The 113,849-nt window shown below is 38.7% G+C and overlaps 1 protein-coding gene and 1 non-coding gene across 2 annotated transcripts; both read right to left on the reverse strand.

Annotated features, from left to right (window-relative positions):
• Positions 1-6,841: 6,841 nt before the first annotated feature.
• TRNAE-UUC (transfer RNA glutamic acid (anticodon UUC)) lies at positions 6,842-6,913 on the reverse strand. Its single transcript has one exon. It is a non-coding gene; the product is annotated as a tRNA-Glu (tRNA).
• A 785-nt stretch (positions 6,914-7,698) lies between these two features.
• Positions 7,699-101,136, reverse strand: BTBD8 (BTB domain containing 8). The gene is made up of 18 exons (XM_052637958.1): positions 100,988-101,136; positions 93,319-93,513; positions 76,841-77,076; positions 70,420-70,537; positions 58,217-58,306; positions 45,878-45,958; positions 44,443-44,539; positions 37,494-37,582; positions 36,955-37,057; positions 24,914-25,096; positions 24,103-24,240; positions 23,072-23,201; positions 20,633-20,694; positions 16,702-17,407; positions 16,415-16,502; positions 15,852-15,991; positions 9,462-11,789; positions 7,699-8,189 (listed from the first exon to the last, which is right to left on the reverse strand). Exons 1-18 carry the CDS (start codon positions 101,134-101,136, stop codon positions 7,720-7,722), a joined length of 5,403 nt encoding a protein of 1,800 aa, XP_052493918.1. The 3' UTR covers positions 7,699-7,719.
• Between the last annotated feature and the right edge of the window lie 12,713 nt (positions 101,137-113,849).

A 113,849-nucleotide genomic window follows, 5' to 3' on the forward strand; every position in this document is an offset into this window, starting at 1 on the left:
TGTTTTTCTGGGTTTCATGTGCTTTTTTATCACAAGATTATATTAAAGTATCATATGTTGTATGTTTTATTTTTCTTCTTTTTATTGAAGTATAGTTGATGTATGGGCTTCCCTTGTGCCTCAGCTGGTAAAGAATCCACCTGCAATGCGGGAGACCTGAGTTTGATCCCTGGGTTGGGAAGATCCTCTGGAGAAGGGAAAGGCTACCCACTCCAGTATTCTGGCCTAGAGAATCCCATGGACTGTATAGGCCATGGGGTTGCAAAGAATCAGACACGACTGAATAACTTTCGCTTTCACTTTTCATAGTTGATGTACAATATTATATAAGTTACAGGTGTACAAAATAGTGATTAACAATTTTTAAAGATTATACTCCATTTATAGTCATTATAGAATATTGGCTATATTCCCATGCTGTATAGTGTATCCTTGTAGCTTATTATGGATAACAACTGATTACTCATTTATTAAAAATGTTGATTTAAGCATTTGCAGTGGTGACTTCAGTCTCATTTCTGATCCAATACTGATGGAAGTCATCTGTTTGACAACCTTTGAAGGACTGTGCAGGTCAATGAATCACTTGTGGATCCTCATCTGGAAATGATCCCGAGGTCTTAGAACCTTCACCACAAGGAATTTTCCTTGTAGTAGCTATTCTCAGGGTCTTGGCAGGCAACTGAACACATCCCTTCACTTTTGAGATTCTTTTCTTCAGGCCTCTGATCAGGTCAGGACATACCTTCTCCAGAGGCTTCACAGTTGCCGCTGGTGAGGCAGATCCTAATCTGGTGAACGGCCACCTCTGGGTCCACAGGAGTCTTGCAAGTATCTGTAACAGCCATGGCTGCCCAAACAGCGGTGAGTCAGGAGCAGGAGCCGGTGGCCTTGGGACGCTGTGGCAGCAGTGACCGTGTTTTCCTCCAAGAGCCTGTGTGGCTTATTTTATACATAATAGCTTGTACTTCTTAATGCTCTACTCCTATCTTGCCCCTGCCCACTCTCCTCTCCCTCCCTGGTAACCACTAGTTTGTTAGGTTTCTGAATTTTGAAAGACATATTGCATACCTTGGTTATCTCAATTGCACCTCAAATAAGACATATTCAAGTTGAAGATTATCTTTTTTCCAACTACAAACCATCAGCCTTCCGTTTTTTACCTATTCGAAATCTGGGATATGAAAAGGGGTCCCCTTCATCCCTTCTTGCAGGTCTTCACACTCAATTTGTAACCACTTCTTGTTCATTCTATGCACATGAGTTTGTAAATTCCGGGAGTTGATAATGGACAGGGAGGCCTGCTGTGCTGCGGTCCATGGGCTCACAAAGAGTTGGACACGACCGAGTGACCGAACCAAACTGAACTCAACTGAACTTGTTCATTCTATCAAAATTCCTCCTGATTATCTCTTAAAGCCATCCTCTTATTTCCAACTTGGCCATTTTTTCCTTAGTTTGGGCCTCTTTTTCTCCTTAATTATTCCAATGGGCTTCCCTAGTAGCTCATCTGGTAACGAATCCACCTGCACTGCAGGAAACCCCAGTTCAATTCCTGGGTTGAGAGGTTCCCCTGGAGGAGGGCATGGTAACCCACTCCAGTATTCTTGCCTGGAGAATCCTCATAGACAGAGGAGCCAGGTGGGCTACAGTTCACTGGGTTGCAGAGTCAGACACAACTGAGTGACTCAGCACAGCAGAGCATGACTCTTCCTTCCTGCAGTCTCCTCTCTATTTTTCCAAAGCAGGTGGCACTAGTGGTAAAAAACCTGTACTCCAGAACAGGAGAATCTGGAGAAAACGGTTCATTCCCTGGGTGGGGAAGTTGCCCTGAAGGAAGGCATGGAAACCTACTCCAGTATTCTTGCCTGGAAAATCCCCTGGACAGACCCGACAGGGTCGCAAAGAGTCAGAAACGACTGAAGCAATTTAGCGCACACACACGCAGCTAGAGTAATCTTTAGAAAATAGTTCTATGTCGGCCTTTGACAATATTTAAATATTTAATGTCTTTGCCTAAATGGCTTTCCCACAGACCTTGCCATGGCTTTCAGGTGCTTCATGTCTTGGCCTGCCTGTACTTTCCCAGCTTCGTCTTCCACTGCTGTCCCACATGCATCCAGTGCTTTATTTATTTAAATACCTCAAGTTCCTTGAAATGCCCTGTATCAGTTAGCATTCTTTGTGTTTGATCCCACCTCCTCCTGCCTCTTCCTTGATTGCCCCCGATTCACTGATTATTCTCAACCTCTTATTTTCAAAGTGCTAAAATTACTTTTAAAAACAACAGTAACTTCAAGCTACCACTGTCTCTTTTTCAGTTAGGCTCCTTGAAGATAAGTTCTACTTTACTTCCTATTCACCCTTCAACCCACTGTAGTCTAGTTTCTGTACTTGCTACTACTCTAAAGAAGATTGACAAAAACTATCAATAAAGTCCTCATGTCCAAATCCAATGGACAATGGCACCCCACTCCAGTACTCTTGCCTGGAAAATCCCATGGATAGAGGAGCCTAGTAGGCTGCAGTCCATGGGGTTGCTAAGTCTGACATGACTGAGCAACTTCACTTTCACTTTTCACTTTCATGCATTGGAGAAGGAAATGGCAACCCACTCGTGTTCTTGCCTGGAGAATCCCAGGGACGGGGGAGCCTGGTGGGCTGCTGTCTATGGGTTCGCACAGAGTCGGACACGACTGAAGCGACTTAGCAGCAGCAGCAGCAGTCTCAGTGTGCACCTTGATATTTCAAACAGCATTTGGCACTATTAGCCACTACAACTTACCTAAACACAAACAAAAACCCTACCTATTCCTCTGTGCCTTGTAGAAAACATGGAAAATATGAGTTAAAAGATAAAAATAGTAATCACCACTTAATCACAATCAGTTAACACTTAGTCCCTTCTATGTACTTGTTAGTATACAAAATTGGATATTTTATTTATAAATAAATACTTTGGGTTTTTTCTTGTATTTTTCTCTTGACATTAAACAGAATTTTTTGAAAGCAATTGTAATCATTGCATAATGTGTTATATAGTTGTATCATAATTTAGCCTTTCTCCTACTGTTGGCGTTTAGCTGGTTTTCAGTTTTCACTTATGGATCTCTATGATAAACATTTTGTAGACAAATTTTGTCTCAAATTCTTATTTCTTAATGGTAGATCTCATGAGGGGAAAGGACTAGGTTAAGGATATGAAGTTATGAACATTCTTAACATAGATTGCCTAATTACTTCCTGGAAAGGTAATTTATACTCCCATTGTAACATTCAGAGGACCCCAAACTTACTAATTCTCTTGCTAACATTGAATTTGTTTTCACAAATTACTTTTAAAATCTTTGCCACTTTGATAGGTTAGAGTAGAATCTCAGCCTTGATTTGCCCATCTCCGATGAGTGGTGACTATATGTTCACCACTTGTCTCCTCTTATCCTTGGCTCCCAAGTTCTCTTACTTCTGAATACTCCTTTTTGGTCTTCATGTTTTTCTGACACTTCCACAGTATATTGTCAAGCCTCTTGAATGTCTCACAGGCATCTCAGACTCAGTATGTCCTAGATTAAACTCATCCTCACTCCTGAGCTTGCTTCTTTTTTTTTTTTTTTTTTTGGCTAATGACATCATCCACTACCCAGGCACTTGAGTCAGAAACCTGAGTCTTCTAAGATGATTCCCTCCTCTTGTCCCCAAATCAGTAAGTTTTTCCAACTCACCTCTTAAATTTCTTAGGTATGTCCACTCCTTTCTCTCTCCACAGCTACTGCCCTAGTTGAAGCCTTGGTTATTTTAACACTCATCACTAGTCTCCTTGCCTTGAATCCTGCTCCACTCAGTCCTACTTTTACTGCTTCCAGAGTGATCATTCTAAAATGCAAACCCGATCCTCCTGCTACTCTACTCTCTGGACACTTCCTCCCTTGTATATTAGCCTATTTTTAGTTTTTAAAGGACACACCATACTGTTTCCCATAGTCTATTTTTAGTTTTTTAAGAAAGCACCATACTATTTCCTATAGTGGCTGCACCAATTTACATTCCCACCAACAGTGTATGAGGGTTCCCTTTTCTCCACACCCTCTTTAGTATTTATTATTTGTACACTTTTTGATAATAGCTGTTCTGACTGGTGTGAGGCAATACCTCATTACTGCTGCGAACCATTTAGTACAGGTACTTTTTATTTAGAGCATATGCACTAGTTTTTCTTGAATATGTTTAGTTATATCTATCAGTTTTTGAATGAAAATGTACCAGTTTGCATTCCCACAGCCAGTATATGAGTTTGGGTTGCTTCTCTCTTGGTAATCTTTATCAGTCCTGCACCAAGAACTCAAATTTTTTAAAAGTTAGACTTTTTTTTTGGTATGAGTTTTTGAGTCTTAGGTAAACTATGCATAAAAGCATCTTTTAAAAACATTTCTATTCAATATTTTTATTGACTGTAACACACAATCTAAGAAATAGCAAAGTACTTTCTATAAAAGTGCGTCTTCAAGTCAAGTTGTCTGACCTACATTTCCAACAAGATTGCAGCCATCAAGCCCTTTCTTTAAATAAATTCTATAAAGTCATTCACTGAATATTACTTGCCCTAAGAAGCTTTCTCTAATCTTTTCTTCCTGACAATCTGTTTATAGCTTTTCTCTCTGAGCTCTTACAACTCTGACCATATACAATTGTTATCCACCAAACAACAGTATAACGTGTTAATTCTCTTTTAGTTCCTTACACTGGCATAGCTGATCTCAGGTAAGGATGCTACATCAGTTTCCTCAGGTGTAATAAAGATAAGAGGAGAAGAGCTCTCCTGGGTTCCTTTACCCTGCTGCTCTCTGGCCAGGTGCCCCTTCCCAAGGTGTCTCTTGTTTTGGAAAAAAAAAAAGGTAAGAACACATATCTCATAGAACTGTTGTGAGAATTAAATGTTAATGGGTATTTAAAGCATTTAGTACAGTGTCAGGCTGGTTGAAGCTCAAGTTGGAATCAAAATTGCTGGGAGAAATATCAATAACCTCAGATATGCAGATGACACCACCTTAATGGCAGAAAGTGAAGAGGAACTAAAGAGCCTCTTGATGAAGGTGAAAGACGAGAGTGAAAAAGCTGGTTTAAAGGTCAACATTCAAAAAACTAAGATAACGGCATCTGGTCCCATCACTTCATGGCAAACAGATGGAAAAAAATGGAAACAGTGACAGACTTTATTTTCCTGGGCTCCAAAATCACTGCAGACAGTGATTGCAGCAATGGAATTAAAAGATGCTTCTTGGAAGAAAAGCTATGACAAACCTAGACAGTGTATTAAAAAGCAGAGACATCACTTTGCTGACAAAGGTCTGTATAGTCAAAGCTATGGTTTTTCCAGTAGTCATGTATGGATGTGAGAGTTGGACTATAAAGGCTGAGTGCTGAAGAACTGATGCTTTTGAACTGTGGCACTAGAGAAGACTCTTGAAGAGTCCCTTGGACAGCAAGGAGATCAAACCAGTCAATCCTAAAGGAAAACAGTCCTGAATATTCACTGGAAGGACTGATGCTGAAGCTGAAACTCCAATACTTTGGCCATCTAATACGAACAGCTGACTCACTGGAAAAAGACCCTGATGCTGGGAAAGATTGAAGGCAGGAGTAGAAGGGGACAACAGAGAATAAGATGGTTGGATGCCATCACCAATTCAATGGGCATGAGTCTGAGCAAACTCTGGGAGCCAGTGAAGGACAGGGAAACCTGGCATGCTGCAGTCCATGGGATCACAAAGAGTTGGACAGGACTGAGTGACTGAACAACAACAAGCACAGTGTCTAACATCTAACAAGTGCTAAATAAATTTCAGCAATTATTTTTCAATATGTTTGCTGAATGATAAAGAACTGGTCCACAGTTCCACAAGAAACAGACTGGTAGATATGTTGTTGTTCATAAAAGCACATGATAAGAAAGCATACTCCTGAAATTACCTAAGGTGTCATACTTAAGCAAATTTCGTTCCCTACTATCTATTTGCACGTATGACATGAAAGAAATGAAGTTTCAGTAATAAATTTGTAAACTTCTGAGGTAGTTTATTAAAATAACAATTTCACATTTGGAGAAAAAGAAAATAACACACTGTCTTGAGAATCTGTGCTGTTTCTGACTCTGTCATATACCAAATGAAGTATGTCGTGGAGTAGAAATAACATCAAACTGAAATTAAGGAATATTGGATTCTGGCTCACAAATCAGTGTGGGACCTTGGGCACTTTAAAAATTCCTCTGGGCTTCAGAATCTTCCTTGGGAATTTGAAGGGATTAAACTAACCTCTAAATTCCCATCCAGCTTTTAAGATATAAAGTTCTTATAATACTGTTTTTGACCTTATATGGTTTCCTCTCTTCATTAGAAACTGAACTCAGTTTTGAGGAGCAGGAATCAAACTTTATCTTCACACTTCAGAGCCTAGAACAAATGTGTGTCTTGACTGAATGAATGAGTGCTCCTTGTAGAGCTTCTAGTTAAAAAAAAGCATCATGAATTTATGGTATAACAGGTTAGTAGCATTGGAGAAGGAAATGGCAACCCACTCGTGTTCTTGCCTGGAGAATCCCAGGGATGGGGAAGCCTGGTGGGTTGCCGTCTATGGGGTCGCGCAGAGTCAGATACGACTGAAGCGACTTAGCAGCAGCAGCTAATATTAACTAATGTGTAAGAATACCAAATGATTGTATATTTATACAGTTGTTGATATTCAAAATAGTTATAGATTATCTCTATAGTTGTCATTTGTTGAAAACTCTGTGAATTAATTTCTTTTCATTTTTGGCTGCACTGCTTGGCTTATGGGATCTTAGTTCCCTGACCAGGGATTGAATCTGGGTCACAGCAGTGAAAGCACTGAGTCCTAACCACTGGACCACCAGGGAATTCCCCCAAAACTTTGTTAAATTACAAAAGGAATTCTAAACCAAAAGATTTTTTTTACTTCTGATATTTTTTAGAGAAATTATGAGTCAGTTACAAAGCTTTGAGAGATGCCAATTCTATTATATCCCACCATCCAAAGGAATTACTGTACAGATAAAACCGATGGACAGTTTTCCTACTTCTTTTGGATAACAGCAGATGCCTTTCTCTGGATATATCCCCCAAAAGAGGTACAGGAAATTCTGCTTCTCTTGTTTTAGTAAAAATGTCAATGAAATTTGAGATGCATTTCCTAATAATTTCCTGGATCTAAATGGCTGGAAAAGTGAAGTTTCTTCCTAATACTAGCTATCAGTCTAACCATACCAACCTGAGTTTGAATGTCACAGATTAACTCTACATAAATAGACACAAGCATGATAAGTTTTTTTTTATTGTTAAATTCCTGTTACCATATGCAGAGAAAAAGGGACTGTTCTACTTGTGCATTCACAGTTTAAATTATTGAATGATAAACAAGTAACTGACCAGTTAGGAAAGGAAAACTAAAGCAAGGGTTTCCTTACAGGTCTTCTAAATTCTCCAATAATTATAGAAAACATGCTCAAGATTTTTAGAAAAAAAAAAAACAAAACACTTTTTTCTACATATGATCTCATATTAATAAACAAACTAAATTGGAAAGACTTCCTCAGTAGTAAGGATAGACTAAATCTGGCTAATGCAGTTATCATTTGGATATAATATAAACATCAAAAAAATAAAGAGGTGGCATATTTTAACATTTTCTGAAGTGTTAACACTCTTAATGCTGAGTTTCCAGTTCCAGAATTGTCCATTCCCCTTGGGGTGAACATTCTTCAGAGGAAAAACTAGCCATGGTAATGCTTGCTGAGGAATCATCAAATGGAGATGTTAGTTCACTCCATCTGTTCAAAGTGTCTACGTGTGCTTTACCCTGAGGTTTTGAGCTGTCTCGTGCTAAAAGTAGTGTCTGATTAATTAGATACTGTGCTAAATTTAAGTCCTCAGGAACAGAATTTGTGATGTTTAAGTTAGAGTCCTGTTCAGAGAGCAGTTGCTTTAATAGTGTCCAGTCTTGTTTTGCAAAGTGTTGCTCATCTTCAAAATCCATGTCTGTAACTTGTGTTTCTGATTCCATTTTCTGCTCAAATGCTTCTGTTACATCCATCTCATATATTGGAGACAGGGTTTTTGAAGGCCGATGGTCATACATGTAGATTTGTGCCACTGTGTCACAACCATCTATGTCTCCTGAAATAATTCATAATACTACACAATGTAAAAATTGCACATGTTGGTACCCCCTCAGAGTTCTGTAGAACTATTAACACAATATAACAGTTATAGTCCAAAAAAACCCCCACAAAATGGGAAAAATAACATTTATACAAAATGGAGAAGATTTTTGAGGCATTTCTTTTTCTCTGTTTAAAAAAAAAACTTGAAGGTAATGTTTAACAGGAAAATCAACATAGGAAACTAACAATAATTCTCCATAATTTAATGTAAAAGCTTGTGATACAGAAAACAAAAATTATTTAAACATAAACAGAATGCACACATATATCTAATTCACTACAGTAGAAACTTAAAGAGAAAAAAGGACATGGTTGTTTGATGGTGATGTTTAAGGTAAGTCAGTTTCAAAGGGAGAATCAATACATTTTATCTAAAGACTTACTAGTATATTGCACATGCAAAGAGGATGCAAGCAAGGACAAACAAAAAAGTACAACTTCATGAGCTCCCTACTCTTGTGATTTTGCTCTACAGGGACTATTGGTAAGTATTTTTCTTCATTCTGGTATACAATAGCTACTTAATCAGCCACTATTGCATATTTTAAATGTGGGTCATAGTTCAAATTACAATAATAAGGAAGACAAACAACACAAAACAATTAGACAGGAAACCATCTATACATATGAAATAAGCCTGGGCTTTTTTTCATATGTTATCATTTCTCTAAATAAAATCTCTTTAAGGAAATTTATCTTTTTACTTGAAAATTTTAGAACAGAATTATAGTGATCTTGAAAGTCTTAATCTCTGTAAAATGTATATAAATTTTAATAATTAATCTAGTTAAAATAGTTGTGTTTTTAGTTACATATTTTACTTATTGCACAGCCCTCATATATTAGCATAGTTCATAAATCATATCCAATGTATAATAAAATTTCTAATAGTCAAGAATTCCTATGTTAAATTAGACATAAATAAATAATAGCAAACTATGTTTTTCTCTTTATTGTTTCATGTAAAATCTCTTAGTAGATTAGCTCTAATAAACAACCAAAATTTTTATTACATGTTAATTTTTCACTAAGATTTTAAGCGAACAATTAAGAGCAACTAGCTAATTTTCATTCTATTAAGAAATTCCAGTTTTCATTTAAAATTTGAATCTGTTGCTTAAGCAGTTATTCTAACTAAAATATAACATTCAGGGGCTACCGACAAGTTTAAGATTCTATAAACTCATTTTCTTATGAATTTAGCATGTCTATTTCTGTACATTACCTGCAGATAAAGCAATATTAGCTTTTTCGGTAGCTGTAGAATGGCTTTCTTTCACTTGACCTTCCTGAGGCAGAACTTGACTCCAACAGGAGTCCAGAGACTTTGTGAAGCTGTTCTTTGGTATGTCAGAATTGGATTCTCTTTGATGAAGTTCCAAATGACATGGTCTTTCTTGAGATTTTATATCACTATCTGAAAATTTGCTGTGTGTCTCAAAGTCATTATCCACATTGCTTCCACTATATACTTTTTTATCTCCTGGAGGAAGCTGTCTGCCTCCTTTGGACAAGACATCTGTTGTGCCCTTTTTTGCTGTGGCTGAAGCACTCTGTTTATCTTTTCTTGACGAGTCAATGCTACTAAGACCCAAGGGAGAGCTTTTGTTTTTATATATACTATTGCTTTTCTTTTGTCTGCATTCTAAAACACTACCTTCACTTCCTTGTGAATATCTGGAGTAGCAGGTCCTTCCATGATGTTCATGAGAAATACCATCAAAAACATCAGAAGGTGAAAGAGAATCTACAGAAGGTTGAAAGAAAGCATGGACCTCCCCTTCATCAGATCCTATCTCTTCACATTCATCTACAGAAAGTAAAACAGACCTTTTAAAACTTTTAGTTACACGAAACTCATGACTTTCATTTTCAGTTGCATCTTCAAAAGCTAGATTAATTATCCCCTGAAACTGCTGAAGAGCTGGGTTAGATGTAGAGAAATTTTCTGCAACATTTTCAGCCTCAGACCTTTCATCTTCTGTTTCATCTGCTGAGGAAGAAACTTGATCTCCCTCCTGTACAAACTGGACACTGCCTCGTGGAATATTTTCTTTTTCTCTAGGATGAACTATTGTAGATCGAGACCAAATTTCTGGCCTTTTCCTAGGAATGTCATCATCACTTGTTGAATTAACTTGGAAAAGGTCACTACTACTTTGCTTTTTCATTTTCACTTCAATTCTTAAGTTGCTATCATATATTTTTAATTCTTCAGGAGTACTGGTATCACTGCTACTTCTTCCAAGAAAATCATGGCACAGCATAGTGCCACATTTAGAAACACCTCTGTCATTTGACCCATCATCATCCTGAGACCCTCCAGCATCATAGTCTTCAGATCTGGGCTTTATGTCATCAGAGGATGTTGTGGCACTGCCACTGTCTGATTCAGGACTCTCTCTCTGATGCAGAACATTGGTACTCAAATTCCAGTGACTCATGAATGGCGCTTCTGGAGTTTCATGGCTCTCTGAAGTTTCTGTTGTTTCCGTATCTTTAGGAGAATTTTTCCCTGATGTTTGTTCCAAAAAACACTTGGAGGAAATATGTGAACCTACTGTAGCATGACTGTCTTCATTCATCGCAGAGTCATTAGACAACTGACGAGGAATTGTCTCTTCTTCTACATGAATTTTAGATTTTCTGTCATCTTGACCAGAATTTAAGGTACCATTTGTCTTTTCAGGAACCCAAGGTAAAACATCTTTCATACATTTAATGCTTAATTTTTGGTTTGTATCTGTTCTCCCGACTTGCTTCTCCCTATCTGATTCTGAATGGAGTTGTTCTACATGTGCTGAGTCTAAGTCACAAACTGGATTCGAGTTCAAAGAGTTTTCTTTTGGACTTGAAATCATGGATTTTAGAACAGTGGTACTGTAAAATTTTGGATCGACATTATCACTCTCATCAGAATGACAAGGTATTTTAGCTATGGTGCAGTGATCTATTTTTTTGTGACCAGAAACATTTGTTTCACTTTTAACTGAACATATCTGTTTTGATTCCAGTTCATGTTTTATTAATTTATCCAGATTTGAAGTATTTTGGCATTCTAACACCAACTTCTCTTTTTCTTGATTGTTCAGTGTCTTCTGTGAGTCGAGTATGCATGGTGACTGAAATGCTTCTCCATCACTGGTTTTGGCTGTGAGATTAGTTAGAGGTTCATGAGGCTTCTGTTCAGAAACACTTTCTTTGTTATTATTATCACATACGTCAAGAAACACACTTTTCAGGACAACAGATGGTTCACTTTTTAAAGGTCTCTGAGAAGAAGGCAGAGTCTTCAGTATAACCTGTTCAGGAAGTGTTTTCGGTTTTGAGTCTTTATTATTCAAATTTTCACCTTTTTTAGGTTGATTTGGGTTTTTAGGCATTGTGACCTTTTTTGCACTAATCTTAGGCAAAGTTGTTTGTCCTTGCTTGACAATTTTTCTCTTAGGTGTTTGTTTATCTGTAGTTGCACTGTGGTCCAATTTTGTCACATTTTCATCAGATTGCCTTGAAGACACTGAAGATTTTACTGAATTTGGTGATCCTTGGGATCCTAAGAAAAGAAAATTAAAAAATATATCTTCCAGTTTGTGAGTGAAATTCAATATGGTTTTTAAAATCCTTTAAAAGAAACAAAAAGATAACATGATGAAATGGTAACATAAGATCAAATGGACAATTACAAATTAGGAGTTAGTGACTTGATAAAATAAAAAATATTTTTTACTACAAATATAGAGAACCTATTGCAGCATCTTAAGTAAAATTATTAAAACAGGCTCTCTCTTCTTCAAGCAAAGAGCATTGAGCCTTATGCCAGAATTGGATTTGCATAAATAGACACAGGTAGAAAAATCTGGTTTTCTTATGCCAAGAGAGTAGTAAGGGTCTTCCCTTTGAAGTTCTAGGGGCGGAAAATAGACTGTTCCACACAGTTGAAAAAGAGAATCAAACTAAATACAAAATAGAAATGTTGAAATTGTTGCAATTTTTTCTTCCAACAGTAACAAAACTAATTTATTTCTCATAACCAGATCATTATTATTATAGCTCATTAGGGTTAACAACTCAGATCTGCAGTTGAAACTAAAGCTGGTTACTGGAAGGAAAGAGGACTGATTTTGAGAATTCACTGGTTTATAATGGCTGAAGTTCTAGAGATGATATTTGAGCATTTAAAACTGTCAAACAGAATTACCAAATCTTTTTAAATGTTTATTTTTTATCTACTAGAACATGAACAATTTTTCTCTGGCTTATTTTAAAATTTACTTTCAGTATTAATTCATTACCTACCTCAGAACTGTTTAGCATTTTACAAACTGCTCTTACATATGTGAATGCTTAATGCATGAAGCAAATTAATTTTTAAAATCTGTTATTATATTAGCAAATATGCAATCTGATCAGTATTCTTCTCTTTCTTACAACATGGAAAACAACAGGCACAGCACAGGGTCTAGAGAGAAAATTCTTCCTTCCTACCTATTACAGCTCTCTAGACAGTACCATTAGTTTAGTTTTTTTTTTTTTGGTATCATTAGTTTTTAAAGAGCTCTTTAGTGTTGGCTTTGCAGATGGAATTCTTAGAGTTATCAATGAAGCTTTGAAGAAACACAGGCATAATATATAGAAGGACCAGAAATGCAGATAACCTGGTGACTCCCTTAATATGATTTTCACAAAAGAAAATAAAGAGTAAACTTATACCCCAAAATACCAAAATACTTGTCTGAAAAGTGGAAGGATAAAATCTTGTCTCTGAAGTATGAAATGAATGTAAAATGAGTGAAGTCAGGTTATATTTTGCTTATCTGTTGCTGAAGTTCCAGAATCAGAGTTCTGCTTGTTCCATTTAAACAAAGCAGTAGAGGAGCAAGCCAGGCCCCTGCCCGGTCTGGGACTTCCCTTCCCTCGGTCCCTCCCTGCTAGAGGACCACGCCCTAAAGGCCAAGGTGCCTCAGTAACCAGCGGGCGGCTTTGCGGCTGCGCATCGAGCCCTACCGCGCGAGTCTGGCGGCGGACCGGGGCTAGCGCAGCTCCGGTCCCGGCCCTTCTACCCCTCCGCACCCTGCCGCCTCCTGACGCCGGGCGTGACGTCACCACGCCGGCGGCCGCCATTACAGAGAGCAGAGCTTCGGGGCTAGAGCGAGTGGAAGAGGGCAGGGGCCGGTGGCCGAGCACAGAGGGGCGAGCCAGAGGGCCAGCGCTAGCGTCGAGCAACTGCCGGTACCCTCACAAATACCCTGGGAACCGGCGGCGGCGTGTGCGTGTGGCCCGTGTGCGGGCGGCGGCGCGGGAGGAGCGCGGAGTGGCAGCCGGTTCGGGCGGGTGGCATCATGGACGAGAAGGTGTTCACCAAGGAGCTGGACCAGTGGATCGAGCAGCTGAACGAGTGCAAGCAGCTGTCCGAGTCCCAGGTTAAGAGCCTCTGCGAGAAGGCTAAAGAAATCCTGACAAAAGAACCCAATGTGCAAGAAGTTCGATGTCCAGTCACTGTCTGTGGAGATGTGCATGGGCAATTATCCTCTACATAGAAAACCCTGAAGACTCCACCAGAAAATTACTAGAGCTAATCAATGAATATAGTAAAGTTGCAGGATATAAAATCAACACACAGAAATCCCTTGCATTCCTATACACTAATAATGAGAAAGTAGAAAAAGAAATTAAGGAAACAATTCCATTCACCATTGCAACGAAAAGAATAAAATACTTAGGAATATATCTACCTAAAGAAACTAAAGACCTATATATAGAAAACTATAAAACACTGATGAAAGAAATCAAAGAGGACACTAATAGATGGAGAAATATACCATGTTCATGGATTGGAAGAATCAATATAGTGAAAATGAGTATACTACCCAAAGCAATTTACAAATTCAATGCAATCCCTATCAAGCTACCAGCGATATTTTTCACAGAACTAGAACAAATCATTTCAAGATTTGTATGGAAATACAAAAAACCTCGAATAGCCAAAGCAATCTTGAGAAAGAAGAATGGAACTGGAGGAATCAACTTGCCTGACTTCAGGCTCTACTACAAAGCCACAGTCATCAAGACAGTATGGTACTGGCACAAAGACAGAAATATAGATCAATGGAACAAACTAGAAAGCCCAGAGATAAATCCACACACATATGGACACCTTATCTTTGACAAAGGAGGCAAGAATATACAATGGAGTAAAGACAATCTCTTTAACAAGTGGTGCTGGGAAAACTGGTCAACCACTTGTAAAAGAATGAAACTAGATCACTTTCTAACACTGCACACGAAAATAAACTCAAAATGGATTAAAGATCTAAATGTAAGACCAGAAACTATAAAACTCCTAGAGGAGAACATAGGCAAAACACTCTCCGACATAAATCACAGCAGGATCCTCTATGATCCACCTCCCAGAATTCTGGAAATAAAAGCAAAAATAAACAAATGGGATCTAATTAAAATTAAAAGCTTCTGCACAACAAAGGAAAATATAAGCAAGGTGAAAAGACAGCCTTCTGAATGGGAGAAAATAACAGCAAATGAAACAACGGACAAACAACTAATCTCAAATATATACAAGCAACTTATGCAACTCAATTCCAGAAAAATAAATGACCCAATCAAAAAATGGGCCAAAGAACTAAATAGACATTTCTCCAAAGAAGACATACAGATGGCTAACAAACACATGAAAAGATGCTCAACATCACTCATTATTAGAGAAATACAAATCAAAACCACAATGAGGTACCACTTCACACCAGTCAGAATGTCTGCGATCCAAAAATCTGCAAGCAATAAATGCTGGAGAGGGTGTGGAGAAAAGGGAATCCTCCTACACTCTTGGTGGGAATGCAAACTAGTACGACCACTATGGAAAACAGTGTGGAGATTCCTTAAAAAATTGCAAATAGAACTGCCATATGACCCAGCAATCCCACTGCTGGGCATACACACTGAGGAAACCAGAACTGAAAGAGATACATGTACCCCAATGTTCATCGCAGCACTGTTTATAATAGCCAGGACATGGAAACAACCTAGAGGTCCATCAGCAGATGAATGGATAAGAAAGCTGTGGTACATATACACAATGGAGTATTACTCAGCCGTTAAAAAGAATACATTTGAATCAGTTCTGTTGAGATGGATGAAACGAGCCAATTATACAGAGTGAAGTAAGCCAGAAAGAGAAACACCAATACAGTATACTAACACATATATATGGAATTTAGAAAGATGGCAATGATGACCCTGTATGCAAGACAGCAAAAAAGACACAGATGTGTATAGTGGACTTTTGGACTCAGAGGGAGAGGGAGAGGGTGGGATGATTTGGGAGAATGGCACTGAAACATGTATACTATCATGTAAGAATCGAATCACCAGTCTATGTCCGATGCAGGATATAGCATGCTTGGGGCTGGTGCACGGGGATGACCCAGAGAGATGTTGTGGGGAGGGAGGTGGGGGGGGGGGGTTCATGTTTGGGATCGCATGTACACCCGTGGTGGATTCATGTCAATATATGACAAAACCAATACAGTATTGTAAAGTAAAATGAAGTAAACATAAAAATTTAAAAAAAAAACAAAACCTAGGAGTATTTCAACTTTACCTTGAGTTTTAGCAAGATTAGCTGTGGCATTCTTTGTCCTCTGTGGAGCTGTAGCACATCCATTTCCATTTGCTCTTTTTTTTAAAATTGCCTGTGGTACTGGATCACTGTAGCCTTTGCTGGTGATCTTCTTTAGCACACTAAGAAAAATTATTTGTGTTCAGTATTACACTGAGACTGAAACATAATTTTTTAAAAGACCCATGCATGAAATATAGTTTTTCACAACACTGTAAATCAATTAAATGTCAATTAAAGCAAAAAGAAAAACACTTTTTCTCAAAGAAGTAAAAAATATCTCTTTTCTGAAAATAGAAAAAGTCATATGTTTGTAAGTGTTTAAGTTTATAAAACTGTAGCTCTACTATGGGAAAGCAATGCATACTTAGGTGCCACAAGGATACATTATTCTTCTATCATTTTGTATAATAAGTTTTAAAGTATCATTATATAAATATATTAAATTTTCTAAGGAAAAATATTTTAAAAATATTTAGCTAGAAGTTAGTACATGACTGACTTCCAGAGAAAGCTAATGTCTAGGTAAGATAATGAAGACTTACCTGTTATGTGTATTAGATTCCTGTTCATGAGTGCTTTTTTTATTGGAAATTCCATTGGTATCTTTTGAAACAGGTCGAGATTTCACTGCTGTAAATGGAGATGAGTGGGTCATGAGACTGAACAATAAATACGTAATAATTATGTATAAATTCACTGGTCATACAATATATATGCAAAATTAAATGTTAGAATGAGAAAAACTTTTCCTCAGTTTGCATAAATATATGTAACTAAATTCTTTTTGGCATTTGAAACTAAATAGAATTATCAGAGTGCTAAAACTCACCTACAGTGGAAGTTTTGATACCTTCTACACTGTTTTTCACAGTCTGTCCCCGAGAGTCACAAGAGGAAGGTTTATGACCAGAAAGCTTCTCTTTCACTGACCCATTTTCTTTTGGTTCATCCAGAGAGTCAGTGGAAGTCAGTAATTCCATACTTGAATTCGTAGATCTGCTGGAGGGCCCTGCAATTTGGAGGTGTGGAGAATCTTTGCCTGTCACTTTCTTCAAAGGCTTTGCTTTGGCTTGCACATTTAAATTTCCAGTGAGTACCTTGGGTCTGGCACCTGTAATTTGCTCTTCCTGATTTCTCACTCCTTTCCCATTTCCTGAATTTTTCTGTTCATCTGCTGCTGCTGTTGCTGATCTTTCCACAGCTTGTCTAGGTGACAGGTTTGTTGACTTTGCATTATCACTGTTTTCCGTTTTGGGCTTTATGATAGCTTTGGGCTTTCCAGAAACATTTTTTCCCACAGTCTTTAATTCTTTTGTACTCTTGGATGCTGCTTTTGGATCCTTTTCCTTTAAAGGATCATGCTTCAAAGTTTTATTTATAGAATTTCTATTAGTACTTGATGAATGTCCAGAGGCTCCTAATCCATCAGATTTCATCTTCTGATGAGCAGAGAGATAACTCAGACACTCTTTCTTGTTACTTCCTCCAGCGGATTTGTTTTTTATAGCACCACAGTCAGTAACCTGTTTTCTTTGCTACAAAAAAGAAAAAAAAAAACTTTGTATTTTGAAAAGTCTTTGACACGTAATGCTTTATGTTTCAATAGCCAGTTTTTCAAAGAGGAAAAAGCAGCAAAATTCACATTATGATTTAGGGCCACTTAAAACTTGAATTATCTTGGATCACTTAAATGTGTCTTTGATCACCTTTCCTTAATCAAATCTGAAATACAACAAACAACAATTAATAGGAAATTCTACTTTTAAAAAGGCATACTATTTAACTTTGTGAAATTATGGTAGAGATTAACATTTAATGATATTAGGATACCTTGGATAAATGATAGAATCCCACATTTTTTGAGGGCCCACTTCCAGGTTTTGTGCTAAAATGCTTTTCATATATCATCTCACTTATTCCTCACAACAATTCTGTAAGATATCTCCTGCTGCTATCTCCATTTCTTAGACAAGAAACTGGGGCTTAAAGCAGGTATGTAATTTACCCAAGGCCACGGGCTTCCCAGGTGACGCTAGTGGTAAAGAACCCACCTGCCAGTGCAGGAGATGTAAGAGACAAGGGTTCAGTATCTGGGTCAGGAAGATCTCCTGGAGGAGGAGACGGCAGCCCACTCCAGTATTCTTGCCTGGAAAATCCCATGGACAGAGAAGCCTGGCAGGCTATAATCCATAGGGTCGCAAATAATCAGACATGACTGAAGCGACTTAGCACTCACATGCATGCACATGATGAAAAGGGATTGAACTAGGACTTGAGCTCAAGATTTACTGCTTTAAAGCAGGTAGTCATTATATGGTAAATTCTGAGGGACATTATAATGATTTTTCACCAAAAATTCTCTCTTCAATCCTATATACCAAATGCCAGAAACTTTATCACTAAATATTTAGTCCTCTGGAGGCAAGGGCCAGAGGGAAGCTCCTGGGAAATAACACATTGACATTTGAAAAATTTGGTTTTTGGGGCAGGGGAAAAGCAAAAAAAAAAACCCAAACCCATAAACATCGCCCACAGCCTCTTAATACAGTATTGGTTGTCTGGAGAAAAGGGGTCCTAAAAACAAATGAAATAGGTAAAAAGAGGAAAACAGAAGGGCACTAAAGACAATTCACCTTCTTTATCATTTTGGTTAGAACCAACTTTGTACGGAAGCGAATAACTGGTATGAATTATAGAATAAAATTTTAAGAATATATTGCCATTTTTTATGTAAATACTGCCCCCCACCTCCTTTGGAAGGCTGTTATGAGATTGTAGAGGTATGGGGCAGAACCTGTGTTGTCTTCTTTGATCCCTTAGCACCATGCCCATCACACGCTGGGTACTCAAAGAACATGTGATGATGGTTATCAACCTTGAGCAGATATTGGGATACAGTTCAAGGTCTAGTTATTTCTAATAGAGAAAGCTTCTATTTACAATGAAAATTTGTTTAAGATAAAAATAATGTATTGGTAAGTGTGTATTTATATTCACACATACATACATATATACATAAATAATAAATAAGCTAGTTAAGCAAATAATAAATAAGCTAGTTAGCAAAAAGCAAGGTATGAAGAATAATTAGATTCCTATTCTAACTTGACTACTAACTGAAGAAAAAACCTCAGATGTTTAAAAACTCATTATTAATGTCTCTGGGCCTCAGATTATGCATATTTAGGGGTAGAGACTGGTCCCATTCAGTGGAGTGTACTAGGATTCTGTAATACTTGTAAACTACAAATAGGCTTGGTCCTTGATTTTGTTTTCTTGATCAAATCTTAGCTCAAAAAATAAATTTCTCTATTTTTAATACTTAAGACCAGGAAGACTCTGATGTTAGATCTCTTCCCACCTTTAAAGCTAATCTTACTTAATTTACTCTATCCTGGAGTCTATCTATTTTAAAGTGTTTATATAGTATATGGAGTGACTGTACTCCTTTAGAAATTTCAGCATTACCATTACATGGTGAGAATTCAATGTATATGCATTTTTAGACAATCTGTGATTTATATCTACAAAGTTTACACATGTTTCTTATATACAATGTTTCTTATACCAATTAGGGATGTTTACCACATGATAAAGAAAAAGAGTAGCCCTCTAAAGCCTTCCTCTTAGACACTTTCAGGTCTAGTACTATTCCTTTACATTGTTTTTATTATATTTCAACTTTTTAAATGATGGAGCTAGTATGTTATGAAATAGACTTAGGGAAATAGTCCTAGGAGGTGTACTAGCAAAAAGTTCCAGTGTCCCACAGTTTTTCACCCAAGACATTTAGAGCTTGACCTCTGCCACGGTCATGAGAGCTACCGGTTGTGGCTTGGAGTTGTATGAGTTCCCAGCTACTAGCTGATAAGGAAGAAAAGATTCCCTATTCCATTCTTGCAAGGGCAATATATTCTTTGCATTTCAAACTGGAACTCTCAGTGTATGTCTCCATATCATTGGAATACATGTCTAGGTCAGTATAATTTTGTACTTCACATATATTAAGTTAGCTAGACTGAAACTCTAACCATCATTAATAATGTGTGTATGTGTAAATGTGCTAAAAAACAAATAACATAAAAGTTACCATCTTAATTATTTTTAAGTGGGCAGTACAGTCAGGTTGACTATATATGCCTTGCTGTGCAACAAACCTCTAGAACTTTTTCACCCTGCAAAACTGAGACTTTATCTTCATTGAACAATTATTCCCCTTTGCCTTCTCTCCCCAGACCCTGGCAGCCACCATTCTACTTTGTTTTTAAGAGTTTGACTATTTTGGTTACCTCATGTAAGTACACCAAGTAATTTTAAAGTGAAAACAACTGTACTCTTGATGTTAATTGCCTTTTTCACACCAAAAATACCTTATATGGATTAAAATCTTAGTTTAGAGAAAACTGGGACAACTGAAATCTTCTTTTTAAGAAGTAGGTTAATTAGAAAAATAGACATGGAAATGAATTTAGAATTCTGGAAAATTTCTGATCTGGAATAGTTCCAATATGCTAGTTGCCAAAAAGGTTTTCAAGGAAATAGAAAAGGTAGACAATATTTCACTTCCCATGTCAACTGGATATAAAAAATGCATATCACTTAAAAATTTAAAATGGTTTACTTGATTTAAAAGAGTCAAAATTATTTCCATCCAGGAACAGCTTTAGTTAATGAATAAATTTCTTAAAATTATTCTGAAATATAACACAATAAAATTTAAATTATTTTTCATCTGGGCTTATAAAACTGTAAAAGTTTACCTGAGAGCTACTGAAAATAGGCTTTTTGCCAAGTCTTCGGTCATCACCTTTGTCAAATGCAGCTGTAGGGGAAAAAAGCAATTTATTTTTATAGGAAGCACTCATACCACAGAAGTAAAGGGATAATACTATATCAGCAGAAAATAGTTACATCTTGATGGAAATAACTTTTAAAAAGCTGAAACCCATCTAATACACTAAATAACTATCTGCTTTAGAAGTTATCTTAAAGAAATTTACTTTGAATCTTATTTTCTTGTTCCTATGGATTTTATGTTATTAAAATTAATACATGAGAAACATATAGCCTTGTGGAAAAGATTTGTACATTTACAAAAACCTAGAATTTTCTCAAGTTGTGAAATTTTAGAGATAACTTCCTTTTAGCTGGTTTTCCAAATTTTAAAAAATTACAGATTGTGGCAAATGTAATACTTTATAAACTATTAAACATGAGAAAATTTCTATCTTAAAAAATATAAAAACACTTAAAATTTTCTAATTTTGCAGGTGTGTCAGGAGGAAAGAGTAAAGAGAAAAAAATATGGTTTTGTTGAAAATAAAACATAAGACAATCCTTAAACTTTATATCATTCTTTTTAGAATTACATAGAAATTCACTTTATAGACTTAGGTTTATATGGAAATTATTGGAGAACTCAGTTGATATTCTTCAAATAAGAATTTAAATGACGTCAGGGAAAAATATAGGAATAATGATACAAGAGCTATAAATATAGTTTAGCTAATGGATTTCTGCCTTTTGAAGGTTATGTAGTTTTAAAATATATTTTGAAGAGATATATATAATTTCCAAATTTATTTTTATTAAAACAGCTGATGAAAAATACATTAAATTATCTGTAATTCTACCATACACCTTCTACTATCTCTGTTCTATAGGAATTATGTTATAAGACAAAGCAGGTTCCTAAAAATAGCATTACAAGGACTGGTTTGTGGTCAGCAAATGACTGCACAAAAATATACAGGTAGAAATTAATACAAGATTTCTCCCAAAGACCAGTAACTCAAACTAGAACATAAGAAATGTTATTAAAAAAAGAACCCAGAATTACTCTTTTATCTGGGATTTCCCAATGCAGTAATTACGCATAGGTTAGGACTCATTATAATTCAACATATTTAAGATTTTAAAAATTATTTTTACACTGATGTAGTAGATTGAAAAGTTCTTTTTGACAATTAGTTGGAATGCCAATAACATTTTGTTGTGGATATGTGTATATAAGTGTTTGTATTTACATGTATTTTATATTAGCACTCTGCAGAACTAAGATAAAGAAGCTTGTTCGGGACCTAACTTAACTATGAAATCCTTTAAAAAATGGAGAAAAACAAAGTTTACTCTCAAACAGAAGAGAGTTGACTGACACCTACGCATGGAATGCTGATCTTATTTTTTCACACTGAATCATACAGATGAACTGTCATCTAAAAATCAGAACAGAAATAGTCACAGGAAAAAAATTTCAATTTCTAAAGACCTTCTCAGGACTTTTGTTGTTTCATAGATTTTGTTGGATTTCTTTGCAAAGTATTCCTGAGATCACCTCTATCTAGACTAGCATGTTATACTCCTAACACAAGACAGAGCAAATCATATTCTGACTAAGCCATTAAAGAATGTAATATATCCACATATTATCAAGAATATATTATATCATGTATGTCTTCCATGTTTTATAGTACAGAAATGTTTGCTTCATAAAATACAGTCTCTTAAAATGTTTTAAAAAATAAACTTACTGAATCTGTCAATATTTTTCCTAAGGTACCTGCTTTAATCCAAGAATAGTCATGAAGCCATTTTTAGTTCCACACCCTCAATTTTCTATTGTAACATTTTGAACACATTCTGAGCAGTATACCTCCTTTGTTTAATGCTAATATTTCAAATGGTACCTATTAAATGTCAAAGACCACTGTGCAGCTCCTGAGGGACACTCCGCAATAGCACACATCATATCACTGAACCAATCGATCGTGAAATAAAGCCATCTAATCTAAGCAAAACCACAAGAAAGGGTATCTTATGCAAAAGAAGATGGAAAAGCTTTATGGAAAAATAATATTGAAAGGGAGAGAAAGTATGTTTGGTAATCTGTTCTGTAAGGGTTACATTTTCTATACTTCTAATCTCTCTACAAGAATGCTTTTAAGCAAATTTGCTAGGACACTTGCTAATACAAAGTAGAATTATATATGTATGTATAAAGGAAATGAATTTCATTTTCAAAGAACAACAACAAAAAAAGCATGATTTATTAAAACTGCCTAAACATACTATCACTAGTTTCAATTAGCAGGCTATTATCGAACAGAAGCAAATAAACGTTAACCCTACCACTTACTGGAATTCCTTTAAAATATCCCTTGTCACAATTACAGGAATAAAAAATCTCAAGGCTAACATACCTGCTTGGATTTTCTGTTGATCATCTGTGCTCATCAGCTTCCAGCTTTCTGTGTGACGAACAGCATAGAAAGACTGAACCAGGAAGATCCACAGCTTATCACGCAGAGCCTGGATCTTGCACGTAAAACCCTGTGTTCAGGCAACAAATCAGCAGCTGGTGAGAGCCACATTGTCATAGCAACCAGTCATTATTCCTTTCCGAATCTACTTACTCCTAAGCTAGATCAATGATGTCATCACTTAGATTTTTAAGATCGTAGGGTACAAGTTATTTATGAAGGCTTACTCTTCAACAACAGAATTTTATAGTGAACACAAACCTTATTCTTTCACTCTTGTCTTTTTAACCAAACACTGTTTTAAACTACCAATAACCTTTATATAAATACCTTCTACATCCTTTTCAAATCAACTATGACATTACAAGGTCAAATGCCCTATGCAGTAATAATAAATATGATGACAATTTTTTGTCATTCTTGTTGAACAAATTGTCAATATTTGCAATTAGCTTATTTATTACCATTCATGAATTGTTTAAAAATAAAATATATTTTCATTTTGTTTTTTCCCAGTCAATCCAACTTTAAATGATTTTTTTAAGACAAAAAGGAATTAAAAAATATATTATAAAATTAAAAGATACTGATGATTAAAACTCTAAAACATCCTTTAAAATTCTTTAAGTTTTATATTTAGGAAATTTAATGGAGTGACGGGGGGGAAATACTAAAGTTATGCTGTACCAATTAATACTGCTACCAAACTATGCTTAGAATTAGCCAGCCAAACTTCTAAATTTCTAAACTTCTGTAATTATAGTAAGTCCATTTAGAGGCAAATGAAATTTTTAAAATTATGCATTACAAGAAATCCCAAATATACATAAAACTACAGACCATAGCCAACCCCCAGGTATCAAACACTTAGTTTTAATGACTCATGCAACATTTAAAATATGTATATATTTAAAAATCTTATAATACTTTAAATATTCCATCATTTATTTAATTTTTATGATATTTAATACCATTTCTTTTGTACTCTCAGAGTTCAGTAATGTGTCCAGAGCCATAAGGAGCGAGCAACTATTCTCAGTGGTAACGTTTTCTTCAACAGCTTTAAAAATTTTGTCCAACAGATCAGATGTGCTACTCATTGCTTGTGACTATAAAACACAGAAATTGACATATAATAGGAATATGTGTAAGAAATGTGGAAGTCTGGCATACATCTAGCCATTCATTATAACTGGCTGCATGAATTCAATCAGAAAACTTATTTCTTCTGTTAATAATAATATAGTAACTATTATCATTATAATAAATATTATACTAACCCCATTCCTCTGTTAAAATATCTGCGTGTGCAGACACACACACACACACACACACACACACACACACACACTTCTTAAGAACCAAAACAGTGCTAAGACAGAGCCTAGAAGTAAGTAATAAAAGTTCTTTAGTAACTAAATTTAGAGAATGTGGGTCCCAGTAAGACAGAGAATTTTTCATGGACCATAATTGTATTACCGTTCAAAACATCTTTATGACTTCAGTACGGCTTAGCTGATTGAGGACTGGAGTTGGCTATAGTTGCATTGGTCCTTGCCAGGGCACTCCAGCCTGTCCCCTCCTCCCTTCATCATCTTATGTATGAGCCAAAAATCCTGTCCATCACTGCCCTAAATCCTAGGCAAACATGCCATCTGGTATGGAATTTACTTAAGTCATACTAATTTAATCAAAGGGAACCTGCATTTGAAAACTCTTACATAATTATAATCAAAACACAAAGATGGGACTAAATATAGGATATAATTTTAGACATAGTACCTGTAAGAGAAGAGCAAAATTTTCACTTTGAATGATCTTGGAGAAATTTTCTATAATAAATGCAATACATTCTTCTTGGAGCTGAGATGCCATGATCAATGCTGACTCTGTCCACTTCACTCTGGGTAAACTGACGATTAGCCTGTCACTTTCCATCAGAAGAAAAGCAGCATTCTTATCATTCTTATAATTTTGAAAATATTGGGGGAAAAAGTTAGATTACTGCTCATAAAAAAAACTTTTCAAGCAAATTAAACACTTTCATTTTCTTGTGATGCTTCTTTCAAAAAACCCAAATTCCAGATAGCTAATATCTTTGTCATTAGCTTTACATATTTATTTATTCACTCAAAATTATCCTAAAAGGGCAAACTTTGAGCTGGAAACAAATCACCTTTAAAGCATAGTTAAAAGAAACATGAGAGCAAAGTTACAAAATAACTACAAAGAAAAGCCTGACTTCCCTGAGATTTTTCACTACTGAATTAACTTCTGTGCTTACAGATATTCATAGCTGCATGGAGATACACTGACACAGTATTATTTCTTTTCTGACTATAAAATACATGTTCTTTATTACAAATTTAGAAAGGGTAAAAATTACTTCTAAACCCGTGACTTGCTTCTTCCTCTCTAATTAGGGAAGACTCTTCTTCTTATATTTTATTTATTTAATAATGATTCATTTTTACACCATAGGGAAGAATATTATGAATATTTGTCTCTAAGAAAAAAATGGAATGACAATTCAAAAATACCATGTGCTCCAAGGAAAAGGAAAAATGGCAACTTATAAATTTTTGTATTTTATTCATGTTTCATTTTTAATTCTTAAACAATCCTTAGGACATACCTATTTACTGAATAAATAGTTATCTGATCAATTGTAGTAGAGTGAAAAACATAGCCACAAATTCTTTGTAGCTCAGTTCTTCAAGAGATGGACTTGACTCTTCATCCCTTGATTCTAAACTAGCTAGTTCACTTGCTGGCACAAACAAAGATATTGTGCAAGTTTCAGAGCCTAGGCCTCAAATACCCTTGTAGCCTGTATCTTTACCCTCTTGGTTCTGGGACCACAAAGCCAAAAAGAAGCCTGGTAAGAAAGACCAAGGGTGCAGGAGGCCCAGCCTCCAACTTGACCATCAGCTGAAAGCAGCCTCAGGACTGAGCTCAGGCAAGATACACAAAACAATCATCTAGTCGACTCACAGAGAATTCAGTTTAGTTCAGTTCAGTCGCTCAGTCGTGTCCAACTCTTTGTGACCCCATGAACCACAGCACGCCAGGCCTCCCTGTCCATCACCAATCCCCGGAGTTCACCCAAACTCATGTCCATTGAGTCGGTGATGCCATCCAACCATCTCATCCTCTGTCGTCCCCTTCTCCTCCTTGCCCTCAATCTTTCCCAGCATCAGGGTCTTTTCAAATGAGTCAGCTCTTCGCATCAGGTGGCCAAAGTATTGGAGTCTCAGCTTCAACATCAGTCCTTCCAATGAACACCCAGGACTGATCTCCTTTAGGATGGACCGGTTGGATCTCCTTGCAGTCCAAGGGACACTCAAGAGTCTTCCCCAATACCACAGTTCAAAAGCATCAATTCTTTGGTGTTCAGCTTTCTTTATAGTCCAACTCTCACATCCATACATGACCACTGGAAAAACGATACCCTTGACTAGATGGACCTTTGTTGACAAAGTAATGTCTCTGGTTTTAATATGTTGTCTAGGTTGGTCATAACTTTCCTTCCAAGGAGTAAGCGTCTTTTAATTTCATGGCTGCAATCACCACGTGCAGAGATTCTGGAGCCCTAAACAATAAAGTCAGACACTGTTTCCACTGTTTCCCCATCTATTTGCCATGAAGTAATGGGACCAGATGCCATGATCTTAATTTTCTGAATGTTGAGCTTTAAGCCAACTTTTTTACTCTCCTCTTTCACTTTCACCAAGAGGTTTTTAAATTCCTCTTCACTTTCTGTCATAAGGGTGATGTCTTCTTTGTATCTGAGGTTATTGATATTTCCCCTGGCAATCTTGATTCCAGCTTGTGCTTCCTCCAGCCCAGCATTTCTCATGATGTACTCTGCATATAATTTAAATAAGCAGGGTGACAATACTCAGCCTTGACGTACTCCTTTTCCTATTTGGAACTGGTCTGTTGTTCCATGTCCAGTTCTAACTGTTGCTTCCTGACCTGAATAAAAGGTTTCTCAAGAGGAGAATAAATTTTATCAATAGTTTAAAGCCACTTAGTTTTGGGGTGATTTGCTACACAGCAATAAATAACTAGAAAACCTGGAAATTTTCCCTGATCTCTACACCTACACCAGATTCCTTTTACACATGTCATCAGAGAATCTGTCCCTTCTCTTTAAAGCATTTACGTTATTTGTCATTTTTCAATGATGAAATACCTATTTGATTAATACTCATCTCTCTCACCAGACTGTATGTCTATCGAATGTGAAATCATGTTTGTTCGGGCTCATCATTATATCCACAGGGCCTAGTATAGAACAGGGTCATAGCAGACACTCAAATGTTTATTGATTTCTAAGCACATCAGAGACTTAGAGTCTGTAAGTGAATTCTTAAGCGAAATTAAGTTTAAGCTTTGAACATCAAAACTTTAAAAATTTCACCCATTTACTAAGAATTGTTTCAAAACATATACTTCCCCTGCTTTATTTATCTGAGTATAAAAAAATTATAATATGCTATAATTCAAGCCTTTAAAAAATTTACATATTTATTATAATTTACTGTTATCCTTTCCTCCTCTGATGACTTCCTGAGTAATTGTGCAGTTACTAAGAGTTTTACGCAATAAACCAAATTTGTTCTACTATAGGGACTGTTCTAGTATTAGAGACAAGTATAGCTAATCAAATAAACTTGGCAGGTATCTATGAAGTGCTTACTATATTCATAACATTATGTGCTCTGACAGTAATCTTTTTAAAAAATATAGATGTATAGTTGTCATAATTTAGCTTGAAATTTATTGGAAAACTAAAATATGGGCATAAATGATAACAGATGGTATGTCATCTTATTCCATACTGATCTGAATATATAATAACATCAAATGTTAAGAGTAGCTTGAGGTTCAAAGAAGGAAGGAAATGTAATATACTTCTAGACCAAACATAAAATTTTAAATTCAATAGTTACCACATGGTTCAAATTTCAACAGTATATAAAAGGCATCAGTAAGAAGTCTCCCACTCCTTCCTGTCCTGAGCCACATATTTTCCCTTGTCCCAATCAATATTATTTATTTTCTGTATTTTTCAGAGTTACCTTACGTATAACAAATAAAAAAGGTAATTTCCCCCTCATTTTGCTCAAATGGAGGTATTAATATGCACAGTACTCTGTACTTTTATACTGAGCGCACACCTTGAATGTTTTTGTTATCATATAACAAAATATAAAGAGCCTGATTATTATTTCAACATCTACAGAACAGTCCCTAATATGGATATAAGATACAACCAGTCCTCTACCTGTAGATATTTATGTTGTTTCCAGTTTTTGCTATTGCAATGCTGTAATGAAGAACCATGTAGATAACATCATTTCACATGAATGTGAGTATATCTATGGGATAAAATTAATATGCTGGGTCAATATTGCTGGATCAATACAAGTCTTATCTAGGAACTGCCTAATAACTGAGCCTAAGGAATAGGCTTGGATGCCAGTGATTCCAAGAGAGTGAAATAGGGAAGGAGAGAAAGTCAATGGAAGGATATGCTTCCTAGCTCGTTGCTAACAAAAGTGTGATCCACAATACCCATCACCTGAAGTTTTTTAGAAATGTAGAATCTCAGGCTCCACCCCTGACTTACTGATTAAGAATCTACATTTGACCAAGACTCTGAAGTGGGGTTTTTTTTGGCCGTGCCATGCTGCATGCAGGATCTCAGCTCCCCAACCAGAGATTGAACCCCGTGCCCCTTGCAATGGAAGCATGGAGTCCTAACCACTGGACCGTCAAGGAATTCCTGATCCTGAAGTGTCTGTATATAAAGTTTGAGAAGCAATGATATATAGCAATTGTTGCAGGCACCAGGGGATCAGTCTTGCTGGGTATCCCCTGAAGAGTTACAGAGCATACAATTTGAATTATTCACCTAAAGGGCTAGATCAGGGATATACTTAATTACTGGTTCCCATCTCCTGTTGGTCAAGGTTTGTGCCCTGGGATACTCCCTTTCACTTCCAGGTTTGCATAACTGTGGGTACCCGGGGTGGAGCAGCAGTGAAGCCTCAGAACAGAAAGTGAGAAGTATGTGTGATGTGGCTGCGGAAAGTGTTGTCAGGTTACACCCGCGTGCAGCTGCATGCTGCAGCGATGGCTGAAGTACACACATGGGTCAAGAGGACGTGAGGTGGGGCACCAGAAGGATATAAAACATTGCTAGCACATATTCAATGGAGTGCTGTTTTCCAAACTGTAGTTTTCTCCCCTAGCAACCTAGAGAAATATATTTAGTGGCTTACAATCATCATTAGAAAACAAGAAAGAAAGGAGAAAAATATAAAATATCAGAACATATTTAATATGGTATGTATTCATTTTTGAAACTTGTTTCAGTTCTACATGTGTGAGTGTACTGGGTTATAATATAAAAAGAACTTGCTCTGGGTCTGTCAAAAAAGTTTGAAAAACACAGAGAAAAGTTGTGCCAATATATTCCCTTTCCAGGAGTGGAGTACTTCTTTCCTACATCCTTGTTAAAATAGTACAAACTTCCTCTTTTTTGCTCCCTACTAAAATGTACTGACACTGTAGTTTTTTTTAAAAAAATGTATTTATTTGGTTGCACTGGGTCTTAGTTGCAGCATGTGGGATCTAGTTCCCTGACCAGCGATTGAACCTGGGTCCCCTGCATTGGGAGCATGGAGTCACAGCCATTGGACTACCAGGGCAGTTGAGACACTGTAATTTTAATGTCCATTTCTCTTAAATGAAGTTGAGGACTGTTCATCAAATAAGAGGCATTTGTGTTTGCTTTGTGAACTACCTAATCTTATCCTGTATTTAGCTATTTTTAAAAAACCAACTAGTAGGAACTCTCTGTAAAAGAAAAATTAGAGTAAGAGTATGATATAAACTGTCTTTTGCCCTTTGATTTTGTAGAGGATGAGACGGTTGGATGGCATCACTGACTCAATGGACATGAGTTTGGGTAAACTCAGGGAGTTGGTGATGGATAGGGAGGCCTGGCGAGCTGCAGTCCATGGGGTCACAAAGAGTCAGACACGACTGAGCGACTGAACTGATGATAATTTTTAATATATAGAAATTTTGTATTTTTATGGAACTAAATTATTTTATGACTTCTAAATTTTGTATCCTCACTGCCCTGATGAGGTTATAAACTAATTCTTCCAGGGCTTACTGTAGTATTTTAATGGCCTCATTTTCTTTACTTTCAAATCTTTGATCCATTTGGAATGTATACCAGCATACCAGGATGTGATATATAGATCCAGCTTTTTTGCAGCAAACTTCCTGGTTGTTATCCTAACATCATATACTGAATAAACACTATGACTCATACTATTTAATTCTTTTGATACTGTGTCAATTAAATAGCCTTCAGTTATCTTTTGGTCTTAGGACTAACAGCATTTTATATATAAATATATATTTACACACACACATACACACACCTTCAGTTTTACCCCAGTAACTATTTTTATTTCAATTTTTCTATATTTAAGAATGATTCATGATTTGCTTTTTTTTAAAAAAGGCTTAAATAAAACATTTGAAACAGAAAATTTAATCATGCTTTGAAATAGCTTAAGTAGTCAGAAGCCCTAACTAACACCTTTCTCCTTCTACTCACTTCTCTACCCTGCTGTCTCTTCCTCCCCAAAGCAATAGTTTGTACTTGGTAGGAGGGAGCAGGCATTTCTTACTGAACTGCAACATGGTGACCAAGAAGTCCCTCATATTAAAATTAAAAAAAATTTCTCCATAAATAGTCCAATGCAGCACTTTCTTACTTCCATTGGTATAGGACAGTGTTTGGCGTATTACTGATAGAGTAATGTCCCTGCCATTGAACTGCATTAGAGCCAAAGAAAAGAAAACCGCTCAGTCAACCTTTCATTTTTTTGGATAACATATTATAAATTTTAATTTGAAAAATTAAAAATATTCTATTTTATTAAAACAAGAAAATATATTTTATCTATATAATAACATGAAGATTATGTTAAGGTTTGAATATCCACAAAGAAAGACAAAAGTTTACATTTTCATTGTAATCACCGTGATGTCAAAAGGCTTTTAATCATATGGAATGTCTGGTTGTTCTGATGCTCATTTTTATATGTCTTAAAAGGAAAAATCAAGGATTTACAAAGCTTACAAGAAACTGATTAGAGCTATAAAACCAAAATAAAATATTGTAGGAGAGGGAGAAACATAGTATGAAGAGCTTATTCTTCAAATATACTTACCACTTAAAAAAAAAAGACTTCTTGAGACAGTCAGTTAAGATCCCTCCCAATCTGGCCTTAGCCTCTCCCCAGACTCATCTCTCATTATTTCAGTTACAACAGAATATTGGCACTGCTTGGTCTCCAGGGCCCTGGTCACATTTTAAAATTCTGTCAGGAATGCCCTAACATACTTTTTAATTTTGAAATTGTCCTCTATCTTCAGGTTCATCTCATGTTACTTCTATCCTTCTAATCAGAATCAATTGTTTTTTACTTCTGTGATTCCATGTATATACCTGAATTATAAATTATACTTATTCATTTATTTACCTATCAATATATACCAAGTATATATTGGTATATATACCATGAGGGCTTCCCTCGTGGCTCAGACGGTAAAGCGTCTGCCTGCAATGCGGGAGATCTTGGTTCAATTCCTGGGTTGGGAAGGTCCTCTGGAGAAGGAAATGGCAATCCACTCCAGCACTCTTGCCTGGAAAATCCCATGGACAGAGAAGCCTGACAGGCTACACCCCATGGGGTCACAAAGAGTCGGACACGACTGAGTGACTTCACTTCACTTCCTATACCAAGTACCTACAGTGTGCTAGGCATTGCCCTAAGGCTGGAGCTACAAAGGTAAATAAGGCTCACATGGAACTTAATGTTCATATTCATCATAGTCTAACGTGTACTTTGCATTGTTATTTAAGTGCCTATTCTTCCAGAGATTTGTGAGTTCCTTGAAGTCAGGGCCCACACTTTCAAAAAAAGCTTCTTTGCCCATGTTGAACATCTATTATATTACCTTTAGCATGGCAGCAATTGGTTTTAATACCTGGCTTTGTTATTTACTGACACTGTGAATGTGAATAAAGCACTAACCTTTCTGATTCGTTTTTTCATATATAAAATGGAGATAATAGTACCTATGTTATACATGATTTCAAAAAATAAAAAGTATACTTTGAACCATAGAGGTCCTTTAAAAATCCAATAATAATAATAGTTGCAATAGTAATAAATGACATTTTCACTTCTATTGAACTGAATTACAACTGGGCCATTTATTTGCCTTCACGAATAGAGATTAACTATTCAATGACTAAAGAAATTAATGCAAAATCAGTCAGTTCAATTCAGTCGCTCAGCTGTGTCACACTCTGCAGCCCCATGGACTGCAGCTTGACAGGCTTCCCTGTCCATGACCAACTCATGTCCATTGAGTTGGTGATGCCATCCAACCATCTCATCCTCTGTCGTCCCCTTCTCCTGTCTTTAATCTTTCCCACGATCAGAGTCTCTTCCAGTGAGTCAGTTCTTTGCATCAGGTGGCCAAAGTATTGGAGCTTCAGCTGCAGCATCAATCCTTCCAATGAATATTCAGGACTGATTTCCTTTAGGATGGACTGGTTGGATCTCTTGCAGTCCAAGGGACTCTCAAGAGTCTTCTCCAACACCACAGTTCAAAAGCATCAATTCTTTGGTGCTCAGCTTTCTTTATAGTCCAACCCTCAAATCCATACATGACTACTGGAAAAACCATCGCTTTGACTAGATGGACCTTTTTCGGCAAAGTAATATCTCTGCTTTTTAATATTCTGTCTAGCTAGGTCATAGCTTTTCTTCCAAGGAGCAAGCGTCTTTTAATTTCATGGCTACAGTCACAGTCTGCAGTGATTTTGGAGCCCCAAAATAAAGTCTGTCACTGTTTCCATTGTTTCACTGTCTATTTGCCATGAAGTGATGGGATCAGATGCCATGATCTTAGGTTTTTGAATGTTGAGCTGTAAGCTAGATTTTTCACTCTCCTCTTTCAGTTTCATCAAGAGGCTCTTTAGTTCTTCACTCTCTGCCATAAGGGTGGTGTCATCTGCATATCTGAAGTTACTGATATTTCTCCCGGCAATCTTGATTCCAGCTTGTATTTTATTTCCAGCACAGTATTTTGCATTTTAACTCTGCATAGAAGTTAAATAAGCAGGGTGACAATATACAGCCTTGACGTACTCCTTTCCCGATTTGGAACCAGTCTGCACTTTCGTGTCCAGTTGCTTCTTGACCTGCATACAGATTTCTCGGGAGGCAGGACAGGTGGTCTGGTATTCCCATCTCTTTCAGAATTTTCCAGTTTGTTGTGACCCACACAGTCAAAGGCTTTGGCATAGTCAATAAAGCAGAAGTAGATGTTTTTCTGGAACTCTCTTGCTTTTTCAATGATCCAAAGGATGTTGGCAATTTGATCTCTGGTTCCTCTGCCTTTTCTAAATCCAGCTTGAACATCAGGAAGTTCACAGATCATGGACTGTTGAAGCCTGGCTTGGAGAATTTTGAGCATTCCTTTGCTAGCATGTGAGATGAGTGCAACTGTGCAGTAGTTTGAACATTCTTTGGCATTGCCCTTCTTTGGGATTGGAATGAAAACTGACCTTTTCCTGTGGCCAGCAGTCCTGTGGCCACTGCTGAGTTTTCTAAATTTGCTGGCATATTGAGTGCAGCACTTTCACAGCATCATCTTTTAGGATTTGAAATAGCTCAAAAATAGTTCTTGTTCTTTAAAAAACAACATAGCGGAGTAGGAAGACATGCACCTATCTTCTGCGAGAACTCCAAAATTACACCTCGCTGCTGAACAATCATCGACAGGAGAATGTTGGATCCCACCAAAAGAAGATACTGCACATCCAAGGGCAAAGTAGAAGCCCCAGCAAGATGGTAGGAGGGGTGAAATTGTGTTTAGAATCAAACCCCATACCCACCAGAGATGCTCGGAGGGCTCAAACAAAACCTTGTGCGTACCAGGACCCAGAGACCCCACAGAGACTGAGCCAGACCTGCCTTTGAGTGCCTGAATGTCTTCTGTGGTGGTACGGGTCAGCACTGGCCTGCCGCAGGGGCAGGGGCTCTGGGTGCAGCAGACCTGGATCATACAGCATGTGGCAAAAGCCCTCTTGGAGGAGGTTGCCATTAACCCCACCACAGAGCTGCTGAGCAGAAGACCCACAAACTGCAGAACAATTATACCAAATGATGCAAAACATTAAGTAACAAAACTATAAAGTCCTTCATAAAACAGGTTTAGATTTATTTTTTACAGTGGTATCTCACCAGCTGATGGCCTAAACCTATTTCTCTAGTTAGATTTAGATATCATCTTCTATGTAACCCAGTATGACATACTGTTCCTGGTTCAACAGAGAAACAGAAACACTAGGAGGTATATATATAAATAAAGTATTATTAAAGGGGTTTGACTATATGCTATTATGGGAGCTGGCTGAGCAGTCTTTGTGTATGATGATGCAGTTTGAGGTCCACAGGGAAAGCAGTTGAGAAGGGATTATGATGGAGGGATAAGGACAAGCTGACACCCAAGAGCACAAGCTATAACCCACATGGATGGGCTCATTTCAGGTCTCACTGCCTCCAACCTGGTTCAGGAGATACTAGGACCCTTCATCACAGAGCTAAACATGTCCCTGGCCCAGGGGTAAGAGAAAGCAAAGAGGATAGGGAGCAAAGTGAAGCAGTGCAAAGAAGGAAATTCTGGGCAGCACAGTTCATCCTAACCAAGCTGACATACTGCAGAGACACCACAGTCCATCCCTTGTTAACTAGGCACCCATACAATTTCTTTAAATCATAGTTAACTCCTAAATGGAGACAAAAAGTCATGCTAAAGCCTGACAAATACAACTATACAACAAATATGCTAACCCTTTCCCTAAAATAGGATACAAAGTCTCCTGTTTTGTCTTTGGGTGATGTTCACGTTCTTCAAACTGATCCAAACTCCCCCTTGGTATCCTGAGATACCAAGATATATAAAATTAACTATTATTAACATGTCTTATATTAAATGGTAGGGGAATGAGACAGTGGGAGAAAACAAAAATACTTGGTTAATATATACAAAAACATTTATATAAAAAGGGGAAATGAGGATTTCCCTGGTGGTTAGAAATCCTCCTGCCAATGCAGGGGACATGAATTTAATCCCTGGTCTGGGAAGATTCCACATGCCTCGCAGCAATTAAGCCTGTGTGCCACAACTACTGCGCCTATGCCCTAGAGCCCATGAGCAGCAACCACTGAGCCCAAGAACTTAGAGCCCGGGCTCTGTAACAAAAGAAGCCATTGCAATAAGAAGCCCATGCACCCCCACTAAAGAGCAGCCCACTCACAACTAGAGGAAGCCCACATGTAGCAATGAAGACCCAGCACAGCCAAAAAAGAGCAGGGGGGGTGAATATGTTTATATCACAACTACTACAATGCTCATTTCTGAACCTGGTCACGTGGTCATACTAAGTATTTGTAACTACCTTTTCCCACAACCATTCCATGTTTCCTTTGCCCTCAACAAGTACCTATGCTATTTATAGCTCTTTTATCTGGTAAGGTGGCCTAAACTTTTATTCCTGAAGTGCTATTTAAATTGGGGTTTTTAATTGATTTAATCACAGGACAGGGGAGTACTGCATTCCGGATATACTCTTCCTTACCCACATTATATAGCATCAACCCAATTCTTCCCTAATAGGCCCCATCTAACAATAATTCCTCTTCTCTATCTGTTGATTTACAAAGTGGCCATAAGGAGGCAGTCCCAACTTCCACTTCAGTGGTATCATGTGCGTCCTCAGGTAGAAGCATTCATCTCTTTGGAACTAAGACCTCTAGACCAGCAGATCCTAAAGTTTCAGAGATAGGAAGCAAAAATTTTGGTAGTGGATCACTAGGAATAATTATATGTGAAGCCACTTTCACTTCCACACCCTGACTTCTGGACTGTGAATCCTAGTTATGTCAAGAAATAGCACAATAAATCAAAAACTGATTTAGAGCATATACAACCTCCTGGAGGACACTGCCCCAATCCTACAAGGCTCTGCCACCTAGCTGCACTGTAACCAAGTCTTCAAAAGGCCATTCTTCCATGTTCTCAAGCCAGCTGCCTCAGGGTGACAGGGCGACAGTAGGGCAGGTGAAACTGGTAACCACGAGCCCACTGCTGCACTTCATTTGCTATGAAGTGAGTTTTTTAGTCAGAAATGATGCTGTGTAGAATAGCACGGTGGTGAAAAAGGCAATAAGTCCATGGACGGCAGTTTTACTAGAAACAATGTGAGTAAGGAAGGCAAATCCATATCCAGAGAAAATGTCCATTACACTAAGAACAAGGCACTGCCTTTTCCATGATGAAGAAAAGTGGTCCAATGTAATTAATCTGCCACCTCTTGGAGAATGGTGCCACTGCTTCAGTGTAGTACCCTAAACTACCTTAGTAAGTGGAGGTCCATATTGCTGAGCCAATGCCCCTTGCCCCTTTTGTTCATGAACAAACATATACTTTCTAGTAATTATGCTTCTCTGATTGAATTCTCCATTTGGTATGGAGGAACAGTCTTAAAGACAGGTTCTGAGAATTGGTTCTGGGTTATCTGGAATTGGCTCTTCCATCTTGCTTTTGTAACACAATTTCACTTTTGTATTTAAAACACTGAGAAAGTACTTACATAAAATTGAGTAAACTTTTTGATGACAAACACAAAGTATTCAGGTTATACTTACTAAAGAATGAATCAACATATTAAAACAACTTTTCTGAATCTCAGGAGGTACATTTGCAAAGCTTCTCTCAGACCAAAACCTTGCAAAGTGCTTTACAATCCACCTATTGAAAATCAAAGAATCTCAAGTTAAAGAAATGAAAATAATTTTCATTATAATATATTCAATAACATTTTGGTTTTCAATGATATAAATTTTAAATATGTATGTTTTAACTAACCCTAACAGTTAATTTTGTGAGTGCTGTAATGGACTTAAGTATGTTTCCTTTTCTGTAAACACATATGTTAAACCCACTTTGGGTTATGTGCATGGATTTTAACACAAGTAACCATGGTTCAGCTAAAAAAGTCGATCCCAAGCATCTTGAGTAATATCTAAGTCAATACTTCTTCTTAATTGTTGTAACTAGTAGAGCATTAAGCTATTTACATTGTGCTTAAGAAAATCGGCCAAGTCTAAAATTTCCCAGAAACTTAGGAGAATGGAAGAACAAAATCCCTAAAGCAATAGTATCAGTACTACTTCAGATCACTTACTTCATGCAGTCAGCAAAAAGACTTTCCACTCCAACTGAATGAGCAATAATCAGGCATTCTAATATAGAAGCCAACCTTCTGGAAACAGGCTAAAATTGACAGAAAACACTACATTTACTCTTTATCACCTTATAAGGCTAAAAGTATTTGGTTCATAAAAATGATCTGATTTATATACCTAAACTATAGAATATATGTAATACAAAAGTATTTATTCTTTTAAAATTACGTATCACTGATAACCTTTAGTTTTTATAGCATTTGAGTTCTTTTAGCTGCCAGAATGTACAGTTCTTATTCTAATTTCTTTTAGCATAAATATTTTCTAGACTAAATGTAGTATAATAATTCCTAGCACATCACACTGCAACACAACCATAGGGTCTAATCTGCTTCCTAAAGTAGAAATATAAGTACATGTGCAATGGGAGATCCTACACTGACCTCAGGCAAAATGACACAATTTAATTAGATCATGATTATATGAACATATTTTAAAAAGTACATATACAGAAGTAATGAACTAAAACAATAAATAAATAAAATGTAGACACAAGTATTGAAAAACTCACTGTTCTTCATATTAAACCTCAGTCAGTCAGTTTAATTCAGTTCAGTTGCTCAGTTGCGTCCAACTCTTTGTGACCCCACGGACTACAGCATGTAGGGCTTCCCTGTCCATCATCAATTCCTGGAGCTTGCTCAAACACAAGTCCATTGAGTTGGCGATGGCATCCAACCATCTCATTCTTTGTTGTACCCTTCTCCTCAGCCTTCAATCCTTCCCAGCATAAGGGTCTTTTCCAATGAGTCAGTTCTTTGCATCAGGTGGCCAAAGTATTAGAGCTTCAGCATCAGTCCTTCCAATGAATATTCAGGACTGATTTCCTTCAGGATGGACTGGTTTGATCTCCTTGCAGTCCAAGGGACTCTCAAGAGTCTTCTCCAACACCACAGTTCAAAAGCATCAATTCTTTGGTGCTCAGCTTTCTTTATAGTCCAACTCTCACATCCATACATGACTACTGGAAAAACCATCGCTTTGACTAGACAGACCTCTGTTGGCAAAGTAATGTCTCTGCTTTTTAATATGCTGTCTAGGTTGGTCATAGCTTTTCTTCCAAGGAGCAAGCATCTTTTAATTTCATGGCTTCAGTCATATCTGCAGCCCCCCAAAATAAAGTCTGTCACTGATTCCACTGTTTCCCCATCTATTTGCCATGAACTGATGGGACCAGATGCCATGATCTTAGTTTTTTGAATGTTGAATTTTAGGCCAGCTTTTTCACTCTCCTCTTTCACTTTCATCAAGAGGCTCTTTAGGTCTTCTTCACTTTCTGCCACAAGGGTGGTGTCATCTGCATATCTGAGGTTACTGATATTTCTCCCAGCAATCTTGATTCCAGCTTGTATTTTATTTCCAGCACAGCATTTTGCATTTTAACTCTGCATAGAAATTAAATAAGCAGTGTGACAATATACAGCCTTGATGTACTCCTTTCCTGATTTGGAACCAGTCTGTAGTTCCATGTCAAGTTCTAACTGTTGCTTCTTGACCTGCATACAGATTCAGGACGCAGGTCAGGTAGTCTGATATTCCCATCTCTTGAAGAATTTTCCACAGTTTTTTGTGATCCACATAGTCAAAGGCTTTGGCATAGTCAATAAAGCAGAAATAGATGTTTTTCTGAAACTCTCTTGCTTTTTCAGTGATCCAACAGATGTTCACAATTTGATCTCTGGTTCCTCTGCCTTTTCTAAATCCAGCTTGAACATCTGGAAGTTCACAGTTTATGGACTGTTGAAGCCTGGCTTGGGGAATTTTGAGCATTCCTTTGCTAGCATGTGAGATGCGTGCGATTGTGTGGAGTCTGAACATTCTTTGGCATTGCCTTTCTTTGGGATTAGGATGAAAATTGACCTTTTCCGGTCCTGTGCTGAGTTTCCAAATTTGCTGGCATATTGAGTGCAGCACTTTCACAGCATCATCTTTTAGGATTTGAAATAGCTCAACTGGAATTCCATCATTTCTACTAGCTTTGTTCGTAGTGATGCTTCCTAAGGCCCACTTGACTTCGCATTCCAGGATGTCTGGCTCTAGGTGAGTGATCACACCACTGTGGTTGTCTGAGCCATGAAGGTCTTTTTTGTGTAGTTCTTCTGTGTATTCTTGCTACCTCTCCTTAATATCTTCTGCTTCGGTTGGGTTGTGCACCATTGTGCCCATCTTTGTATGAAATGTTCCCTTGGTATCTCTAATTTTCTTGAAGAGATCTCTAGTCTTTCTCATCCTATTGTTTTCCTCTGTTTCTTTACAATGACCACCGAGGAAGGGTTTCTTATCTCTCCTTGCTATTCTTTGGAACTCTGCATTCAAATGGGTATGGTGAAGGTGAAGGTGAAGGTGAAGTCACTCAGTCGTGTCCGACTCTTTACGACCCCGTGGACTGTAACAGCCTACCAGGCTCCTCCATCCATGGGATTCTCCAGGCAAGAATACTGGAGTGGGTTGCCATTTCCTTCTCCAGGGGATCTTCCCGACTCAAGGATCGAACCCAGGTCTCCCGCGTTGGAGGCAGACGCTTTAACCTCTGAGCCACCAAATGGGTATATTTTTCCCTTTCTCCTTGCCTTTGGCTTCTCTTCTTTTCATAGCTATTTGTAAGGCCTCCTCAGACAACCATTTTGCCTTTTTGCATTTCTTTTGTTTGGGGATGGTCTTGATCACTGCCTCCTGTACAGTGTCACAAACCTCCGTCCATAGCTCTTCAGATACTCTATCAGATCTAATCCCTTGCATCTATTTGTCACTTCCACTGTATAATTGTAAGGGACTTGATTTAAGTCATAGTTGAATGGTAAGCCTCAATATGTGCTACATAATGCCTGTGCCATGTATTTTCAGGTTTTGGACTATGTTCCTAGGCACATCTATTGCCCTATTGGGGTGAATACAATTCAGTTTCTCTTTTTACACATTCACTAGTTGTGATCTGAATTTATACACTTAATAAAGACTAGCAATCAGCCAATTTGTATATATAGTGTCTAAATATGTACTTCTGAAGATACTGTGCACTCAGAGAAGGGCAAAAGCTTCTTCAGAAATGCCTCCACCATCAGTTCAGTTCCAACTCTTTGCAACCCCATGGACTGCAGCACAACAGGCTTTCCTGTCCATCACCAGCTCCCGGAGCGTGCTCAAACTCATGTCCATCAAGTCGGTGATGCCATCCAACAATCTCATCCTCTGTCGTCCCCTTCTCCTCCTGCCCTCAATCTTTCCCAGCATCAGGGTCTTTACAAATGAGTCAGTTCTTCACATCTGGTGGCCAAAGTATTGGAGCTTCAGCTTCAGCATCAATCCTTCTAATGAATATTCAGGATGGATTTCCTTTAGGATGGACTGGTTGGATCTCCTTGCAGTCCAAGGGACTCTCAAGAGTCTTCTCCAACACCACAGTTCAAAAGCATCAATTGTTTGGTGCTCAGCTTTGTTTATGGTCCAGCTCTCACACCCATACATGACTACTGGAAAAACCACAGCTTTGACTAGATGGATCTTTGTTGTCAAAGTAATATCTCTGCTTTTTAATATGCTGTCTAGGTTGGTCACAGCTTTTCTTCCAAGGAGCAAGCATCTTTTAATTTCATGGCTGTAGTCACCATCTGCAGTGATTTTGGAGTCCCCAAAAATAAAGTCTGTCACTGTTTCCATTGTTTCCCCATCTATTTGCCATGAAGTGATGGGTGATGCCATGATCTTAGTTTTTTGAATGTTGAGTTTTAAGCCAACTTTTTCACTCTCCTATTTCACTTTCATCAAGAGGTTCCTCAGTTCCTCTTTGCTTTCTGCCATAAGGGTGGTGTCATCTGCATATCTGACGTTATTGATATTTCTCCTGGCAATCTTGATTCCAGCTTGTGCTTCATCCAGCCCAGCATTTTACATGATGTACTCTGCATATAAGTTAAATAAGCAGGGTGACAATATACAGCCTTGACGTACTCCTTTCTGATTTGGAACCAGTCTGTTATTTCATGTCCAGTTCAAACTGTTGCTTCTTTACGTGTGTGCAGATTTCTCAAGAGGCAGGTCTGGTGGTCTGATATTCCCATCTCTTGAAGAATTTTCCACAGTTTGTTATGATCCACATAGTCAAAAGCTTTGGCATAGTCAATAAAGCAGAAGGAGATGTTTTTCTGGAACTCTCCTGCTTTTCCTATGATCCAACAGATGTTGGATTTTCATAAAATTCCACAATTTCCATAATATTCTATAAAAAATATTAAACTGCAAAATAATTTGCTGCTTAAATGCAATGGCTGGCAAACCAGCTTGTGCACCACAATTAGCCCACCACTCTTTTTGTGAATAAAGTTTTACTGGAACACTGCTATGCTGTTCCATTTACAGATGGTCCATATCTGCTCTTGGTCTACAACAGAAAGCCAAGTAGCTGTGATGGAGGCTGTATGGTCCATAAACCCTAGAATACTAATTATCTAGCTTTTTACAGTAAAAGTTTACTGATTCCTGGCTTAAAGGGATAACTTTAGCTTTCTGAGAATTTTACTTATATGGAAATGCTGATTTCCTAAGTGTTTTTGTAATAGGATGACAGATCTTATAGTCGTTTACAAAACCTGCTTGTAAAATTTGGGAAGACATCTATTTAAATCATAACCTAAAATATATTTGTAAGTCAGTGGCAAATAGCATGTAATGTAAAACCCACTATAATAAAAAATGAAGTTCTAAAATTTAGTTGAATAAAGGCAAGACTGTGACATTAGCTAGCTTGCCGAGAGTTCTGGGGCCAGGTTCACCACCACATTATACCCCAACATGTATTACTGTGGGATGAGCTATTATAGATTTACTATATTTGTGTCACTGCCAAGAAACTGTATAATTGAGATCTAGAAGTTAAAAATTGTATATTCAAAAATATACTTATTAAAATATATATTGTCAAGGTAGTAAAGCAAACAATTTCAAGATCAGATCAATAAAAAGTTTACTCTTAAATATCTGTTACCACAGTAATATAGACTATATTAAAATGGAATAAAAAAGTTTTCAACAAAGCACCATATTGATAATTCAAAAGAATTTCACCTTCTGTTCTTTTAATGGCAACACATATGTTGTATTTTTTAAAATTAAGTGGAATTTTAAAAGTAAAATATAGGAAGCTGCACGTAACCTATGTATACTCTTGAACATACTAAAAAGTAGAAGCAATGGTCCAAAGACAATCCACAATAGAGACTGGCCTTAAAATGTTTCATGTAACTGGTTTATTGAGGAATCTCAGTTTAAAGCAGATACTAACATAAAACTTTTTATCCCCAGTTAGTGCTATCAACCAAGCTGTGTCAAATTCACCTTTTTTCCATCCTTTAATGATTACAGGCGCATTCCAGTACCTTCTGGTTACTTTTGGTATTTAAAATCAGTATGGTACTATTTTAACACCTATCTCACACTTAACTCTTTTGTTCCCCATCACTGACTACACTTTTAGTTGGGGAGATCTGGAATGCAGAGTAGAGCATGATCCCTTGCTCCTCCATTTTGTGGGTCTAACTCCTTTGGAAAAGGGCTGTGGATGGGTATGGTCACTAGTTAGTTACTTAAAGTAACTCCTTCTCCTTTTAGAAATCTCCATATTCAAGTATATTCTCACTGGTTCCTGAGACATACTCTAGGCTCTTCCAAGAAATCTCTTAGTATTTTCTTCTTTGATAGAAGTCCCAGAGTGGTCTGGTTATACAGATGTCCATGGCAGATGTCCATCTTAGGGCTGAGAGGACACTGTATCCTCATTGCAAATATCCCTATCTTTAATGTTTATTTGGGATAGTCTTGGATCTCCTTGCTAACTTTCACTTGGTAGGGAAGATGAGGAAAAAAGATGAAAGAGAAGGAAAAATCTTTTTGCTAGATTCTTTACTTTCTACAGTGCTGAGGATACCACAGACTATGCCCCTTCTTCTAGTTCCCTTCCTTATAAAAGCTGGAATGAACAGTAACTGATTAAAGGCTTGATCAAGGTTACCTGAGGAGTTTAACTGTTTCTCAGTAAAACAGGAAGGGTTGGTAGTGGTGGCAGACCCAGTTTATGCCTCCGTTTTAACCCATGGGGTGATATCTCAGATACAAATTATAAAGAGATAGGAAAAGTCCTACCCAACATAAAAATCTAAATTTAAATATGGTTAAAATTATTAAAATTACCTCATTACAATGCATATTGTTGGTTCAAGTATCCAATAAGAGAGGACTATTTATGTAAACAATCCTTTTAATACTTGTTTTTTGATGATGATAAACATAATACATGACCATTGTTTACAAAGACAAGCATAAATAAGAAAATAACAAATAAGAGAAAATTAAAACAATGTACAAATGGCTTTGAAATAAACAGTACAATACCTTTCTTTAGACAACAAATTTAAGTTTGCATAAACTAAGATTAAAAAGTCAGTATTCATATAGCACCTGGAGAAGTAGAAGAGAACTATATCCCACTCCAAGTACATGCTATAAACAGAAGTGGTAGGAAGGACGAGTTTTCTTTCTGGGGAAAAAAACTGATGAAGCACTGTGGTGCTCTTTGATAAATGGAGAAAGTAACCCTAGTTGCCAGCTTCCTTTCTTTCAGTTTCAAACCCTAACTAACTGAAGTCCCAACTGTGTACTCCACTTTTGAATTATATAGGATATTGCCATATCCTTTCAGTAAACTCCCACCTCAGTTTTATCTTATTTAAAATGATCTGAATTGATTTCTGTTTTCTACAAGCACATCCTATGAGTTATTTCTCAGTAGAGTTACCATTAGTTAAAATGATAATACTAACAGAGTTAAGAATCTAGGAGGTAATCACAGATTACTTTAGGTACTAAGTAAAAGATTTCTGAGACTCAAATAATTACCTTCTGAAAGAAATTACAGTAATCTCTTCTTAAAATATAGATTGCTACTTCTTTTAATCCTTCTAGTCCATACATATCAGCCATATTGAGTATCTGACTAAAATAAAAACAGATGCACTGTTAATTCTTCAATTTAAATACCAAGGCACAATTCGCAATAATTTCTTAATGATAAATAGTTTGTTTAGAGAAAATAATAGTCGTAACTATTTTAATTCTAACTTTCTGCCCTACATAGTACTCTTTACAGATTACAAAAAGCACATAGGTCAAAAGTTGAAAGCACTGTAACTTGATTTGACTTGTGGAGAATAACACTAAGTAAATTTGGAGATGTTTTACAACTTCCCCTCATATTCTCAGTGATATATACAACAAGGCCCAAGAAACTGCTTCAAAGGCTATACAAGTTACAACTCTTCACAATAAATAAAAACAGAGGGGGAGGGCAACTAATTGATGTTTATCATATTGAAAATGCCTACAGAGTACCATGAGATTAGAGGTAGCATCCAATGACTCAGAGGGTTTCTGTTGCTTCTTTCAATTGGCAAGTGTTTCTAAGTACCCACACATACACTAGGTACTTAGGAAACCTACAAGTCTCAATTCGATGGTAAAATTTCATATGGGTTTCCAGGGGCAAAACTTTAGTACTTAACCCCTGTGACTCAGGATACTTTCACCCTCAAATCATATTCATTCAGTTTATAACTAAAGGAACTAATAAATATTTAAAATTAAAAGAGCAGTCTTCATTTGTGTGATGTTAGAATAGCAATAAAAGAAGAGAACATCCCGAAAATTAGAAGAGCAAGATAGATTTCACTCTCTAGTAGGATTTCAGCAGCTTAGATGGCATGTCGCCAAAACGTGCTAAAGAACAATACCATTGTTGACAGTTAGTATGCCTATATTCTCAAATTACTTTTAGGGGTTTTTTCTTTCGACATCCTAAAATTTAAAAATAAAGTAGCAAAAAAATTGATCAAATTCCAAATTTGACTAAAGTTGAATTAACTTTATAAAAATCTGTCATTTATTTTCCAAAACAAATATTGTTTTTCATTACATAGCAGCAATTAGTCACTTAGTCGTGTTCGACTCTTTGGGACTCCATGGGCTGTAGCCTGCCAGGTTCCTCTGTCCATGGGATTCTCCAGGCAAAAATACTGGAGTGGGTGGCCATTTCCTTCTATTTAAGTCTAATAAAGACTTTTCTTAATCTTATTACTGTGAATTGCTAGATCATCTTTTCTTCTAAATAAGGTGACTTACTGTTTTTAGATATCGCCAAAATATGTACAACATACAGCAAAATAAATAATAAAAGTGAAACTTCTACTTCACTGACACTTTTAAACATAGCTCAAAAAGCAGAAGCCACAAAATATCAATATTTTTATATTTAAAATTATTAAAAAATAATACCTACCCAACATTAGCTTTGACTGGAAAGTCCAAAGTTCCTCCGTATATAAAGTGCATCATAACATTCATTTCTACATGGCTTATACTGAAAAATAAAAGAAAACTAAACTCAAATCCAGAAATAATTAAGGTTTAACTGATATCAATGATACATTCTATTTTCCCATAACTTTTTAGTCAAGATAAAGTTCTAATCTCATTTTTATCTGAAGAATACAATTTTCAAATAACATCCATGAGGTATGCCATTAATTTAAAAATGAAGTTATAACTGCAGCTATGGGTTTTTATATATTGTAAAATGTTATTCAGTTCAGTTCCGCTCAGTCACTCAGTCGTGTCCAGCTCTTTGTGACCTCATGAATTGCAGCACGCCAGGCCTCCCTGTCCATCACCAACTCCTGGAGTTCACCCAAACTCATGTGCATTGACTCAGTGATGCCATCCAGCCATCTCATCCTCTGTCGTTCCCTTCTCCTCCTGCCGCCAATCCCTCCCAGCATCAGGGTCTTTTTCAATGAGTTGACTCTTCGCATGAGGTGGCCAAAATATTGGAGTTTCAGCCTCAGCGTCAGTCCTTCCAATGAACACCCAGGACTGGTCTCCTTTAGGATGGACTGGTTGGATCTCCTTGCAGTCCAAGGGACTTGCAAGAGTCTTCTCCAGCACCACAGTTCAAAAGCATCAATTCTTTGGTGCTCAGCTTTCTTCACAGTCCAACTCTCACATCCATACATGACCACTGCAAAAACCATAGCCTTGACAAGAAGGACCTTTGTTGGCAAAGTAATGTCTCAGCTTTTTAATATGTTGTCTAGGTTGGTCATAACTTTCCTTCCAAGGAGTAAGCATCTTTTAATTTCATGGCTGCAGTCACCATTTTCAGTGATTATGGAGCCCCCCAAAATAAAGTGTGACACTGTTTCCACTGTTTCCCCATCTATTTGCCATGAAGTGATGGGACCAGATGCCATGATCTTCAATTTCTGAATGTTGAGCTTTAAGCCAACTTTTTCACTCTCCTCTTTCACTTTTATCAAAAGGCTTTTTAGTTCCTCTTCACTTTCTGCCATAAGGGTGATTAGTATATGATAAAATAATTAATTCTTTGTTGGGTACCTTCCATGATAGACAAAGTTAGAAAGGACTTTAGAGGTCACAGTTCAACCTCTGGCTCATTAAGAAATCCTCTTCAGCATCTTTGAAAAATGGCCTCTCATTTTGCTTAAAGCCTGGGATGTACAACTACTCCATTCACTAGAAAGATTTTTGCTGTGCCATAGATATTTCTTAATCTGTAATACCTATCCAGCAGCTCTAGCTCTGCCAACATCCTCATTTCACAGATTTAAAAAACATGACTTAAAGAAGTAGTCTGAAGTGATAGTCTTTATGTTTCATTGACTACTAGATCTCAGACTCTCAGTTCATGACTTCTTCTCCCAGCACCCCAGATTCAGTCTATTACTCTTATATTTTGTTCATAGCACTGTTACAGGACTTCTTGCATCTTGGCCCTCCCCTGCTCCCCTATTCCTCTGTATCAAGGAAGATTAATTATCTGGTTGGTGGAAAACAACCACTGGTTGTTGATCATGAGGAACTTGTTGTTGTTCAGTTGCTTAGTAGTGTCCAACTCTTTGCAACCCTTGGCTTGCAGCATGCCTGTCTTTCACTATTTTCCAGGGCTTGCTCAAACTCATGTCCACTGAGTTGGTGATGCCATCCAACCATCTCCTCCTCCAACATCCCCTTCTCCTCCTGCCTTCAGTCTTTCCCAGCATCAGGATCTTTTCCAATGAGTTGGCTCTTCTCATCAGGTGACCAAAGTATTGGAGCTTCAGCATCAGTCCTTCCAATGAATATTCAGGATTGATTTCTTTTAGGATTGACTGGTTTGATCTCCTTGCAGTCCAAGGGACTCTCAAGAGTCTTCTCCAACACCATAGTTCAAAAGCATCAATTTTTGGTGCTCAGCTTTCTAGATGAGAGGTAAACTGATTTCTTTTCTCCTTTTTTCACTGCTGAACCAGCGGTTAGAGGTGGTGGGGGAGAAGCGTACTGCTATCCAGATTCAGACTTTCTCTCAAGTGGGCTGTCTTAGAGTAGACATAGCAAGCAAATCAACTTTAGCTTTTGCATAAAAGCATATTTTACTGCCTTATCAAAAATTAAGGAAATGTTTTCTAATTTCACCTGTTGATTCTTTTGTCTTATTGTGAGCAGGAAGAAAGTATACTATTTATTGGGCCCCCCTCAGAACTCCAACAGATAGCTAAGATGGATAGCAGATACCCTTCTTCCCATCACCTCTTTCCACAGATTCAGCAGAGAAGAAAGGAGAAAAGAAATCAAATTACCTCTCAACATCAAATTAACTCTCAGGTCAGAGTTAGTCCTGACCAATGTCCCATGGTTACTAGATAATTCAGTCTTCTTGGTACAGAGGAATAGAAGGTGGGACAAGATGCAAGGAGTCCTGTAACAGTGCTACGAACAAAACGGGAATAACAAAAAGAAGACTGAAGAATAATCTAGATGCCTCAGTCAGAGCTGGAGGTTCATCTTAATCCTCTCTCTCATTATATCCTATCACTTTATACCTTCAAGTGTTTTTGAATTCAGCCTCTGCTGTCTGTTGCTGTTGTTTAGTCACTAAGTCGTGTCTGACTCTCATGATCCATGGTCTGTACTCTGTCCATTGGATTTCCCAGGCAAGAACACTGGTGTGTGCTAAGTCACTTCAGTCATGTCTGACTCTTTGAGACCCTATGGACTGTAGGCTGCCAGGCTCCTCTGTCTAAGGGATCTTCTGGCAAGAATACTGGAGTGGATTGCCATGCCCTCCTCCAGGGGATCTTCCTGACCCAGGGTTGGCACCCAGGACTCCTGCAGCTCCTGCATTGCAGGCAGATTCTTAATCAATGAGCCACCTAAGAATACTGGAGTAGGTTGCTATTTCCTTCTACAGGGGATCTTCCAACCCAGGGATCAAACCCTTGTCTCCTGCATTGGCAGGCAGATTCTTTACCATTGAGCCACCAGGGAAGCCCTTTTGCTATATATTTCCCCCTTTTATTGCCCTGGTTTGGCCTCTCAGTTTCTTTCATCTGTACTATACTTCATCATAGTACTCTTGTGTGGGCTTCTTGACTGAAATTACCTCCTCACATCCCATTTCACACATTGCAATCAGAGTGACTTTGCTAAAATGTAAATCTGATACAGTCCCTGACTTCTAAAACCCTTTAGCTATTCTCCATAGGACCTAGGAAAAAAAGCCCAAATTCCTTAGCTTGGCATAGAATGTTCTTTATTATATGATCTCTGGTTCTCTCTCTAGCAGCTGTTCCAAGATAAGCAAACTACCATTTCCTATACCTGAACGACTTAGAGTTCCTTATACATCAGTTCCTTATCACATACTGTTCACTCTGCTTAAAATTCTCTCCCTCTCTATTTATTTCATCTTTTAGATACAAGACATGTGGCTCTTTACTTCTGATTATTTCCTTAACATTCCCAAGGGGGAAAAAAGGGAAATCACTGAATATTAAACATAAATAATAACTAACATTTATTGAGCGTTTATTACGATTTAGTCACTGAGCTAATAAGCATTTTCAATGCAATTAGCTCATTTAATCATAACAACTCAATGGGAGGTTATTATTATTAGTCTCATAAATGAAAAAACTGAAATTAAGTAACTTGCCCATGGAGGTGGGTGCTGGGAAAAAATAAATTGCCCAAAGTCAAATGGCTAGTGATGCACTGGAATTTGCAATTTAAATCCATACTCCAATGCCTGGGCTCTTAAGCAGTATAGTACACACACACACACACACACACACACACACACACACACACTTCCATTATCGCATTTATCAAACTAACTTATAATATCTTTGTTTACATATTTGTTTCTCCTTCTAAACTGAATTCTGTGCAGGCAGGATTTGTGTCTTATTTACCATTGCATCTCTAGTAGAAGCACAATGTCAGCATTGATTCAGTATCCCCAGGATCAAAATTTCCTTTCCCTGCATAATACTGGAGCTCTGCATGGAACCAGGCTGGAGACAGTGCTGATAAGACATTCACAGTTTGTTAGGCACAGTATCTAATGTCTGCTAAAGGGAGACAAGGAGAAAGGCAAGAAGAAAAGAAAGGGAGTTCCACAGGGTAGGACTCAGAAAGGTGTTTGCTTTGATTCTATGGCCTTAAATAATATATGCTGAATAAATGTTTAATGAATATTTAATGAATGGCTTATTAGGGTAGTTACAAGCATCTCCCAAACCTTCAGAAGGAATATTGAGTTGAAAACATAGAAATATTTTTAAATTTACTTAATATATATTTACTGGCTTCTACAATGGTTTCTACTGGTTTCTGCTGATTCAAAACTCCACATCTCTTCTTTAATACTTTGAAAAAAGTCAAATCTCTAAATATACTCATTTATATACATGGATATGACAAGAGTTGATCTGAGTATAATTATGCTATATTATCTGTAGTTTGTTCATATAAAACAATAGCATAATAGTTACATTCCATGCACTTTTCCTTGAAATTTCAAGAGCCATTCTTATTAGTGATAATGAGGGTTGAATATTTATGTTATAAGAATAGTTTCTTCTAAGACTTGACATATTTAAGCAAAGGAAAAAATGATTAGGTAGGAATAAAACTTTATTAAAATAAACAGCAAAATTTGGACATTTGAGCTTATATATCAATATATATGATAGCTATAAAAACAGCAAGAAACTGTTTTCCTGCTGTCTTAACAGCTGTTTTATTAAACTGCAGCCTCATTATTGTAAGTCATCTGTATTTTTATGAAAAGTGTTTATAAAGACATGATCAAATGACTCACCAAAAAAAAAAAAAATTACTGCAATAACCCACAGTTTAAATAAATGGAAAGATTTAAAGCACTATTCCCATTTAAATGTAATCAGAACAAAATCCTATAGGAGATGAAAATATTACATACACTCAACAGTTAGAAAAAATAAAAGACCATGAGAGGACAGCACCAGGCTCAGAGATAACATGTACCCAGTCTGAAATCTCTGTGCTATATACGTACTTCCTAAAGTTTCAAGTTTCTACATATGTGGGCTAACGTAACATAGGGCCTCATTAACTCATTCATCATTCATTTACATTCAATATTTACTGAATGATAGGCGCTATTCTGGACCTTACATTCTACAGAGGGGACATGGACAATAAATATGTCAACAAATGTGTGTGCTTAGTCACTCAAGAGTCAAGTTGGACTCTTTGTGACCCTATGGACTGTAGCCCACCAAGCTCCTCTGTCCATGGAATTCTCCAGGTAAGAATATTGGAATGGGTTGCCATGCTCTCCTCCAGGGGATCTTCCCAACCCAGGGGCCGAACCCAGGTCTCATGCATTGCAGGCAGATTCTTTATTGTTTGAGCCACCAGGGAAGCCCATGTCAACAAATATACGAAGATAATTTTAACAGTGAAAAGTGAAGACAATCTGACAGAATAACACAGAAAAGAGTTACTGGAGAGTTGGGCTGTAGCTCCTTTAGGTGGGGAAGTCTGGGAGACTCTTCTGGGTCAGATCATACAGGTTCTTATAGCTTATGATTTGGGTTTCATTCTAATTGTGATGAGAAGGCATTGAAGAATTTTGACCAGAAGAGAAATATGACCTGACTTACATTTGAAAAGGTCATCCTGAAGGTTCAGAGCAAGCCAGGAGTCTCTGAAGGGAGATGAAAAAATCCAAATTTATATTCTAAAGTCTCAAGCCAACACCGGAAGACTTCTGTTTACATAAAATAGAAACACATGGTGTTTCTTTATGGAAATATTGGCTGTCCAATTTCCAGTACTGGATGTGGAAAACGTCCCCTTGCCACCAGGGGAACTTCCTTTCAGCTTTATCCTCCCACCTTCCAACTCTGGGACATGGGTAGAACTAGGATTAAACGTGTGTGCTCAGTTGGTCAGTCGTGTCCCACTCTTTGTGGCCTATAGCCCACCAGGTTCCATGGGATTCCAGGCAAGAATACTGGAGCCAGTTGCCATTTCCTTCTCCAGAGGATCTTCCTGATGCAGGGATCGAAGCCATGTCTCTGGCATCTCCTGCATTGACAGGCAGATTCTTTACCATTACGCCACCTGGGAAGCCATAAAACTAGGATAATGGGATTCAGTGCACTATTCCTACCTTAATTTATTGAAGGCTGTCTCATGTTAAAATGTCACATGCATTACATCTTTGAGCTACCAACTCAAAAAAGAACCCAGAAACAATTGGTTCTTTTCCGTAAGGGCAGACAAGATTTCAGTTTTAATCTATTGCAGAAAACATCCTACAGATATGCAACAGGGGCACAGTTCCAAAAGAGGTTACTGACCAAGCAAAGCAGGTGTTGCTGTCCTAGTCCTGGAAATGGCCCTCACTTGAACCCTTTACTCTCTAGAAAAATGAAGACAACATCATTTAGGGAAAGAAAAAAGGTAAATAATAATCAGCATTACAGACTATACACCAAACACTATGCCAAGTTTCTCCTTTCAACAACCTCAGGGAAGGTAAGCAATGTCCCAAAGTCATGTTACAGTTTGGGCCTGGATGTAGGACTTCCTTAAAGGACACCAGAGTCCATGATCTTTTTACTATACCACACTACCCCTTGAAACATCTACTAAGGTTTACAAGTTAATGTGAAAAGGCAATTTGTTTTAGACAGCTTTATACACCATGATATACTAATAACATTTTAGGTGGTGATTTGACACAGTCAATTTCATATGTAATACAAGAGGGGATTAGATCTGACAGAGTGCCTGAAGGGGATGGAGGTTCATAACACTGTATAGGAGGCGGTGATCAAAACCACCCCCAAGAAAAGGAAATGCAAATAGGCAAAATGGTTGTCTGTGGAGAAGGAAATGGCAACGCACTCCAGTATTATTGCCTAGAGAATCCTGTGGACAGAGGAGCCTGGTGGGCTGTTGTCTATGGGGTCACACAGAGTCAGACACGACTGAAGTGACTTAGCAGCAGCAGCAGCAGCAGCAGCAGAGGAGGCCTTATAAATAGGTGAGAAAAGAAGAGAAGTGAAAGGCAAGGGAAAAAAGGAAAGATATACCCATCTGAATGCAGAGTTCCAGAAAATAGCAAGGCGATAAGAAAGTCTTTTTAAGTGAACAATGCAAAGAAATAGAGGAAAACAGTAGAATGGGAAAGAGTAGAGATCTCTTGAAGAAAATCAGTAATACCAAGGAAACATTTCATGCAAAGATGGGCACAATGAAGGATAGAAATGGTATGGACCTAACAGAAGCAGAAGATATTAAGGAGAGGTGGCAAGAATTCACAGAGGAACTGTACAAAAAAGATCTTCATGACCCAGATATGCACAATTGTGTGATCACTCTCCTAGAGCCACACATCCTGGAAAGGGAAGTCAAGTGGGCCTTAGGAAGCATCATTATGAACAAAGCTAGTGGAGGTGATGGAATTCCAGCTGAGCTATTTCAAATTCTAAAAGATGATGCTGTGAAAGGGCTGCACTCAATACGCCAGCAAATTTGGAAAACTCAGCAGTGGCCACAGGACTGGAAAAGGTCAGTTTTCATTCCAATCCCAAAGAAGGGCAATGCCAAAGAATGTTCAGACCACCACACAATTGGCATTCATCTCACATGCTAGCAAAGTAATGCTCAAAATCTTTCGAGCTAGGCTTCAACAGTATGTGAACTGTGAACTTTCAGATGTACAAGCTGGATTTAGAAAAGGCAGAGGAATCAGAGATCAAATTGCCAAAATCCAATGGATCATAGGAAAAGCTAAAGAATTCCAGAAAAACATCTACTTCTTCTTCACTGACTACGTTAAAGCTTTTGACTGTATAGATCACAACAAACTGTGGAAAATTCTTCAAGAGACAGGAATACCAGACCACCTGACCTGCCCCCTGCGAAACCTGTATGTAGGTCAAGAAGTAACAGAACCGGACATGGAACAACAGACTGGTTCCAAATGGAGAAAGGAGTACGTCAAGGCTGTATGTTGTCACCCTGCTTATTTAACTTATATGCAGAGTACATCATGTGAAATGTTGGGCTGGGTGAAGCACAAGCTGGAATCAAGATTTCTGGGAGAAATATCAATAACCTCAGATATGCAGATGAAACCACCTTTGTGGCAGAGAGTTGAAGAGGAACTAAAGAGCCTTTGGATGAAGGTGAAAGAGGAGAGTGAAAAAGCTGGTGTAAAACTCAACATTCAAAAAACTAAGATCATGGCATGTGGTCCCATCACTCCATGGCAAATATACGGGGAAAAAATGGAAATAGTGACAGACTTTATTTTCTTGGGCTCCAAAATCACTGCAAATGGTGACTGCAGCCATGAAATTAAAAGATGCTTGCTTCTTGAAAGAAGTTATGAACAACCTCGATAGCATATTAAAAAGCAGAGACATTACTTTGCTAACAAAGGTTTGTAGAGTCAAAGTTCTCAGATGTGAGAGCTGGACAATAAAAAAGGCTGATAGCCAAAGAATTGATGCTTTTGAACTGTGGTGTTGGAGAAGATTCTTGACAGTCCCTTGGACAGCCAGGAGATCAAACCAGTCAGTCCTAAAGAAAATCAAGCCTGAATGTTCACTGGAAGGACTGATGCTGAAGCTGAAGCGCCAATACTTTGGCTGCCTGAAATAAAAAATGCTGCTTTATTTTTATTTATTTAAGAGCTGACTCACTGGAGAAAAGGCTTATGCTGGGACAGACTGAAGGTAGAAGGGGATGACAGAGGATGAGATGGTTGGATGGCATCACCGACTCAACGGACATGAGTTTGAGCAAACTCCGGGAGAGGGCAAAGGACAGGGAAGTCTGTCATGCTGCAGTCCATGGGGTCACAGAGAGTCAGACATGACTGAGTGACTGAACAAGGACAAGAGGGGAAAGCAAAACATATTGTGTGATGATAATAATAATAAAAGATGTAGATAAAACCCAGAATCTGTTAGGAAATCCTCCTTTTGTTTTGGCATTAGAAAGCCTTGTTATATCAAGCAAGATGAAAGAGTCAAAAAGAAATGTATCTTCATTTCTGATGTGCTGGTATTAGAAGTGGGCCTCCCTGTTGGCTCAGTGGTAAATAATCTGCCTGCAATGCAGGAGACATGGGTTCAATTCATGGGTTGGGAAGATCGACTGGAGAAGGAAATAGCAACCCACTCCAGGATTCTTGCCTGGGAAATCCCACTGACAGAGAAGCCTGGCAGGCTACAGTCCATGGGGCTGCAAAAAGTTGGACACAGGTTAGCAACTAAACAACAACAACGGCATTAGAAATAAATGAGCTAATTAGGAATAAGCCTCCAATGACAAAACAGCAGCTCTGTGTAAGATGAGCCAGTAAGGAGTAGACCCTAGCTTACAACAGAAGTAAAGGGAACATACTGTAAGAGGGGAGAGCCTTATGATCACTGGCACTGCTACAACGTACAGTCTATTTATTTGTAATGACAGTTTGAAACAAATTTGGCTACTTCTATTTGGTTTTCCCTTGAACAAACCACTAAAGTTGGTCAGCAGCAGTTGAGCCGTATTATAAGAGGAGATATTTATCCATTACCTCCATCATAATAGAAGATGGAAAATTACAGGTAGTGGAACAGACCAACAGTTAGGCTACTACTTCTTTATCTATTAACCTGTATTAAACAGACTCCACCTTTAAAAGCCTGTGTTTTGAAAAGTTTAATCTGATCACTCAGGAGTATTGATTAAAGATTGCCTTTATCCCCATAGCTAAATACAGAGGTTGCTTTGAGTGATAAAGAACAGATAATAGTAGAGAGGCTCTGGTAGAAGATGTGCCCATATCCCAACCCCATGCCATGTATTCCCTAAGGAACTACTAGGAACTTTCCGTTCCTATGGAAAAATCACTGATTTAAACAGTGGAAAAGAGCAGTCTGAATTAGTTCAAGAACACATACTAATGGAAACTTATAATTTCTTCAGTGACTACAGGACATGTAACTTATATTTAGCATAGCACTTATTTGCCAGGGAACCCCTGGAAGAGATTTAATTTATCTGATCTTGTTCTTCTCATCTGTAATCTGTGAATACACCAGCTCTCTCAAAGACTGAATCTAAAAATTATAGAACATAGTAACTGTGGAAGTAACAGGGAAAATATATGATGTTATTGTAAGGTATTATCACTGCTAAGGACAGAATCTATTTGGAAAGAGGAACAAAGGTGTATACAATTGGTATCAGATAGTAAAAACACTGTCACTAAACCTATAAGCAACTAAGACTTCTTCTAGGAAATTAGACAAGTGTTTTCTGTAAATTACTTTCCCCTGCTGTCAAATAAGGTCCAATAATCATACACTTCTTTTGACGTTTATCTCACTACACAGAATCACATGGTTACCTCTCCATTTAAATTTTTAGTGACTTCACCTCTAATAAGAGTAGATAGTTTTTATAAAAGATATCTAAAACATCTGAAACACAATCCCTGGACACATTTCCAAAATTACACTAGAAGGATGATTATCCCTAGAATTGACACACTTACAGAAATTCTGGCTTCTGCCAGCATTATGTCTCTTCCAATATTCAGCAGGTATTTTAAATTCACCATAAAGGAAGAGATCTTATTGGCAGGAAACATATTTTTCAGGCTGTTTTTCAACAGTGATGATAAAAAGTTCACTGACTCAACTACACATTCTTTTTACCCATAGGCTAATAAACTATTTGCTTGGCATATAAAATCTTCCATAATCAAGAACTACCTGGTGGTTGCCAGATCAAAACAGTAGGTGATATAACTAAAATGTAACTCTAGAAATCCTGGTATGAAAGTAAAGAGGTTTAGGTTCTTCTGCATATGTCTCATTTCTATTAAATAAAAGAAACATGAAAAGAGATAAAAACATATAAACATTATTAAAAATAATGTTTTAATTTTCCATTTTTCAATAGAGTGAGAAATTACAAATGAGAGGCATTTGGGGATTGATTTTAGTTGGTAAGGAAACCAGACAGCTGTAACCAACAAGGCTCAAGATTATAGACTATTGTGAAAAACAGTGAGAGTTTATCAATATTTTTCACACATCCACTATTATGGAATCATCACTACCACCATTCTACATCCAAGCTTCTAGCCAAAACTGACCCAGTTGAGGAAGCATCTGCAGTGAGAATGATGAAAGCTGGGAATTCTCCCTCAGAACTCCCAGGCAGTTTTCCTACTGAGAAAGCCCACCCCACTACTGTACACTCTAGATTCTCACAGAGATCATCTGTGACCAAAAAATACTCCATTTCACCATGTAAGGAAGTAGTTCATCTCTTAATAACTGTCTCAGCAGTTGATATAAACTGCCCCAATTGTGTAGATTCACCAATGCACTATCATAGGTCACTGAAATCCACACCTATCCAAATTATTCTTTCACAAAGAAACTACCTATTACAGACTGAAAATCTGTGATCCCCCATACACCTAAATTCACATATTGGAGCCCTAACCCCCATTTACCTATATGGAAATAGGGCTTCTAAGGAAATGTGCGTGTGTGTGTTAGTCGCTCAGTTGTGTCCAGTTCTTCACAATACAAGGACCATGGCCCACCAGGCTCCTCTGTCCGTGGGATTTCACAGGCAAGAATACCGGAGTGGGTAGCCACTCCCTTCTCCAGGGGATCTTCCAGATCCAGGGATCGAACCCAGTCTACTGCATAGCAGGCAGACTCTTTACCATCTGAGCCACCAGGGAAGCTCTCTAAGGAAATAATGAAGGTTAAATGCGGTAATAAGGGTAGGGCCTAGCTGATCTGATAGGATTTGTGTCCTTATAAAAAACACCAGAGAGTGAGTTCTGTCCCTCCACCTTCGTTTCCCCTCTCTGGTCCCCCAGCCCCATGCACTAAAAAAAGGGTCACTGGAGCATACAGCAGAAAGTGCCTATCCACATTCAAAGGCCCTAAGGTAAGAGGTCTCAACAGGCACCAACCTTGCTGGTTGGTCCCTTATAGAACTGTGAGAAAACAAATTTCTGTTGCTTAAAGCAACCAGTTTGTGGTATTTTGTTATGGATGTCTGAGAAGAGTAACACATTATCTCTATCACTAAATGCTCCCAACTTCCTCTCATTTTCAGAACGTGTACTTGCTGAATTCCATCACGTGAGAAACATTTCATTGAACAGATAGGGAAATCAGATTCATAAAAAGCGCTCTGTATGAAGTATTATTTGCAATCATTTGCAGTCAAGCTTCCTTGTAAAAATTATGCTTACCTTTGAAGAGTAATGTACTCCTGGGAGCTTTCAGCCCAACAGCCACTCAGCATTGCAGCAAAATAACTAGATCTGGCACTTAAAATGGCTCTAAAGGAAGAGGGGGAGAAAACACAGACAAACATTTGTGCACAATTGCAAAATATAATTTTTTATGAAATTTTTCATCTTTACCTCTTAAAACATTATAACAATTTACCTGTCATTTGTATTCACCGGTAGATTTTAATAATAGAAATTATAAGCCTAAATTTATACCAAAGTATTTTAATTGCTTCCTTTGAACATTAATTCCAGTGTTTTTTTTTTTCATCTTTTTAATTTTTTCTCTCTCTTTCTTTTTGGCTGCACCATGTGGCTGGCAGAAGCTCATTTCCCTGACCAGGGACTGAAACTGGGCCATAGCAGTGAAGGCCCAGAATCCTAACAACTAGGCCACCAGGGAAATCCCATTTAATTTTTTCTCTTGAAAACTCTTAAATTTTAATAACAATTTTCATGAGTGAGAGAATAACAGGTCATTTATAAATGGAGAAATAAAGACCAAATGATGTTAAGACCTTGTGGAAATATCAATAAGAGACTAGAACTCTAAAAGTCCTGAGTAGCAGTTCAAAACTCAACATAATTATGCTCATGGATACCTTTCTCTTAAATTCGAAAAATTATAGGAAAAATATTTTGTTTTGAATGTCCATTCTATCTCCTCAGATAGAATGTTAATTCATCCATTATTTAACTCAACAAATACCTACTGACTTCTGTGCTAGGCACTAGTCTAGGGACTATAACAGTAAATTAGATACAACAAAAATGTGAATATTCTAGCAGGGGCTGGGATGGAAGAGGGGAAGGGGAGAAGAAGAATAAAAAGACATTTCTGGCAATGGCTTACTAGGTTGTCTCAGACTAATCCTCCTGCTGAATAGCTTGGAAGATAAGGGGGAAAAAATATACGCGCGCGCGCGCACACACACACACACACACATCTGAAAGCAAAAGTAAGGTTGAGAAGCTAAGAAGCTGAATCTAGATTGCTTCTGGCAATCTTTACAGGCTTGGAGGCACACAAATTGGAATTTGGGATTCAGCAAAGAGGAGAGACATCACTTTGATGACAAAGGTTCATACAGTCAAAGCTATGATTTTCCCAGTAGTCATGTACAGATGTGAGAGCTGGACCATAAAGAAGGCTGACTGCTGAAGAATTGATGCTTTCAAACTGTGGTATTGGAGAAGACACTTGAGAGTCCCTTGGACTGCAAGAAGATCAAACCAGTCACTCCTAAAGGAAATCAATCCTGACTATTCATTGGAAGGACTGATGCTGAAGCTGAAGCTCTAATACTCCGGCCGCCTGAGGTGAAGAGCTGACTCACGGGCAGACTCTGATGCTGGGAAAGACTGAGAGCAGGAGAAGAAGGGGGCAACGGAGGATGAGATGATTTGATGGCATCACCAGCACAATGGACATGAGTCTGAGCAAACTCTGGGAGATAGTAGAGGACAGAGGAGACTGGCATGCTGCAGTCCATGGGTTCACAAAGAGTCAGACAGGACCTAGTGACAGAAAAACAGCAACAAAAAAGAGGAGAGACTTCGGTGGATGTCCCAGAACTTCAGTTGGACTCTGAAGGACTACACCTTTGAAAGAAGAATGAACAGGAAATAGACAAGCCTTTTTTAGAACTGAAGTCCAGCTTTGAATGAGCTCAATCCTTGGCTGGATTAAAGTAATCTACACCTAGCCTAAACACAGTGTGTCAGCTGCTCAGTCGTATCCGACTCTTTGTGACCCTAGGGACTGTAGCCCACCAGGTTCCTCTGTCCATGGAATTTTCCAGGCGAGAATAGAGCAGGTTGCCATTTCCTACTCCAGGGGATCTTCTGATCCAGCGATTGAATCCGTGTCTCATGTCTCCTGCATTTGCAGGTGGATTCTGTACTACTAGCCACCAGGGAAGCTCACAATGTAGTATTACTCAGCAATAAAAACTGAATGAAATATGATATACATAATATCCAAGGATGAGGTTCCAAAAGATTTTCCTGAGCAAAAGAAGTTCAATAATATGTCTGAGATCATTTATATGAAATTCTAGGACAGGTAAAATAAACTGTAATTTAGAAAACACAACAATCAGAAAATAAAAGAAGGCCAATTAAAAATGGGCAAACAATATGAAGAGAAAACTCACCAAAGAAATACAGATGGAAAATAAGCACATGAAACTCAGTTTTTGCCTGAGGATAGAGAGAGGGAGGGCTTCCCTGCTGGCTGATTGGTAAAGAATCCGCCTGCCAATGCAGGAGACATGGGTTCAATCCCTGGGTCGGGAAGATCCCCTGGAGAAGGAACTGGCAGCCCACTCCAGTATTCTTGCCTGGAGAATCCCATGGACAGAGGAGCCTGGTGGGCAATGAGGTCCCAAAAGAGTCAGACACAACTTAGCAACTAAATAACAACAACAGAGAGAAGGATGGTACTAATGGCAAATGGACACAGCAGAGTTTTTGAGGTAATAAAAATTCTCTATATCTTGATTGTGGTGGGAGTTACACCGGTTTATATATTTGTCAAAACACATCAGATTAGACTCTCAGTTGTGTGCATTTGATTGTATATGAATTCTTTTTTGAGTTCATTTTTTTAAATAGAGGATAATTACCTTACAACATTGTGATGTTATTTAGTCGCTCAGTTGTGTCTGATTCTTTGGGATCCCATGGACTGCAGCATGCCAGTCCTCTCTGTCCCTCACCATCTCCCAAAGTTTGCCCAAGTTTGTGTCCATTGCATTGGTGATGCCATTCAGCCATCTCATCCTTTGATGTTCTCTTCTCCTTCTGCCCTCAATCCTTCCCAGCAACAGGACTTTTCCAGTGAGTCAGTTATTCGCATCAGACAACCAAAAAACTGGAGCTTCAGCTTCAGCATCAGTCCTTCCAAGGAGTATTCAGGGTTGATCTCTCTTAAGATTGACTGGTTTGATCTCCTTGCTGTCTAAGGGATTTTCAGGAGTCTTCTCTAGCACCACAGTTTTTGAAGGCATCAATTCTTCAGTGCTCCAGCTTCTTTACAGTCCAGCTCTCACAACCGTACATGACCACTGCGAAGACCATAGACTTGACTATACGGACTTTTGTTGGCAGAGTAATGTCTCTGCTTTACAACACACTGTCTATGTTTGTCATAGCTTTCCTGCCAAGGAGCAAATGTCTTTTGATTTCATGGCTGCAGTCACCATCTGCAGTAATTTTAGAGCCCAAGAAGAGGAAATCTGTTACTATTTCTACCTTCTCCCCCTCTATTTGCCATGAAGTAATGAGGCCGGATGCCATGATCTTAGTTTTTTTTAATATTTAGTTTTAAGATGGCTCTTTCGCTCTTCTCCTTCACCCTCATCAAGAGGCTCTTTAGTTCATCTTTGCTTTCTGCCATTAGAGTGGTATCATCCACATATCTGAGGTTGTTAATGTTTCTCCCACCCATCTTGATTCCAGCTTGTAATTCATCCAGCCCGGTATTTCTCATGATGTGCTCAGCATATGGATTAAACGGTGACAGCAGACAGCCCTGTCGTATTACTTTCTCAATCTTGAACCAATTAGTTGTTCCATACAGAGTTCAATATTGTGATGGTTTTTGCCATGTATCAACATGAATCGATACTAGGTATACATATGCCCTCTCCCTCTTCAGCCTCCCTCCCACCTCCCTCCCCTTCCCACTCCTTTAGGTTGTCACAGAGTATAAAGATTAAAGGCAGGAGGAGAAGGGGGCAACAGAGGATGAGATGGAGACATCGACATTCTTCTCAGTAATTAATAGGACAAGTACACAAAAAAATCAGTTAAATGGAAGACTTGAACTAAATGCTGCATGCTAGCCATTTCCATTTAAGTAAGACGAAGAACGACTGAGGCTTAAACAATTACACTGTTCTTAAGATAGAAACTTATGAAAGCATTCCTATTTAATTGGATTCAAGCCTCAGTTTTTTAAAAAAATATGTTGTAGATACGTGTGTTAAAAATTTTAGCAGATTTTTTATTTTCCAACACACCAAAAACTATTTTCTCCTTTTGACTAAATGTAATCTCAACTGACAAGGCTGCTTCTGGCTCTCTCTGTAGAGGTGCCCTAATTTCCCCCTTCCTCTTGCTTTATAGTACATTGCTATTCAATACTTCTTGATGTTAGCTCAACCAGATTCACTACTCCAGGCATAATAATGGCCTGGATTACTCAGAGAAACTCTAAATATAGAATTTTTCACTAGGACTATTTTTTAAGTACTCCTGCTCCAAGAAAAAAAAAAAAAAAAATATATATATATATATATATTTTTTTTTCTATCAGTTCCACATAACTGAATAAGGGTTAAATCCACGTCAGTGAATCCAAACTTTCTGGAGCTGTCACCTTCACCCATGCTGCTAAGTCGCTTCAGTCGTGTCCGACTCTGTGCGACCCCATAGACGGCAGCCCACCAGACTCCCCTGTCCCTGGGATTCTCCAGGCAAGAACACTGGAGTGGGGTGCCATTTCCTTCTCCAATGCATGAAAGTGGAACGTGAAGTTGCTCAGTTGTGTCTGACTCTTCGCGTTCCCATGGACTGCAGCCTACCAGGCTCCTCTGTCCATGGGATTTTCCAGGCAAGAGTACTGGAGTGGGGTGCCATCACCTTCTCTAGTCACTATCACCCATGACACTCTGCAAATATTTTAGAGAATGTAAACTTTAAAAATGGTAAGTCAGCTTTCTCTTGAGACATTCATCTTAACATACACCGACTACAGCTTTCATAGGATTACCTAAGTTTTAAAAGTGAGTTGTAAAAATAGAGTGGATGCCTTGGTATCTAGTACAGTGAAGACTGATAGTTGTCTGATTAATCAAAAAATTAGGAGAGAATTTTAAAAATGATTTGTCTATATCATAATCATTTTATTCTAACTTAGAATAAGAGTATGCATTTATTCACAAATCTTTGACCATAAAGCCAATCTTTTTTTTTTTTTTTAATGTGAATTCGCTGATTGGAGCCTCTTATGTCTTGCAAAAACTACACCTATACACCTTGTCTATGATTTCTAATTCAAACTTCTCTAAAATGAAGAAAGAAATTTAAATCTTTTATGAAGCAATCTGAAGTATAGAGTCATTTAAGATTTTCATAATTTCCCCTCAAGTTTTTGTATTGTTTCATCTAAACTGAATTCAATAACAATTTTTTAAATGCCTCTCCCTTATTAAGCTTTCTAAAACATTCACTTCAGTTTTCACTGGAACAACAATTCTTTTATATTTCGTGTATCATTGGTTTATATGATACATCATTAAGTCATGCTATCAAAATAAGAAATTCAAATGGCATCAAACAGGTTTGGGAATAAACCCAAGTGACTCAAGAGACACAAACTCAATGATAGGAATGGAAATGTTACAGATATACTGGAGAATGGCATCCTAGTCTTGAGAGTTCTGCCTACCATGTCAGCATGTTCTGCAGAGACCATGTGAAGAGCAGGTTTAGTCATGTTCAGTTAAGGAGCTTCTACTCTAGGTGACTTCTTTTCTTTTAGGCATCCATTCTCTTTGGCTTTGGTTCCCCACTGCAGCCTCTCTCAAAGGCCCATGGTACTAAAGAATCTCACCTCTTTTCTATCTATTGTTCCCACATCTAATTTATTATTTTAAACCTTTTAAGAGGATAGGGTTGATCATTTATCATTAATAAAGTAGTTAATACTGAGAGATTCGTAACCCACTTTACTGCATGATAATCTGTAATTTTATTATAATTATTTCATTAACGCTCCCTGGCAATCCTAGTAAGCGAGGAAACAGCAAACTTTTTCTGCAAAGGGCCAGATAGTAAATAAGAATATAAGTATATTAGGTTTTTCAGGTCCCTGTTGCATATTATTCTTTAGGTTGGGCCACAGTTTGCCAACCTCCACTGTAAGATAAGGTAGAACAGACAACAAAATGCCTGCCTCCCAGACAGCTAATACATACTTTTAGCAACTAATGTTTACTGAATGCTTCAATGTGCCACAGTACCATGCTAAGTACTTTATGTACATTACCTGATTCAATCCTCACAGCCATCCTATGCTATAATTACTATCATTATTTCTTTTACAGATGAAGAATTTGAGACTTGGAGATATTAAGTAACTTCTCAACAATTACTAAATGGTGCAACCAGAATCAAAACTCAGAAAGATTAACTTCTTTAAAGTTTTCAGCTCAAGAATATGGCCTTCCTTGTGGCTTAGTGGTAAAGAATCCACCTGCCAATGCAGGGGACTCATGTTCGATCCCTGGGTCGGGAAGATCCCTTGGGGAAAGAAAAGGCAAACCAGCCCAGCATTTTTGCCTGGGAAATTCCAAGGACAGAGGACCCTGGTGGGCTACAATCCATGGGGTTGCAAAAGAGTCAGACACAACTTAGTGACTAAACAACAACTCAGGATTATATAGCTAATTAGTCAGACTAGGCTTCCAAGTGGTGCTAGTAGTAAAGAACCCACCTGCCAATGCAGAAAACATAAAGAGATGAGGGTTCAGTCCCTGCGTTAGGAAGATCCCCTGGAAGAGGCAATGGCAACCCACTCCAATATTCTTGCCTGGAGAATCCGCTGGACAGAGGAGCCCAGTGGGTAACAGCCCACAGGGTCGCAAAGAGTCAGACAGGATTGAAGCAACTTAGCATGCACACACAGGTCTATAATAGTTAATATTGCATAGACTAAGGATCCTAAAAGATGATGCTGTTAAACTGTTGCACTCAATATGTCAGCAAATCAGAAAAACTCAGCAGTAGCCACAGGACTGGAAAAGGTCAGTTTTCATTCCAATCCCAAAGAAGGGCAATGACAAAGAATGTTCAAACTACACATGATTGCACTCATCTCATATACCAGCAAAGTAATGCTCAAAATTCTCCAAGCCAGGTTTCAACAGTATGTGAATTGTGAACTTCCAGATGTTCAAGATGGATTTAGAAAAGGCAGAGGACCCAGAGATCAAATTGCCAACATCTGCTGGATCATCAAAAAAACAAGAGTTCCAGAAAAACATCTACTTCTGCTTTATTGATTACACCAAAGCCTTTGACTGTGTGGATCACAACAAACTGTGGAAAATTCTACAAGAGATGGAAATACCAGACCACCTGACCTGCCTCCTGAGAAATCTGTATGCAGGTCAAGAAGCAACAGTTAGAACTGGACATGAAACAACAGACTGATTCCAAATCAAGAAAGGAGTATGTCAAGGCTGTATATTGTCTCCCAGCTTATTTAACTTACATGCAGAGTACATCATGCGAAATGCCAGGCTGGATGAAGCACAAGCTAGAATCAAGATTGCCAGGAGAAATATCAATAACTTCAGATATGCAGATGACACCACCCTTATGGCAGAAAGTGAAGAGGAACTAAAGAGCCTCTTGATGAAAGTGAAAGAGGAGAGTGAAAAAGTTGGCTTAAAACTCAACATTCAAAAACCTAAGATCATGGCATCCGGTCCCATCATTTCATGGCAAATAGATGGAGAAACAATGGAAACAGTGACAGACTTTATTTTCTTGGGCTCCAAAATCACTGCAGATAGTGACTGCAGCCATGAAATAAAAAGACGCTTGCTCCTTGGAAGAAAAGCTATGACCAATCTTATTAAAAAGCAGAGACACTACTTTGCCAACAAAGGTCCATCTAGTCAAAGCTATGTATGAATGTGAGAGTTGGACTGTGAAGAAAACTGAGCGCTGAAGAATTGATGCTTTTGAACTGTGGTGTTGGAGAAGACTCTTGAGTCCCTTGGACTACAAGGAGATCAGACTAATCAATCCTAAAGGAAATCAGTCTTGAATATTCATTGGAAGGACTGATGTTGAAGCTGAAACTCCAATACTTTAGTCACCGGATGTGAAGAACTGACTCACTGGAAAAGACCCTGATGCTGGGAAAGATTGAAGGCAGGAGGAGGAGATGACAGCGATTGAGATGGTTGGATGGCACCACTGACTCAATGGACATGAACTTGAGCAAACTCTGGGAGTTATGATGGGCAGAGAAGCCTGGCATGCTATAGTCCACGGGGTTGCAAAAAGTCAAACACAACTGAGCAACTCTAGTGTCCTGAACTGACTGAAGGACACTGATCTCCTAACTCAGTGCTGACTTATTAAATTGTAGTTTCAGACAATCTGCATTAAAAAATAAAAATAATAATTTTATTTATTTTTGGCTGTCCTTAGGTCTTAATTGCTGCGCAGGCTTTTTTCTAGTTGTGGTGAGCAGGCTACTCTCTAGTTGCAGTGTGCTGGCTTCTCACTGCGGTGGCTTCTCCTGTGGAACACGGGCTCTCGGACACAGGGACTTCCGTAGTTGTGGCACACGGGCTCAGTAGTTGCCGCTCCAGGCTCCAGAGCACAAGCTCAACAACTGTGGTGTATGGGCTCAGCTGCTCCATGGCCTGTGGGATCTTCCTGGACCAAGGATCGAACCCGTGTCCCCTGCATTGGCAGGTGGACCCTTCAACACTGACCCAGCAGAGAAGCCTTAGAGAATCTACATTTTAAAGGGAGATTCGACAGCATCTTAACCCCACCAATGAAAGTCTGATGGTACAATATCAGGCACTGAAGAAAAAAATAAAAAAGGTATGTGGAAGGGATATAGGATCTTAAGTGTTAGAAAGCTAAAATTAGGAATCACTGCCCTGCTTTTTCAATAAAGTAATATGAGAGAATCTTAATTATGGAATACTGAAGTACAACAAATAAATTAGTTTAAAAACATAGGTTAAATTTCATTAAGAAAATAATAGGATAATAATTAACACTATAAAATGAGAGATCAGGTGGATACTTTGAGGTAGGCTAAACCCTAAAGGAGATCAGTCCTGGGTGTTCACTGGAAGGACTGATGCTGAAGCTGAAACTCCAATACTTTGGCCATCTCATGTGAAGAGTTGACTCATGGGAAAAGACCTTGATGCTGGGAGGGATTGGGGGTAGGAGGAGAAGGGGACGACAGAGGATGAGATGGCTGGATGGCCTCACCGACTCAATGGACATGAGTTTGGGTAAACTCCAGGAGTTGGTGATGGATGGGGAGGCCTGGCCTGCTGCAATTCATGGGGTCGCAAAGAGTCAGACACCACTGAGCGACTGAACTGAACTGAACTGAAAGATGACAGGAGGAAATACATGTAGAGAGAAATGTGGAGTATACAGATGGTATTCATCTGGTGATTGACAGCAATTCAGGCAGAAACGTGATGTTACAGAAGTCCACAACAGGAGTAATGTGTTGTAGTACTCCAGGAAGCAACACTGAGAAAAGCAGAAACTAACAAATGGGATCCATGAACTCTAATGAGTCCTTTTACTATAACCTCTCTGCCAGCAAATAAACTGAGCTCTCTTTTTCTCCTTTGAGCAGGAGAAAAAAGCTCTCTTATCTCCTTTGGAGATAAGCAAGAACTAAGATGTGGGAAGAGTGGAGAAGTAACACTGTGATGAGGGTAAGGCCTGTGTAGAGACAGAACAGCATAGGAAGTCTACTGCTATCCCTTTGCTCCTTGGGTTGGGGAGAAATGCAAGTGATTCAAATCACCTTTCTCTGCATGTCCCACATAAATAAAGGACACTCAAGCTGTTGCTACTATCTACACAAAAGCTCATATCAAAGGCCTATTACCTGGATGATGACAGCAAACACTTACATGGTACTTACTACGTGCCAGGCATTGTTCAAAGTACTTTAAGCGCTTTTAGTAATTTAATCACCATAATAACCCTATATGTTGTTGTTGTTTAGTTGCTAAGTCATTTTGTGACCCCATGGACTGTAGCCCACCAGGGTCCTCTGTCTATGGGATGTCCCAAGCAAGAATACTGGAGTGGGTTGCCATTTCCTTCTCTAGGGGATCTTTCTGATCCAGGGATTGAACCTGAGTCTCCTGCATTGGCAGGCAGATTCTTTACCACTGAGCCACCAGGGAAACCTAGTAATAACTCTCTAAGATGGATACTGTTATAATCTCCATCTTTGCTGAGGATGCTAAAACACAGAATGCTTAAATAACTTCCCCGAATTCATACAGCTAAAGATGGTAAAGCTGGAATTCAAACCCAGGTAGACAGGTTCCAACACAGTACACACACTCTTAATTACCCAGTTATAAATGACTTCTTTAGCTTAGTTGTGCCACCACAAGCAAGTGACTGGCATCAGATCATCTTGCAGCAAATAAAGGACTCCAGGTACTGGGCTGTGGATCAAGCGAAAGTCTGAAATGCTGTGAGGATTACTAAAATGGTGACACAGTCATGAAGTGAGCCAATGCCATTGGAAACATAGTGCTGACAGCCTTGCTCGATGCAGAGCTGCCGCCCACATATCTTCAAGTCGTAAAAAACGCAATTATCTGCAAAGTGCAATAAAGGAAAACGAAGTATGCCTGTGTTTTCTGAACTACTGATATAATAATCTTTGAACTGAATAATAAAATTGTAGGTTCAAACAGAAAAACATTCAAGTTTGGAATAGGAATGTAATCTTAGGATTTAGAATCTGTCACTTTAACTCATATAAGGGTGCCAACCAAGAAAGAAAACTTGAGCCAGATCTTCTTGAAACATATCCTCAGGAAATTGCCTTTCTATAGAGTTAACATAAATTTCTTTTTCATCGCTAGGTGAACAAAATAAGCCAGAAATGTAGCAAGAGCTGTCCTAAAATACAAACCTAATATTCTAGATCCAGCTATTAGAACAGTCCACTGTCAGGCAGTACACAGGGAGAAGCCAAATATAGACACTGCTGGAAAACATACTGCAAATGGTCACAGAGTCCTGCTTTCCCAGTATGACAACAGTAGTCCTAGGGTTCCATAAGTTTCAAGAAAAATCTGGCATAAAATAAACCCAAAGCAAATTAATTTTAAAAGTAAAATTGTCTTGTCCCTCTACACTAACCAAGAAGAAAGAAAGGCACGCACACATACCATTTGGGAATATGTATATTTATATTCCCAAATATGGAAAATACAGATCCATAATATGGAAAATATATAAATAAATCTCTATCACACTCTGTATTTTACTAAAAAATAGTAAAATGTGTATATATATTTACAAAATATGTGTTTTCAGAAAGGAAAGTTCAAAGTCTGAATGGCAGTCTGATGGAAACTGGCAGTCTCAAGAGTTTAGCAATGTACTTCAGTCAATTAAGTGGCAAAACCAGTATGAGAGTACAAACATCGCTACTGTTTGGCTTGGATTTCTGTAATCTAAACCCACTGCTAACTTCATTAAGGGCTGTGTACCCTTGAACCTACAAGACTGCTTCTAGCCACTGCAAAAATAGTCTGTTTCTTCCTCTTCCGCAGTACCAGAATAACTTAACATTCTATTTGAAACACAAAGAGGCAGGGACAGTAACTCTGGGTTCCTCAGCTTTCCAATTCTAGTCTGTTGTGAGGCCCAGCTGTACCTCTTTCCCTTGAGTTCCAAGAAAAAAAATCTCTATTTCTTATTAACATCTTTTCTTTCTTTAAGCAGATTTTAGTTACTTACAAAAAAAGAGCCTGACCTAAACAGGCAGCAGGCTTTAATTTAAACTCTAAAAGCCTGGAATGCCTAAGCAACCCAATTCTACAGAATAATGGTTTTTAAAAAGTACACTGAAAAATTAAACCTCCTCATCAATGCTATTCATGAGAATCATCTATTTAGAATGAAAGACTTTGAGCCAAAATGCATTCAGAGAAAATACATGTCATTCATGTAGCAATAATCATTTTCAATACCATAATGACTATGAAATTAAAAACTGCATTTAATGACATTTTCAGTGGCTTTCAAATCTATTTTAGGCAACAGTATATCTTCTTCTAATGAAATCTTAGGTTCATGCCCAATGCACAGCACAGATCTGCTCTAGCTGAGCATGTGCACATGTCTCAGTGGGTCACCTGTGCATGTGTGAAACTGAACATAGAAAATCCTGTCTATGGTCCAAACTCTTCCTGTCAGAGACCTCCTGAGGCATCTCCATGGAACCTCTGCAGCCTATGTGAATCAGATCTTGAAAACCACTGTGCTATAAAAAGACAGCTACCCTTTGACACTTACTGTCACAACCAGAATACCAAATTAATCACATGCCTATTTACCTGTGAGCTTTAAAACTTTTTCCATCAACATAAATATCAATATCTGGGCAACAGTGTTTCACGTAAAGCTTCAATAAATCTTCTCCTAATTCAGATGCAGGTTCCAAGTCATAAATATCTTTAAAAGAGAAAAACAAGACAAAAAATAAGTTTCTTTAATAGTATATATGTTTCAAAATTTTGTATTCTTGTTGTTGCTCAGTCACTCAGTTGTGTCTAACTCTTTGCAACCCCATGGACTGCAGCACGCCAGGCTGTCCTTCACTATCTCCCCAGATAGCTCAAACTCATGTCCATTGTATTCTAATACTAGCAAAATGTTTTTCCACATGGTTATCCTGATTAGCTACTGAAAGAACGTAACAGTGAGTGAAACCTTTAAGTGGTAAATTCAAAGTAAAATGAAACTTTAAAATCATCAATTCTTTCTGCTCTGAAATATATATTTCTACGTAAATATAGATACACATTTAAATATAGTAATACTATTACAAATTATACACCAAAATTGAAGCCACTTCACAAACATCTGACTTAAAAAGTTAAAAGATTTCCTAAGTTTGATATTCTTTTTCATCACTTAGTTTCTTCCTGTTTCTGTTCATGGATTTATGGCTAGGATGATCTGTGAACCAACAGAAATTCAACTAAAACCAATGGGACTTATAGAGCACTTATTATGAGTCTAGTGCTGTATACAGTATAGAGAGTTATAGAAAATATTTTAAGAACTACCCCTACTTCAAAAGATTCACAATTTAGGCATTGGGAAGTGAAATATAAAACATGTATATATATTTAAAAAGAAAAATACTACATTGTATATTATAGCTCTATCAGTCTGGAAATTTTTGTTAGTATAACTGGTGAGGATGGGTCCCTGGGAACAGATTCCCAGTAGCCAATTTACAAATTTATATATTTAGAAACCAGAATGCTAATGAGGTGACTCTGGGTTAAGTCTCCTAAAGAGCTTCAGGATGGGGGCTGGTCACCAGAAAGGACAAATATGTCATTAGAGAGGGGGAAATTTCAGGCCCTTCCCCATACCTCTAGGGAGGGAAAGGGGGGTATAGACTGAATTATAAAAAATTCTTAAACAATAAGATTCAGGGAGCTACTGGGTTGGTGAACACACTGACTTTTGAAAAGATAGCACACCCTGAGAGGGCATGGATATTTGTTCTGTATACCTTCCCTTCTCCACCCAACCCACATACCTAGCCCTATATCTTTTTCATTTGGCTGTTCCTAAATTATATCTTTTATAACAAATAGGTAAATATAAGTGAAATGTGTTCCTGAGTTCTGTGAGTCATTCTAGCAAATTATTGAACTTTGGAGGAGGGTGGTCATGGGAACTCTGGAATTTGTAGTCGCTGGGCACAAGCGTGGGTAGTAATGGGGATATGTCACCCCAAAACATGCCACTCTGCCATGAGGATTATTTTGAGCTAAAGGTACTTGAGAAGGAGCAGATGTAGGGAAAGCTATTTACATCCCCAAACTGCCTAAAAATAAAAGTAAAAAATTTCCCTTTTGTAAAGGAAATTTCCATGTGCAAAGCTATCTCCTTCCTAGGAAGAAACTATTCTCTTCACTTGGCTATTATCTGTGTAACAAGACAACCCTTATTCACCATACATTTTCTCCTCTCACCTTCCCATAACTTGCCTCCACCATCTAGTAGCCCAGAATGCCTTTCTTTCACTTAGCCTAAGATAATATTTTGTTGTTTAGTCGATAAATTGCATCGAATTCTTTTTGTAACCCCGTGGACTATAGCCCACCAGGCTCCTTTGTCCATGGGATTTCCAGGATAAGAAAACTGGAGTGGGTTGCAATTTCCTTCTCCAGGGGATCTTCTTGACTCAGGGATTGAATCCACGTCTCCTGCATTCCAGGTGGATTCATGCAGCAGGATTCTTTACTGCTAAGCCACCAGGGAAGGTCAAGATGATATATAATCCTCGATTATCTAGCCATCTTCTTGAATCTCCTTTTTTTGGTGAAACTCCTGGTGCAAAAATAAGTGATGAAAACCATTCTCCCCCCTCCTGTTAATGTCTTATTTCAATTTAATCCTTAGGCCAGTCACAGAACCTAAGAGGGTAGAAAGAACTCTTTCCTCCCCAACAGTAGCCTAGGCACCCGACTTGCGTTTAACATCTGAAGTGGGGAGAATATTGCAGCACGAAGCCCTTAACCTGTGGGATTTCTCTGTAGCTAACTCTGGATAGTTACCATTAGAATTGAACTGTTGGATGCCCAGCTGGTGTTAGGAGAATTGGTTATGTGTGGGGGAAAAACAAACACACACACACACTTCTGACATGTGGAGTCAGAAGTGGTACCCAGAAAAGAAAACAACAACAACTCACAATTACAGAAACCCAACACTGTTCCTCAACCTGAGGCCATCATTCCATTCTACCTTAAACTTGCTCTGTTCATACTCTTTAAACCTGCAAAATAGTACCACTTAAATACCTTAAAAGAGCTTATGAATAAGGCCACCTCATCTCTTGGTTTGCCTGGGGGCAGTCCAATTAATGCCTGTTGCCCCAGAATAACATTCAACAGCAATGATAATTTTTCATTTTTTACTTTTTCAAAAGAATCCTTGTTACTCTTTCAAAAGAATCCTTGGACCACAAAATATAAAGTCATCCTTTATATAAGGCTCTTCATTGTCTGTCTTCCACTTATACGTCCAGGTTCATCCCTTACTGTGACCATTCTTATCCCCTCCTTTACCCTAGACCCACAACAAACCACGCGTGGTGTTCCAGATTTGCTATGTGCCTGGTTCTTTGCCTCCAGGAGTATCGTTTCCTTTGCCTGGAATACTTCTTCCCTAAACTCTCTATGTCTGGTCAACATCTGCTTCTTCTTCAGGATTCAGTTCAGATATTATTCCTTCTACGCAGCTTTCTCTGAAGGCCTATTATTCCTTCCATGTAGTTTTTTCTGAAGGCCTAAGTCTAGGTTAATGTGCCCTATTTGAGTCCTTAACACACTTGGTACATAACCGACCTGATTATACCTCCTGCTAAACTACAGGACAGTAACATTATCTGTTTTGTTCAATATCAAATCTTCAAAAGTTGGTATTTGAATAATGTGATGATTAGAATGGCATTCCAGGAACAAATACCAAGTATAAAAGCACAGAAGTAACAAAATACAGTTCTTTCAGATGAAATGCTAGGTCAGTAAGAGCAGAGCTCAGGGGGTGTGAGGGGTTGTGAAGATAGGAGGCAGTAGAGTACTAGGCGGCAGTCAGTTCCCCAAATCCCATTATACCGTGGGAAAGAAGCAGGGATTTATATTAAGGCTGTGGGAGACTACTAAAGAATTTTAATAATGCAAGTGCCAACGGTCAGGCTTGCAATGAACAAATTTTGTTCTATACAATAGAAATGGAGGGTGGCACAAGAAGTCAGGTGACCAGATGAGGTTCAAATTCTCAAGGCAAATAACAACTTACTGAAATAAAGAAATGGCAGGAGGATAAAGGAGAGAAGTATTTAAGAATATTTAGGAGGCAAATCAACAGACATGCTCATGAATTTAATGAAGGGTAAAAGAGTAACTGAGAAGAAAGATAGTTAATTTAGGGAATTCCCTGGCAGTCCAGTGGCTAGGACTCCATGATTCCACTGCAGAGGGCACGATAAACCTTATGCCAAAGATGCATATTCGTGGTGGCAGAATCTACCCCCCTTTAATACTTACAGTGCAGTAACAGGAAGGAATTATAAAACTTCCAATGCCATTAAAATGTTTTCTGGAGATATCAGTCTTGTTTACTAACTTTTAGTCCTATAAGCCAAAGCATCAATAAATGAATATAACTGGAAGGTATATGACGTCCTGGAGAAGGGAATGGCAAACCACTTCAGCATTCTTGCCTTGAGAACACCATGAACAGCATGACAAGGCAAAAAGATATGACCATAAAGCCTGCAACATTAACATCCAATTAACGTTACAATTTAATGTTACATCCTGCAACATTAAATATTTTATATACATTTTTCCAACACAAAATTTGGGTTGGTAGAAGTGTGGGAAACAATATAACACATGAATTTGATCCCTGGGCTGGGAACAAAGATCCCGAATGTCACATGGTGAGGTCTAAAATAAATAAAAGAGTGAATAAAAAAATAAGGAAGAAAGAAAGATAGTAATATAATTAATATAATTCACACTACGCAGTATTTAAGAGAAGAGCAGGCTGGGAAAGGCAAGTGATTAGATCAGTCTGACACAGGTTAAATTTTGAGATATTTATATTTAGAGGTATATTTAGACAGATATGTCTGGTCAGTGGTTGGATATGAAGCTCAGAAAATAATTAAAGAGAAAGTGTCGGTGAAGGAGACTGAGCAGTGACTGAGAGGGAAAATCCCAACAGCACAGTGTCAGAGAAGACAGAGCAAGTTTCAAGGAGGGTGGCACTGACAGCGCGGAGGACGGCGAAGGACTTTATAAGATGTGGCAAACAAGTGTCTATTCAACTGGTCAGCGTGGGGCTGGGGGCGGGGGCGGGGGGGATTTCCATGGAGTGATGGAGGAGAAAATAGATAGAGGCAAGGGGTTGAGGGGTAAATGAACTCTTTCCATGTACACTAAAAATCTGTTTGGCCACTTTAATCGGCTATTGCGGGCCCATGGCAGAATTCTAGACTAGAGGCAAGAAAAATGGGTGTTAAATGTCAGCTCGGTCAACTGCGCCATCTCTGTGGCCTTGGAAAGTCCCTTATACTCTCTGAGCCTTATTGTCCTCATCTATAAAATCAGTCTGTAACCACTTTCTTTGTAGGGCTGAGACTAAATGAGATAGTTTAAAAAATGTACAGATCTATCTCAAGCCTAGAAGAGGCATGCATGCATGCATGCATTCATCTACCATAATACAATGTGGTGAACATATATAAAAGAAACCTAACTGAGCTTAAATCAGTTTGTTTTTATTGCTGCTGCACTAAACATCAGTAATAAAAATCTTTTAGTTAACAGATACTATCATGTACAGTCAATTCAACTGTAACACGTTTTGAAAACGTGAGTTTGATCCAACACAACTGACATATTAAGGAACAATTTTTGCATAATGGGAATTTTTCCTTTCCATAGGTGCTAGGTAATCCATGACAAATAATAAGTCAATGCAAGGAACTGTACCCAGTTGGACTGAGCCATGAAAGAATATACATAAAACATAAATACCTAAGACACCTACCAGAAACCTCTGTTCACTCATGACTACTCATTTCTAGTGTTACAAATTTCCATCTGATTTCAGATAACAACTGCTGGGAGACCATTTTCTATGAATATTTTTGTGTTTTTGTATGGTCTGTCCTTTCTGAGCAGAGCACTGGCAAACTTGGATAAAGGGTGATTAAACAATAAACACATCTTGGAAGTTAGAGATAATGAGATACTCCAGAAAGATTCAGAGACTATCCTCTCCTCAAAATCATTTCTTTACACTCCTACCTTCCCCTCACCAGACAAGATTTATCTACCTTCCAAAGTAAAGATCTCTCCCTCTGTGGAGGAGGATGAGCAGGTCTGCCAGCAGCCTATAGACGTCTCATAAAGTTGGTGTTCCCCTCCCAAGAGGCAACCCCATTGCATGTGAACAGCAGGTAACATTAAGCCCTCATGGGGACTGAGGGTTGGGAAGTGGTTCTGAGATGCTCTATAAGTAGCGAACAGTTTGTTCTCTTATCCAAGGCTCTTGAGTCTCCTGTTGGAATATTTACTGTATCTGTATCTGCATCCTTAACATCCTCCTTCCACCAGTTCACAGCAATTCACAAGCTGCAAACCTTTGGACACCCACTTCTACAAACAAACTAGAGCTCTTTTTCAAGGTCAAATGCCATATTTATTGTAGTATTTATGTATTGCTGAATCATTCAACATGGATAAAACTATGCTCCTAGTTTTTTTAGGTTCCTATCTTTTAAAAATGTGTCCTGACAAAAGTTTCAGTGACTATGTCATGACAAAATGTATTGGTGATTTTTGTGTTGCGTGGAGTTTTTTAAGGAACGCATATATTGTGTTAGAACTGATTCTACAGTCTGCTAAAGCTTTTGCTGGTGTAGATAAGAATAAGTATGAAAATATATAGAAGCTTAAAAGGAAAATTGTGAATTATGTCTGTATTTATTAATTAATAATAACTCCATCTCTAATTACTTGGGAAACCTGGGAGTAGGCCATATTATTATTTCCATTTACTCATAAATTATTTACTTTCATTTATACTGACTTTCATCTACTTATAAAAAAATGTTCAATAGAGCTGATTTTTGAAGTATGTTTTTCTCTAAGTGTTTAGAATATAATTACTTTCATGGCTATAAAATTTTATAAAAATCTACAAAAAATACCTCACCAGTGGAAATCACATTTTCCTCTTTGCTGTTGATATCTTTTGGAATTTCATGTTTCAGAAGAGAATGATCAGATGATCTTTTACTTAAGAACTCTACAGATAACCTTCTATCATTGTCAGTACAATTTCCAACACTGAAGTCACATTTCTTTTGCGGTACTCCACTTTCCACTATCTTTTTCCTAAGAATTTCTTCTTCGTAGTTTTTTATATTTCTGTTTGATGAGTATACAATCCTAAAAGAAAAAATGCAAAATATTAATAAAAATAATATTGGTTATTCTTTTTTTTTTCTTTTTTTTCTTTTTCTCTAATGTTGGTTATTCTTAAAACCTAGTTTCACAATGTGTGGCTTTCATAGATAACAGCCACATAGTTGGAAAATCTTCTTAATCTACACTAAAGAAAGGTCCATCTAAAATAGGAGGAAGTTTGTAAAGCTAGAAAAAAGCAATGTTAAAAAGGAGTGTGTAATTGCCAACAAATTATATAACCTAAATGAAATGGACAATTCCTAGGAAGGACACACACTACAAAACTTAATTTAAGAAGAAAGAGTATCTGAATAGACAAATAATAAGTAAAGAGATTGAATTAGTATTTAAAAACTTCTCACAAAGAAGGACACAGGACCAGGTGGCCTCCCTGGTGAACATTACCCAATGAAAGAAAATTAATTAATGGCAAACTTCACATTTACCTTATAAACTTTTCCAAAAAATATAAGACAGAACACCTAACTCATTATGTGAAGCCAGTACTATCTTGAATCAAAAGGAGACAAAGACATCACAAGAAAACTACAGACCAATATTTCTTATTAATGTAGAGAAAAAATCTTCAACAAAATAATAGCAAAATGAATCCAACAACATATAAAAAGAACTATACATCATGACCAACTGGGCTTTATTTTAGGAATTCAAGGGTAATTAAACATATGAAAATCAATGTCATACACCATATGCTCTAGTGTGAACGTTTATGTCCCCTACAATCATATATTGACAAAATCCAACATCCTGTCATAAAACATTCAGCAAACTAGAAATGGAGGTAAACATTCTCAACCTGATAAAGCATACCTATGAAAAACCCACAGCTAACACCAGACTTAACGGTAAACAATTGAAAACTTTCTTCCTAAGATCAGCAAGGATGTCTATCTGCTCTTACCACTTCTGTTCAACATTTAAATGGAGATTCTAGCCAGAGCAATTAAGCAAGAAAAAGAAACAGCTGGATTGGAAAGGAATAAGTAAAGCTATCTTGAACTACAAATAACAAACATATACATAGAAAATCATTGGAAATTCATCCCTAAACTGTTTGCTAAACAAGTTCAGCAAAGTTGCAAAACAGAAGATCAATATGCAAAAGTCACTAATAACAAACAATCCAAAATTAAGTTAGAAAATAACTCCATTTACAACAGCATCAAAAAAATAAAATACTTAGGAATATATTGATATTTCACAAAAAGCACAAGTCTCATATGCTGAAAGCTACAAAACAATGCTGAAAGCAATTAAATAAATGGAAACACATTCCATTGATAACTTAATATTTTTAAAATGGCAATACTCTTTGAATTAATCTATGGATTCAGTGCAATACCTATCAAAATTCAGCTAGTTTTCTGCAGAAATTGATAAACGAATCCTCAAATTCAAATAGAAATGCTAGGATAGCCAAAACAATCTTTAAATAGAACAAATTTGGAAGATTCACATTTTCTGAATTCTTACCTTCCTACAAAGCTACAGCCATCAATACTGTGTGGTACTGGCATAAGGACAGATGTATGGATCAATGGAACCAAACTGAGTGTCTAGAACATACATTTATAGGCAACTGATTTTTGACAGAGGTGTTGTGACATTGTGATTTATAATATGAACTTTGTACACCATTCCCAGCACGTAGATTCCAAAACCCTTCTAACTTCCTATGTAAAAGCCATAGGCTATCTTTTATTACAGTTTAATTCAGTTCAGTTGCTCGGTCATTTCCGACTCCTTGCAACCCCATGGACTGTAGCAGGGCAGGCTTCCCTGTCCATCACCAACTCCCAGAGCTTGCTCAAGCTCAAGTCCATTGAGTCAGTGATGCCAACCAACCAACTCGTCCTCTGTCATCCCCATCTCCTCCCACCTTCAATCCTTCCCAGCATCAGGGTCTTTTGCAATGAGCCAGTTCTTCGCATCAGGTGGCCAAAGTATTGGAGCTTCAGCTGCAGCATCAGTCTTTCCAATGAATATTCAGGACTGATTTCCTTTAGGATTGACTGGCTGGATCTCCTTGCAGTCCAAGGGACTCTCAAGAGTCTTCTCCAACACCACAGTTCAAAAGCATCAATTTTTCGGGGCTCAGCTTTCTTTAGTCCAACTCTTACATCCATACATGACTACTGGGAAAACCATAGCTTTGACTAGTCGGACCTTTGTTGGCAAAGTAATGTCTCTGCTTTTTAATATGCTGTCTAGGTTTGTCATAGCTTTTCTTCCAAGGAGCAAGCATCTTTTAATTTCATGGCTGCAATCACCATCTGCAGTGATTTTGGAGCCCCCCCAAATAAAGTCTGTCACTGTTTCCTTTGTTTCTCCATCTATTTGCCATGAAGTGATGGGACCAGATGCCATGATCTTAGTTTTTTGAGTGCTCAGTTTTAAGCCAACTTTTTCACTTTCCTCTTTCACTTACATCAAGAGGCTCTTCAGTTCTTCTTCACTTTCTGCCATAAAGGTGGTGTCACCTGCATATCTGAGATTATTGATATTTCTCCCAGCAATCTTGATTCCAGCTTGTGCTTCATCCAGCCTGGCATTTCGCATGATGTACTCTGCATATAAGTTAAAATAAGTTGGGTGACAATAATACAGCCTTGAAGTACTTCTTTCCTGATTTGGAACCAGTCTGTTGTTCCATGTCCAGTTCTAACTGCTGCTTCTTGACCTGTATACAGATTTCTCAGGAGGCAGGTCAGGTGGTCTTGAATTTTCCAGTTTGTTGTGATCCACACAGTCAAAGGCATTGGCATAGTCAATAAAGCAGAAGTAGGTATCTTTCTGGAACTCTTTTGCTTTTTCAATGATCCAATGGATGTTGGCAATTTGATCTCTGGGTCTTCTGGCCTTTCTAAATCCATCTTGAACATCTGAAAGTTCATGGTTCATGTACAATTGAAACCTGGCTTGGAGAATTGTGAGCATTATTTTGCTGGCGTGTGAGATGAGTGCAACTATGTGGTAGTTTGAGCATTCTTTGGCATTGCCTTTCTTTGGGACTGGAATGAAAACTGACCGTTTCCAGTCCTGTGGCCACTGCTGAATTTTCCAAATTTGCTGGCATACTGAGTGTAGTACTTTCACAGCATCATCTTTTAGGATTTGAAATAGCTCAACTGGAATTCCATCACTTCCACTAGCTTTGTTCGTAGTGATGTCCTAAGGCCCATTTGACTTCCCTTTCCAGGATGTCTGGCTCTAGGTGAGTGATCACACCATTGTGGTAATCTGGGTCATGAAGATCTTTTTTGTATCATTCTTCTGTGTACTCTTGCCACCTCTTCTTAATATCTTCTGCTTCTGTTAGGTCCATACTATTTCTGTCCTTTATTATGCCCATCTTTGCACGAAATTTTCCCTTGGTATCTCTAATTTTCTTTCCCATTCTATTGTTTTCCTCTATTTCTTTTCATTGATCATTGAGGAAGGCTTTCTTGTCTCTCCTTGCTATTCTTGGAACTCTGCATTCAAATAGGTATACCTTTCCTCTTCTCCTTTGCCTTTTGCTTCTCTTCTTTTCTCAGCTATTTGTAAGGCCTCCTCAGACAACCATTTTGCTTTTTTGCATTTCTTTTTCTTGGGGATTGTCTTGATCACTGCCTCCTGTACAATGTCATAAACTTCCATCCATAGTTCTTGAGGCACTCTATCAGATCTAATCCCTAGAATCTATTTATCACTTCCACTATATAATTGTAAGGGATTTGACTTAGGTCATACTGGAATAGTCTAGTGGTTTTCCCTACAGTCTTCAATTTAGGTCTGAATTTTGCAATAAGGAGTTCATGATCTGAGCCATAGTCAGCTCCTGCTCTTGTTTTTGCTGACAGTATAGAGCTTCTCCATCTTTGGCTGTAAAGAATATAATCAATCTGATTTCAGTGTTGACCATCTGGTCATGTCCATGTGTAGAGCCTTCTCTTGTGTTGTTGGAAGAGGGTGTTTACTATGACCAGTGCGTTCTCTTGGCAAAACTCTTGTTAGCCTTTGCCCTGCTTCATTTTGTACTTTAAGGCCAAAGTTGCCTGTTACTGCAGGTATTTCTTGACTTCCTACTTTTGCATTTCAGTCCCCTGTAATGAAAAGGACGTTTTTGGGGGTGTTAGTTCTAGAAGGTCTTATAGGCCTTCATAGAACCACTCAACTTCAGCTACTTCAGCATTACTGGTTGGGGTATAGACTTTATTATAGCACTTAGTTTTATTTCCAGTTCCTGAAATAGCTCCAGAAGGATAAAAATGAAATGTATGTCTTTCGTTATCCACAGCAAGCCCCTTTAAACCGCACCAGAGTTTACATTAGTGAGGTAGGTAACTTTTAGAAAGCCCATAATGATGGGAACTGGAATCCAGGAAAACCAACCAAGTGCTTTGAAGGTTGGAACTAAGCTCTTCCCTCCACCTCTGGAGAGGGGAGAGGCTAAATTAACCACCAACGACCAATGATTGGGCTTCCCTGGTGGTTCAGACGGTAAAGAATCTGCCTGCAATGTGGGGGACCCAGATTCAATCCCTGGGTCAGGAAGATCCCCTGGAGAAGGAAATGGCAACCCACTTCGGTATTCTTCTCTGGAGAATTCCATGGGAACCAGGCGGGCTACTGTCCATGGGGTCACAAAGATTTGGACATGACTGAGCTACTAACACACACTAATCAATCATTCCTATGTAATGAAGCCTGCATCTTTAGATGGGTTTAAGTGAGCCTCTGGGTTGGTGGACACATGGAGGTACTGGGAGAGTAGTGAACCCTGAGAGGGCATGGAAGCTGCTTCCCATAACCCGTGCCCTATGCATCACCTCCATCTTGCTGTTTCTGAGTTTTTACCAATAATACGTCAAGTAAAATATTTTCCCGAGTCCTAGGAGCTGCTCCAGCAAATGAGCTGAACCTGAGGGAGGGGTCATAGGAATCTGCATTCAGATGGTCAAAAGCACAGGTAACAATCTCCAGGTAGACAGTGTCAGGACTGAATTAAATCTGTAGGACACCCAACTGATATCTGGAGAACCTGAGAATTGCTTGGTGAGGGGAAAAAACTACAAATCTCGTGACCGGAAGTGTCAGAAGCAAAGTACTCAACAGGTAGAATTGTGCAACAGGATCGATTTGGAGGAAAAAGGAGGGAGCAAAAGTGGTTTTGGAGGAAAGAATGAGTGAGGCAAAGTAAGCAGCTGAGCAAGTTTAGGACTAAAGAGTTTGAATAATTTGGGTAAGAGGGGGCTCTGAGCTATAAAGGTGGTCTCTGGTTGTCTGGTATCTGGCTCTGGGATGATTAGGGCAGAGAAGTGTTCTCTTCTGGAGTGTAAGAACCAGAGGGAAAGGTGGGTATAGGAATGGATTCACGATTACTTGGTTTGCATATCAAAGGTGTGCTCTGGGAATTAGCTAACTCTGAGAGGGGCAGTCTTTCCCCAGTCAGTGAGGGTCCAAGATATATATATGTGCTCAGTCGCTTCAGTCGTGTCCAGTTCTTTGCTACCCCGTGGACTGCAGCCCACTAGACTCCTCTGTCCGTGGGATTCTCCAGGCAAGAATACGGGAGTGGGCTGCCATGCTGTCTATACATAGTTAATATTACAAGGTACCTGTTCCACCCACTTCAACCCTACTAGTATAAGGGATTTGGGAAAGAAAACAGCCGCCACTTGAGAAAGCTGTAGGGGAAATGGAATCGTTCATGCTGTGCTGCTGTTCTATGTATTTACTTGGTTGACATTTTATCCTAGCATTTATGTTAAAATGAAAATTTAAAGGTCTTCCCTTTTTTACCCACACATAAACATGCACACACATTCTCAGACAACTATAGTGCGGTCAGTCTTAGGAAATTAAAGATTTTTATCACGAGGTCATAAAGAAAAAACTATCAGTACTTTCCACTGCTAATCATTTGAGCCATATCTGAAGTCGCTATATATATAAATTTTTTTCAAAGACTCTTTGATCAGAATTTTTATTAAAAATATCATAATCTCAATACTTTATATTCCTCTCCTTATGCTTTATATTAACACAGACAAATTTCAATACAATCTTCTTTTTAAAAGGAGAGAAGGTATTACTAGAGCTAATCAGTGAATTTAGCAAAGTTGCAGGATACAAAATCAATACACAGAAGTCACTGGCATTTCTATATACTAACAATGAAAAATCAGAAAGAGAAATTAAGGAATCCATCCCATTTATCATTGCAACAAAAAGAAATTAAATATCTAGGAATAAACTTACCTCAGGAGACAAAAGAACTGTACACAGAAAATTATAAGACACTGATGAAAGAAATCAAAGATGACATAAACCGATGGAGAAATATTCCATGTTCCTGGGTAGAAAGAATATTACGAAAATGACTATACTACCAAACGTAATACAGATTCAATGTGATTCCTATCAAATTACTAACAGCATTTTTCACAGAACTAGAACAAAAAATTTCACAATTCACATGGAAACACAAAACACCCTGAACAGCCAAAGCAGTCTCGAGGAAGAAGAATGGAGCTGGAGGAATCAACCTTCCCGACTTCAGATTCTACTACAAAGCTACAGTCATCAAGACAGTATGGTCCTGGCACAAAAACAGAAATATAGACCAATGGAACAAGATAGAAAGCCCAGATATACACCCATGCAGCTATGGGTACCTTATTTTTGACAAAAAGGAGGCAAGAATATACAATGGGACAAAGACAGCATCTTCACTAAATGGTGCTGGGAAAACTGTAAAAGAATGAAATTAGAACACTTCCTACCACCATACACAAAGATAAACTCAAAATGGACTAAAGATCTAAATGTAAGACAAGAAGCTATAAAACTCTTAGAGGAAAACATAGAACACTCAATGACATAATTCAAAGCAGATCCTCTATGACCCACCTCCTAGAGTAACAGAAATAAAAACAAAAGTAAACAAGTGGGACCTGATTAAACTTAAAAGCTTTTGCACAGGAAAGGAAACTATAAGCAAGGTGAAAAGACAACCTTCATAATGGGAGAAAATAATAGCAAATGAAACAACTGACAAAGGATTAATTTCCAAAATATACAAGCAGTTCACACAACTCAATACCGGAAAAACAAACAACCCAATCAAAAGTGGGAAAAAGACCTAAACAGACATTTGTCCAAAGAAGACATACAGATGGCTAACAAACACATGAAAAGATGCACAAAACAGCTCATTATTAGAGAAATACAAATCAAAACTACAATGAGATATCACCTCACACCGGTCAGAATGGCCATCATCCAAAGGTCTACAAACAATAAATGCTGGAGAGGGTGTGGAGAAAAGGGAATGCTCCCGCACTGTTGGTGGGAATGTAAATTGATACAGCCACTATGGAAGATGGTATGGAGATTCCTTAAAAAACGAGGAATAAAACCACCATATGACCCAGCAATCCCACTCCTAGGCATATACCCTGAGGAAACCAAAACTGAAAGAGACACATGTATTCCATTGTTCATTGCAGCACTAATTACAATAGCTAGAACATGAAAGCAACCTAGATGTCCACTGACAGATGAATGGATAAAGAAGTTGTGGTACACATACATAATGGAATACTACTCAGCTATAAAACGGTACATATTTGAGTCAGTCCTAATGAGGTGGGATGACTCTAAAACCTATTATATAGAGTAAAGTAAGTCAGAAAAAGAAAGATAAATATATTCTAATGCATATATATGGAATCTAGAAAAATGGTACCGACAAATTTATTTACAGGGCAGCAATGGAGAAATAAACATAGAGAATAGACTTATGGACGTAGGGAGAGAGGAGTAGAGGGTGAGATGTATGGAAAGGGTAACATGGAAACTTATGTTACCGTATGTAAAAGAGATAGCCAATGGGAATTTGCTGTGTGGTTCAGGAAACTCAAAGAGGGGCTCTGGATCAACCTAGAGGGGTGGGATGGGGAGGAAAATGGGAGGGAGGTTCAAAAGGGAGGGAACATATGTATGCCTATGGCTGACTCACACTGAGGTTTGACAGAAAACAAGAAAATTCTTCACAGCAATTATCCTTCAATAAAAAAATAAATTAAAAAAGGGGGGAGGAGGTATGTTACAAGAATTTTCTATATGCAAGACACTGATGAGATATCATTAGGAATGTTCACATTGATGAGCAGATTCAATCTCAAAGAGCTTACCTAACATACTTCAGACATTCATCACTAATCTAACATGAAACAGAATGTGATTAAGAGCTTACAATAGAGGGTTGTGAAGTGCTAGGAAGCACAAAGTCATTTACTCCAACTTTATTATTCTAAATATGAGAAAACTGAGACTCAAAGAACTCATAAAACAAGGTAATGCACAGGCAAAAGGCAGCTCTGTCTTGTTGCCAGATTCAGTGCTTCCGCCACTCTACCATATTGTGTCTCGTTTGATCTTTTTTCCCTAACACTTCAATGATAACAAATAAAGGGTGGCATTAATATAATTTCTCTTTCTCTAATATACAAAATTTGACCTTTCCCAAGCATCTTCTTCTAAACGTACACTCAGTAGCTGGAGAAATGTATAATTTCATAGGGCAACTACGAGGAATAACACTTACTAAAAACTATTCAGTGCTTACCATATGCCAGGTCACTGTGCTAAGTGCTTTAAAAGCATCTAATTTAACATTCGCAACAACATTATGAGGTAGGTATTCTTATTATATCCATTTTATTAAGCTGGTAAAACTAACGGGAAGCGATTAGAGTGATTCATATTCACAGTTAGAAATGGTAGACTTGCTTGACCACAGAGCCTCAGTCCAGTCGCTCAGTCATGTCCAACTCTGCGACCCCATGAATTGCAGCACGCCCAGCCTCCCTGTCCATCATCAACTCCCAGAGTTCAGTCAAACTCACGTCCATTGAGTCGGTGATGCCATCCAGCCATCTCATCCTCTGTCACCCCCTTCTCCTCCTGCCCCCAGTCCCTCCCAGCATCAGAGTCTTTTCCAATGAGTAACTCTTTGCATGAGGTAGCCAAAATATTGGAGTTTCAGCTTTAACATCATTCCTTCCAAAGAACACCCAGGACTGATCTCCTTTAGAATGGACTGGGTTGGATCTCCTTGCAGTCCAAGGGACTCCCAAGAGTCTTCTCCAACACCACAGTTCAAAAGCATCAATTCTTCAGTGCTCAGCAATCTTCACAGTCCAACTCTCACATCCATACATGACTACTGGAAAACCCATAGCCTTGACTAGACAGATCTTAGTCGGCAAAGTAACGTCTCTGCTTTTGAATATGCCATCTAGGTTGGTCATAACTTTCCTTCCAAGGAGTAAGCATCTTTGAATTTCTTGGCTGCAATCACCATCTGCAGTGATTTTGGAGTCCAAGAAAATAAAGTCTAACACTGTTTCCACTGTTTCCCCATCTATTTCCCATGAAGTGATGGGACCAGATGCCATGATCTTCGTTTTCTGAATGTTGAGCTTTAAGCCAACCTTTTCACGCTCCTCTTTCACTTTCATCAAGAGGCTTTTCAGTTCCTCTTCACTTTCTGCCATAAGGGTGGTGTCATCTGCATATCTGAGGTTATTGATATTTCTCCCGGCAATCTTGATTCCAGCTTGTGCTTCTTCCAGTCCAGCGTTTCTCATGATGTTCTCTACATATAAGTTAAATAAGCTGGGTGACAATATACAGCCTTGATGTACTCCTTTTCCTATTTGGAACCAGTCTGTTGTTCCATGTCCAGTTCTAACTGCTGCTTCCTGACCTGCATATAGGTTTCTCAGGAGGCAGGTCAGGTGGTCTGGTATTCCCATCTCTTTCAGAATTTTCCACAGTTTATTGTGATCCACATAGTCAAAGGCTTTGGCATAGTTAATAAAGCAGAAATAGATGTTTTTCTGGAACTCTCTTGCTTTTTCTATGATCCAGCAGATGTTGGCAATTTGATCTCTGGTTCCTCTGCCTTTTCTGAAACCAGCTTAAACATCAGGAAGTTCATGGTTCACGTACTGCTGAAGCCTGGCTTGGAGAATTTTGAGCATTACTTTACTAGCATGTGAGATGAGTGCAATTGTGTGGTATTTTGAGCATTCTTTGGCATTGCCTTTCTTTGGAATTGGAATGAAAACTGACCTTTTCCAGTCCTGTGGCCACTGCTGAGTTTTCCAAATTTGCTGGCATATTGAGTGCAGCCCTTTCACAGCATCATCTTTCAGGATTTGAAATAGCTCAACTGGAATGCCATCACCTCCACCAGCTTTGTTCGTAGTGATGCTTTCTAAGGCCCACTTGACTTCGAATTCCAGGATGTCAGGCTCTAGGTGAGTGATCACACCATCGTGATTATCTGGGTTGTGAAGATCTTTTTTGGACAGTTCTTCTGTGTATTCTTGCCACTTCTTCTTAATATCTTCTGCTTCTGTTAGGTCCATACCATTTCTGTCCTTTATCGAGCCCATCTTTGCATGGAATGTTCCCTTGGTATCTCTAATTTTCTTGAAGAGATCTCTAGTCTTTCCCATTCTGTTGTTTTCCTCTATTTCTTTGCATTGATCACTGAGGAAGGCTTTCTTATCTCTCCTTGCTATTCTTTGGAACTCTGCATTCAGATGCTTATATCTTTCCTTTTCTCCTTTGCTTTTCGCTTCTCTTCTTTTCACAGCTATATGCAAGGCTTCCCCAGACAGCCAGTTTGCTTTTTTGCATTTCTTTTCCATGGGGATGGTCTTGATCCCTGTCTCCTGTACAATGTCACAAACCTCTATCCATAGCTCATCAGGCACTCTGTCTATCAGATCTAGTCCCTTAAATCTATTTCTCACTTCCACTGTATAATCATAAGGGATTTGATTTAGGTCATACCTGAAGGGTCTAATGGTTTTCTCTACTTTCTTCAATTTAAGTCTGAATTTTGCAATAAGGAGTTCATGATCTGAGCCACAGTCAGCTCCCAGTCTTGTTTTTGCTGACTGTATAGGGCTTCTCCATCTTTGGCTGCAAAGAATATAATCAATCTGATTTTGGTGTTGACCGTCTGGTGATGTCCTTGTGTAGAGTCTTCTCTTGCATTGTTGGAGATACCCCACACCCAAGGTCAGGGGCGGTGGCCAGGAGGAACCAACCCCCGCCTGAGGCTAGAGGCGGCGGCCGAGAGGAGCAACTCCATGTCCAAGGTCAGGAGGGGCAGCAGTGAGGAGATACCCCTGGTCCAAGGTAAGGAGCAGCAGCTGCGCTTTGCTGGAGCAGCCGTGAAGAGATACCCCACGTCCAAGATAAGAGAAACCCAAGTAAGACGGTAGGTGTTGCCAGGGGGCATCAGAGGGCAGACACACTGAAACCATAAGCAAAGAAAACTAGTCAATCTAATCACACGGACCACAGCCTTGTCTAATTCAATGAAACTAAGCCAGGCTGTGAGGGGCCACCCAAGACGGGCTGGTCATGGTGGAGAGGTCTGACAGAATGTGGTCCACTGGAGAAGGGAATGGCAAACCACTTCAGTATTCTTGCCTTGAGAACCCCATGAACAGTGTGAAAAGGCAAAAGGATAGGATACTGAAAGGGGTACTCCTCGGGTCAGTAGGTGCCCAATATGCTACTGGAGATCAGTGGAGAAATAACTCCAGAAAGAATGAAGGGATGGAGCCAAAGCAAAAACAATACCCAGTTGTGGATGTGACTGGTGATAGAAGCAAGGTCCGATGCTATAAAGAGCAATATTGCATAGGAACCTGGAATGTTAGGTCCATGAATCAAGGCAAACTGAAAGTGGTCAAACAGGAGATGACAAGAGTGAACATCGACATTATAGGAATCAGCGAACTAAAATGGACTGGAATGGGTAAATTTAAGTCAGATGACCATTATATCTACTACTGTGGGCAGGAATCCCTTAGAAGAAATGGAGTAACCATCATGGTCAACAAAAGAGTCTGAAATGCAGTACTTGGATGCAATCTCAAAAATGACAGAATGATCTCTGTTCATTTCCAAGGCAAACCATTCAATATCACAGTCATCTAAATCTATGCCCCAACCAGTAACGCTGAAGAAGCTGAAGTTGAACAGTTCTGTGAAGACCTACAAGACCTTTTAGAATTAACATCCAAAAAAGATGTCCTTTTCATTATATGGAACTGGAATGCAAAAGTAGGAAGTCAAGAAACATCTGGAGTAACAGGCAAATTTGGCCTTGGAATACGGAATGAAGCAGGGCAAAGGCTAATAGAGTTTTGCCAAGAGAACGCACCACAGAGCCTACTCTACAACAAAGCCACTATACCACCACCTACTAGAAAAACAAAAGTGTATACAGTATTTTACAACTGAAGGTTGGAACTCAACAATGAACCAATGATCTATACTGGAAACTGATAATGATTTTCTAAAATATCTGTTTAAATTATAGCATATCATACTGTTCTTACAAACAGAAAGCCAAAGTTAGACAATTTTCTGTTTATGCTTATTGTAGCTTCATATGAAAATACTCTGAAATAATAAAAACAGATCATTTAAGCAACTGTCATAGCATAAAATGAAGAAAAATAAGCCAAATCACACACATATATTTAAAGTTTAATTATCCAAAAGAATATTCTACACTAAAGTCAACATTTTTATTATAGGCAAAAAGTATGTTAGCAAATAACCAGAAGACTAGAATCTAAAAAATACCTAGGACTTAGGACATAACAACACAAAAATCCAACTCTGATTTCTCATAAAAGTTAAACTGATAATTGGTACTAGTATTAAGGATAGACATACAGACCAAAGGAAATGAATTGAGAGACCACTAATAAACCCTAATGTCTATGTGTTAGTCACCTTGGGCTGCCATAACAAAAATCACAGACTGGTGACTTAAACAGAACTTTATTTCTCACAGTTCTGGAGGCTAGACATCAAGATCAGGTGCCACCATGCTGGGGTTCTGGTGAGAACTCGCTATGGCTTGCAGTTAGTCACCTTTTCACTGTATCCTTACATGGCATAAACAGAGAGAGAACAACTCTCTCTCTGGTGTCTCTTGTTATAATGGTATTGTTCTTATCATGCTGCTGCTGCTGCTGCAAAGTCACTTCAGTCGTGTCCAACTCTGTGCGACCCCATAGACAGCAGCCCACCAGGCTCCCCCATCCCTGGGATTCTCCAGGCAAGAACACTGGAGTGGGTCGCCATTTCCTCCTCCAATGCATGAAAGTGAAAAGTGAAAGTGAAGTCGCTCAGTCGTGTCTGACCCTTTGCGACCCCATGGACTGCAGCCCACCAGGCTCCTCCGTCCATGGGATTTTCCAGGCAAGAGTACTGGAGTGGGGTGCCACTGCCTTCTCCAGTTCTTATCATGAGGTCCCATCTAATCTTAATTTACCTCCCAGAGGTACAATCTCCAAATACCATCACATTAGGCAGTAGAGCCTCAACACATGAATTTTCAGGGGAAACAACTCAGTCCACAGCAATAGGCAACTGATTTTCAACAGGATATATTGACAATCCAATGGAGAAAGAATAGTCTCTTCAAAAATAGTACTGGGACAACTAGATATCCAACATACAAAAGAATAAAGTCAGTCGCCTTCCTTATAGTATATACAAAAATTAACTCAAAATGGATCATAGACCTGAATGTAAGAGCTAAAAGCATAAACCCAAAAAATTTGTAGAAAAAAGTGTAAGAATAAATCTTTGTGACCCTAGAACAGGCAATGGTTTCTTATCTATAATACCAGCAGCAAAAGTGACAAAAGAAAATTAAAAACTAGGCTACATTAAAAATCTAAAACTTCTGTGTTGTAAATGACATCATCAAGACAACCCACTGAATGGAGGAAAATATTTGCAAATCATATGTCTGATATGAGCCTAGTATCTAGAATACATGAACTGTTTTATAACTTAATGATATAAAGACAAATAATCCAATTGAAAAATGGACAAAGGATGTGAATAAACAGCTCTCCAAGGCAGATATACAAATAACAAGCACAAGAAAATATGCCCAAATCATTAGCTACTGGGGAAGCACAAATGAACCTCAATGAGATATCACTTCACATACACTAGGATGGATATAATAAAAATGACAGAAAATAACAGCATGTGTTACAAGGATGTAGAGAAAATGAAACCTTCATACACTGTTTGAAGGCACGTAAAATGGTATAGCCTCTTTGGAAAAAGAGTTTGGCATTTCTTCAAAGAGTTAAACATAGAATTACCATATGATCCAGCAATTCCACTCCTAGGTATATTGACCCAAGAGAAATGAAAACACAGGTTCTCACACACATACACACACACACACACACACACACATTGCATAGCAATGTTCATAGCACAATGTGCTGTGCTATGCTTAGTTGCTCAGTTGTGTCCTACTCTTTGTGACCCCACGTACTGTAGCCCATCAGGCTTCTTTGTCCATGGGGATACTCCAGGCAAGAATACTAGAGTGGGTTGCCATGCCCTCCTCCAGGGGATCTTCCTAACTCAGGGATAGAACCCAGGTCTCCCGCTTTGCAGGCAGATTCTTTACTGTCTGATCCATCAGGGAAGCCCAAGAATATTGGAGCGGGTAGCCTATCCCTTCTCCAAGAGATCTTCCCAACCTAGGAATCAAACTGGGGTCTTCTGCATTACAGGCAGATTCTTTACCAGCTGAGCTACCAGGGAAGCCCTCACAGCACCATTTGATCCAGCAATTCCACTCCTAGGTATATACTCAAGAGAAATGAAAATGGGTTCACACACACACACACACACACACACACACACACAAACTGCACAGGCATATTCATAGAAACATTAACCAAAAGTGGAAACAACATAAATGTCCATCAACAGAAGAATGGACATATAAAATGTGGCACTGCCATACAATGAAATATTATTTGGCAATAAGAAGAAATGAAGTAGATATATGCAGCAATATGGATAAACCCAGAAAACATTATGCTTAATGAAATAAGCCAGGCTCAAACCCCACAAACTGCATGATTTTCTTTATGTGAAAAGTCCAGAACAGTCATGGAAAATAGATTAGTGTTACCTAGGGCAAGAGGTGAGAGAGTGTAGAGTGATAGCTAATGGGTAAGGGGTTTCTTTTGGGGGTATTGAAAATGCTCCAAAATTAAATTGTGATCGTAACTCTGTGTAAATACTAAAATCACTGAATTATACAAGTGAAACATCTGAGCTATATGAATTATACCTCAATAAAGATGCTTTTAAAAACCAGTAATTGACAAACCTATAGTACTATACAATGACACAACTGCCTAGTATTGGCTTCAAAACTTAGTTCCACATTTACATAACATCATTATTAAACACTAAAATCAAGAATCACTAATCAGTGCATACTTAGACCTCACTGCTGCTGCTGCTGCTAAGTCGCTTCAGTCGTGTCCGACTCTGTGCGACCCCACAGACGGTCTCCTACCAGGCTTCTCTGTCCCTGGGATTCTCCAGGCAAGAACACTGGAGTGGGTTGCCATTTCCTTCTCCAGTGCATGAAAGTGAAAAGTGAAAGTGAAGTCGCTCAGTCGTGTCCCACTCTTAGCGGCCTCATGGACTGCAGCCTACCAGGCTCCTCTGTCCATGGGAGTCTCCAGGCAAGAGTACTGGAGTGGGGTGCCATTGCCTTCTCTGAATTTAATGCTTTACATAACAATAATACAGAAGTCAGTATGTTGCAATGGTTCTCAACAGGGGGCAATTCTACCTCACAGAGGGCATTTGGCAATCTCTGAAAACATTTTGGTATTTACAACTTGGGGTCAGGGCTCAGGAAGGCCAATGACAGCCAGTGGCCGAAGGCCAGAGATGCTGCTAAACATCCTAGAATGTACAGCACAGTCCCCACCCAACAAAGAATTACCCAACTTAATAGTGCCAGGGTTAAGAAACCTCAGCATAGAGTAATTCATTCAAATTACTGGACAGCGGTACCATTTCCCTTCTCTCAGGATCAATCTCAAATGAGAAATTAGCCTTTCTGAATACTAATCCTCTAAAAACTCTTAATCCTAATACTTAGACTCTACTAACACTAATTATTACGATAATATGGAATTTAAATGAATGGATTTCTTAGAAGGCTATAAAACAGCTATGAAAATATATGAAATAAACACACATATATGTTTAAAAAATAAACAAATACATACTAGATTTAAATAAGAGGAAAAAAGATAAAGCACTTACTGTAAAAATGTTCTAAATTCTGAAGCTTCAAAGTTCTCCACAGCGACATGTTCATGATTTTTTAAGTTATCTCTATGTCCAACAGTATGAAAATAGAAATCAGGAACCCTTGCTAAAAGGACTGCTTTGTGTGCTTTGAACAAAGTACAACCTATAGAGAAAGTAACATCTGTATGTACTTCTTCTCTTAGAAGCCTATAGGAATAAAAAGGAACCACAGTTTAATTAGTGATGCTTAGAAATATATAATACACTCATTTTCATAAAATAAGTTTTAAAAATAACACATAAACTAAAAATATAGATAACATAATATGAAAATGAGTTTATTCTCAATTCATTCAAAGAATATTGTTTAATGTTGGTTTAGAATGCAATTTTCTAAAATTTATAGTGAAAAAAAGGTAATTACACTGAAAGAGTACGACTACTTTTTCAAAAAATATCTTTTCTTTTTAATTCCTTCTAACAATAAAGTTATCTTCTACGTAGGTTGATTTTCCTTTAAAATGTACATACTTTAGATTTATTTTGGAAAGATAACACAAAGTAATATGTTCATTGACTATTGAATCAACTTTTAAAAACCTTACTAAAACTGAAGCCAAAAAAGTAAACAGCAAACCAGATGTGGTAATAGATAATTCAGACCAGAAACTGGTACACTATTGTGTTCCACTGTTAAATACAAGTCTGAAATGCAGGCTTAGCTGTCAAGAATGTGACACTGAAGTCCTTTTACATTGACCACCCCCTCAAAAAAAAACTAGAACTAATCATGCTCTAATCTCTATTATCAAAATGATGGACTCATGTGGAAAGCCCATTCAATGTGGACATAATTAACGTGCAGACATAGTTATGGTAAAGCTGTCATGTAAAGTGACAGAAGGACAGAGACCAGCATCATAAGAGAAAGCTGTCAGACAATCTCTTTTCCTGTGTGCTGACTCTGTATTCTTACTCTGCAACATTAAATAATACTTCATATTACATAACATTATCATCAGCAAGGCATGCATTCTCAGAGGACTTCTGTACTGCAGGATATAACTGGTGACCACACTAAAACATGACAGGAGGCACAAGTATGGATAAAGACATCATTACAGTGAAAGCTCAGCATGTTGCCATTGACACACTCCCCCAAGACTCAGTTAATGGCTCCTTCCTCTGGTCGCTCAGTACATACCTCTATTTATAGCACTTCTGTCACCGCATCATTATTATTTTTGTATATCTTTCTCCCTACCAGATAATGAACTCCCTAAAGGCAAAAACTGTGTATCTTCATTAGATAGCTCAATATCTGCTTTTTGGATTTTGTTGTATTTTACACTAAACAAAACAAATGTTTCAGAGTACAAAGCTTTTAGAACCTTGGAAACAGTGACCAAACAAGATGCATTTTAGTTAATATTTTAATAAATTATTTTCATAAGTAATTGTTAAAATTTACACAAAAATGTATTGATTTTCCAAACATTAACAAAAACTCAAATTGTACAAATACTCCATTTATTCTCCTTCCCACCCATCTTCTACCCTTCCCCTACTCCTCTCCAAATAAAAAACAAGCATTTACTTGGGGGAGCTGACAGCCATACAGCTCATTAGGCAATCTGTCTTGTTTATAATAGATGCTCAGGAGTATTTGTCAAATAAAAAAAGTCAATGTGGTTTTAAAAATGTTAATGTGAAAATGCAGTGCTTTTTATTTTATAAAACCACTTGGATCAATTACAAGTAAATCCTGTTATCTGTTGCTGTTGTTTAGTTGCTAAGTTGGGTCTGACTCTTCTGCGACCCCATGGACTGTACCCCATCAGGTTTCTCTGTCCATAGGATCTCCCAGGCAAGAACACTGGAGTGTGTTGTCATTTCCTTCTCCAAGGGATCTTCCTGACCCAGGGATCAAACGGAGCCTCCTGCATTACCAATAGGATTCTTTACCACTGAGCCACCAGGGAAGCCCCTGTTATCTGTTACAAGTAACAATATTTGACTAAGGGGAGGTTTATGATTCATCTAATAATAAACCCTAGTGGAAGGACAGGTTGGAGGAAAGGCTCAGTGGTGTCCAGACCCAGCTTTCTTGCATCTTATTTCTCTGTCAAGTACTGTATTCACCTATCAAAAGCATTTCAGTCCACTGATTAAACCAAATTTCTCACTAAAAATTTATTGAGCGTGTAATATGAACTAAGCACTGGGGACACAAAGATGACTAAAATGTCGTATCTGCCCTCAAGGAGTTTATAGAAGAGATGGAGGCCAGGTCTGAAAAATAAAAAGTATGAAATATTCCATAGGACAAACTAGTAAAATTTTTTCAGGGACAGTTATAAGAGAAGCCCTTATAGAAGACAGGAAAACCATACGGAATTTTATTTTATTTATTTATTTATTTTTTTGATTGGGAAATTCTTATTTATTTATTTATTTTTTTAAATTTTAAAATCTTTAATTCTTACATGCGTTCCCAAACATGAAACCCCCTCCCACCTCCCTCCCCATAACATCTCTCTGGGTCATCCCGATGCACCAGCCCCAAGCATGCTGTATCCTGCGTCAGACATAGACTGGCGATTCGATTCTTACATACGGAATTTTAAAGACAGTAGGAGTTGGTCAAGAAAGCAATGCAGAGTAGAAGGGATTCCTGCCTCCATGTTCCTCACAAAGGTTTGTGTGAGTGTGGAGCTACAAATTGGTCAATAGAGTACTGAGAGGCAAGACGTGACAGGTGAAGCTGCAGGGATAAAGACGCGTAAGAGGCAAAGAGCTTAACTCTATCTCACAGCTGAAGGGGAATGACCAAATGGTTCAAAACATGGGCAATTTTATTTTTCAAAATATTATCTGTTATTGTGTAGAAAAGGAATCAGGGGAAAATGAGACTAGAGGGAGAAAAACTACTGCCCAACACAAATGGATGATGTACATGGCTTGAGCCAGGAGAGAAACATCAGTGATAGAAAATGACGCATTAACTTAAAATATATTTAGGTAATAAAATGGCAGGAGTTGGTAACTGGATGCAGAAGGTGAAGGTAAGGAAATAACCTAGGATCTCTCTCATAGTTTTAGCTTAGACAGCTGGGTGCTGGTGCTGTCACCAGCCATTTTATCTTTTATGCCAACTTCCCTCCTAAACTCCAGACATATTTTCAATTGTCCCCTGTAAGGCTTCCTGAACATTCACCACCCTCCTTCCTTTTGAGTGTCCTAAGATTCGGCACCATCTTCTGTTTCTCTCTCTCTCTGTTTCCACATGTAATTGGTCACCATGCCCATGAACTGCACACAGAAATCCATTTTATCTTTTCCTTTTTCACTGCCATTATGTATCCCCTGACTATCACAAAATCTAGTTGGTTTCCTTTTATTTTTTTTCCAATTTCTTTCCTCAATTCAAGATCAAATTATGCAAATCCTATATTTTTAAAATATCAATGATTCTCCACTGCTTCCAGAATACATTCCAAATTCTTCACTGAAGAAAGGTCTCTATGATCTAGTCTTAGTTTTACCCATTCACCCTCATCTACTGTCACTTTGCTTGCCATACCCACAATCCCCTCCCAAATAAAGCTACCAAATTGTGCCACATGTCCCTGAAGCTCTTAGTCACCTCTGAATGGACAATCGACTGAGCCAAGGTTAACCACTAGCCAATGTGGTAGTTAAACAAGTGAACTCTAGCAGAGATATTCTATAATAATCAAGAGCCAACTGATGGAACTCTTAAGGGAGCTTTAAAGAAAATCCAAGGTATAGTAAGAAAAGGGAATGGGTAAGGAGAGAATCAGAAATAAAGGAATAAAGATACTGGAAGATCATTTCACATAACTACCATACTTTAGAGAAAGAAGACTGACTGGATCTATAATCTGGCCATGAGACCTTGGGCAAATCACTTTAATGTCCCTGGAACCAGACTGCCAAGGTTCTTATTCAGACCTAACCACTTCTCTTGATGCTTTGCTTCCTCTGCCTTTTCTAAAACCAGCTTGAACATCTGGAAGTTCACGGTTCACATATTGTTGAAGCCTGGCTTGGAGAATTTTGAGCATTACTTTGCTAGCGTGTGAGATGAGTGGAATTGTGTGGTAGTTTGAGCATTCTTTGGCACTGCCTTTCTTAGGGATTGGAATGAAAACTGACCTTTTCCAGTCCTGTGGCCACTGCTGAGTTTTCCAAATTTGCTGGCATATTCCAGATGAACTTGCAGATGTTCAAGCTGGTTTTAGAAAAGGCAGAGGAACCAGAGATCAAATTGCCAACATCCTCTGGATATTCAAAAAAGCAAGAGGGTTCCAGAAAAACATCTACTTTTGCTTTATTGACTATGCCAAAGTCTTTACTGTGTGGATCACAACAAACTGTGGAAAATTCTGAAAGAGATGGGAATACCAGATCACCTGACCTGCCTCTTGAGAAATCTGTATGCAGGTCAGGAAGCAACAGTTAGAACTGGACATGGAACAACAGACTGGTTCCAAATAGGAAAAGGAGTAGGTCAAGGCTGTATATTGTCGCCCTGCTTATTTAACTTATATGCACAGTACATCATGAGAAATGCTGGGCTGGATGAAGCACAAGCTGGAATCAAGATTGCCGGGAGAAATATCAATAACCTCAGATATGCAGATGACACCACCCTTATGGCAGAAAGTGAAGAACTAAAGAGCCTCTCAAGTGAAAGAGGAGAGTGAAAAAGTTGGCTTAAAGTTCAAAATTCAGAAAACTAAGATCATGGCATCCAGTCGGCAAATAGATGGAGAAACAGTGGAAACAGTGTCAGACTTTATTTTTGGGGCTCCGAAATCACTGCAGATGGTGACTACAGCCATGAAATTAAAAGACGCTTACTCCTTGGAGGAAAAGCTATGACCAACCTAGATAGCATATTAAAAAACAGACATTACTTTGCCAACAAAGGTCCATCTAGTCAAGGCTACGGTTTTTTCAGCAGTCATGTATGGATATGAGAGTTGGACTATAAAGAAAGCTGAGTGCCAAAGAATTGATGCTTTTGAACTGTGGGGTTGGAGAAGACTCTTGAGAGTCCCTTGGACTGCAAGGAGATCCAACCAGTCCATCCTAAAGTAAATCAGTCCTGAATATTTATTGGAAGAACTGATGTTGAAGCTGAAACTCCAATACTTTGGTCATCTGATGCAAAGAGCTGACTCATTTGAAAAGACCCTGACGCTGGGAAAGATTGAAGGCAGGAGAAGGGGACAACGGAGGATAAGTTGGTTGGATGGCATCACTGACTCAATGGACATGAATTTGAGTAAGTTCCGTGAGTTACTGATGGACAGGGAAGCCTGGCGTGCTACAATCCATAGGGTCTCAAAGAGTCGGACACAACTGAGCGACTGAACGGAACTGAACCTGATGCTTAGTTTCCTTATCTGTTAAATGGGGCCAGCAACAAGATTTACCTCACAGTGGAATAAATAAAACATTTCATGTCAGCCCAGTGTCAAGTAGGATGGTAATAAGTATTAGGTATTTTTATTACAATTGTCTTAAACAATCATCCATATCTCAATGAAGTCTTAGAATTGTTGTCATATCCCAAGGAACTTTCCAATTCTACATTAAATCTAGCTTTTTGACAACTGAAACTATTTCCCATTTTTCCTCACTTCTCCATATATCCCATTGCCTCAGATAACCCAGAGGTGTCTCTGTTCCTTGCTTTTTGGTACAACCCAATATAACTTGCTTTCCCAAAATAAATCAAGCTCTTCCAAATCTCTACGCCCTTATAAAAGCCATTCTCCTCTCTTAGATACTCTCCAACTTCTTTCCTAATTTCTACCTAATAAAATTTTAATCAATCCCTAAAAGATCACTCAACCATCACCTATAAAGCCTCAAGTCACTCCCTTCCCCATTCCTTTTCTTTGGCTATTATCTCTCTCACTAGAGTGCAAGCATAATATCAAAGTCATATCTTACTAACCTTTGATTCTTTAAAACGTAATACAGTGTTAAGTACATGGGTGCTTGCTACTTCATTAATATTTGTAGAATAAATCAATGATATTGCTGTGCTTGAAGATGAATTTAACATAGCATTCAAGGTGGCTGGCATATGAAAATTTTTTGTTGTTTTTAAAACAAAACCTCTGCTTGTAACAAGAACTTGGGAGTTCAGGATCCTATCCTTATTTGCTGCGAGGATGAGGATAAATTGTTCATCTGCTATACTTTCTTTATTATCAAATTTGTTGTTGGAGTTGGTTCCTATCTACTGGGAAGTACAACTAAGTCTCCATAAATGCTATAGCAACTCTAGGGCAATATCTGTCACCTGCTATACTTTTAACTTCATTTTTATATAAATTAGGCGTATTACCTTCCTTAAATTCATGACAACTTCAAGGCTCACAATACAGCCAGAATAATAAAGCCACTTAAGAAAAGGCATGCCTCATCCTTAGAGATTCATCCTAGGAGCAGATGAATAACTCTTTTTTTTTTCTGTCTTTTACATCAATTCCCCCAGTGGTGGAGACAAGGCAGAATCTCTCATGGAAATGCCCACATTAAAAGGACTATTTTTTTTTAACTTTATAAAGTTCAGTTTATATTAATAGCTTCTGGAGCTTTAACTGTGAGCCACAATAAGTACTTTTAAATGTTGCACAACTGTTAGTTATTAGTATTGACGGTAATTAGGTGTACATTGTCTGAGTCCTTCTCAACCAGAGACCCAGGCCAGCAGCATCAGCATTAGCTGGGGTGCATGCCTGCTAAGTTGCTTCAGTCCTGTCCGACTTTTGCGACCCTATGGGACCCTGTTAAAAATGCAAAAGTCACCTAGGACCTTGTTAGACATTTAAAAATCTCAGGCTTCATCCCAGTCCAACTGTACCGGAATAAGGGTCTGAGCCCCAGTATAGCTAAGCCCTCCAGGTGATTCTGATGCACACTAAAGTTCAAGAATCAATGTTTTGGTAGAAATGGAAACTAGGGAATATTTTTGAGCTTCATTTTCTTTAAAGACAGGGATGACTCGCCCGAGATTCATCACAGCCTGAGTTAAGCTTCACAACTCTGCATTTGCTTAAGTCCTCATGGGAGCTGGGAGTTGCCGGGAGTCGTAGAGTACTCTAGCAGGAGAGGGGAAGTCAGGTTGGAATCAGGAAGTATTTCTATGTAAGTATTTCTGCTAAACCGTTTAAAGAAATATAAGAAGAAAGATACCTCCAACGCTCAGGTGAGTTGTTCCATTTTTACTCATTGTAAATACTCACCCTTCTACCTAATTTTATCATTTTTTCTTAGAACCGTTTAAGCTTATATTGTGTTTCAGGACCCCAAAACCTGGGTCCACCCCGACATTAGCGAAAGCCTTTCAAGACCTAAGTCTGCCCGTGCTGGGAGTATTTTGGCATCAACTGATGCTGCACAGAACTATGATAGTAACTTTGGTTTTCGTCTTGAACCTGGCACGTGGCCTCCGGATTGGTTATATAGGGGGAGCGAACCCGCCAGTTAGTGAAGAGACAATAGAGCCTCCCTCGGCGGCTCGAGGCGAGGAGAACAAAGAAGGAAGGGATGGAGAAAGAGAGAAGGAGCTACAGTTTCTGGTCCAGAGAGGGGAGCGTTTAGAACGGAAGGAGGCTGAGTTCCCGCCTCCTCCTACCTGAGCAGATCCTGGCTGAGCTGCTCCGACACCATCGCCTTCAGCCGGCGCCGCTCACAGGGTCCCTTCCTTTGCAACCCCTTACTGCAAACTCCGGGGGATCCCAGAGGTACCCCGGGGGGCGCGCTATCCTCCCCGCAGCGGGCCATGTCCCAAAGAAGCACGGCGGCACCCCGCAGGCCCAGGACAAGGTCTCACTTCCCCGCCTCAAGAAGAAGGGGGCGTTTTCAACCGAACGCTCGGCTCCTACCCGGAATCCGCCCCCTAAAGGAAAAGGTTGACGGCCTCTCGTCTGTTTGTTGACGGTCCCTTAGGGCCGCCAGCTCTCAATCCAAGGGTATGTTAGAGGCCAGGCCGGAGCCGGCACGTGACCTGGGAGGGTGTGCGCAGGCGTGGTAGCTCTGTTTACCTCCGCCAGCAGGCACTCCGACCCCTATTGCCCAGGGAGCGAACTGTCCTCCGGGACTCACTGGTTCTGCAGTTTATCCCTGTTTCTCTGCTTTCTGGTTGGTGCTAACCAGTCGTGTAAGTAAATGCTTGCGAGCAGCGTTCAAATCAGCCAGTGCAGTCTCTCAGCACTTTTTATCTTCCTGGATGTCAGCGCTTTTTCCCCCTAGGAAAGACAAGTTCACTGGCCGTTTCCTGCGGCGAGTCACACTCCTTATTTACCTGCTTTGGGCAAGAAAAATTGGGTGTGTGAGTGTTCAGGAAGCCGTCCCTGGCTCAGTCTGTAAAGAGTCTACCTGCAATGTGGGAGACCTGGGTTCGATCCCTGGGTTGGGAAGATCCCTTGGAAAAGGAAATGGCAACCCATTCCAATATTCTTGCCTGGAGAATTCCATGGACAGAGGAGCCTGGCGGGCTACAGTCCACGGGGTCACAAGTGTGTTGAGGAAAGAACTTCACAAAATCAACAGGAGTTGCAACACTCCTGAGCTCCCTGCAAAGGGTGTGTACAGCCTCTAGAAGACTCCTTTCCCTTCTAATCCAGGGAGTGGCTCATATAACTGCCCTTGAACTTTAGCTGAGCAATGTCAGTAATATTGCAGAGGTATGCGTATAAACCTGTAAAATTGTATGAGGTGGGAAAAGGAAGTAAGATTGTAGGAGCAGAGCCTTGAATTTCGCGGGGAAGTGGGTTGATTGATGAGCTACAGAGTTTTGAATATGTTGGAGTGAAGAAAAGAGCTAGACGAAATCACTTTAAAAGTCTTTTGGTATTTTTTTAATTGATTACTTCTTCCAAAGGAAGACGTTTCGATCTTTTTGCTTCATTCAGAAACTCTGCACAAGGTAACAAGTAATAACAAGTAGGTACTAATTGCTTGGAAAATACATGCATCTTGTACCGTAATATTAGCCAAGAAGTAGCCATTTCTCAGAATAATGACCTTCTCAATTATTCAGACACCTTATTTCTGAAAAACATAGTGGCTAATTGATTCTTAATTGTTTCTGTAGAAAGGAGTGTCAGAGATAATAGGTTAATATTTATTGAGTGCTTTTTAGGTGAGAAAACTTCTCTACCTGCTTTCTATGTATTAACTAATTTTTACAACCATTGTTTAGGTTGGTACTGCTATGAGCCCCATTACAGATGAGGAAGTTGAGGCATGAGATGCTAGGTAACTTAGCCCAGGTCACACAGCCAGTAAGTGGTGGTACAGGTATTAAAACCAGGCAGTTCAGCATCAGATCCTTTCTGTTCAAAGTCCCCTAACATCTCTACCATGCCCCTTTATAAGCTGATGAAGTTAAAATTAGTCTACTCTCTGGTTGGGAATGGATAAACGCATAGTTTCTGGTCCATGTAAATTTAATTATCTTAAACTGCCTTAGGCAGCTTAGTCAAGTTTGTGAAGTAATTCAAGAAAAAGTACCCTCTTTCAAAACAAAGCAAAAATAGTGTTAATGGTGCTATGTATTCCACAATCTGAAATTTTTTATTTAAAATATTATTCTTATTTTAGTATATTTACAAATGTAGTCATTTATACCTTAATAGGAGTGAAATTATCAAAAATTTTCCCTCAGAGGCTTTATGATCAGGAACACTAGAAAGTCCTACTGTAACAGGAGCTCTGAGTGTAAACAAACTAAACTCATAATTTTATTTAGGGTTGGCCTTAACTGTGATCCTCATGTGGTAAAACTGCCTTGGAAGGCAAAAAAGCACTCCAAGCACTTTGATTTCATGAAAAAGCGATTATCTTGGAAGTGTTTTTTCTTTCTTTAAAAATGTTTTCACATGAAGCATTTCAAACAAACAAACAAATCAGTTCAGTCCAGTTCAGTTGCTCAGTCACGTCTGACTGCTTGCGGCCCCATGGACTGCAGCACGACAGGCTTCCCGGTCCAGCACCAGCTCCAGAACAAACTCATGTCCATTGAGTCCGTGATGCCATCCAACCATCTCATCCTCTGTAGTCCTGTCTCCTCCTGATTTAAATCTTTCCCAGCATCAGGGTCTTTTCCAAGCAGTCAGTTCTTCCCATCAGGTGGCCAAAGTATTCACCTTCAACGTCCCTCCTTCCAATGAATATTCAGGACTGATTTCCTTTAGGATGGACTGGTTGGATCTCCTTGCAGTCCAAGGGACTCTCAAGAGTCTTCTCCAACACCACAGTTCAAAAGCATCAATTCTTCGGTGCTCAGCTTTCTTTAGTCCAACTCTCACATCCATACATGACTTCTGGAAAAACCATAACCTTGACTAGACTGACCTTTGTTGGCAAAGTAATGTCTCTGGTTTTTAATATACTGTCTAGCTTGGTCATAGCTTTCCTTCCAAGGAGCAAGCGTCTTTTAATTTCATGGCTGAAGTCACCATCTGCAGTGATTTGGGGGATCCCCTCCAAAAAAGTTTCTCACTGTTTCCATTATTTCCCCATCTATTGACCAAGAAGTGATGGGACAATCACTTCAGATCGTCCATCCAGATCACTTCGGATCTACTGCCCATCATGGATGCCATGATCTTAGTTTTCTGAATGTTGAATTTTAAGCCAACTTTTCACTCTCCTGTTTCACTTTCATCAAGAGGCTCTTTAGAGAGGCTCGTTAGTTCTTCACTTTCTGCCATAAGGGTGGTATCATCTGCATATCTGGGGTTATTGATATTTCTCCCAGCAATCTTGATTCCAGCTTGTGCTTCATCCAGCCCAGCATTTTGCATGATGTATTCTGCATATAATTTAAAGAAGCAGGGTGACAGTATACAGCCTTGACGTACTCCTTTTCTGATTTGGAACCAGTCTGTTGTTCTATGTTCAGTCCTAACTGTTGCTTTCTGACCTGCATACAGATTTCTTAGGAGGCAGGTCAGGTGGTCTGGTATTCCCATTTCTTGAAGAATTTTCCACAGTTTGTTGTGATCCACAGTCAAAGGCTTTGGCATAGTCAATAAAACAGAAGTAAATGTTTTTCTGGAACTTTCTCGCTTTTTTGATGATCCAACGGATGTTGGCAGTTTGATCTCTAGTTCCTCTGCCTTTTCTAAATCCAGCTTGAATATCTGGAAGTTCAGGTACTGTTGAAGCCTGGTTTGGAGAATTTTGAGTATTACTTTGCTAGCGTGTGAGATGAGTGCAACTGTGCAGTAGTTTGAACATTCTTTGGCATTGCCCTTCTTTGGGATTGGAATGAAAATTGACCTTTTCCAGTCCTGTGGCCACTGCTGAGTTTTCCAAATTTGCCAGCATAACCAGTGCAGCACTTTCACAGCATCATCTTTTAGGATTTGAAATAGCTCAACTGGAATTCCATCACTTCCACTAGCTTTGTTTGTAGTGATGCTTCCTAGGGCCCACTTGACTTCGAATTCCAGGATGTCTGGCTCTAGGTGAGTGATCACACCATTGTGGTTATCTGAGTCATAAAGGTTTTTTTTGTATAGTTCTTCTATGTATTCTTGCCACCTCTCCTTAATATCTTCTGCTTCTCTTAGGTCCATACCATTTCTGTCCTTTATTGTGCCCATCTTTGCACGAAATTTTCCCTTGGTATCTCTAATTTTCTTGAAAAGATCTCTAGTCTTTCCCATTCTGTCATTTTCCTCTATTTCTTTGCATTGATCACTGAGGAAGGCTTTCATATCTCTCCTTGCTATTCTTTGGAACTCTGCATTCAAATTGGCATATCTTTTCTTTTCTCCTTTGTCTTTGCCTTCTCTTCTTTTCACAGCTATTTGTAAGGCCTCCTCAGACAACCATTTGCCTTTTTCCATTTCTTTTTCTTGGGGATGGTCTTGATCACTGCCTCTTGTACAATGTCACGAATCTCCATCCATAGTTCTTCAGGCACTCTGTCTATCAGATCTAATCCCTGGAATCTATTTGTCACTTCCACTGTATAATCCTAAGGGATTTGATTTCGGTCATACCTGAATGGTCTAGTGGTTTTCCCTACTGTTTTAATTTGAGTCTGAATTTTGCAATAAGGAGTTCATGATCTGAGCCACAGTCAGCTCCCAGTCTTGTTTTTGCTGACTGTGTAGAGCTTCTCCATCTTTGGCTACAAAGAATATAATCAATCTGATTTCGGCATTGATCATCTGGTGATGTCCATGTGTAGAGCCTTTTCTTGTGTTGTTGGAAGAGAGTGTTTGTTATGACCAGTGCGTTCTCCTGGCAAAACTCTGTTAGCCTTTGACCTGCTTCATTTTGTACCTCAAGGCCAAATTTACCTGTTACACCAGGTATCTCTTGACTTCCTACTTTTGCATTCCAGTCCTGTATAATGAAAAAGACATTTTTGATGTTAGTTCTAGAAGATCTTGTAGGTCGTCATAGAACTGTTCAACCTCAGCTTCTTCAGCATTACTAGTTGGGGTAGAGACTTGTATTGCACGGCATGGCTCATAGTTTCATTGAGTTAGACAAGGCTGTGGCTATTATTAACAAATAAATAGAAATCAGCAATTATGAAGATTTGAGTATATATGCTGTACCAATTTTTCTTTCCTTTTTCATCTTTTATTGCTTCCTTCCTTTTTTCCTTCCTCCCTCCTTCTCCCTTCTCCTTCAGTCCCTTTCTTCTTTCCATTCTTTCTCTTTCTTTCTTCCCTTTCTTTTAAAAATTTTACAGGTAAAAACCCAACATCATTTCATTTTACTCCTATATACTTCAGTTTGCATCTCTTAAAAAAGCTGTACATTTTCTTGTATAGCATTGCTGCTGCTGCTGCTAAGTCACGTCAGTCGTGTCCGACCCTGTGCGACCCCATAGACGGCAGCCCGCCAGGCTCCCCCGTCCCTAGGATTCTCCAGGCAAGAACACTGGAGTGGGTTGCCATTTCCTTCTCCAGTGCATGAAAGTGAAAAGTGAAAGTGAAGTCACTCAGTCATGTCCGACTCTTAGTGACCCCATGGACTGCAGCCTACCAGGTTCCTCTGTCCATGGGATTTTCCAAGCAAGAGTACTGGAGTGGGTTGCCATTGCCTTCCATTACCAAACCACTAATGGTATTCCTTATTAGTTGACAATAATTCCATTTACGATATAGCCCATTGTAAAATTTTGCCAACTATTGTACAAACTATATTTTACAGTTGATTTGTTTGGATCAGTTTTCAAACAAGATACAGGCTTATATTTGGTTCTTTTGCCTCCTGAGTTTCTTCTAATTTAAAAGAGTTCCCTCTCCTGTATTTTCCCTCATGACATTGACATTGTGGCAGAAGCCTAAGCAATCTGAGCTGTAGAGTATGCCACATTTTACATTTGACTGCTTTTTGCAAGCATCATTTGGTATGCTCATTTATCCCATATATTTCCTGTAATGGAAATTGTAAAAAAAGAAATAAGAGGCTTATTTTTTATTGTTGTTGTTCTGTCACTAAGTTGTGTCTCTTCTTCGCAACCCCACAGACTGTAGTATGCCAGGCCCCTCTGTTCTCCACTGTCTCCCAATTTTCTCAGATTCGTGCCCATTGAGTCCATGATACTATCTAACTATCTCATCCTCTGCTGCCCCTTTTCCTTTTGCCTTCAGTATTTCCCAGAATTAGGGACTTTACCAATAAGTCAGTTTTTCCCATTAGGTGGTCAAAGTATTGGAGCTTCAGCTTTAGCATCAGTTCTTCCAACGAATATTCAGGACTGATTTCCTTTAGGATGGACTGGTTTGATCTCCTTGAAGTCCAAGGGACTCTCACACGTCTTCTCCAGCACTATGATTCGAAAGCATCAATTCTTCGGCACTCAGCCATCTTTATGGTTCAACTCTCACATTCATACATGACTACAGAAAAAACCATAGCTTTGACTATTTGAACCTTTGTCAGACACGTAATGCCTTTGCTTTTTAGTATGCTGTCTAGGTTTTTATATCTTTCCTTTCTAGGAGCAAGCATCTTTCATGGTTACGGTCCTCATCCACAATGATTTTGGAGCCAAGAAAATGAAATCTGTCACTGCTTCCACTTTTCCCTCTTCTATTTGACATAATGTGATGGGACCGGATGCTATGATCTTAGTTTTTTAATGTTGAGTTTCAAACCAGCCTTTTCACTCTCCTCTTTCACTCTAATCAAAAGTTTCTTTAGTTCCTCTTCACTTTCTGCAATTAGAGTGGTATATCATCTGCATATGAGGTTGTTGGTACTTCTCCCAGCAATCTTGATTTCAGCTTATGGTTGATTCATCCAGCCCGGCATTTCACATGATGTACTCTGCATATACAGGCTTCCCAGGTGGTGCTAGCAGTAAAGAGCCCACCTGCCAATGCAGGAGACAAAGGAGAATCAGGTTTGATCTCTGAGTTGGGAAGATCTCCTCAAAGAGGTCATGGCAACCCACTCCAGTATTCTTGCCTGGAGAATCCCATAGACAGAGGAGCCTTGCAGGCTACAGTCTACAGCATCGCAGAGTCGCAGGAGAATGCACTCTGCATATAAGTTAAATAAGCATGGTGACACTATACTGCCTTGACGTACTCCTTTCCCAATTTTTCACCAATCAGTTGTTCCATGTCTACTTCTAACTGTTGCTTATGACCTGCATATAGGTTTCTCAGGAGGCAGGTAAGGTGGCCTGGTATTCCCATGTCTTTAAGAATTTTCCACAGTTTGTTGTGATCCACACAGTCAAAGGCTTTAGGTAGTCAATGAAGCAGAAGTAGATGCTTTTCTGGAACTCTCACTTTCTCCATGATCCAGTGAATGTTGATAATTTGATCTCTGGTTCATTTTATTCAAGTTCAACTTTTTAGTAAAAACAATTCTATAAGTGGTATATTAGTTTTCTATTGCTGCTTTAACAAATCACCACAGACTTTGTGGCTTAAAAACAATACATATTTTTTACTTTCAATTCTATAAGTTGGAAGTCCCACGTGGATCTCACTGGGCTAAAATCCAGCTTGGGCCAGGCTGCATCCCTTACTGAGGGCTCTAGGGCAGAGTTTCCTTGCCTTTTCCAGCTTCTCAAGGCTGCCTATGTTCCTCAGTTCTTGGCTTTGCTTCTCCATCCTCAAAGCGAACAGGCTGAGTCCTTCTTACATTGCATCATCCTGACGTCTTCTCCTTCCTTCTCCCTCTTTTGAGGACTGTTGTGATTACTGGGGACAAAGTGGATAATCCAGGAGAATCTCCTTGTTTTGGGATTCCCTGGTGGCTCAAATGGTAAAAGCATCTGCCTGCAATGTAGGAGACCCGGGTTCAATCCCCGGGTCAGGAAGATCCCCTGGAGAAGGAAATGGCAACCTACTCCAGTACTCTTGCCTAGAAAATTCCATGGATGGAGGAGCCTGGTGGGCTACAGTCCATGGGGTTGCAAAGAGTCGGACACGACTGAGCGACTTTAAGGCCACCTAATTAGCATCCTTAATTCCATCTGAAACCTTAATTCCCCTTTGCCATGTAACCTAACACATTCACAGATTCTAGAATTAGGAACATGGACATCTTTCAGGGCAGAGGGAGCAGAGCAGGCATTATTCAGCCTTCTATAAGAAGTAATTCATTTTGAATCAAATCAGAAGGCACATAATTTTTAGTTATCCCCAGTTTAATGTTGCTAAAATATACCATTAATTTTCATCTGATAGTTTTATCTATGGAAGACTCAGTTTAATCAGTTAACTGTGGAGTAAAATCATTTTATAATTCTATCACTCTTTCTACATTTATTTGATAGAAATTTGCTGGAAATCTTCTTGTAAAGAAGAATTCTCCCTCATCTATTAGAAATACTGGATATTCAGATATACACGTCATACTGCCAAGGCAGAATAAATGTTTAATTATCTTATTTAAATTATCCTTTCTGAAAGACCTACTCATATTATAGAGAGTAATATGCTTTACTCAAAGTCTTCTCACTTAAATGTTAATCTCGTCTAAAAAATACCTTTACATCTAGAATAATGACTGACCAAATACTGATATATGGGTACCATGGCCTAGCCAAGTGGACATATGTTTAGAAAATATTCACTCTTCTCTTCTGGTGTGTCTCTCCTTTACTCCCACACTACCACCACATTCACAACGTTCATGACACCAAATACATGGAGTGTTTTACACGCACCAACCAATTCTGTGATACCAGCTGGATGCCAGACAGTTTAACTCAACTCTGACACTACGTGGAGGCAGCATCAGATCCAGCAGGTTAAAGGTTCAGTCCCACAAGACTGCCCCCTCCTTCAGATGCCAATTGCCAGTCCAGGTTGTCACTGTGATTCGGACCAATCACCTATAAATAGAAGGTTCCCATAATCCTCTGCTTGGGTTCAATTAATTTGCTAGAGCAGCTCACAGAACCCAGGGGAACAGTTTTCTTCCTGTTTGCATGTTTATTATAAAAGGATATGATAAAAGATACAAGTAAGCATCCACTGGAGAGAGGCAAGGTATATAGGAAAGGGCACAGAGCTTCCATGTCCTCTCTGACTGTGCAACTCTGGTAGCACCTCCATGTATTCACCAACCCAGAAGCTCTCCAAAATCTATGCTTTGAGGACTTTTATGGAGGCTTCATCACATAAGTTGACTGATCATTAACTCTCTTTCCAGCCCGTCTAGAGAATGGAGGGGTGGAGATTTCAAGCTTCTAATCATGGGTTTGTCTTTCTGGTGACTAGCCCCCATCCAGAAGCCCAAGAGCCACCTCAAAAGAACAAAAGAGTCTCCTATCACTCACAAAATCCTGAGGGGTTTAGAAACCCTAGGTCAAGAATGGGGATCGGAGACGAAACATTAAAACTAAGGATGCTCCTAATGCTCTTGCACGTGTGCTAAACTGCTTGAGTTGTGTCCTATTCTTTGCGACCCTATGGGCTCTAGCCCATCAGGCTCCTCTGTGGGATTCTCCAGGCAAGAATGCTGGAGTGGATATCCATGCCCTCCTCCAGGGAATCTTCCCAACCCAGCGATTGAACCCTCATCTCTTATGTCTCCTGCATTGGCAGGCGGGTTCTTTACCACTAGCTGCCACCTGGGAAACCTAATCCTCTTATCACTTAGGAAAATACTAGAGTTTTTAGGAACTTTGTGTTAGGAACTGGAGCAAAGGCCAATACATATTTTCTGTTATTTCACAACATATATAATTTACCATCGCAGTATCAAAGTATGCATATTTAGGTAATAAAAATGTAAAGAGATACAGAAAGTAAAACTATAAAAAATCAAGAAAATAATCTAATTTGGGGAAGAAGGAAGAGATTGTAATTATGATTGGGGGCATAGAGGAACTTGTATGCTGAAAAGTTTTAATGTCTTGATTTGAGTTAGCTGCAACAGTGTTTATCTTAAAATAGATTATATTTATAATATATAATATACTCATGTAATTATTAGCTACAGATTTGTTTGATATAATTTTTAATTTATATGCATTTTACAATAAAAAGATTAAGTGTTACCTTTTACAGAGATAGAAAACAAACTAGTGGTTACCATAGGGGAGAGAGACAGGGGTTGCAAATAGGAGTAGGGAATTAAGAGGTATACTATTATGTATAAAATAAGCTACAAAAATATATTGTACAACACAGGGAATATAACCAATATTTTATAATAACTATACATGGAGTATAACCTTTAAAAATTGTGAATCAGTATACTGTACACCTGTTATTTATATAATATTGTATATCAAATATACTTCAGTAAAAAATGTTATGTGTTAAAGAGAGTTTAGATAAAGCTGTATTTAACATTTTGCAGAGTATAATGAAATAATGACTCTGATATTTTGTATGTTGTTGTTTAGTCGCTCAGTCGTGTTCGACTCTTTTGCCATCCCATGGACTGCAGCCCAACAGGCTACTCTGTCCATGGGATTTCCCAGGCAAGAATACTGGAATGGGTTGCCATTTCCTTCTCAAGGGAATCTTCTGACCCAGGGAGTGAACCCTCATCTCTTACGTCTCCTGTATTGGCAGGCAGATTTTTTACCTCTGAGCCATCAGGAAAGCCCGTATTTTGTATAGCTCACTATCTAATTAGAAATAATTTCAAAGTTTACTGAATATTTCACTTATAATACCATTGTTTGAATAAAAATATACCTTGGTAACTTTTTTTAAGTGAAATCTCTTATTTAAATGAGTAATTTCCAATTTAAAAAGATCATTGTAGGGACTTCCCTCAGAGAAGGCAATGGCACCCCACTCCAGTACTCTTGCCTGGAAAATCGCATGGGCGTAGAGCCTGGATGGCTGCAGTCCATGGGGTCGCTGAGGGTTGGACACGACTGACTGACTTCACTTTCACTTTTCACTTTCATGCATTGGAGAAGGAAATGGCAACCTACTCCAGTGTTCTTGCCTGGAGAATCCCAGGGACGGGGGAGCGTGGTGAGCTGCCGTCTCTGGGGTCGCACAGAGTCGGACACAACTGAAGCGACTTAGCAGCAGCAGCAGAAACTTCCCTGGTAATTAAGCAGACTCCTGGCTCCTGTTGCAAGGGACTCAGATTTCATCCCTGATCGGGAAACTAGATGCCACATGCCACATCTTAAGAGTTCACATGCTACAGTTAAAGATCCTGCATGCCACAACTAACACTTGGTGCAGCCAAATAAATAAAAATTAAAACAAAATTACTGCATTTTAATTACATATGTGTGCACTATTTTCATGGGACTATCAATCTGGGTGGGTGCTAGGGAATGAATATTTGTGTCCTCCCAAAATTCATATGTGGAAACTTAATCCCCAATGTGATAGTATTTGGAGATAGGGAGGATCATCCCCAAGGGGAGATGATTATGTCTCAAGGAAAGAGCCTGCCTAAGAGTGAGTAGTGTCCAGGGGATGCTGCAGAGGTGCAGTGATTAGGACTATGTGCTTTCGCTGTCTAGGGCACTGGTTCAAGCTCTTCTAGAGGAAATAAGATTCTACTAGCTATACTGCACAAACAAAAATAAAAATTAGAAAAAATAAATGAGAGACCTCAGAGAGCTCTCTCTGCCTCTTCGGCCAGGTAAGTACACAGTGAGAAGACATCTATGAACCAAGAAGCAGGCTGTCACCAGACACTGAATCTCCAGTGCAGTGATCTTAAACCTTGTAGCCTCCAGAGTTGTGAGAAATACATTTTGGTTGTTTAAGGCACCCAACCTATGGTATTTTTGTTATAGCAGCCCAAATGGACTAAAATAGTGTGGATTATGAAACGTCACTTATCCATCTTCTTTTCTCAGATCTGAACTGCATGGAAATTATTTCAAAATCTGATGTTTTTCTTTCCCTTAAGCTTTCTCCATCTGCTTACCTTTTTCCCATTCTTATCTCTTCTTTCTACTCTTTCAAAATACTGGGAAATACTTAGTACAAAATACAAAATACTTAGCTGCTGCTAAGTCACTTCAGTTGTGTCCAACTCTGTGTGACCCCATAGACGGCAGCTCACCAGGCTCCCCGTCCCTGGGATTCTCCAGGCAAGAACGCTGGAGTGGGTTGCCATTTCCTTCTCCAATGCATGAAAGTGAAAAGTGAAAGTGAAGTCAGTCAGTCGTGTCCAACCCTCAGCGACCCCATCGACTGCAGCCTTCCAGGCTCCTTCGTCCATGGGATTTTCCAGGCAAGAGTACTGGAGTGGACCGGGAAGCTAACTAATAACATTTAAGCTTTAGGGACCCCACTTGCACAAGCCCTTGCAAAGCTCTAGTAGGTGCAAAGCCCTAGGAATGTGTCTACTTGGGTATGTTTTTGTAAGGTTTGCAAAAGTAAGAGATTTTGACTACAAGTGATCAAGACTCTTTCTCCTTAGTCAAATGTCCTTTCATATCTGGTGGCATTAAGTGGCTGTAGGCATTCTGGGGATTCAGCCACAACCTGAGTTGTGGATACAGTAGTTTGAGTTAGCAAGGCATATTTATTGGTTCAAAATCACTTCTATATCTGGATAAGTTGTAGTTCCCTGTCCTGGTGTAGGAATGGCTTCTAATAATACTTCACTGATTTGTCCTACAAAGTGACATGAAGGGTTAGGGCTCGAGATCACATCACTCTGTGAAGATGTCTTATAGCAAAGGATGCTGGGAGTATGTGGATAATGAAGAAAGTACAAAAAAGTAAGCAGAAGCCTCAGCTTTCATGAGTGCCTAGTCAGAATGGAAGGAATATTCTCAGTAATGCAGAACATGCAACTGTAAACTTTTCCACTTCTGGTGAGAATCATACATAACAGAATTTCTGAGAATTTCTGTATTTATAACAACTATGTCTATTATATTAGCTAGCTTTCCAGATATTGAAGTCTCTTGTGATTTCTTTTCACATTCTCAATAATCACTTTCATAGCTTAAAAAAAAAAAAATACAGGCAGCTATGCCATTTATAACTGTTTCAATGGTACTACCAGTACTATATCTTCCTGATATTTATTTTTATTTTGTCTTGTAAAATATG

The sequence above is a fragment of the Budorcas taxicolor genome, chromosome 3 (genome assembly GCF_023091745.1).
Source record: "Budorcas taxicolor isolate Tak-1 chromosome 3, Takin1.1, whole genome shotgun sequence".
Classification (NCBI taxonomy): Eukaryota; Metazoa; Chordata; class Mammalia; order Artiodactyla; family Bovidae; genus Budorcas; species Budorcas taxicolor.

Coding starts and splice junctions, on each gene's coding strand:
- BTBD8 (XM_052637958.1), bottom strand. CDS start 101,136: ATGGCCCGCTGCGGGGAGGATAGCGCGCCCCCCGGGGTACCTCTGGGA. Junction 23,202..24,102: donor CTGAGAGTACAAAAGAAATG/GTATTAAATATC, acceptor GCCTGAACACAG/GGTTTTACGTGCAAGATCCA. Junction 17,408..20,632: donor CTATTTTCAGTAGCTCTCAG/GTAAACTTTTAC, acceptor TCTTTTTTGTAG/CAAAGAAAACAGGTTACTGA.